The sequence below is a fragment of the Rhinolophus ferrumequinum genome, chromosome 17 (assembly GCF_004115265.2).
Source record: "Rhinolophus ferrumequinum isolate MPI-CBG mRhiFer1 chromosome 17, mRhiFer1_v1.p, whole genome shotgun sequence".
Taxonomy (NCBI): domain Eukaryota; kingdom Metazoa; phylum Chordata; class Mammalia; order Chiroptera; family Rhinolophidae; genus Rhinolophus; species Rhinolophus ferrumequinum.
The window spans coordinates 9,030,594-9,174,772 of record NC_046300.1 but is presented as its reverse complement, the minus strand read 5'-3'; the positions used below and the strand labels follow the sequence as shown (position 1 = coordinate 9,174,772).

At 42.5% G+C, this 144,179-nt stretch overlaps 2 protein-coding genes across 3 annotated transcripts; one reads left to right on the top strand and one right to left on the bottom strand.

The window, feature by feature from the left end:
- Positions 1-42,516: 42,516 nt before the first annotated feature.
- CCR1 (C-C motif chemokine receptor 1) lies at positions 42,517-48,385 on the bottom strand. Of its 2 annotated transcripts, XM_033133290.1 has the most exons (3): positions 48,076-48,385; positions 46,186-46,277; positions 42,517-44,507 (listed from the first exon to the last, which is right to left on the bottom strand). In XM_033133290.1, the coding sequence occupies exon 3, from the start codon at positions 44,439-44,441 to the stop codon at positions 43,392-43,394; it is 1,050 nt and encodes a 349-aa protein (XP_032989181.1). In that variant the 5' UTR covers positions 44,442-44,507; positions 46,186-46,277; positions 48,076-48,385; the 3' UTR covers positions 42,517-43,391. The 2 variants fall into 2 exon arrangements, with proteins under 2 accessions (XP_032989181.1, XP_032989180.1); XM_033133289.1 differs by lacking the exon at positions 46,186-46,277 and having other exon boundaries at positions 48,076-48,383.
- A 17,064-nt stretch (positions 48,386-65,449) lies between these two features.
- Positions 65,450-77,474, top strand: CCR3 (C-C motif chemokine receptor 3). Its single transcript, XM_033132645.1, has 2 exons — positions 65,450-65,590; positions 74,757-77,474. Exon 2 carries the CDS (start codon positions 74,768-74,770, stop codon positions 75,845-75,847), a length of 1,080 nt encoding a protein of 359 aa, XP_032988536.1. The 5' UTR covers positions 65,450-65,590; positions 74,757-74,767; the 3' UTR covers positions 75,848-77,474.
- The last annotated feature ends 66,705 nt before the right edge of the window (positions 77,475-144,179 follow it).

Sequence of the window (144,179 nt, the reverse complement as noted above, 5' to 3'; positions counted from 1 at the left end):
TTAAAGTCCTAACCCCCAATTTAACAATATTAGGAGGTAGGTGTCTTTGGGAGGTAATTAGGCTTGGATGAGGTCATGAGGGTGGGGCCCCCTCGTGGGATTAGCACACTTACAGGAAGAGGAAGAGAAACCAAGCTCACTCTCTCTCCTCATGGGCACTTGCACAAATAAGAGACCATGTGTGGACACAGCGAGAAGGTGGCCGTCTGCAAGGCAGGAAGCGGGCCCGCATCAAGAACTGAATGTGCCAGTGCCTTGATCTTGGACTTCCCAGCCTCCAGAGTTTGTGAGAAATAAATGCCTGTTGTTTAAACCACGCAATCTATGGTATTTTGTTATAGCAGCCTGAACTGGGGAGGAAGTCCTGACAATCGTCGAATCTCTAAATCTATTTGTCTCTGGGTCCAGCTGTACCAGTGCACTCTGTGCGGTTTGGTTATACAGCCCACAGATTCCCTTTTTTGCTTATGCTGGTTTGAGTTAAGTTTCTGGTTAATCTGTCCACCATCAACAGCCAGTGGTTGCTTTACAGGACCAAACTTTCACTCCTCGCTGGTGCCCTGTGCTGCTGGGGTCCCTGGACCACTGTCACCCATTCTGTCCTGCTGAGGCTGCCCAGCACGTTCAACTTCTAACCTAAGGACCATGGGAGCCGAAACGGAGACCTCAGTATTCTGGTGCAGCTGACTTGTGGCCAGCGTGTCTGGCAGATGACCACTCCTGGGGTTGCAGGTTGTCCACACCTCTGGGCTTGCCCACAACCAGCTCCTGCGTGTTACAGATCAGTGAATGCCTGAGAAGTAACTTGGGTTTCTTATTTTCAAAAGTCATATTGCCAGACAAGGCATCACATGGGTCATCCTCTTCAGGGACCATTTCTGACTTTCGGGAAGGACTTCCTCCTCCAGGACCTGGGAACTATCCCATCCCCTCAGCGCGAGCCAGGTCCCAGGTCCTGGCCCCACTCTCCTTTCTTACCTGTCCCCAGGCTCCACGGGGCACACTGTGGCTAACTGGATTGTGATCTCCAAGAGAGGTCTCACATGTCGGGACCTCGGTGAGGCCTGTGTGTCTGGTGCTGGGAGCCCATTTAAACATCCCAGCCTCACAACTCATCTATTTATATGGCTGACTTACCCTGAGCTTGTGGCCTCAGCAAACAGGACCGTTTCGATCTCTATCTGTGCTTTCTACACAGAGGAAGCCAAATAGCATCGTGTATTAATCGTTCGTTTCCATCTCATTGATCAAGAGGCTGAAAGCAAGAGAATCTCATTGCATCTTTTATTCTTTGACTGAGGACAGATGATGAAGCATTTAGGTTTTAGTTTTCTCACCTGTAGAATGGAACCACTATTAAAACATTGCTCCCATCTCACCTCCAACAGGATTGAATGTCCTGGAGGTGTAGCAATGACTTCTGAGTATCTCAGTCCCCCAAGAGAAGGAGATTTCTCTAGAGGACACCTCTCTGTGAGAGCAAGAATGGGAGCAGTGTTTGGTCTCACAGGCAGTTTGGGGCCTCTCCATGCTCTGACTTCTTTCATGGGCTCCATGTTTGTGATTCTTTCTGCATGTCACCGTTCATCTCCTCTTACTCTCAGAAAGACAATCATCTCTGGTTTCTCCAGCCCCAGATTCCAGAAGGAGCTGGTTTGACCAGCAGAGACTGGAAATGCCCGCTACTATTCATTCTCTCTCAAGATGATAGAACTCTGGATTTTCAGCTAAGCACACAGCTGCCCAGAATAGGACTAACATTTCCCAGCCTTCCTTGCACCTGGGTGTGGCCATGTGATCACATTTTGGCCAATGGGATACGAGTGTAAGTTACCCATGCAACTTCTAGGTTGTGCTTTGAAAGGGAAGGGGAATGTCTTCCAGGGTCCCTTTTCCTTTCCACTTACTGGAATGTGGATATGCTGTGAGCCACCTCGGACTGTGCAGATGACGATGACACTATATAGTTGGCAGAGCAATAAGCTATAAAGAGCCTGGGCCCCTGACACCTCTGCAGAATAGAGCTGCCATGCTAGCTTAAACTTCCACAAGAGAAAAAAGTAAACATGTTTTTGTTTTAAGCATGTTACTGGGGTTTGACCATGACAACTGAACCACTGTTACATTTAAGAAATCATTGCCTTCAAGCCACTGGAAAGCCAATGGTTGGGCTCCCTTGGCCGACGCTCACCCTTGACCCAATCAGTGACCACCTTTGCTCAGAGACTAGTTTATCCCTGCTTCCCTGGGCAGAGGGCTGTGGAGGGGCAGTTTCAGCCAGGAGGGGATATACAGTATGGCACGGCAGGCATCAAAACAAGAAACTTGCATGGCATTGTTTACACATCACAAGATGTCACAGTCATTTTCACAAGATGAATAGAAAAGGATGTCAGCTGTGTTTGAAAATGTGATGAGTTCCTAGGTGACAAACAGGATGACACACCACCACATTGGATATTTGGAAATGCAGGCCCGCCAGGGGTGCTGGGAGCTGGGGACATCAGCAAAAGGAATTTGTGGCATCCTTAATCTAACTCAGTGACCGCCACATGGCTGCCTCTTTCTGTCTTCATGATAAATTTCCTGGTGAGGGACTCTGATTGGCTTGGTTAATGCTGTCACCTTGGTTTTGCCAGTTCCATTCACATCAGGCCATGTCTTAAGCCATTAAGAATTGAAGGTAGGGTTTCCACTCCTGGTCCCCTCAGGGGTCACCTCTGCCCAAAAGTCATACCACAACTCCTCTCCTTAGGTGGGTGTGCGGGTGGGTTGGGGGCCGTAGGCCAGGCAGTTTCAGCCAAAAGGACACTGGGCATAGGAGAAAAGCATCAAGTAATTGGCAGCAGCCACTTCTGGTGATTCTGACAGGTGTTAGCTTTGGGGAGGTTCTATTCAAAGCAAGAAGGAATGGGTGAGACGAGGTAGCAGTGGCATGAGCCAAAAGCGAGGCCCCAGGCTTCTGCTGGAGCGTGCAAGGCGGCACCCCGTCTCCGAGTAGGGAGGAGGAAGGGAAGAGCCCAGCTAGAATGTGGGAGAGAGGATTTCTGTTCCAGGGGAACCAAAACCGGCTGTCAGGCCCAGGGGAAAAGGCCCGCCCCTTAGGGTACAATGGAGATCTTAAGTCTCAGAAGCAAGACAAAGCCAGTTTTCAAAAGTTGAACACAAGGTCTGTGTATGATCTTTCCATTTTTCTGCCTGGTTCTAGCAGAAGATTCCAGACCACTCTGCTGAATTCATCATCCAGCTCTGGCCCTGCTGTCAGCATTTTTTCATTTATTCTCACGCTAGCTCCTAACCATGGCTCACTGGTCGTGGAGACAATGCATAGTAAAGCCCAGCTTCTTCCTCCCCAGAGTAATTGCTAGAAAATCTGGGCTAACAACGTCGCGTTCCTCTACCTGAAGTTTTCAAAATGATGACGAGCAGGAAGGAGAGTCGAGCAGACATCTTAATTGCCCACCAGCCACCCGTTCTCTCCTTCTTTCTTAGGTAAAGAAAGCCAATTTTTAGCCCCTCTGCAGCTTAGGAGTGGCCAAGGGACAAAACAGAAGGTATGGGCCTGCGAGAAAAATCTTTCAGAGCAGTTGGCTTCGCTGGTAGAAACACTATTTTTCTCTCTTGCTGCTGGCTTGGAGCAGGAATGGAGGGGCTGGATCTCCAGGATCCTTTTGGATCTCAAGGTGATCTAGAGGACGAAAGCCACATGCTGAAGATGGATGAGCAGGAGTCAGAGACAGAGCCTCTGATGTTGCTATGGAAGCCATAGAGCCTGGAGGGTCGGCCTCCAGGTGTTCTGCACCTAACTGAGGAATAAACCTCTGTCTTGTTGAAGCCCTTGCTACTCAGTGTGCTTTGTGGACCAGCAACAATGACAACGCAGGACCTAATTACAAATGCTGAGCCTCCAGGCCCGCCCCAGACCTTCTGATTCAGAATCTTTAACAAGCCCCCCAGGTAAGTCATGTGCACATGATGGTTTGAGTAGCATTGGGTTAAGCTATCATTATTATTGTTATTATTATTATTATTATTTTATTGCTCCTGCTGTTTGCAGCTGAATCTAATTCTTGCAGATAGAGAAGATGAATCCTATTTGGGGTCACCAAGAAAGTGAGACTGAAGAATAGACCACTGAGAAGCTCACAATTGGGTCCTCCCACTTCTCCTTTCCCTGCATCCAAGAAAAGCATGGCTGACTTTCTAGAAAACCCTCATTTCCCCAAGGCATACCATGAGGTATTGGGGTAGCAGTGACCAGGGTTGTCCTGGGGCCGAGGTTCCTGAAAGCAAAGTTCCTGTCAACTGCAAGTGCCTCCATGCCTACCCCCCTCTGCCTGCAGACCTCAGAGTGTCAGAGGGCAGATGATTTAGCTCAGAGGAGGTAGGTGAGGGGGCCCCATAGTCATTTTGAAACCTTAAGGTATCATAAAATAGATCATCCTTCCCGGAAGCCTTGGTCTTCTGTTTTTAAACATAGGCGTTTCTAAGCTTTGTCTCTGGGGCTCAGTGCCTCTGTGACTCAGACTCGATTGCCTAGAAGGGTCACACTCTCTGGTACAAACTACAGGAAGGGTCTGTCCCAGCAGGTCTATGTCCACCCAGAAGGTCAGGTGACGGGTGAGAAAGAAGCTCCTAAGGACATGTCCTAAGAATGGTTTCTAGAAAATGGTTCTTGACATACTACCAACTGGATTTACTAGTTCAAACGAATCCCTTGAAAACATTCAACTCAAGTGAGGCAATTGAAAGCTATGGATAAGAACATGGGATTCAAAGAGATCTTATTTCCAACCCCAGTTCTGCCCTTTACTACCTTTCAATCTTGGACAAATGCCTAAGCCTTCTCTCCGAGCACCTTTTTAATCAAGTCCAGTCATGCTGGGTCCCTTCACTTGCACGTAGGAATAACAACCACCATCTCTTCCTTGGAGGGTTGTTGTGGGTTCAGGTACTTGACTTTGTGCATGGTGAAGTTCTCAGCTTTTGATGGCAGTAGGTGTGTGGACTTCACAGGCTTGTATACCAGTGCCTCTTACACTTTATTGCCCAAATCTGTCACCTCTGGGACAAGGCACCTATCACCTTTGGGAAAAGGCAGTCTGACTTGGCAGGTCTGGCTTGGGGCCTAAGCTGCTGTACGAGTATATACCTGAAACTCCCCGGATGCTGCCGCCGCTCGGGGGACCACACTTCCTATGGCAAGATGGTGGACTCTCTACTAATGACTTGTGGATTATCCCTTAGTTACTGCCCCTTAGTGTTCAAAACTCGACCCCACAATTTTAGACACTATGTTACAAAAAGCAAATGAATTGTCACTTGTGATCTCCCCACAAGGTTTCTGTATTCTGTCTCAGATTTGTTGTTTTTGTTAATAACCTAATAGACGTGGAACTTCATTTTGGATAAAACTTCTATATCCTGGCCAAGACATAAAGAGATGTTTAACCTGCAGGCAGTGGGATTTGGTTCCATCTGGATTCCTGGTGGTGTGTGGTTTCCCCATGTTTAGAGAATACCACCCAGTTTGATGTGGCTGTTTTTGTTGTGGTTATGTCTTTCAGCATACTTCCTGTTTTTCTTGCAAAATAGGGAGTGCTCATCCCCTCTCTTGAAGGCCACAGTTCAAATGATTACAGTTTTCTTCAAGGGCTTGAGCAGAGCCTGGGGTACATCCTTGGTCCTCAATATTTGAGGCCTTTGGCCTTTTTCTATGGGGATATTCTGTTGGAGTGAACTATTATAATTCTGTTAGAGGAATATAAAGTTTGCAGCACCTCACAGCTTCAGATTTCAAGTGGAAATCTTGTTTAGCTCATCAACAACAGAAAAGAGAACCCAGCCACTAAGTAGTCAAGATCCCCTCGATCACATGCTCCCAGTGGCAATGCTTACAGTCGCTAGACATTTAGAAATTCATAAACTCTTGGAACTGAACAGGGCCTGAGAGTTTCTGAAGTGCTCTATGTTTCAGAGATGGAAACTGAAGTCCAGAGGGGTTAAGTGATTTACCCAAGGTCACACAGCTAGCCTGGACTTCATGATCATTATAGAATTATCCCACAAATATTTTAGATGATTTCCTTGCCTAGTCATTCCCATTTCCTACAACTTCTAACCACGGTGTGATAAAAATAATGTATTAGTTATTTCTCTCTTTTCTTTATGATTTTTTCCCCATTATATATAACAAAAACCACATTACATGCAATGTAATTAGAAAATAGAGCGAAGAAAATTACCCAATTCTCTCTCTTTTTGACCTAATGCCTATCTAACTATTACTTTAAAATCCTTGGGTATTTTTCTGATTTTGCTTTTTTAATTATTAAAATATAGTTGCCTGGAAATAAAAATCCAAACAATATAGAAAGCCATAAAAAATAAGTCTTCTTCCCCACTCCTTTCCTAGTTTTCCTCCTAATAGGAATCTTCATTGGATTGTTTCTGTTTCTGTTTCTTCTGATAGTTACCTTGATTGGTTTGCTAAACAGCATGTTACGCTTATGTCTTCATTTATCAGCTTTAAGCACTATCGATAGACTTTTAGCTGTGACAGGTAAGTAACTTATTTATCGAACCCTTCTCCTACCTCCAAATCATGGATAGTTGTGTATTTTTATTTCTTCTGATGGTTGTTAACCTTATGATTTTCCATAATATTCAATATCTGCTTATTGACCCATTAATTGTAGGTAGTAATTCTTGATTCCCCTCTATGTGAGATAGAAAATTAGTACCCCTTTACTTCCTTCCACTTCTTTTCTCTCTTGTACTCCCCATCCTCTCTCAGCGATACTACCTTTCTAATGTTGCCCAGGATTATAGCGTATGCGTCCTGTTTAGTAAATTTATCCTCCATGGTTGCAAGTAAGTTGATTCTGATCTTTGGACGCCAATGAACAACCTGTATTAAAAGTACACAGATGATGTTAATATTATTCTCTACAGAAACAGGTCTTTATATTGAGATCTGTGGAGGGGAATGTTCCAATGTCAAGGTCAAGTGGGTCTTCTTTTCTTAGACTCCATCAACTATAAAAAGTCATGATACTTTTAGGTTGGTTTTGTATTTGGGCCATGAGATATCTACTCACAATTTGCTGTTTTCTGGAAATTTTAGTTGATTGACAAAGAAGCGTATGCCTTCTTTATAATATTACAAACACCTCCCAGCTCTTTCATTACATAATTTATCAGAGTGCTCCAAAATAGACGGGTTTTGGCTAGGCCTACTGCACAACACTGTAGATTCTTTAAATTTCATCTCTAGGCTTGTTTAATTGTTTTTAGTTCGCATATCTTTTTCTTGCTTGGGTAGTAGTACATCATCAAGTAATTTTACTTCCAGAAAATGTATGGGAGTCTGAGTTCCTGCATGTCTGGACAAGCCTTTATTTCTCCTTTACACTAGATCAATAGTTTGACAAGATATCAGCTTCTAGGTACAAAATTATTTCTTAGGACTTTGACGGGAATTGCTTCATTGTCTTTTAAGCATCTGTGTTGCTGATGAGACGAACGATGCCAATCTCCTTGTTCTTTTGTTGATTATCTGTTTCTTGTCTCTCTGAGTGTCTTTAGCATCTCCTTTTATTATCACTACTCTGAAATTCGATGAGTTTGTTTCTATGGCTCGTTCTTTGTTCATTTTATTGTGGGGGACATTTGGGATCTTTCAAACTAGAACTTTTGTTTCTCGTCAACTCTAGGAGATTTTCCTCAATTATTTCTTTGATAATTTCCTCCTCCCCATTTTCATTCTTTTCCTTTCCTGGAACCCCTCTTACACCAGTGTTGGCCCATCTGAATTGACCCTTCATGTATTTTTTCTCACATTACCCACTTTTTGTTATTTTACTCTATTCTGCAAGAGCTTCTTGGCTTTTTAGTGTAGTCTTTCTATTGTTTGAATTTTGTTTTATTATTGTGTGCCTTATATTTATTATAATAATTAAAAAGTAAATACATTTCAAAAAGAGATTGAAAACTCTTTCTTAGCTTCCAACTGCTTCTTTTTGACACGAGACTGTTTTTGTTTTAATGGGTTAGAGTTTAGGGTTTTTAATGTAGTTTTTAGCTTTTTATTTTATTTTCCCTTTACTAAGCTCTACCTCTTCCAAGTTCATTTGTTCTGTGTACCTATCTTGGTCTTCCTCTTTTATTTTCCTGTGTGAATGGTGAGTTTTGGCAGCCCATTCCTGTTTCTCATACCAGGCTAGGGGGTTAAATTGAGGTAAGTGGGGAGAGCTTCCTTTTCTCTGGGTGAGAAGACTGAGTATATGTTCTTTGTGGAAAGGGAATGGTTGACTGGCAGGTTTCACATTAAGCCGTGAGACTGGGGAGAAGGTAAGCAGGCTCCACCCCTCTCCACCCTGGGAGGCAGTGCCATGCTGTAGGCCCTAGACCTTTTGGTGTTTTGTTTTTTTTTTTAAAGTGGCAGCTTTTAATCCCAAAGGTGAATCTCCAAATTCACCTTTGGGATTAAAAGCTGCCACTTCCTACCCACAGGGATTCATGGTGGTGGGGAGGCCAGTTCCCATAGCAGTTAAAGTGCAGTCACCCCACCAGTCACCTCCCTTTAGGCCCATTCTGACCTTTGTACTTGCCCTACTGCCCTGACCAGTAACTCCCTCTTCACCTAACGCCCCCAAAGTGCTCTGAGCAGGTGACTCCAAAATTCAGACTCTACAGACAGTGTTCCATCCACTTTCCATCTTTACAAAATTCATTATCACCTTGGGTCTGCTGCCCTCTCCCCTATACACAGTGCTTTTATGAATGTATTCATCTTTGTAAGTCTTTATTGTTATTTCAACAAGCTTTCTATAGGGAGGGTTGGTGAACGTGGTCAGTTGTCATCTTGAACTGTAAGTTAACTATTATTTTAAATACAATGATTTTTTTTTAAATGAAGTTTACTTTCTTGGTTATAAATAAAGTATTATATATTTATTTTGGAAATAATTTTAATAATCCAAATATCCTCAAGCTTTCTAAGTTTGTGGGTAAAATTATATTCTAATAACATATATAATACAATATAATATATTTTACATTTTACCATCCTATTAACCTCTACCATGTTTCTCCCAAAATAAGACCCAGTCAGACCATCAGTTCTAATGTATCTTTTGGAGCAAAAATCAATATAAGACCTGGTCTTGTTTTAATATAATATAAGACCCGGTCTTATGTTACATTTGTCTTGTATTAATTTTTGCTCCAAAAGACGAATTATAGCTGCTGGTCCGGCTAGGTCTTATTTTCGGGTAAACACGGTACTTTCATAACAATATGAGTGTTTTTTCGTTTTCAAAATCTGCCCCAGTTATTTCTGGGTGTTAACAAGCAAAGGCCAAGAGAGAAGAATATCTCTGGAAAACACAGCTAGGACACACAGTGGTTTATTGATGTATTATTTATAATATTGAAAACTTGGAGAAGTATCTAGCAATAAGAAAATAAGTAAATTACGCTATCGTCCACAAATACTATATAGTTATTACAAGTGATGTTTGTGGACAATTTTTAATGATGTGGGAGAATTTTTATGATGGAATATTCACTAAAAAAAGATATCAAATTGTGTGCATCGCATGATTTTGATGATGTAAAACGTATACGTTCATATTAGTGTTACCAGTGAGGGAAAAGAATGTAAGCAATGCTTATTTTCATCTTTGCACTTGCCATGAGTTTGGTTTTATATTTGCTATGTTGGTAGGAAGCGTTTCTACTTAGAAACTGCCCCTCCCCAACTACTTCCTCAAAATTGGGGCTGTAAGTCATACTTGTCAGCATCCACTCAGCTTCCAGTCCTCTTCTTCCTCCCCCCACCCCTTTCCCATCATAGGCTTCTGGGCGGAGCCACTCAATGATGTCTAGAATTTCCTAGTTCTTCTTTTGACAGCACTTTGCAAAGTAGCACGTATTGTGACGTTTGTTCCTTTGTTGGTTTGAGAGCTGCTGGAATATTTTTGCCTGTTTTTTCCTTAAAGAAACAAAAACAAAAAAACCAAACAAAACCTTTAGTGTTTATTAGATGTGTGGGGAGTGAGACTAGGAGATCTATTTCAACTTTCACCTCTTTTCCTGCCACTTCATATAACTACTATTGAAAAGCACAGAAAAAAACCTATTGATTTCCCACTTTCAATGAAAAAAAACGTTGTTTGTTTTCATTTTATTTTGTTTGGTTCTGTTTTGAATAGCTCTTTCCACAAATGTATTAGCTTGCGTCTTGGTTTGACCTAGAGTTAAATACCAGCTAGAGTAGTAATAGGTGGATGAGTAGGACACGAAATAGCTTTCTCTTCACTGTGCTATGACCTAATAGGTTTGCCTAGAGAGTCTTCATCTGCCTCAGGATGGTCCATCATTCTGTGTTGACAGGCACATCACACACACAGATACACACACACACACACACACACACACACACACAGATACACGCACACACACACACACACACACAGAGGGGGCGAGAGAGAGAGAGAGAGAGAGAGAGAGAGAGAGAGAGAGAGAGAGAGAGAGAGAGGTGTTTTTAAAACTGGCTCCATATTGATAGAAAGCCATTTGGCATACATATAAAAACCTTAAATTGTGCATATAACCCAGAAATTTCAGTTATCCTAAAAATCAAACCGGGTCTTGTATCCTAAAAAACAAACTTGATCTTATAAACAAAATACCGCCTCATAGATGGTCACTGCAGTGATGTTTAGAGTAGTAACCTTGACCCTTAAATGCTCAACTCTAGAGGCTTATGAACAAATCAAGAACAATCGTGGATGCTTATATAGTGCTTACATGTGCCAGGCACTGTTTAAATTGTTTTAAATATATTTATATTGACAACAACTCACTGAGGAGTATTCCCATTTTACAGATAAGGAAACTGAGGCTCAGTGAAGTTAAGCGATTTCCTCAAGGTCACCAAGCCAGGATTTCAACTCAGGCGGTCCAATTCCAGAGCTCATACTTTTAATCACTGTGCTCTACTGCCTCAAATAAACCAGGGTCCATAAGCACCAAAAGCATGTTCTAGAAGAATGCAGGAAAATGTACATAATAAGATTAAAGGGACAAAACGGAATACAAAGCAATACATTCAATCTGGTTCTTTCTTTCTTTCTTTCTTTCTTTCTTTCTTTCTTTCTTTCTTTCTTTCTTTCTTTCTCTTTTTTGAAAAAGTATATACAAAATGCACAGGACAAAGAATTGGAAAATGTCCATCAAGATGGGGGAGAGCATTTGTAATTTTAATTTTCTTCTTTGTTTTTATGGATGTTCTATAATGATCATTTCTTGCTTTTGAAGTCAGAAAAATTTTAAAGTATCGTAATCATTCAGTTCTTCAGTTGATATGTGGGTGCCGCAAGGGAAGGAAACACCCAGGCTCTGGGCTGGGGAATGGTGGACGTGGGCAAGGGCAGAGGCAGCTGGGGACGGGCAGAAAGCAGGAAGACTTCATGAAAGGAACCTTTGAACTGGGCCTTGAAATGGTACAAAATTAACAAGGAAAAAAACCGAGGACATAAGGATGATTTTCCATTGCTTTGAACACATCCTCCTTTTGTAGAGTCTTAGAGTCACGTTCTCCTCTTGGAATCTTTTCCAGGCCTTCTTTGATCTGTGCTGCCCAGTCTGCCTCATTTCTCTCGGGGAGGGGGCTTCCGGGATGCAATAGAGTGATTTCCACAGTCACCTTGGGGGCTCCTCTGGTGTTGGAGAGAGAATGTTTCCTCCTGCTCAAGTCAGAGCTGTCTCTGTGACAACACATGATTTGAGGAGGGGATGGGGTACTGTGACAACATCTGTGGTTTGCACGAGCAACTTGGGAAACACCTGCAGTTTCCTATTTCTGGAAATGACTGCACTTCACACAGAAGTGGGATGGCTTAGGTGTCAAAAAGGGGCCCGACCAACGGGAGTCTGAGCCCACAGAAAGAGACCCTCCAGGGACCGGCCCATGCAGTGGCCCTTCCAAGGCTAGACCTGTGACAAGAGTCGGTTTCACACCTGGTCAGGCACCTCTTGTGCACTGAGTTCCGATAAGAGCACCTCAGGCACTCTGGGCCCCATAGAGAACTTTAGACATTGTTCTCAGAAGATACCAAACTATATCCGGCAAGTTCCTTGATAAAACATCACCTCTAAGCGAACCAGAGGCATCTGCCCGTCCAGCAAGAAAGCCGCAGCCATCTCCCGGGTCTTGAAGAAATTCCCCTTGTGTCAGCCATTGGTCATCACAAGCTCCCTAGTCATTTCTTTATGGAAATGTGTAAGGTAGCTGGCTGTGGAATCTTCCACAGAATTGGGGGCAGGACGCCCACGCCTCACTCATGTCTTAGTGCCTTGCCATCACCTATGTCAGGGTAAATTAAAACATTGAAATTTCCTGGTGGCAAAAGAAAAGAGACCCTTCTCCTCCCCTTTGCAGAACTTTTCTGTGAGAAATCCAGTGTCTGTGAATCCTTCCTCTGTCACTTCCATGTGCAGATAAATATTTGCCAAGGCTAAGTACACCATTTGCCAGCTTTAAAACCCAGGAGTGTTTGAAAGGGTTTAAGGTTCTGTATATCTCTTAGAAATGGAAATAAACATCAAGCAGGATAGCACCCCTATCTGCCTGTCACCGTGGGAGGTTAGCCTGGGCACTGTGCTCCAAGCTAGAACCAACCTACTCATGATTAGAGGCACAGGCCATTCAGATGGAGGCGATTCGCTACCAGTTGGCAGATGAACTTGGGTGAACTATGAGAGAATGCATAACAAATAGTGTTGCCAGGTCTTCCTGTGGGAGGACAAGGTACCCTTAGTCTCCGCTCATGTTCGTAATGGATGGTAACTACTTGGTGGTATAAAAATTGGGAGTATTCTTCATGCTTTTGTAATCTCATCAGCGGGCTAACTGTGATGCATGTTGTAATTTGCATTAGTGCTTCTTCATAATAAAACTTTTCTTTCTTTTCTACCTACTGTGGAGAAGATTGTCTCAGTTGGCAGGATGTTTAACTTTCCCCAACACCCGTGAGCCCCAGCGTTGTCGCTGGGTACCAAGGCTGTCCATGACCAGGAACTAGTAATACCACCTTGTGGGCAGTTCCCCAGCATCCCATGGGTCATGCTTCTGAATTATATAACCTTAATTCCTCTCCCCACAGTGTCCTTTCCCTGTCTGCTCTCCCTGGGTCAGTCCTGCCTTCCAACTTCCTGGCCCCATGTGAACAGGAAGGTGGCGGCCCTGCCGTGCAGTCCCTCCTCCAGAGGCTGAGAGCAGCTAACTGTGTCTAGTTTAGTAACCAGGCTGCCCTTTGTTTTCCAGGCCTTCTACACTGTGCCTCCAGGCCTCTCCTGCTGGGCCAGCTGTCCTAGGGCCATGATGCCGCTGTATTTATTACCAAACAATTCTAAACCGTTCCCATACACAGGCCCTGAGTATATAAAGGAGGCACCGTCCTGCCCACTGCCCTCAGAGAGCTGGGCCAGCAGGTAGCAAGGGGGTGTGATTTGTGTTATCCCCACTTTGACAGGAGCTGCTGTGCATGACTGACCAATCGGATAAATAGACCAGAGCAGCAGTCAGCTGTCACCTTTGCTGGCTCTTCAAAGGGAGAGGTGACTCACTACCCCATATGTTCTACTCCATATGTCTCTTTCCGCTGGCTGGTGCAGTGGGTTAATACAAAGGGAGGGCTGATGAAACAGGCATCTGGAAGATTCTGAGCCTTTCCTCTCACTCTCTCTGTTATTCCCTTTCTTTTTTCTTCTGTGAGTATCAGGGCTGCTTTTCTCAGCCCAAAGTTTGTCTTCTAATCATTTTGATGCACCCAGCAGGATTATTGCTGCCCACAGAGGGAACTTTGTGACAATGTCCTTGAGAAAGCCCTCTCTTCACACTGTAGAGGATCATGAGCCACTAAGATAACTCATTACAGGGCCTGACCCCAAATTATTCATGCTTGGCCTTGGAGCGGGCCAAAAAAACTTAGAGCAATACAACAAAAATAAAAATGAAACTTCACCAACAATACCACAACTCAGCAATAACCACTTATAACATTTTGAGATGTTTTTTCTGCTCTATTTTTTTTTGGGGGGGTTGAAATTGAGGTCAAGCTGTTTTCCATTTTTTTTCACTTAGCACTGCATTGTATTTTCCTATATCATTTCAATTCTCTAAACTAATTTTTAATGGTCACATATAGTTCGTCATTTGGTATACCATAATTTATTTACCCAGGAACTTTTAAGCTGTTTCTCACTTTTCAACATGAATGCTAGTATAACATGAAATATTCCTAGACAAATATCTCTGATTATTCTTTAGGATCATATGTGAAAATGAGGTTCCTGGGTCAAAGACATGAACACTTAAGATCTAAAATACAGTTAGAGAAAGATACCCTCTAAAGAGGGGGCGCTGGTGTTCACCCACCTCCACCAAGAATGAACAAACAGGTCCATCCATCCACACGCTCCAACCTAATATTTTTGCTGAAATATGAAATAAATGAGTAATCCAATCTCAGCTGATTCATTTAGTCATAGCAAGGTCACACGCTGATGAGAACTCAAAATGTGGAAGAAGCACATCAAGTAGAAAAATCTGTAAGAATTTATAACATAGTAGCTTCAGTTCCTCCTCTTAATGTATTTGACATTTAAAAAAAATTCCTTCAGTTCACAGAGGCCATTCCTGCCCTGGCTGGTACCCTGTTATACACAGCCTGAATCAAAAGCCAGGTATGGGTGGTTGGGATACAGGAAGGATTCTGACTGAGCTGATTCTCAGGGCAGAAGAGGACGATGCCTGGGCATCTGCCTCTCTGCCCAGCAGAGGCCAGATAACCAGATGGTCATTCATTCAAACGTACCAGTGTCTGTTACTCGCTGCACCAGAGGTCATTCATTCAAATGTACCAATGTCTGCCACTCACTGCACCAGAGGCTGGGAACACAAAAGGACCAGTCTAGAAAGAAAATTCCAACTTATAAAGATAAGACTCTTACGGGACCCAGCTGCAGGGCTCTGTGAAAGCACAGGGAAGCGTGGCCCATGTAGCCTGGGGTGTCAGGGACAGCTTCCCAGAAGAGTGGATGTCCAGGCCGATCTCTGAGGAGTAAGGAGGGCTTGGCCAGGTAGAGAGAGAAACAAGTGTTCTAAGTCATTACAGGGCAGCCAGGGTAAAAGGAGAGCATGGTGGCAAGGGCCTGGGGGAGCGGTTTGAAGGCCAGGGAAGGAAGAACGGGCCGCATCATGGAAAGCCCCTATGGCTCGCCGTGGACTTAATGCTGTTTACAAGATCCTACCTGATCTGGTCCCACCACTAATTTGTTTTCCATCTCTGTTATTTCTTTTCATTTCGGGAATGTTATACAAATGGAATCATAGAGTATATAATGTTTTGAGGTTTTTTCACTCAGCATAATCCCCTGAGATCCATCCAAGCTGTTGTGTATATCATAGTTCATTCCTAGTGATTGCTACGTAGTATTCTTTTTTCTTTTCATAGAAACTTCCCCTCATTAATGCCTGATTTCTTGTACCATTCTGTCAAGTCTCCACAGATGATTCAATCAACACTTCAACAATAGAATCTGATAAAACAAATTACACAGATGAGCTTCCCTAAATTATTCAATAGAAAACCTGGTTTCCCTTGATCAAAAGCAGCCTTAGCATTCTCCTCAGCTTGACTAAACTTCAGACAGGTTTCCTTCTGACACCAGCCCCTGATCACCTTTTTCTTAGAGTATTTACTTTATAAAACTTGTACAGTCTACCCTTGAACAACATGGGGGTTAGAGGTCCCAACAGCCTGTGCAGTCAAAAATCCTAGTATAACTTAAGTCAGCCCTCCACATACAAGGATTCCCACCTGCGATGGAAAATATAGTCGACTCTTGAACAACGTGGGTTTGAACTGGACGGATCCACTTATATATGGACTTTAAGATATTCTATACCTGCCCTTCTGAAATGCAGATAAATCTTCCAATCTCTTGCAAGTTTTACAACCAAGGAATGTCTTTTCCAAGGACTTGGGAGTCATCCCTTTGAAATGTAATCATCAAGAAAGACAGGCCCCTATTTTTTAGTCTCTGTGGGAGGCTAGGAACCTAACTTTATAAGCAAAAATTAGCAAACACAGATTGACCAAACTCCCTGCTTACATCCTCCAGTAATTTTTCACTAGCTTAAAACTTTCCTGCCTTTTGTTTCAATCAATCTCTCTATTGCAATAGTCTTAACCCATACCGGAATAGTATTGCATAAAATCTTCCTTGCCTCTTTCTGTTGGTTTGGTACAATTTTTATTTGATATACTCCAGTATGCTGCTTAGCTCATCCTCTGAGTTATTTTTTTAATTGCTTATTGTAGTTTTCAGTTTTAAAATTTATTTGCTGAGAATTTTTATTTTTCTTATTTTCCAAGGTACTTGTAATTGTTTGTTGAAGCATTTTTATGATAGCTCTTAAACTTATTGTCAGATAATTCTTATCTCTCTTAGTGTGGCATTTATTAATTCTATTTTTTAAAATTCATTTTGAAATCTTCCTGGTCCTTGGTAGGATGAGTGATTTCTGATGAAAATTTGACTGTAAATGCTCCCCTTAAAAGAGATGAAAGATCTCAATACAACCACCTAACTTTATGCCTTAAGGAACTCAAAAAAAAAAAAAAAAAAGTGCAAACTAAACCCAAATCTATCAGAGGGAAGGAAATAATAAAGATTACAGTGAGATAAATAAATAAAAATAAGAGAGAGAACAGAAAAACAACAGAGAAAATCAAGAAAAACAAGAGATAGGTTTTCAAAAAGATCAACAAAATCGACAAACCTTTAGCTAGAGTGGTTTGAAAAAAGAGAGAACATTCAAATAACTAAAATCAGAAGTGAAAGTAGGAACATTATTACTGATTTTACAGAAATAAAAGGATTATAAGAGAGTACTATAAACAACCATACACCAACAAATTGAATAACCGAGAAGAAATGGAAAAATTCCTAAAAACACACGACCGTCCAAGACTGAACCATTAAGAATTAAAACAATCTGAATAGACCTGTAACTACCTGTAGTAAAGAGATTGGATTACTAATCAAAAACCTCTCAACAAAGAAAAGCTCTGGGTCAGAAAAAGTTTAACTTGTGATTTCTACCAAACATCTAAAGAAGAATGAACACCAATCCTTCTTAAACTCTTCCAAAAAATTGAAGAGGAAGGAACAGTTCCTGACTCATATCTATGGAATACCAAAGCCAGATGAAGAGACAAGAAAAGAAAACTACAGGTCAATATCTCTTAGGAATATTGATGCAAAAATGCTCAACAAAACACTAGCAAACTTGAGTTTAGCAGCATATTAAAAGGATTATATCTAGTATACCATGACCATATAGGATTTATTCCTGCAATGCAATGATGGTTCAACATATGAAACTCAAACAATGTAATATACTACAACCAATATAATATACAACATATGAAACTCAACCAATATAATTAACAGAATAAAGGAAAAAACTCATATGATTATCTCAATGCAGAAAATCATTTGACAAAATTTAGCACCCTTTCATGATAAAAACACTCAACAGAATAGGGATAAAATGAAAGTACCTCAATATAATAAAGGCAATATACTAAAACCCACAGTTAACATCATACTCGTTGGTGATAAATTCAAAGTTTTTCCTCTGAGATCAGGAACAAGTCAAGGATTCCCACTTTTGCCACTTTTATTTAATGTAGTGTTGGAAGTTCTGGCCAGGCAAAAATAAAATTAAAAGAAATAAAGGCCATCCAAGTTGGAAAGAAAAATTAAATTATCTCTGTTCACAGCTGACATGATCTTAAGTGTAGAAAACGCTAATGATCCCCCCCCCCAAAAAAAAATCCTGTTAGAACTAACAAATGAATTCAGCAAAGTTGCAGGCTATAAAATCAACACTTAAAAATGAGGAGTACTTCTATACATTTAACAATGAACAACCAGGAAAGGAAATTAAGAACACAATTACATTATGATAGCACCAAATAGAAAAACATACTTCGGAATTAACTTAACCAAGGAGGTGAAAGACTTGCACACTGGAAACTACAAACGTTGCTGTAATAAATTAAAGTCAAATAAATAGAAAAATACCCCCATTCATGGATTGGGAGAATTAATATTATTAAGATGTCAAAACTATCCAAGTGATCTACAGATTCAATGTAATCCCTATCAAAATCCCAATGACATTTTCTGCAAAAATAAAAAAGTCCACCCTAAAATTCACATGGAATCTCAAGGCTCTTTTGGCCCTGAAGAGCCAAAACAAAAGAACAAAGTTGGAAGTCTCATACTTTCTGATTTCAAAACTTACTACAAACCTAGAATAATCTAAACAGTATAGTAATGGCATAAAGAGAGACATATGGATGAACCGAATAGAACAGAGAACCCAGAATTAAACTTTTAGAAATGATTTTCAGCCAGAGTGCAAAGGCCATTTGGGGTCATGGATTGAACTGTGTCTCCTCCACATTCCTTTGTTGAAGTTCCAACCCACAGTACTTCAGGATATTAGTATATTTGGAGAATAGGTCTTTAAAGGGGTGACTAATACAAAATGAGGTCTTTAGAGTTGGGTCTTAATCCTATATGATTGATGTTCTTATAAGAGGAAGACATGGGGAGCGAGGGGTGGGGAACAAGAGCACAGAGGGACCAGGAGAAGAGATAGCAAGAGGGTGGCCATCCACAAACCCAGAGGAGAGACCTCAGAGAAAACTTTGTCCTTGAACTTCCAGCCTCCAGAACTGTGAGAAAATACATTTCTGTTTAAGCCACCTTATCTGTGGTATTTTGTTATGGCAGCCCAAGCAAACGAATACAATAGTCAATGGAGGACAGAACTGTCTTTGCAACAAACTGTGTTTGGAAAACTGGATATTCACAAGCAAAAGAATGAAATTGAACACTTACCTTATACCATATACAAAATTAACTCAAAATGAATCAAATACCTAAATGTAAAAGCTAAGACTATAAAACTCTTAGAAGAAAACATAAGGAAAAAGCTTCGTGACATTGGATTTGGCAGTGATTTCTTGAATATGACAAATTGGATTTCATAAAAATTAAAAGCTTTTCTTCACCAAAGAGCATTCTCAACAGAGTAAAAAGGCAACAAAGAGAATGGGAAAAAGTGTTTGCAAATCACATATCTGATAAGGGACTGATAGCCTAAAATTCAACAACAACAAGAACAACAACAACAAACTGATTAAAAATGGACAAAGGACTTGCAATAGACATTTCTTCAAAGAAGATATACAAATGGCCAATACACACATGAAAAGATGCCCGACTTCATTAATTATTAGGGAAATGCAAATTAAACCCACACCGAATGCAACCGCACACCTGTTAGTATAGCTATTATCCAAAAACCAGAAGATAACAACAAGTGTAGAGGATATGAAGAAATTGGAACCCTTGTGCATTGCTGGTGGGAATGTAAATTGGTGCAGCTTCTATGGAAAACAGTATGGCAGTTCCTCAAAAAAAAGAAAGGAATTTTCATTATGATTCAACAATTTCACTTCTGGGTATATATTCAAAAGAATTGACAGCAGGAACTCAAACAGATATTTGTACAGCAATGTTCATAGCAGTATATTCACAATAGCCAAAAGGTAGAAACAACCCAAATGTCCATCAATGGATGTATGGAGAAACCAAAGGTGGTATATACATACCATGGAATGTTATTCAATATTAAAGAAGGAAATTCTGACACATGCTACAACAAGCATGAACCTTGAAGACATTATGTTGAGTAGAATAAGCCAGACAGAAGGGTAACACTGTACGATTCCACGTATGTGGGCCGCCTGGAATTGTCAAATTCATAGAAAGTAGACTAGTGATTACCAGGGGACTAGGACTGGGGACTTTTAAATGTTCTAGTCATTAGTGCCCATTAGAGTGTAGAGTTTCAGTAGGGAAGATGAAAAAGTTCTAGAGATGGATGGTGGTGATGGTTGCACAAAAATGTGTACTTAATGCCAATGAACTGTGTGCTTAAAAATGGTTAAATGGTAAGTTCTATGTATAGTTTATCACAATTTTAAAAACCTGGAAATTGGGGTCATTATGAGACTTTAGAACTCACTTAACCCTGTTTGAGCTGGTTTTGGCAGGGAGAGGGAGGACACCACCAGGATCCCCACTAGGCCTCTGTAGACACCAGAGAGGAGCGGACTCCTCCTTACTGCTGGGCAGAGGTGACAGCCCTAGCCAAGTGGGTAGAAGTCCCTCATTAGTTTTCCCCATGTGGCCTCACGCTGACAACATGGGGGGGGTGGGGTGGCAGCCTCCTTACCTCCAGGCAATGGTGAAAGTCCTGACCCTCCAGGAGGCTTCCTTTGTCTGGATGGCGGGAAGTAGGTGGGGGGTCACCTGGCTCCGGTCAGATGGGGCAGGAATCCAGGCTCCCCAGAGGGTCTCTACTGACACCTAAGGGAGCGTGTGTGGGTGTCTCGTTACAGCCTAGTGGGGATGGAAGTCTCTGCTTGGCTTCCACGAACGTCACCCCAGTAGGGGAGTTAGGAAGAGTGGACTTTGGCCAGGGCTTTTTCCTCCTTGCCTGTTGGTGTTTCCTGGTTGCTGGCATGTTCAGCTACAATTTTGAGGCAAAAAGAAAACCCAGCAAACTCACCACTCTGTCGTTCCTCTAGTCCTGAGATCCCTAGTCGGTCTGCCTTCTTCTCTCCACCTACCAGAGTCTTCTTATGTTTGTCTTATCATAGAATCTCCTGGGTTTTTAGTTGTACTTAGAGAAGGGAATGGGAGAAAGTATACTTATTCATCTGGAAGTCTCTGAAGGTGTCTGCTTTCTTGTTAGGAGACTTGTGCCTGCTCCAAATTCCCAAAGGAAAGGGCCACTGGAGGGGTCGAAGGCACAAGACAGGGAGGGGTGTGCTGATGGGAGCCATCGCCAGGGACAACGGGCAGGCGAGGAGCTGCAGGCCAGGGGGAGGGGTTAGCCTGGAGCAGGGGCAGGGTAAATCCTAACAGTGGAGATAAGAAAGGGCAGAATGGAGACAGATGCGAAGGAGACGGAATGCAGAGAGCTGCTCTAGTGGCTTCCGTCTTCTCCAGGAAGGAGGACGTGAGTGGTAAGTGATTATGGAAGAGGTGGGGCAAAGGCCTGGAGAAGAATCAGGAAGGCTTGGAACAGCTGTGAGCAGTTTCAGAGACCCGTCTACTTGCTCCCGTGTAGAAGGGTGGCCAACAACAGTGATTACATTTGCTCAGGAAGTGTGCTATGTGCCAGGCTCCAACACTGGAGAGAGGCACGTGCTTTGGGGGTTCCCATTCAGTGGTGAGGAAGCCACGCCTTGCAGAGATGGACTAACAAACATTTCAGGGCCTGAAGTGGCAAAGCCAGGACTTGACCACCTGGTTTCTAATCACAGATCCAGCTCCCTTGGGGGCTGAGGGCCCAGCTGAAATTGGAGACCATGACCTTGTGGGGTCCTCACACCTGAGTGAATAGCTCCCGAAGGCTGGGCGTAAAAACAGTAGTGGAATTGCTGAGTAGCGCCCGGGTGGGGTTCTTCCAGGCAGGAATCTCAGATGGACCACGTGTAGAGTATACGGCAAGAGATGGACGGAGATAGTGACTGTGTTTCCTGGATAAAGAATTAAGTCGAGACAACATGGGGCTGATCTTTTTTTTTTTTTTTTCCAAATGGTGAGTTCAAGCTGTCAGTGATCTTCATGAGGTGAAAAACAGGTGGGAGGGATGCCACCGAGGGTAAGAGATAATAAGAAAGATGGGAAGTTGGGGTGCGAGAGGAGGTACTAAGTTAGATTTCTTGGTAAGGCAGAGCCTGGAGGTGACAGGGTTTATAGTGTGGGTGGCTAAAGGGTGATGGGGACGATGAAGATCTGAGGTCAAGAAACTCACGGTTGGAAGGGTGAAGTCCCTCCTTACATAGCTAGTCACCAGGAGAGATGGAACTTATAGACAGCAAACAATTCAGTGACGTGTGAAAGCACCATCGGGCAGATTTTATTCAAGGGGAGGCTGTCGAAATCGGTGTGGGGACCGCTGCAATGATATTTTGCAGGGGGACAGAGAGATTGGGCTCAACCCTGAATACACCTGGGCAAGTGGGAATTTATAACCAAGAAACAGAGTGGTGGGGTGGCGGGGGGTGGTTCAGCAAATGGAACATTACCAAGCGGAAATGTCAGGGATAAAGAAGGTGCTGGCTAAAGCAACGGAAACCGGATACTTGCTGAGGCGGCCGGGTGCTCAGACACCATGTGGGGGTGGTGGGGGCTGAGGGACCCAGTCAGGTGCTGAGGGTGATCAGATAACCAGGTGGAAGTTCTCACTAAAATCGCTTAGCAGGGTTCTTGCTAAAATTGGGTTTTACGAAGAAGGCAGACGGGAGAAGATTCAGGAGCCTGATTGAAGTTTGGTCAAGCAAAGAATCTTTGTCAGATTAAATCAGACTTAGAATCCGGAAAGGAGCTGTCAACACAGGGGGTGTAGACTGGTGGGAATGATGACGGACAGAGGGTGGCACAGGCAGATGTCATGATTCTCAAAAGACAGGAGTATTTCTACAAGCGTGGCTTAGAAATGAAATCAGGGTGAAAGGATACTAACACTGAACCTTACGTCTGCCTTATTCACTCCCAGTCTTTTGGGGGTATCTCTATGTGCTGTGCCTGGTGCTGGGGACATTGAAACCCAGAAGAAATCGCAGTCTGGTGGTTGGGGGGTGGTACATGAGCATATCTACAAAATAGTGAGAACCGCTGTTTGGAACCAGCAGCGAATGACTGGTCTGGTCTGGTCTGGTCTGGTCTGGGGGAGGGGCTGGCGTGGTGAGATCAGGAGGGGATGCCTCAGCCACCTTGAAGGATGTTTACCAGGTGCACACTATGGCTTAGCGACAGCAGTGGTAGGGAAAGGACACAGCTGAGAAAGAGCCTGGTGGCCCGGCGTGGGGAGTACAGGAGCCCTGTGTTGAGGGATGAGGGCAGGCAGCGGTTTCTCAAGTTGTGCTAGGTCACGTCTGCATCTTAGCCTGAGTGTCCTACGTGGAGGCCGGTGACAGGACCCAATCTGCATTTTAGAACATGTGAAAAAGCAGATGAGAAAAAGAGCACGATGACTTCAGGTACACAAAATGCATGGCTAGACCAGCACGTGCAAAAATACATAGGTTCATAGAGAAGGATTATGTTCTCTTTCCTTGTCAGGAAACTCCCTTTATCATGACCAGCATGTTGTGTTGACAACAAAATGTGGTTAAACTTAAAAGGGAACATGGGATTATCGAAATCACATTTTCCTGCCTGGAAAGAAGTCACAAGAAAACAATATAGACCTCGTACTTCGTGACCTCTGTCTTTTCTTTCAGCCCCAAGATAAGGTTGCTCAGTGGGACTTCCTGATCTACAGAAAGAAGGGCCACGCTCCAGGATTAGGGGGCCAAGGGCAGAGAGACCCTAACTGGGGCAGGCAGCAGCTGTGACAGGAAGGGGAAGGGCACTCAGCAGCCCCAGCCCTCACACAGAAATCCACCTGCCTGGAGAGGTGTGGTCTCAGAAAGTCTGAGGGCGCTTCCAGGTGAAATTGGCTGAAAAGAGAGACAGGGCAACTTGAGGCAAAGCAGGATCCCAGAGAGGGCCTGGATGGTCGGGACTGTTTCGGGGCGATTGGCAAAGTGTGAAATGGACTAGGGGATGAATGTTAAGTTTCCTGATTTCCATCATTGTTCTGTGGCTACCGAAGAAAATGTACTTGTTCTTAGAAAATACACACGGAAGTATTTCGGAAGTATTCGGGAACATGATGCCTGCAACTTACGCTCCGATGGTCCGGGAAAATAATCCGTCTATTAAACATGGATGGGAGGAGAATGGTAACACAAAAGGGGGCAACATAATAGCAGTTGGTGAATCTGGATAAAATGTTCTTTTCACTGTGAGTTCTTTGAACTCTTCTTGAAATTTTTGTGTAAATTTGAAATTACATCACATTTAAAACTTAAAGGCAAGGCTCAGGGTTGGATTTTGTTTATGGGTGAAACTTAAACTCAGGGAGAGAATAAACTAAACTTTGGATGGGAGCAACAGAACCAACACTGGGTTTTGTTTTGTTTTGTTTTTAAATCATCCTCTGTGGAAGGCTGATTTAAATGCATTCTGCAAATGTTATAATTACGGACTGGTAACGCACTTTTGCTTATGCTATCATTTTAACAGTTTACTTTATGTATTCATTTTTGACCAGAGGCTTCCAGAATGAAGACCACCTGGAAAGAATTTGTTTTTGAGTGTCTCTGTTATGTGCAAATTTATGGCAGCAAGGGGAATCACATTGCTTCTAGAGAGGGTGACTTGGTGCATATGTTTCCTGTGGCGTGATGAAAGCAGCCCCTCCTGAGACTTGGTACACGAGCTTTAGGGAGGGGAAAACCTGTCACAGTGGAGTCAAAAGCCCTTGGGAGGAGAAGAACTGAAGATATTCAGAGTTGAGAAAATCTGGCTGAGTGGCAGGAAAAAACCAGGGCTCCCCGAACAAAGGCAAACTCAGCAGGGGAAGGAGATCTGAGCTTACAGCAAAAGCCTAAGGCTTTGGTGGGTATATGGGGCTGGGTGATCCTGGAGTAGCTTGCAGCTCTGACCCGCAGGCCTCCTGGCCAGCTATGGCTTGGTGTCATGCCTTGGGAACCATGCCTGAGCATGTGTGAGCTGAAGGAGCTACATTCTGGGACGCCAGTGTGTGACACCTCCACAGCGGTCTGGAGGGAGCCAGAGCAGTGAGGGCATCGCCTCATGAGCGAGCAAGTGTCCCTGGGGCTGAGCCGGTCCAGGCTTCGACAGCGTGGTGTCTCTAGAACAGTGTTGTGGTGGCCAGCGTGGCCCCTTCAGTTCTCTCCCAGCCTCTGTTTGGAAGAAGGACGAAGGCTTTTTAAGCCCTCAGAGTTCTTACATAATTCCAGGGGGAGGCCTCGGAAAGGATACCCTGTGTCTGAGTCTTCTTAAACTATTACTCGGTGAAATAAAAGAGGATATGTTTACATCAGGTGGTGGGTAATCTCCAAAGTGGTACCCTCAGATCCTCTTTTTCTGCACGCATTAAGGGGCAGAGTGTGTGTCCCCTCCCCTGTGGGCTGGCCCTCTGACTGCTTTGACCAGATGTGCTGGAACTTATGAGCCCAGGTTACCTTGAGATCTGGCAGCTTGTTTTCTTCCTCCTGGAACATTCATGCTGTTGGTTGCTGCCTCTTGAAATGAGGTGGCCTGCCCTGAGAAGCCCACAGGGTCACAGAGAGGTCACGTGGAGGGGAACTGAGCTCCTGGATGGCAGCTGGCACCAACTTGAAACTTCCGCCACCCCAGCCAATGCCACACAAACTAGAAGAACCCCTCAGCCACCCACAGAATCATGACAGATAATAGTTTTGTTTTTTTAAGCCACCAAGTCTTAGGATTTTTTTTTTTTTCCAATGTAGCAAAGGACTATCAACACATAGCATAAGCTGGTCAGGGAGTGTAAGGAAGTCGAATTGATTAGGTTATGTAATCGCTGCTTAAGGCTTGGCTGACTGAGCCTGAACCCCGCAAGGACTCAGGACATCCCCGATCACTGGTCCCCTCTCCACAGCTTCCTCAGAGATAACCAGTGCTGGGTCCAATGGCAACCTGTTGTAAATGGAGAAACTGAGGCCCAGGGAGGGAAAAATGAGCTGCTCAGGTCACACAGCTGATGTTAAAGCTGGACTGCGGACCAGGAATTCCCGAATCCCCCTTTCTTTTCTCCACTGTCTTAATTAGACAATGAGCTTTTATTGTTTTCCAGGTGTCACGTACTCCGTGTGCAGTAGCTCTTTGAACCCTCCCTGAGGCTCTGCACCCCCTGTCGTCAGTGGTCAACACCCACCTCCCCCAGACGAGGAAACCAAGGCGGAGAGAAGGTGAAGTGTTGCCCGGGGTTACATAGCTAAGAAAAGGGGCTGGAATCTGAACTCATGGTTCATGAAAGGGGCTCCAGTGTCAAGGGCACCCTCCCCTGTCTTTTTCTAGGTCAGATGGGTTCAGAATTCTGGTTTTAGTTGGACTTTCACAGTGCACCTTTGGAAAAGGGAGGCTTATCCACCTTCCTGGCTGTGGCATTTACAAATGATGTGAACTTGGGTCCCTGCACCGTGGCAGTACAACACTCCTCGCTCTGCCTTTCCTGCCTGGCCCTGTGGTGAGCTGCACTGGGAGAGCAGGCTGTGACATAATCTGTGTGCTTATCAGTGAACACGACCACACGGTAACACGATGAGGTACCTCCCGGATGCTACCTCCTAACTTGCGTTTAATTGCATTGGTTTTAAGGCAAGATTTTAGCAAAGGGCTCCTTCTGTTTTTCTCTCCTGCTTTTTAAATTGTGAACACAGCACATTTCGAAGAGCCTGTCTCCTCTGCTGTGCTGAAAATCCTAGTGGAGAGTGTGGTTTGAAAATGCGTGTGTTTGCCGGGGACTCTGATATCCAGCCTGAATTAGCAGTGTCCCTGAGAGGAGGGAGGGGAAGATGGTCCCGCCATCCTGGCTGACAGGCTCCTATCCACCGTGCAAGGCCGCTCCCTGGGCTGCTCAGACAACCTCAGGCAGCCTAGAAGAGGAGCAGTCCCCACACACCATGGCTTCCAGCCTGGTGGGCTTCTCAGACCACCCAGCAATACTTGGGAGTTTCCCCATTCTGTGCCACGTGTATTTCAAACCGTCTCGTGCTAGAATTCTCTGACCATCCCCCCCGACCCTGCTATCAGCAGATGACGTCATCACTGTTGCACCAAGAAAACAGGCCATCAGGATAAGACACTCTTAGCTTCTTGCTAGAAATCCTCCCAAGTCACCTGCACTTTCTCCTTCCTGGCCCCCTTCTCAGCGCCCATTCCTGATCCCTTCTGCAAAGGCGGGGCTCCATCAGCTTCAGCCCCCATCCTCCATCTCTCCTTCTCTGTAGCTCAAGCCGTCCCCGTTTGACAAACTCTTTCCCTGATCGCTCCAGCTGAGGCCCATCTCTGCTTTCCTCCTCACAGTGAAACTTAAAGCCATCTGCTCCTCAACCCACTCCTATCTGCCACCTGCCTTCCCTGCGCCACTACAGCTCATCCCCCCAGTCACTTGTCAAACACGCTGGGGGCTCGAACGGCTTTCCTTGTCCATCTAAGCTGCTCAGCTCACAGGGCACCTCAACTACCATTTGTTTCCTGAAATGCTCCATGTTCTCACCTTCTAGAAAACAACCCTCTCTTAGTTTTCCTCCTCTCTGACGACTGCTTTCACAGTCTTTCCTTTGCCTGTTTCTAAAAGGTTGCTTTTGCTTTGGTGCCTGGCCCTTTTATCTTCGTACTTGTCTCACTTTCTTGGAACGGGCTGGGTGGGAGTCATAGGGAGCAGTGGGGACTGGAGTAGCCTGGGAGCATGTGTCCCATGGAAAGGTGGCAGCAGACTCAGGACTAGCAGATGACTGCCAAGAGCAGGGTCAGCCAGAGAGCGAATATCACAGGCTTTGTGATATTTTTGGGCACCCCCCAAGTTCAGGACTCATTTGCTAATTGGGAAAGGTCCAAACCTTCAGTGGGGCTTACAAGGCTTCTGGTGGTCTCCCCACCCCTCCTGTCCAGCCCCCTCCCGACTTGCCAGTCTCCTTCCTTTCCTCTCTCAGCCCACCCACTCTATGCTCCTGTTTTTCTGGGCAACTTTCAGTTCCTAAAATGAGCCAAGCTCCCTCTCACTTCCAGGTCTTTGCATCTGCTGATCTGGCACAGCCTTCCCTCCACGCCACCTACTGCCACATTCTTCTAAAATACCTCATTTAGAGATCACCCTTTTAAAAATCCTTCCCAGATGTGCCCAACTCCTGCCAGCTGGTGCCCCATCCTGCTTTCTCGCTCTCTTTTTAATGGAACAACTTCATTAATCTTTAATTCACATGCCATGTAATTCATTCACATGGAGTGTAAAATCAGTGCTTTCACAGAGTTATATATTCACAGTACATTCAGAGTTGCGCCACCATCATTACAATCAATTTTAGAATATTCTCATCCTTCCAAAGAGAAGTCCTGACTCTATTAGCAGTCACTCCCCATTCCCCACCAACAACCTTCGTCCCCACCCCAGCCTGGCGACACCACTAATCAACTTTCTGTTTCTATAGGCTGGATTACTCTGGACATTTTGTATAAATGGGGTTATACCCATGTAATAAGTGGTCTTTTGTGACTCACTTCTTTCATTTAGTACAGTAGTTTTAAGGTTCCTCCATGTATCAGTTCTTCATTTTTTATTACCAAATAATGTTTCATGGTATGGATACACCACATTTTATTTATCCATTCATCATCTGATTATTATTTAAGTTGGGTTGCTTCTGCATTTTAGCTATTTGAATAATGCTGCTATAAACATTCATGTGGACATATGTTTTCATTTATCTCGGGTATATACCCAGGAGTGGAATTGTTAGGTCATGTGGTAACTCTATGTTTAAACTTTTGAGAAATTACCACACTGTTTTCCAAAGTGGCTACATCATTTTACATTCCCAACAGAAGGGTATGAGGGTTTCATTTTTTCCGTATGCTTGCCAACACTCGTGATTGTCTTTAATTATAGCCATCCTAGGTGGTGTGAAGTCATATCTCATTATGGTCTTGATTTGTATTTCCCTTGTTGTTTATATATCTTCTTTGGAGAAGTATCTGTTTAGGTCCTTTGTTCATTTTTAACTTGGCTTATTTATTTTTTATTATGAGTTGTGAGATTTCTTTATGTATTCTAGATACAAGACTCTTATCAGGTATGTGATTTGCAAATATGTTCTCCCTTTCTCGATTTTCTTTTTACTTTCTTAATGGTATCCTTTGAAGCAGGAACATTTTTAATTTTGATAAAGTCCAATTGATCTATTTTGGTTTTTTTGCGGGTTGGACTTACGATGTCCTATTTTAGAAGACTCTGCTGTGCCAAGGTTGACACACGCTGAACGTGTTCAAGGTTGAGCAAGTACACTGGTGTGTGGCTAGGACAGTGTGTGAAGGGAGAGTGGGAAGTCCTCAGCTCACAGAAGAAGTGTTAGGACCGCGTTGTCTACCCTCATGAGATGGGGCACCGCTGAAGGGGAGTGATTTGGTCTGACTTCTGTTTTTTCTGGATCCTCTGGCTGCTGTTATGTAGGGGACAGACTGCAGGGAGAGAAGCAGCAGCACAGGAAGCCCGGCGAAGAGCTTTTTGGCTGTGTTTCTGAAGGGAGGGCGGGGTACTCAGATCAGGGCTGAAGCCATGAAGGTGGTGAGAAGTGGTTGATTTTCCTTTGAAACAAAAACCTTAAAGAAGGTACGTCCATGCCTGAAGCTTCCACATGCAGACCCTTGCCCAGGGCATAAAGTGCCTCAGAACCTGGCACCTAGTTCAACGAGACAAACTTTGGACAAGTGAGATGTAGACAAGTTGGATCAGGAGTCAAAACCCAAGGGATCCAGTCCCAGGTCAGCCACTTTGTATGACCTTAGGCAAGTCACAGCCTTTCTGGATGGTACTTTCAATCCCTTCTTAAAATCAAAGATAGCAACAATATCTGTCCTGTTGATGTAGGTTATTATGAGGGTCAGATAGGATTATGGCTTTCAGAGCCCTCTTCCATTCATTAAGCACCTTGCTAGGTGGGTACCGTCAGGATCAACCTGTGGGGAGGATGGAGAACATCTGGACCACTGGACATGACCACCTGCACTTCCCTAGGGCTGCCTCCCTTATGCTGCCATGGAGACTGAGCCTCTGGGAACCTCTCCCACGGGCCGACCCCAGTGCCTCTACCTCCTGGGTTAGCTCTCTGCTTGTTGGTAGAGGGGGCACTAGAGGCCTCCTCCTCGGATGGCTGCTGTGTCTGCCCCTTGCTGTGGCTTTAATATATGGGGTACCAAGCACTTGCCAGATACCATGATGGACACAGATGGGGAGGACATGTGTTCCCTGTAAACACAGAGCTTAGTGGAGGAGGCACACACACACAAACATGAATTTATATGCACGCACACACATGTGCACACAAAGATTCACACACATCAACACTCACTCATCATAAAATCACACATATCTCCATATATATACACATATATATACCAATACGTATATATACTTACACACTCACATACGAATACACACTTACACACAATTACTCATACACTCACACAGCCTACATTTACACATACAATCACAAAAACTGACACAAGTACAGCTATGCACATACATACATTCACATCCATATATAAACTCTCACACCTTACAACTAGGTCAATAAGAACCAATCATATGATATTTGCCGGAAAGTTGATTGCAAAGATCTGATTATTTCTAGGGGCTTAGAAAACAAATGGATTCTACCCGTCCTTCCTCCCTCTTCCAACACTGGGAAGAATCAAAGGAATTCTAAGAATATCCCCTGGGTTAAATTAACGACCAGTTTGGAAACACATACAACTATTACCATACATATAAGCCGACAGCGCCTTCAGACTAAATAGCTGGTCAACTCCTCTAGATGTGGGTGGTTAGAAATAAGGTCTCAGTTCTTTTTCCAGATACCCCTCTTTTCTCAACATCTGTTGTCTGGTTCACAGACCTCAGGCTAGAGATTGGCAGACCCAGGACAAGGGCACACTCTCTCTGTGAATTTACAGAAAAAAAGCAGGTTCCCAGTTACTAGAAGAATGCAAAGGGGGCTGGACAACCTTCTGTTACCCTATTGCAGGGGCACTTCCACACAGGAAATGACTTTCCAAAGAGTCTTTCAATGTTCAAAAGGGTCAAATGTGGAACTGAAAGTCATGAGTGAGTTTTGACCCCAGTTTTGTAACATCTAGCTCAATGATTATCAAGAAATTATTGAAATAAATTTTCAAACATTGAAACAATAGATGCCATAACGACATCTTGGGATCAAGTGTCTGGATGGGAAAGCAGTAAAGCGATGGATGGTGATTGGATAACCAGCTTCAGGAAGGATGGCAATGGTGACCATGGTGGCTGTATTAGTTCCCGGTCACTGATGTATCAAATTAGCACAAATTTAGTGGTTTAGGACAACACTAATTTATTTCCTTGCAGTTATGGAGGACAGAGGCTAAAATCGAGGTGTGGGCAGACCTGGTTTCTCCTGGAGGGTCCAGTGGACAATCTGTTCTTTATCTCTTTCAATATCTCTTGGCTGATGTATTCCTTGGCTTGTGACCCCATCACTCCAATCTCTGCTTTTGTTGTCATATTGCCTTTCCTTCTTCAGTAGTCAAATCTCCCTCTATCTTCTTCTTATATACTTGTGAGGGCCCACCAGGAAAATCTCCCTATGGCAAGATCCTTAATTTAATCACGCATGTCAAGTCCTTTTGGCTACATAAACTCACAGGTTCCAGGGATTAGGGCCTGTATATCTTTGGGGACCATTATTCAGCTACCACAGGATCTTTATCAGAGTTCGCGTTCATTTTTCTCCCCCCATCTCATCTCTGCTTCCCCCGCCAGCTTTATTGAGAAATTGTTGACATGTAGCGTTAAGTTTAACGTGTACCACTGATGATTTGATGAGGATATATTGTGAAATGATGACCACAGTAAGGTTAGTTGACACATCCATCACCTCACATAATGACCGTTTTTTGTGTGTGGTGATAACAGTTAAGGTTTACTCTCTTAACAACCTTCATGTATATAATACAGTACTGTTATCATAATCATAGTTACAATGCTGTACATTTGATCTCCAGAACTTACTCATCTTATAGCTAGAAATCTGTACCTTTGACAAACATGTCTCTATTTCTCCCAACCCCAGGTCCCTGGCACGCGCTCTCTCTCTCTCTCTCTCTCTCTCTCTCTCTCTCACTTTCTCTCTCCCTCTCCCACCCTCTCTATCTATCTCTATCTATACTTATATCTGTATCTATCACATTTTCTTTATCCATTCACATCAAAAGACACTCAGGGGTTTCCGTGTCTTGGCTATTATGAATAATACTGCAATAAACATGGGGGTGTAAATATCTTTTAAGATAGTGATTTCATTTTCTTTGGATGTATATCCAGAAGTGGGATTGCTCAATCATATGGTAGTTCTATTTTTAATTTTTTGAGAAAACTCCATCCTGTTTTCCACAGTAGGTGCACCAATGTACAATCCGACCAATAATGCACAAGGGCTCCCTTTTCTCCTCAGCCTCCCCAACACTTGTCTCGTCTTGTTGAGCATGGCCATGCTAACAGGTGTGAGGTGATATCTCATCGTGGTTTTGACCTGTATTTCCTTGATGATTAGTGATGTCAAGCATCTTTTCATGCACATGTTGGCCATTTGTATGTCTTCTTTGGAAAAATGTCTATACAAGTCCTTTGCCTATTTTTTAATTAAAGTATAGTTGATATACAATATTATATTAGTTTCAGGTATACAATATAATGATTTTACATTTATACACCTTGTAATGTGATCACCACATTAACTCTAGTAATTATCTGTCACCATGCAGAGTTATCACAATATTATTAACTATATTTTAATAGGATTTTAAAAATTATTTTATTTTGCTATTTAATTGCATGTGTTCCTTATATAGTTTCGGTATTAACCCTGAATTGGATAGATGGTTTGTAAATATTGTTTCCCATTCAGTAGATTGCCTTTTCAATTTGCTGATTGGTTTTTTTGCTTGCAGAAGCTTTTTAGTTAGATGTAGTTCCACTCGTTGATTTGTACTTTTGTTGCTTGCGCTTCTTGCGTCATATCCAAAAAACTGTTACCAAGACCAATGTCAAGGAGCTTTTCTCTATGTTTTCTTCAAGTAGTTTAAGAGTTTCAGGTCTTACATTTAAGTCTTTAATCCACTTTGAGTTAATTTTTGTGAATTGTGTAAGGTAGAAGTCCAATTCTATTCTTTTGCACATGACTATCCAGTTTTTTCCAACACTATTGAAGAGACTATCCTTTCTCCACTGAGTATTCTTGGATCCCTTGTTAAATATTAGTTGACCATATATGTGTGGATTTATTTCTAGAGTCACAATTCTGTTCCATTGGCCTATGTTTTTGAATTTATGCCAATACCATACTGTTTTAATTACTATAGCTCTGTAATTAAGTTTGAAATCAGGAATTCTGATGCCTTCAGCTTTGTTCTTCTTTCTCAGGATTGCTTTGGCTATTCAGAGTCTTTTTTGTTTCCATACAAGTTTTAGGATTGTTTTTTTCTGTTTCTGTGAACAATGCTATTGGAATTTTGATAGGGATCGCCTTGAATCTATAGGTGGTTTTGGGTAAGGTGGACATGTTAACAATATTAATTCTTCTGACCCACGCACACAGGATATCTTTCCATTTATTTGTGTCATCAATTTCTCTCATCAATGTCTTATAATTTCCAATGTATAGCTCTTTCATCTCCTTGGTTAAATTTATTCCTAAGTATTTTATTCTTTTGGATGCTATTGTAAATGAGATTGTTTACTTCATTTTCAGATTGTTCTTTGTTAATGTATAGAAATTGCATGAGTTAATTTTTGTATGTTGATTTTGTATCCTGTAACTTTACTAAATTTGTTTATTAGTTTTAATGGGTTTTTTTTTAAAGGAGTCTTTATGATTTTTCTATATACAAGATCATACCATCTGCAGAGACAATTTTACTTCTTCCTGTATGATTTGGATGCTTTTTATTTATATTTTCTTGCTTAATTGCTCTGGCTAGAATTTTTAGTACTATATTGAATAGAAGTGGTGAGAGCTGTGACTTTATCTTGTTCCTGATCTTAGGGGGATAGCTTTCCACCTTTCAACCCCGAAATATGGTGTTAGTTGTGGGTTTGTCACATATGGCCTTTATTATGTTGAGGTATTTTCCTTCTATACGCAATGTGTTGAGAGTTATTATCATGAATGGATGTTGAATTTTGTCAAATGCTTTTTATGTGTTTATTGAGATGATCATATGATTTTTATCTTTTATTCTATTAAAGAGGAGACCACATTTATTGATTTTCATATATTGAACCATTCTCACATCCCAGGGATAAATCTCACTTGATGATGGTATATGATACTTTTAATGTGCTGTTTCTAGTATTTTGTTACAAATTTTTGCATCGATATCCATTAGGGATATTGGTCTATAGTTTTCTTTTCTTGTAGTGTCTTTGTATGGCATTGGTATCAAGGTAATGCTTACCTCATAAAATGAGTTTGAAAGTGTTCCTCTTCAGTTTTTTGGAAGACTTTGAGAAGGATTGGTGTTAACTCTTCTTTAAATCTTTGTTAGAATTCACCAGGGAAACCATTTGATTCTGGACTTTTCTTTGTTGGGAGGATTTTGATTACTGACTGATTCAATATCCTTACTTGTTATTGGTCTGTTCAAGTTTTCAATCTAATCCTATCCTCTGTCATCTCTACTATGGAGCCCAGTCAGCAACGTTTATATTTCAATTATTGTATTTTTCAGTTCTATAATTTCTATTTGGTTCTTTTAAAAAATAACTTCTATTTCTTTAATGAGATTTTAAAATTTCAAGAGAATTAATAATTTCTTGTTAAAACCTTTTAATGATGGGTGCTTTAAAAATATCAGATAATTCCAACATCTGACTCATCTCCATGTTGGTGTCTATTGTCTTTTCTCATTCAAGTTGCGATTTCTCTGTTTCTTGCTATGGCAAATGATTTTTTAAAATTGTACTGTGAACATTTTGGATGTTATTTTATTTAATCTCCTTCTTCTTTTTCTTAGCAAGCAGTCTCTCTGTTGAGGTAGTGCCAGGGGCAGGTGGGTGCTGATGTTCCCCTCACGCCAGGCCGGGCCGATACCACCCTGCCCAGGTGGAGCGCTGCCTCACACTGCCTCTTTGCAGGGTTGTGGGTAGAAGTTCAACTTCCTGCTGGGTCTTCCTGATACCTTGGGTCTTGGTGATACCTTCTGAGCAGAAGTGCGTCATAAATCGTCTCTGCCTGCCTTGAGCAGAGGTGTGAGCTCTGCTCCTTCCTGGGTCCCCCTGCCACTGGGAGAGGCTGAATGTTAAGTGGCTCACCCTACCTCAGAATGAGAGGGTTCTCATTCTGTCTCATTGAGGCCAATGTGGGTGGAGTCTCAGTTCCCAATTGGGACCCCACTGATACCCAGAGGTGGGGGAACCAGAGTGCCTACTAGCTCCGCTTCATGCCATCTTGGTCAGGCTCTTTCCTGCAGGGGGATTGAGGAAGTTGAGCTCCCCATTGGGCCCCGCTGACATCAGGCGTGGGGGCAAAAAGGAGCACTTACTAGCCCTGATTTGCGTTTCTTTGTTCAGTGTCAGTGCTGGGTAGGGATGGAGGCTCAGCTCTCCGCTGGGCCCTGTTGACCCTGGCAGGGGATTGGAGCACCACTTGCTTCCTCCAAGGAGGGTGTGGTAGATCAGGACCCTGCTCAGCCCCCCTCAAGCACACGCAGTGGGGAAACGGAGCAGAGTCTGCTTCTGCTGGGTGGGGGATGGAGGGTTAGCATTCTCCAGGGGCTCTGTCGTCCTTGGGCAGGGGACTTAGAGAAGCACTGCTGCCCACTTCCAGGGGCGTGGGGCTGGGTGGGGTGGAAGGCAGCTCCCTCGTTGGCCCCACTGAAACTACATGTGTGTGGGGGGAGAGGCAGGGAAAAGTGGGATGATTTTTCTGTTGCTTTTGGCCACAAAGACCATCTATGGTTAGGCCACCCTTTTCTTAGGCTTTCGGCTAGGATGAATGGTTATTGTTGGAGGGTTTTTTTTGTTTATTTGTTTTTCTGGTTTTTTTTTTTTTAATAGCTGTGCCTATTGGCAGTTGGGTTGGAGGATTCTCTAGCACCATGTCCAGGATACACGAGAGGTAGTAAGGACACCCAGGATTTCACTGCCATGTCATTCCTCAAGTCCCAAGTTTTCTAGGCAGTCTACCTTCCCCCAACTTGCCGAATCTTCCTATGTTTTGTTGTGTTCTGAAAAGGATTTTTTTGTTATAAAAGGGAGGACCTCGGAGAAATGAGGCTACTCCACCTTGGCTGCAACCAGAAGTCATAATTCATAACATTTAATACTTAAAGGGACATTGGAGATCACCTATGGAATTTACAGACTTTACATGTCATCTAGGACAACTCGAGATAAGAAACATGTGGACTAGAGAGAAAGGGCTTCTCTGAGCTCACACAGCCGTCTTCCAAAGTCGCTCACTAGCAGGGAACATTTGGCACAGGTGGCAACTGAAGGAATTTTGGAGGCAACATCTACAAGCCTTCTCATCCCTTTTCCTGCACCCAAGGACATCAAGTTCTCTGATGCCTGTTTCCCAGGCCGTGCCGACTCCTTCCGGGAGCCCTGAGGCTCCCTGCCCCTGTAGCTCCTCATCAAACACAGAATCCTCCTGTCTGCCAGGGGACCCTGAGAATAATCAGAGGCCATGCATTCTGGCCTGCTCATAGTCACCCCTTCAGATGGGAGCTGTTTCCTTGCCTCAGTGGTCTTCTTCAGGTTAACTAAATCTTTGTGGCCTGGACGTGCCTGGGAGTCGTGTCTCCCTGGTGAAACCATAGCCGCTGACTGACTGGGGGGGACGCCCAGCTCCCTTGCCCACAGGATCAAGCTGGAGCTGGATCTTTGTCTGAGTTCACTCCTCTCCCAGTCTGACTTCCCTGCATCTCTTTCCAATTTCTCCGAGGAATGCTGCCTTAATAAAGCACGTGTACAGGAAGAACAACCAAGCAAGCCCGTCGGGTAATCCATCTTCCCGGTCCCCAGGCTGTTCAGTGCTTTCTCTCCCTGTGAACCTCCTAGGGACACCCCCCCCACACACTTCTCAATCCCTCCAGGTGCATTCCACAATGGATGATCCATGACAAACAAAGTCATCCACACTGGGGTCTAGTCCTAGCTGCACAGAATCCCCAGGGAGACTTTTTAAAAAGGCAGGTGCCCAGGCTCCTACTGCCCCGAAATGCCCAGTTGGGTCAGACAGAGCCTGGACAACCATGCATTCTACATGTTCTCCAAGGTGATTCTCATGTGCAGCCAGGGTCCAGACCACTCCTTGCTTTGAAGCATGCTGGGATTACCAGGGGATGGTTAAAAAAATCTTCTGGATGCACTGGTAAGCGAAAAAAAGCACCGTAGAACAATCACATATACACTATAATTATTACAAACAATTGGAGCAATAGGCACCAAAAGAAATAGTATCCTTTCTTTCTTCTGTCAGTTCTTTTCTATATATTTCAAAATTTCTTCAGTGAGAAGGCACACACACATGCATACAGAAACAACTTTACTGAAGTTTATTTTACATATCATAAAATTCACCCATTTCACGCGTACAAGTTTTTAATAAGTTTGCTCAGTGGTGTCATAAAAAAGCACCCAGCCCTGATTTGTAGCATTGTCAAGTACCCTGGTGTAAGTAATCCAACCATGGCCCATTTCCAAGTACCACTGTCACGTGATTTATCATGGAGTTGGGAAGAGATCACACAAAGGGGTCTTGTGGAGCTCTGAGCTGGCTGCAGCATATCTATTTAAGTAATGCCCTGGGGCTTTTTGTTGTTTGTTTGCTTCTTGTTTGTTCCCCTTTACCTTCAATATACAAAAAGTGTCCCCAACAGCGGGAAGGCGCAGTCTATTTTATTCACTGCTATAAGTGAGTGCCAGCCCTACAGGGAGTGCCTGGTGTCCTCATACTGAGCACAGCTGTGAGCAACATCCTTGCAGCCTTTCTGTGGTCACATTTAGTAATACCATGTTTGCTTTCAGGACATCTCCCACCCTGACTTCCTGGTGAAAATAAAGAAAATCAAGTGTTGACAAAAACGGAAGTACAAAGCTGCTTGAACTTCTGCAATTTTGCAGACACGTATTCAAAATTTAAGTTACAGAGGTAACTTTTTTTTTCTTTTCTCTGTCTTGGGAACCAAATACTAAATTAAGCAAATGCTGCAGTGCTAAACAGTTGTCCTGACAGACACCGGGTGATGTCAAGTGTGAATGGCCACAATGTGTCAGCTTCCTGAAGGTGTCTTGGGTATCAAAGTAATGCAATGAAATCACTAAGGTGTGACACTGTTTCAAAGAAAAGGCACCAAACCTTCCTTTTCAGGAAAACTTTGTAAGAAATATAAATAAAATAAGAGGGCCTGCTCTAAGACAGAGGCTTTGCATAGATAGTTTTTAACTCCCCATTTGCAGCTCTGTGGAAATCTGCACAGTTTTAGCCATGTTGTTACAAGGCGCAAAGAGGCAGCGGCCTGGACTGGTGGGGAGATTAAGCAGTAAGAGGTTCAGGGGACAGTGGGCCCTGAGTAGTGAGGAGATGAGAGGGTTTTTAGCAATTACCACAACCGACAAGGCCTTTATCCCAAGTCTTTATAACTACCATTATTTTAACTCTGCTTTTCTAGATATAGAAAAAGTGAAGCTCAGGGATACGTTACCCAGGGTCTCCTGGCATATAAATACCTGTCTTACAAAGCATGATCTCAAAATGTACACCGTGAGTCACTCAATTTGAGTTTGTGGTGGCCTCCTGCTCTAGCCCATCTCCCAGCTCATCATCCCCACTCCCCCGTCTCCCCTCCAGCACCTGGCTCCCCTGCACACTACAGAAAGCCTACCTAACATTTTGTGGTTCCCAGAGGGTGTCATGCTTCTGGGTCTTCATTCACACCACACTCTCATCCTGGAATGCTCATCCCAATTTGTTCCTTTAAGAAACAACTGCTCATCTTTTTCTGTTTGTTCTTCTCTCTCTTTCCTCAACTTTCCCACCCCTTCCCTTCCCTTCCCTCTTCCCTATCCTTCTTCATTTCTTTCTTTTCACTAAGAATAGTTTTTTTTTATGATGTGCTCCTTTAAAACGCACTGAAAGAGTGTACAGAAGAAAATAAACATCACCCTTTGGGGTGGCTTTGTCCAGTGTCAGTCTTGTGAACCTGGACTGACATTTCCCAGAATCCTTTGCCTGTAGGGGTCCAGGTGAGTGTCCTCCAGGAGAGATGATTAGCATGTGATTTGCAAGAGTGAAGCAACAGCTACGATGCTGTGCCCTGAAGGTGGAAGCAGGAGCCAGGCCCTGTGGGGGCTTCCACACGCTGCTGTGCATCTGCTGGCTCCCTCAGCGATTGCAGTTTCCACTGCTCCCCTGCTGCTCCCAAATCCTGTTCCAGGTGCCCAAGTACAGCTTCTGCGGGTCTCTCTCCACATGCTTGCTGCTCATGAGGCTAATTGTCCATGTGGATTGCCGTTTGTACTAACAGGTTTCATTTTGTCCTTGCTATTGCCCACATCTAGCTTCCCTCCTTGACTGTCCAGGAGGCTGACATATAGAGATGGTCCACTCAGCATTAGATGTTAGGTGACAGCTGGCACGGACTCACCCACCAGCACCCACAATTGCATACAATCCAGTTCCTAAGCAAATCCCTATTCTAGAGGTGCCCAAACGTTCTCAGTTCCTGGCGCCCTTAATGTCTCCTTACTTTTTCCCTGAAGCCAATAGAAATGCCAAACGGTTCCACTTAGTAAGCAGTTAGATCCAAACAACTTAAGTATTTTTGTTTATAGCTGTTATAAACAAAACATATAGCTGAAAGTACATGTAAATTGAAAGAAAAGTCACATTTGATTTTATTTTTAAATCATCAGTACCAATGGGGTATGTACACCTGTTGGGCACGGCCCCATTCTCCAGGCTTGGGATACATTGGACCCTGTCACCCTCAGTTACTGTTCCCTACTGCTTTGATCTCAAACCACTGGAAACCCGGCTTTGCAAAGATATGACAACCTTGAAAGGAATGTACTACAATCTGATATTGAAACTGTGACCTATCAATGTCTATCAGAAACTAAGGTATCAATGTACAGCCCTTGAAAATTGGAAATATTCCATGGCATCTCTGTGAATTTAACGTGACCCCAGGGGTACCTCAGCACACAGTTTGAGAACCCTAGTCTTATCTCATGTCATTTCTCTGATCAAACCCCGACTGATGCACACATAGTCCCGTAGAAATTTGGGGTATATTCTCTTCCCGTCTTTGGGTTCTGCCTAAATATATATTATAAAGTATGAACCAGAAGAGTTCTATATTTTTCTTTTTTTTAAATTTAACATTAACTATACAAGAGATGATCACGCTAAGCAAAGTAAGTCAGACAGAAAACGTTGAGAACCATATGATTTCACTCATATGTGGGATATAAAACTGAAAGCAACAAACGGGCAAGACAAACAAAGAAAAACTCATAGACACAGACAACAATTTAGTGGTTATCAGAGGGTAAAGGGGGGAGGGGTGGTAGATGAGGGTAAAGGGGTGAAATATATGGTGACAGAAGGAGATCTGACTTTGGGTGGTGAATACGCAATGCAATATGCAGACGTGTATTATAGAATTGTACACTTGAAACCTATATAATTTTATTAACCACTGTCAACCCAATAAATTTAATTAAAAATATATAATCAATGGTCAAAAAGACAATACAAGCATATTCGCATGTCAACAAAATTCTTTTTAAAAATCACTGATGTCTGTACCAGTTATTGAACTGATTCGCCAGTTATTGAACTTTCTAGTTGTAGTCCATGTGCTCTTCTGGCAACTTCTCCATAAGGATGAAATGGAGAAAACAGTAAGAACGACAGTCACAAGGAGATGGGGCCTGAGCCCATCCGCACAGGAGCAGGGAAGGGAGGTGACTGGAGGAAGGTAGTTGGGGAGGCCTGGGGTGTCCCGAGTGACCAAGGCGGAGCATGTGCAGGAGGAATCAGATATCGTATCTGTTAGTTTTGGAGAAAGATCACTCCACTTTCCTTGCTTTATTTCATTTAATCCTGCAAACAGCCTCGTGGTGGTAGATACTAGTCTTATCCTCGCTTTATAAAGAAGTTGGAGGCTCAGAGAATCATTCATTCAACCAGCATTTACCAAATACTTCCTATGTGTCCTTGTTTACTGAGGTTACATAAAACATGTAAGGCGCCATTGAACGTGTGCATGTGCATTTAGAAAACAACGCTGGAAGGACATGCCCTAAAATATTCATATGCTAAGAGAGGCTGTGTCTGAGTAGGTGCCTTGCATATGCTTCCATGTTCTTCTTCGCGCTTTTTACATGTTTCCAGTTTTCTACAATGAACATGTATTGCCTTTGTAGCAAGAGAATAAAAGTATTATTTCAAAAATGGAACTGGAAGATGTGATGAAACATTGCTCGTTACGATATTGTTGTGGATCAAGTTTTGTTTTTTGATGCCGTTTTATTTTACCAAAGTAGTGGACGAATGTTTCTTAATTCCATGTAACCTCTTTCTCTCCACTCTGCAGAGAGGGCTGGCAAGTTTACAACTGGAGAGCTGACATTCACCTTGACTGGCAAGGCCTACATTTGTCCACATTTTGCATGTGGAGCTATAAGCCCAATGCAGTGTGACCTCCTCTTCCCCAGATGAGTTTTCTAAACCTTTTTTGCACAAAGACAACATGCAAACGTAGCCAGTCTCTGCCTAAAGGGGAAGGTGGCTTGATAAAAGCACATCTCTAGTGTCCAAAAAGAGAAAGGCCAGCCCAATGGTCAGCCACTGTGTTGTGAGGTGGGACACCCATCCCCTTAGGGTGCTTTCTGACTGGTGCATTCCTTCTTCCCCTGGGCTGCCCTGGCACTATGGGCTCCATGGCAGCCCCACCCATCCCGCCCTGGCTCTGCTGGCATCCCCGTGTCTGTCCACCCCACTGAGCAGAGGATTCTTTGAGAACAGAACTCCCTCCTGCACCTCTGTCTCCCAGGGCTTGCTTTGGATGGAGCAGGTCCTCAGTCACCATGTTGGATTGAACTGATTTGTGCAAACAATAATGTGGAAATGGGTGGAGTAAACTAGAGTGCGTTCCAGCCATGGAAATCAATACCGACACCCAAAACGATGCTTTAAATAATTTATTGACCTGGAAATGTGATCAAAACATACTATGACTTAAAAACGACGACAGTAGAAGAGTGAGTAGAGGTCCATCTTTATTCTAATCATAAATACACACAAGAGAAAAAATAACTAAAAGAAAATGCATCAAAAATATACAGGGGTTGTCTTTGGGTAGTAAGACGATGGGTAATGTTGATGTCTGTTTTTTTTCCCCTTTGTGTTTTCAAGCTTTTTTAGAAATAATTTTTGTTATTGGAGAAATAATTTTCAAGGAAATATAAATCTGAGGAAAAAGGGAATAAAGACATGATAAATAGGAGGTCTTTGGTGAGAGATGAAGTGTTAGAGACATTTTGGGTAAATAAGTTTCTTTGAGTCAAGGGATCTCTCAACCTCCTACATCAAGAGACAGTCCCCACCCTGCCTGGTAGACACTGTCCTCTCTCCTAGGCTCAAACACTACCAGCTTTCACATCAGGCCATTTTCCTGCTGCTGGGTCCAAGGTGGTAGCCAGAACTCTGATCCATAAAAACAGAAGGTTTGGATGGAGAACCAGAGGAAGAAATCAACCGTCTCCTTTGGCCCGTTAGTAATTTCTGCAATAAAGCTGTCAGAATTTACTACCATATCCCTCAACTGACAGAGAAGGGACGTTCTGAAAATATTCAGGAAGAAAGGAATGGTAATGGAAATAATGAGCCTTCCCTCTATGGCTATTTCAAGAAGTTCAACGTATTATACACATGGTCAGTGTCTAGCCTATTGTCTGAATTGTTTGACTTCGGTGACTATAAAAATTCTCTCTAAGGGAAGTTCCACTGCCAACAGCAGTTTCCCAGTCCTACTTCCCAAGAGGTTTCAAGTTCTTCCATCATGAGTTCAATGTCCCTCAGGGTTTCCAAGAGCCTAAAACCTGCAGTGGGGCTGCGGTGGGTGGGTGGAGGCAGCTGCCGGCTCCTGATTGGCTCTGGGCTGGAAATGAAGTCAACTGTGGAAACCACTGTTTCCAACTTCGCTGGTGGTGGGGGTAGAGATGGGGGATGCTCAGTGACTTTGTTTGCAAATGTTAATGTTCACAAATCTGAAACCCTGTTTGGGCCGAGGCCCTTCACTGGCCCCCTTTGCCTCTGTTCACTCATTCATCTCCAGGGAAAAGTTCATAGAGTAGACTCAAGCCCCCGAGGTGATCTAGTCTGGACCACTTTTAAGCTCCCTCAGCCCTGTGTGGCGTCATTCCATGCTGTGTCAGTGGTCAGAATCTGGCCGGCAGAGCCAAGCTGCCTCGTCTCCAGCCGGCGTCTGGATCCTAGATCAAAATCCAGATCCAGAGACCTGTGTCAGAACCCATTAGAGAGCTCATGCTCCCCCGTGGAGGGGGACGTGGAGCTGGTCCTCTCCAACCTCTCTTTGGGAAGGAAGGGGAGCCATGCAGCAAGGCGCAACTGGCACAGGTACTTGCGGAACCTCTCGCCGACAAAGACGTAGATGACAGGGTTCACGCAGCAGTGCGTGTAAGCGATCACCTCCGTCACTTGTATGGCCAGGTCCAGCTGCTTGCTCTGCTCACACCCATGGGTCAAAAGGACGTCTTGGAAAGCAGAAACAAACATAGTCAGATTGTACGGGGTCCAAAAGAGAAAGAAGATGATCACGATGACAAAAATCAGACGGACGGCTTTGGCCTTCTTCTCGTTGGGCCGTCTGAGCAAAACCCTTATAATTCCTGTGTAGCAGACGATCATGATGACCAGAGGCAAAATCAGCCCCAGGAGGTTCAGTTTCAGAGCCTGGAACTGTTTCCACTGTCTGAGGCTTGTATAAGGGAAGTGAAGACTGCAGGTGAATTGAGTGAGCTCCCACTGGATCTTGGAAAAGTAAAAGCCTGGGATGGCAGCCAATATGGCCAGGACCCAGGTGATGACGCTGGTGACGATCCCCAAGGTGATAGTCCGGGCCCTCAGGGCAAACACAGCATGGACGATGGCCAGGTACCTGTCGACGGTCAGCAGGATCATGAAAAAGATCTCGCTGAACAAGCCTATGTAATAAAGCCCCGAGAGCAGCTTGCACATGCCGTTACCGAACACCCAGTTGTCCTTCAGATTGTAGTCAATCCAGAAGGGCAGCGTGAAGAGGAAGAGCAGGTCAGAGATGGCCAGGTTGAGGAGGTAGATGCTGGTCATGCTCCTGAGCCTCCTGTATTGCATAAGGACCAGGACCACCAGGATATTGCCGACCAGCCCAACAATAAAGACCAGGGAGTACAAGGGGGGCAACAGCTGAGCCCCTAAAGCCCTCAGCTCGGTTTTCGGGCACGGGGTTGTGTCCGCCCCGTAGAAATATTCTGTGGTCACCACGTAGTCCTGTGGGGAGGCTGAAGTTTCCATCCTGGCTTCTCCCACGGTCAAGGAAAATGGTTTCTGGATTTACTTTGCTGTTAAAGGCAGTGTGCGCTGGACAACAAAGAGAAGGCAGTGATTAGACGTCTTCAACCACGTGATAACTGTCTACTGAACGCCTACTGTGTACCATGCCCTGGGACTCAACGTTGAGCAAGGAGGACCCAAGTTCTCTCTGCCCTCGAGGAAACCGTAGTCTTACAGGGGGTGTGGGCCATAAGCAAACGAGTGCACAAATCACGAATTCAGTTCCTTTGGCAATGAGTGCTGTGAAGGAAAAGTCCAGTGGATGGAGAGCCCAGACACAGGGACCTCACCACACTGTCCATAACCAATGCATCCTTCCCTCATGCTTCCCGTGGACTTGGCTTTGGATTTGATGTTAAACAACGCTTTAGGGGTACCACTATTTCCCCCCATTTTAGAGGTGAGGACACAGACGTTTGCAGTGGTTAGGACACATATCCGGTGAGAATGAGAGCTGGAGCTCAAGTCTGGGTGGGTATCACTCTCATGCCCATTCCTGAAACCACTCGGCTTTCCTGCCTCCAATCACAGAGCAGTAACTTTGCACTTTGGAGACACAGAAGGATGTGGGAAAAAAGACAGTCCTGGCTGAGAGTCAAAAACTAACCAATGGATCTTCATGGCTCCTGGGGCTAAAAAGGTTCTCCGCCAGGGATCACATAGGGCACGGGGGCACATGAAAATGTGTGGGCATTTTTTCTTTGTTGGTTGTCACAAAGACTAGAGGATGCTACTGTCACTTGGTAGGCAGAGCCAAGCAGGTCCTACAGTGCAAAAATTATCCCACCCAAACACCGGTAGTGCTGCCACAGTGAAATTCTAGGAGGCCAACCCCATCCCTTAGCAGAGGGCACTGAGGAGACCAGAGTGGGCTCAGCCTGGCCCACATCACACGGCCCTGGTGTGGCACAGGAAGGTCTGTCTACTGGTAACTGTGCAGGCCTCCTATGTGCCGTGAGAATTCAGAGGAAAACATAGGCTGGGCGGAATGGGTGACCTGGTGAAAGAAGATGGAGGTCTGAGGAGGAAGAGCTCAAAACAGCCCCAAGCCATGAGGTATTGCACAGCGACCAGGTAGAAGCCGGAATTCTGCTGAAATAACCACTTAAATATTTTTACCCAAGGTTGCCTTCACACAAACAAAAACAAATACAAACAAAAAATACTAGCTAGCTTGCCTTTACAGGACTTCCCCTAACCTCTGTTTTTTAGCTCTCCTTTTCAATTCTTTCTGATAGCTTATTGAAGATGCGTCCCCAAAGGGAGCTTGGCTTTGGTGTAACTTACCAGCTGTGTGACCTTGGAGAAGTTAATCTACCTCTCTGAGTCTCAGTTTCTCATCTGTAATGTGGGAAAGTAACACTTACCTTGCAGGGCCACTATAAGGTAATGTATGAGAAAAACCACTCTGGCACTTACTGGGTCCTCGGTAAATATTAGGGGACCTCCTTCCCTGTAGTAACTCTTCCCTGAAGCCTGTCACCACCAAGAATGTCTCAAGCTCCAATTCTATTCTGACTAATGTACCCTGCCCCTATGCCTCCCCCACCAGGCCTCTCTGTAGTTAATCTAGAAAGTGAATTCTGCCTGACAATGATGGAAAAGACAGTCCCTTCCATGTGAACTGCACTTTTCCAGTTTTCAATATGTTGCTGCCCATCTGAATTGATTTGACCTCAGCACCAATCACCAAAGGAGGCGGTACCTTTATCGTAATTCCCATCTTCAATCTGGAGTCTCTAGTGCTTTTTCCTCTACACTGCTTAATGAATGTTTCCTGCGTAGAAATTCACGTTTCTGTAAAGGCCGTCGGAAATTAAGGCACTTGGGGTGGCGGGGGATTATGGGGCACCCTGGCTAGGGACTGTTATTTCCTGCCAAGTCCATCCCTGGGGCTTACTCCTCCATCTCTGGACTTGCTTCTGCCAGATCCACCCTGTATCTGAAGAAACCCAGGCTGGCAGTCACTAAGGAGGCCGTGGCAGCTTGTGATGTCTACTGCGGCGGTCAGTGCTGGCAACTCAGCTGGGCCGTCAGCACTTTGACAAGGGTAGGCAGGTTTACAGTGAGAGCAACAAGCAGCTTGGAAGCACGAGGAGCACCTGGTGCAAGACTGAGCCAATAAGCCCCGTTGTGGGGTGGGGGGGATTTTGGCAAAGGTGAAGGCACATCAGGTCATCCTGTTAGGTGCCATTTGAACAGAGAGTCACCTCCATACCCCTGACCTCTAACTCCATTCACTGCTTTCCCCACTTGTTGGGCACCTTGCAATAACTCTAGGGCACGCTGCTCCCAAAGGGAGATGGACTGGGGTGGGACCTTGGAGGAGAAACCAAAGGATGATGATGCCAGTCAACCTGCCAGCCCTGCTGTAGTCTGCTGCAAAAGTCTTCCCCAAGGTCATTGCACAGTGGCCAGCTCTGGCCCCGGAGCCTGGAATCTTCCAGTGCCAGCATCCTCTAGCCTGGGAGTTGGTAAAGCCTCTGAGCAGAGAGAAAGGGCCATCTGAGATGGTAAAGCCCCCCAGGGTTGGTGGTATGCAGGAGCTGGCGTATGCTGGTTCATATGAACCAATCGTGTGCTTCTCTTCCCAACTCTGCATTCAGCACGTTGGTAGTTTGAAATCAACCATGGTGGGAATATTTACATGCAGAAATTGGCAAAGATTAGAAATCAGGGCTCTTTTCTCAGGAAAGCCCGTTATGAAACATTTACCAGCACATCAATGTCCCCTGGTCTGAATAGCCTAAGAGCTGTACTGCTCATCAGAGTGGGGACTAAAGCATCACTGAGCGCCACACAGGCTAGTGGAAAGCTATGGAAACTTCTGGGAGTTTCTAACTCTGAAAAACTGAGACCCTCTCGATTTTACAGAGAAACAGTTAAAATAGATACCTTCACGTAGCCCCCATGCCCCTCTATCTTCAGCACAAAATTCTACTGCCTCTTTGCTAGTAGAACACAATGGATGCACCCAAAGAGGTCATCGCGTCAGCACCCTGACTTCAGAGGGATGGAAATCTACGTCCTCCAAACTCAGCCTGCAGTCTGATTTTGAAATGTAGTCTTCTTAAGAAATTGGTTCAATATTAAAGCATCCTTACATCTGCACAGGTTTTTCTAATTCATATTTGCCTCTAGCCACAATGACTTCATATACCAGGCGTAATTTTCATTTACATGGGGAAAATTTGGCAAGTAATATCCTCTTGAGTAGCTTTCCACAGACAATGTCTCTTGTCCCTCAGTACTGGGCTGACTTTCTTAACCAGTCACCAACAACGGGTCATTCAAGAAAGCTTCCTTTTTTTAAGCAAAAATAAAAACCTATTTTACATCTGAGCACCCAGTCTTATAAATCCACCCATTCTCAGTATTGCCACACAGTTCGTTGCCTTATAGATGTATCAAAGGGCTATTTAGATATCCGCCCAGCCCTCAAAGAATCTCCCACCTTTAAGGAGATAGACAGATAAAAACCAATAATCCCCTGAAATGTGAAAAGGACTACACTCCTGCCTAACTACATGCATGCATTCAAATAAGAGTACCTTCCACAGAAACCAACAAGACAGAAAAGACAAGTGCCACTTACTGTGGTTTCAAGGGACTGTGTCCACGAAGTATTTGTTTCTAGAGCTCTGAGAGTCTTTATGAATTCAAGGTTCAAGGTCCTGATAGAGTAGGAAGTACTCAGTTTCCTGTGTAATGATGGAGATAGGACCCCGGGGTTCTCAGTCATTCAGAATGACACAAAAGGGACAACGTCCTTCTTTTTGAATGGTTAGGTGTCCATGAATGGCCACAACGCCCACCAGCGGTCAGTTCCTGGAGGCTGAGTTTACTCTAAGGATTTCCTCTGGTCACTCCACTGCACTTCTCCTTGGCAAGCTCTGTCTTAAGGGGGTTGGGTAGGGTGGGGTTGGGTGGAGTTGATGGAGTAAGGTGGGTGGCAATTAAGTGTTCCGAGAGCTTGTGGGGCAACTGCAGTCTTGGAATGTGGGGTAAGGGTGGGGACAGGGGGTGGAGTTCTTGTGGTCAGTAAGTAGCTTTTTTCTTTCTTTTTTTTTTTTTTTTTTTTTAAGATTGCAAGTGGAAGGAATTAAACCGGAAACCTGGGTCCCCTGTTCCTCAAAACGATCTGGCTGGCAAGCCAGAGAGAAGGGGAAGCTTCTCTTTGGCGCCCCCTACGGCCTCCACTTCTGACTGCCTGGGCTACTGTTTTATACAAGGGTCCAACCCTGGCCAAGTTCACATCCCAGTTCTCCACGTAAGACATGGGCAGATCATTATGACTTTCTAAGTCTTGGTTCCCCCTCCATCCAAGGAGAACACTGAACGCTTAGGCTCACAGGAGGATGCGTGAGGTCAGCTTGTATCTGAAAAATATCCAGAGCGCCTGGCACAAGGAAAAGTGTCTGACAAAGGATGGTTATTCTGATTCTCCCCACAACTACCCATCCCTGCTCTGCGCTTGGGTCCCTGTCTGTTCACATCTTTTCTGTGACATGGGACTCTGCTAAACCTTCCTCACAGGTTTGCAGCAAAGCACCATGTCAGAAATCATAAATGTGAATGTGCTTTGCAAAATGTCACGTGTCCCTTCAAGAAGGCTCAGTTTCCTCATCTGTAAAATGAAGATTTTGGACAAGGTGCCTCAGTGTCCTCTTCATTGGAACAACCCATGAGCCTCTGGGTTGGGTCTCCCCTTTTTGGCAGCCTGTCCACAGAGAGAGAGATATTGGAAGAAGGAGGCAAAGGTACCCAATTGACAAGCACGGCTATAGGCCTAGGGACTTGGCGCTTTTGTACAGAGAGAAGGGCATGAGGGGATCATCAGTGATGAGCCTCTCAAATCAGACAGTCCTGCATTTACATCCTAGCTCTACTTTTACTGACTTCGGGCATGTTATTCTAAGCCCTCGAGTGTCTCTTTCCTTTTCAGTAAAACCAGGTTAACACTGGTGACTACAGAGGGGAATACACACACACACACACACATACACACACACACACACACACACACACACACAAATGAATGACTGGTGTAGTGCTTAAGACATTCAAGTTGCCTGTCTTAATTTGGGTTCTCTCTCCCTGGTTGCAAATCCTGCAACATGGATGCAGGTGCCAGTAGTATATTTTTAGGGGATCCCAAGAAACACTGCAGGGGAGGGGAAAGTGGGACATGAAAATAAAGGAGCCAGGAACTTGCTCATGATGCAGATTCTGGGGTCCCATTCCAGACCTACTGAATCAGAAATTCTGGTTTTAACATGCCCTCCCCATGATTCTGATGCATACTCAGGTTTGGGAAGCATGGATAGAGATTTTTGCTCAGCCTTTGGCCCAACGTCCTATGTAATCTCTTTCCAGGAGAGCTGGGCTGGACCAGATGTGAGCTGGGGAGACTTCTTTTGTGTCTAGTTTGAGGCCTACACAAGAAGATTCTCAGTGGCCTCTTTTGTTTCCCCTTCCCAATACCCAGGTCCCTTATGGCATTTCAAAGGTGGCAGGCAAAACTCTTAGTGTGTATGCATTCGTGTACACACACACACACACACACACACACACACTGGCTTTTTTTTTTTTCTTTTTTAACACAGGTGGGCCATAAGATACACATTGTTTTCCATCTGGCTTTTATCACTGCACATCGACCCAGGAGATTTTCTGCACCAGCATGCAGGATGGGACATTTAGGCAGTGGCTGTCACCCGTGCCTATCTGTGGTGGGAATAGATAGAAGTGTCAGTAAAGGGCACACAATATTCTAACCTTGACTCTGTCTAGGATGCTGGTATCCTAATTCTACACCCCTCCAGTGTCAACCACGTGACCTGGCCTACTGACCCCCCCTCCTTTTTTTAAAGTCCCACACACTTGCTTTTCTCGTCTCACCCGTGACCTCTAATCCTGACCCAGCCGTGTTTCAGCTTCTCCTTTCCTGTCCCAACCTCAGCATCCCAGAAAACTTATGTTCTGTACAACCAAGACAGGGCAGGGCTGTGCTCCTGGATGGCACACAACCTGCTTGTCATTGCGGCACACCTTTCGGGTTCAACTACTACACCAGTAAGTTAATTTCCAAGAGAGGGGACGGTGGTGTCATGACCATGGATATCTCTCTGTTGCCTAATTCTGGGACACACTGTCTGGTTACGTGGCCGAAGAAGTTGATTCTGATCCCAGGCCACTTTTAGGACATGAAAGCCCGATTGATGAGTGTCCCACAGATGGACAAGAGGGGTTTGAAGATACAGGTGGCCCTTAGGCAGTAGCTCGCCCCTGCCCGCTCCACACCACCCTATTTCCCCCCACCTTCCCCTCCCCCATTCCTTCCACCTTGTCTAATTTCCTTTCCCTGCCTCTGTCCACCACCCCTCCTCAGTCCATATTCCTTCTAGCCAGGTGGTCATTTGTCTTCCTTTATCTCCGCCTCTCCTTGCCTGCCTGGCCTCTCCCAGGCGCTCTCTAACCCCCCAGCATTCTACAAACCCCAACCTGACAAACCAAAGGAGGGACGGTTCCAATAGTCCTTTGTCCCTCTCTCAGACCTTCTCAGCTGCCCTGCTATGCTAGGTCATGTCCCAAAGTTAAAGAGGGTATTGGACACATCCGTGTCAGATCGCTCTTCTCCTGCCTGAAGCATCCAAGAGGCCACCTCCTCCCTGATGCCCTCCCCACTCTCCACAGCAGAAAGACATCCATGAGAGGCAGATGCTCCCTGGGGGTTTAAGCTTTTTGGTAGAGATTACTTTTTTTCATACCTATTTGTATAAGTTGGACACGTTTTATAATAAATTACAAGGCAATTCACTCAAAACAGCTCAAATGAAAAAAGAATAAAAACTTATTTTCTCACAAACCTAGATGTTAGCTTTGGTTTGGTATTACTCTCTAACTTTCTCTTGCAATAATTCTTGATAATTTCACTATCCACATATGTCTCTGTGTATCTTTGCAGTTTAATAAACAACCTCAACACTTCGGTTCTTAAAATCCCAATGACATGATTTTGTGAGTCTGTGGATTAGGTGGCTGGTCCCAGGTGGCTTCACTCCCAAGTGTGACCGTTGGTGCTAGTTGTGGATGGGGGTGCCTCAATTCTGTGATCACTCGTCCTCTAGTTGGCCAGACTGGCTTCATTGCATGACAGTCTCAAACATAAGCAGAAACTGCAAAGCATCATGGGCCATCACACAGTTCCTCCCTTACATAATCCTCAACTCCTTTACTCTTTCCTGAGCTTGTCAGGTCCACCTGCTAAAATCCTAATCCTGGTTAGATCCTACTTCCCACCTGTCCCCAGGAAGTGGAAGGAGGCTAAAGAAAATCCCACAAGTGTACCGACTGGGATGGTTCTAAATTAAAGACAGCCATATTTAAAGGTTCCTTACTGTCCATCAACTGCATTTTCCTCTCAGACATCGTTTCACACCTCCTACCTTTTCCTTGAATCGCCAACACCACCTCCAGCAACCTCATTCTCAGCTGATGACCTTGTATTCTATGTCATTGAGAAAATAGAAACCATCAGAAGAGACTTTTTACAAGTCCTACCTCCCCTCTTTCCATCCACCCTTTCCCCGACCCTTCCTACCTTCCCTCTTGTTACATGGATGGATTCTCTACGCTCCCGTCTAAGTCCATCCCTTCCACTTTGCATGGGGTCACATCCTCTCTCACCTGCTCAAGAACATTGGTAATTTTCTCCTGTATGATCAGCTTTTCCTGCTTTGTTGGATTATTCCCCTCAGCATACACACACACCCTTACTTCTCCTATCTTAAACAAGCAAACAAACAAACAAACAAACAAACAAAGTAAACGAATCTCCCTTAATTCCACTTCCACCTGTAATTACTGACTCATTTCTTCACTCTACAATAAAATTACTCAGAGTTGTCTTTACTTGTATCCAATTCCACTTCACCCACACTTTCCAAAACCCAGTCTCTTCAGGCTCTTGCCCCCATCACTCCATTGCTCTTGTCAAGGTCACCAGTGACCTCCACGAGGCTAAATCCAATGGCCGATTCTTGGACCTTATTGGACTTGATTGCTCAGCACATTTGTCACCATTATCACTCCTTCTTGATAGTTTTTCTTCACATGGGTAGGACACCACATTCTCCTGTTTTTTCTCTTCTTTCACTAGCAGCTCCTTCTCAGTTCCCACTGCTGGTTTCTACTCCATGTTCCAGCTTCTGAAACTTGGCATGCTCCAGGACATGGTCCTTGAGCCGCTTTTCTTTCCTATCTACACTCACGCCTTTGGTGGCTCCATTCTCTCATGGCTCCAAATGTCAAATTCGTTCTGAAGACACCCAAATGTCCACCTCCAGCCCACTCTCCTCCCTCAAATCCAGGCTCATATCCAACACTCTGCTCAATGTTTCCACTTGGGTTTCTAACAGATCGCAAATCAAACTCCTGATCTTTCTTCAAAACTCTTTGCTACCACTGTCATCCTCGTCTAGAGGTAAATGGCAGCTCTATCCTTTCCATTGGCCCTACCACAACCTTGGAGTTATCCTTGACTCAGCCCTTTCAAACCTGGCACGTAATGTTTTTGCAAAACCTGTTAGCTCTGTCTTCAAAACATATAAGGAATCCAGTCCCTCCTCACTACCTCCACTGCCCCACTTTGGACCAAACCACCCAAGGCCACAGTGTCTTTCCAACATAGTGGCCGGAGTAATTCTTCAAGAGTTATTTCAAGTCAGGCTCTCTTCTTCCAAGTCCTTACATTAGCCTGCAAGGTGGTACACCACCTGGCCCTCATTCCTTTCCTGGGCTCCTCTGCTAAAACTCTCCCCTTTGCTCACTCCGCTTCAGCCAAACTGACCCAGGATGTCCTTGAACTCACCAAGTGCATTTCTACCTCAGGACTTTGCACTTGCTCTTTCCCTCTACCTGGATGCACTTCCCCCAGATACCTGCATAACTTGCTCCCTCATCCTCTTCATTTCTATACATATATGTTACTTCCTGTGTGAGGCATTCTCTAACCACCTTATTTAAAATTAAATCTCCTCCTCCCTCGCCCCTGAAGACATCTATGACTCCTTTCCCTGATTTACTTATCACCACTTGACCTATCTATCTATCTATCTATCTATCTATCTATCTATCTATCTATCATCTATCTATCTATCTCTTAGTCATTGTCTGTTTTCCTCCAATGCAATGCCAGCTGCCTGAGAGCTATGATGTTCCCTCTTCTGTTCACTGCTCTATCCCCATGTGATACGTGTTCAGTAAGCATTTTTGAATAGATAAATCACAAGAAGTTCGGAGGTGGGATGGCTACAGAGTTTGTTAGTGTAGTGGCTTGACAGCTTCATCCAAGACCCGGGGTCCTTCCCATCTTTCTGACATACTCAGACCAGCTCGGCTAATGGCCACAAGATGGCTACTGGTGTCACACCAGGCATGATGATATCTAACAGAAAAAAAAGGCTGCCTCTTCCTTTTGTCAATTTATAGGCGCAAGGAAGCTCTGACGAGTCCTGTGAGAAAAGAGCCACTTGAGAGGTGGGTTCTCCGCAGTGAGACCAAGAGACAGCCCCTCTACGTGGCCTTCCCGGGCAGAGCCTGGATGACAGTGACATGCAGAAAAGCTCCTCTTTGCAGTTCTTCTGCCACAGGGAGATGCAGAGGAGGAAGCAGGCACTGGGGGGCAGGATCTGAGAACCTATGAATGAAGAAGGAGCACATTACCCGCTCCCAGCCTGCTTCCTCTGCCCCTCCTACTCACCCAAATACACGGTCTCTGGGGATGGTTCTTGTTGGCAAAGAGCCCAGAGCATGGCCACTGAGCCTGCACAAGCTGGGGCCAAGGGCGGCTAACCAGACCATGGCAGGTCTGTGACCTGAGTAGTGGCTCATTGTGGGTTGAGCCTGGCAGAAAGGCAGGTGGGAATGAAGAAGTTGAGAAAGATCCTCTGTATCTCAGATCTAAGTTGCAGAAAGTGATGTGTATGTCCCTGTCACCTCTTCTATCTAGTCTGAAAGCTCTAAATCACGCGGTTGGCTCATGCTGGTATTTGTTCCCTTCCACCTCATTTGTCACACATCCATAAGTGCCCTCTCTCTGTCAAGCACTGGGCAGTTCAAGAGCCTCGAAGATGAGTTAGGCAAGGCCTTGAACTGGTGTTAACACCAGGTGAGGTCTGTGGGCCGGTAGCATCAGCATCACCTGGGAGCTTGTTGGAAATAAAGATTCTCAGGCTCTGGCCCAGACCTGCTGAATCAGAATCTCCAGGAGTGGGTGTCGGACCCAGGAGGCTGGGTTTGAACAAGCCCTCCAGGGCCATCGTATTTGTGTTGGAATTTGAGACTCATTGCTACGCCCCTGCTGTTTAATGTGTGATGGCCAGACCTGAGTGCTTCTCAGAAATGCAAATACTCAGGCCCCACCCCAGAATCTGCTCTCTCCCTAGATCTCTGGGGATTTGTCTGCACATCAAAGTGAGACACCCCAGTCTAGAAGGTCATGGTCTGGTGGGGTACGAATCTGTGTAGGGCTCAAGACGTGCACAGAGGAAGGTGGGTGAGGTCAAAAGCACTTTGCAGAGATGTTTACGAACTAGCCACTTAATACGGACTAGAGAGAGGAGTTGGAGTCTGTCAGGGGACCAGGGAAGGAGACGTGTGAGGCTGCGGAACAAATAGCCCCACACCCAGCACCTTTCAGGATGTCAGGAAACATCGCATGACTGGTTATTAGACACAGGGGCACACGCATTGGGCTGCCCAGATGGCTGGTGGCTTCTGAGATCCCCCCCTGAGGCTTAGTGGGGACACCCAGGTCCTGGCGTCAGACCCCCAGCTTCACATCTGGTTCCTATGCTGAGTAGGTGAGGCTGTGGAGATAAAGTCATGTGTGCCCATTGCTGGTGGGAGTGGAAATCGAGCCGCGGTCATGGAGGGCTGTTCGGACATGTTTATCAGAATTGAAATGTGTGCATATCTTTTGTTCTAATCCTACTTCTAGGAATTTCTCTTACAAATATTTATACACGTAGCAGAAGATACAGGTTACAGGATGATCCCTGTACTGTGAGGCCTGGTGAAGGGCCATGCAGTGCTATGCAAACTTCCGTGTTGGTACAAAGCGCCTGCAGGCTGGAGTGAACAAGCAAGGGCACGATGCTGTGGGCAGGATGCTGTGGGCAGGCCAGCTGGCAGGCGCTGGTTGTGAAGGCACCAGGTCCCAGGAAGGCGGCGCAAGGGACCACTCATATGTGTGGTCTCCCATGAGGGAGCCAGGCGGCTGTCGGAGACACAAAGACTTCATTTTCATTGTATGTTATTTTGTACCATTTGATGTTTGTACCGAGTGCAACTATCATCTGTAATGCAGTTCTTAAAATGTGGTCCAAAGACGCCTGGGGTCCCCCAAACCCATCCAAGGGGTACCCAATGTCTTCTTTTCTCCAGCTATGTATCTGTGCAAGGCTGGTTTTCCTTCACAGACTTCAACCAAAGTAACACATCACAACAGACTGGATGCAGACGCAGCCACGGGCACCCAGCTGACTATTTCAGCCAGGCATTAGAGGTTTGCAAAAGTGGGAAAATTACTTTTAAAAGTGGGAAAGTTACTGCTCTTCCCACTAAACTTTTTTCGTTTTGGAAAATAGAATTATTTTCATGAAAGTGTTATTGATGTTAACATGGAACCGTTTTATTATTGTTCTTTTAAGTAAATTACTGAATTTTTAATAGTTCTCCCTTTTAATTCTACTACAGTAAATAGTAGTAATCCACATAAACAAAAGCTCTTTGGTGTCTTCAAGTTGTCGTTAGAGTACAAGACGTCCTGAGACTGAAAAGCTTGAGAGCCACTGATCTACGTCAGACCAATATATTTATTTTAAACTCCTGGTTCCACCAATTAGTAGCTAATGACCCAGAGTAAATTAACTAATTTTCTGAGCCTCACTTTTCTCATAGTAACATGATGCATGTAAAGCATTTAGCATATTGGATACTGTATATCCAATGCACACCGTTATTGTATTTATTTAAACCCTGCAGTAGACACAGGCTACCGAGCTCCACCTTCAACGACCTTAAATTGGCAGCTTGAACTTGGTCACAGGGAGGGTCTTCACACCAGGGAAATTGGAAACCCTACAGGTCAGTGCCTTTGTTTTTTCTTTTTACCTCCTGACAGCTGATGTTAAACGGCATCCCACTGCAGAGTAGCTATAGGCTAGCAGTGTACAGAGAAGATGTTTGCATCTCTTTATTCTTAAATCTGCGAGAGGAAAGGGTCTGATAACAGAACAAATTTTATATCTGAGTTTGTGCAGAAGCTAACTTTTACTTGAATGCCTGCCTTTCGCACCACTAGCTGGGGCCCAGTTCGCTGACTGCAGGGGAGTTCCCTCACATTGCAGCTGCCCCGCTCGTAGGACCGCCCCTGCCCAGTTCTCGCCACGGAGGGAAGCTGGGGTCTTGCCCGACTGCCATGGGCTCTGGTTCATGTCACACAAACAGAAGTTCAACCACGGGTTTATGTCTTCAGTTGAGGCATCTTGTACACACTTTCTACTTCCTTTTTCTGGACTTTTAGTCTCATTACTGTCTTCCTTTTCCCTCTGTGGGTTTTTTTGGGGGGGAGTGAGGAAGGGGGGGTGGTGTTTTGTTCTGTTTTCTGGCCTTCGTTTTTGGTGTTTACTCTCCCCCAAGAACCTCTTGGCAATTTTCCTGTTATTGAAACATGCGTTCAAACTTCTCATGTGATAATCTGGTGTTCCTTTAGCCCTTGCAGACCCGACCCACACCACTGAAGACAGTGAAGGAGGGGGTCCACGAAGGGGTGCATCTTCCCGGGTGTAACTGGCCTCCTTTGCCCTGTGCAGACTTCTGCCAGCTTTACCTCTTCCTGAGCGCCTGCCCCACAGGACCCCTCTCTCTGCTTGTCCTCTCCCTCCCTCCCTCCCTCCCAGCAAGCCCTCTCATCCTCCCTCTCCCTCCCCTTTCACTGCTGTCAAGACAGTGCTTTTTTCTCATGTTTAATTCCTACTTTATCCTTTTTGATGCTTTCAAGCATGCCTGTTTCATGATGTCTCTGTAAAGGGGACCGAGAGGCCCTACAAAGGCCTTTACAGAGATGGTCGTTCAGGGGCCTGCGCATGTTAATCATTTGAGAAATGCAAATGCAAACAACAAGGAGATAGCAGCCCATCCCCCTAGTATGGCTGAAGTGAAAAAGAAAGAAAACACAAGACAAACAACAGACAATATCAAGTGTTGATGAGAATGTGGATTAACTGAAACTGTCACACACTGCTTGTGGAAGCATAAATTGGTACAACCACTTGGAAAACTGTTTAGTAGGAAAAGTGAAACACGTGCCTTCTCTAGACCCAGAAATTCTATTTCTAGGTATATACACAAGCCAAAGAAGTATACGTGAATCCAAAAGATATCTTCATAATAGTCCCAAATGGCAAAGCCCAAATTCCTATCACCAGTAAAATATTATGCAGCAATATGAAAGAACAAACTACTACTACCAGGTACTGTATGATTCCATTTATATTGAAAACAGTCCAAACTCATCCATAGCGATAGAAATAAAACAGCAATGACCTCGGCGGGTACCAACTGGGAAGAAGCATAGGGAATGTTCTGGGGTTCTGGCAATGTCCTGACTGGTGGTTACATGGGGGTACACATACGCAAAATCTTAAGATAAGTGTACTTTAGACATTTTATTATATGCATGCTACATTTCAATTTTAAAATCATTTTTTTTTTTTAATTTTGAGATAAATTGCCCCAGAATGTGATTGCTGGGTTGTATTGCAAGCACATGTCTTCGGTTTGTAAGAAACTGCCAAACTCTTTGCTCGAGTGGCAATATTATTTTACATTCCCAACAGCAATGTATGAGAGGTCCAGTTTCTGCCCATTGGTTTTGTCACTATTTTTCATTTCAGTCATTCTGATAGTTGTGTAGTAATATCGCATAGTAGTTTTAGTTGGTATTTTCCTAATGGCTAAAGATATTGAACATCTCTCCATGTGCTTATACCATCTGTATGTCCTCTTCATTGAAATGTCTCTTCGTGTCTTTGCCCATTTTCAAACTGGATTCACTTTTGAGTTTTGAGAATGTTTTCTATTTTAGGTACAAACATTTTGTTGAATATGTGGTTTGCAAATATTTTCTCTGAGCCTGTAGCTTGTATTCCCATCTGTTTAACAGAGTCTTTCATAGATAAAAGAGTGTAATTTGATGAAGCCTAATTTATCCCTTTTTCTGTTTTTGAATGGTGCTTTGGGTACCAAGTCTAAGACCTCTTCACCTAGCCCTAGATCCTGAAAATTTCTCATTTGTTATCTTCTAAAGTTTTCTAGTTTTACACGTTACAATGAAGTCTGTGATACATTTTGAGTTAATCATTGTCTAAGATGTGAGGTTTAGGCTGAGGTGTATTATTTTTCAGCCTGTGGATGTCTAGTTACTCCAGCACCATTTGTTGAAAAGGCTGTCAGTCTTCTGTTGAATGGCACTGCGCCTTTGTCAAAAAGCAGGCAGGCACATCGGTGAGTCTAGTTCTGCAGTCTGTTGGGCTCCGTTGATCTGTATGTCCATCCCTCTGCCAAAACCACACTGTCTGGATTTCTGTAATAAGTCCTGAATTCAGATAAAGTGACTTCTCCTGCTTTTTACCCTTCTTTTCAAAATTGTTTTACTAGTTATTCTAAGTCCTGTGAATTTCCGTATAAATTTAAGAATAATAAGCTTGTCTATGTCTACAAAATTCCTTGATGGGATTTTGATATACATTGCTTATATCTATAGAGATCCATTTGGAAGAAAAACTGACATCTTTACTATGTTGACTCTTTTAACGCAAGAACACAGTACATCTCTCTGTGTATTTAAGTCTTCTTTGATTTACTTCATGAGCATTTGGCAGTTTTCAGCATACAAGTCCTGCCATGTTTTGTTAGATTGATGTCTAAGTGTAATTTAAAAGCTTTTAGGAGCAATTGTAAACGGTATTGTGTTGTTTAATTTTAGTGTTTAAGTGTTCATTAATATATAAAATGTGATTGATTTTTGTTTGTTGGTTGTTTTCTGCAAACTAGCTGACTCATTTATTAGTTCTAAGAGTTTTCTGGTAGATTCCTTGGGATTTTCGATGTAGACAACCCTGTCATCCTAAAATAAGGACAGCTTTATTTCCTCCTTCCCAATCTGTATAATTTTTATTTCTTTTTCTTCTTTAGTGCACTGGCTAGGACTCATTGTTGGCTAGGAGTGGTGAGAACGGACATCCCTGCCTTGTTCCTGACCTTAGAGGAAAGCGTACAGCCTTTCACCATAAAGCACGATGTTATCTCTAGGCTCTTTGTAGATGCTGTTTATCAAGTTGAGGAAGTTTTTCTCTCTTCATACATAGTTCACTGGGCTTTTTTTTTCCAAGATAGAATGGGTGAAATATTTTGTCAAACGTTTTCTCTGTGTTAATATTCACCAAATTGGTTCATATTTGCTAAATTGTTGCATTTAAGAACATAAAGTTATTTGTAGTATTCTCTTATTATCCCTTTTAAGGGCTGATATCCTCTGCTAGAAGTTTACCATTTTTAATGATTTTTTTTTGAAGAACTACTTTTTTGTTTCATTGATTTTGTCTATTGTTTTTGTTTTCAATTCTATTGATTTGTGTTCTTATCTCTGTTTTTTCCTGCTTTCTGCTTACTTTGTGTTTATTTCGCCCTTTTTCTAGTTTCTTGAGGAAGAAACAGATTATTGATTTGAGACTTTTCTAATGTAAGCCTTTGGTGCTGCATATTTTCCTCTCAGAACTGCTTTAGCTGCGTCCCACATGTCTTGACTCGTTATATTTTTGTTTTCATTTAGTTCTACACAGTCTTTATTTCTTTTGAGACTTCCTCTTTGACCCATGTGTTCTTTAGAATTATGCTTTTAAATTTTCAAGTGTTTAGAAATTTTTCTGTTTTCTTTCATTTTTAGTTGATTTCATTGTGATACCCTGTATCATTTCAATTTTTAAGAAAATTGGAGGCCCTAGATATGGTTTATCTTTGTGAATGTTCCATGGGCACTTGAAAACATTTAGTACTTATAAAGGCATCAAAACCCTAGATGATTTCCCTTCCTGACCAAAATACCTAGAGAGGCTTTTTTCATGGCCAAATCCTGACTGCACACGAAGGTGACGTCCCACACTACGTGATAAAGCTTCCTGAAATCCCTTCTGAACTTTGTGTCTTCTTTTCTCAAACTTGTTCCCATCTGCTGCCAGCTGTCTTCCTTCCTCTTTTCCAGGCCCACACCTTTCCAATCGCCCCAGTGCCAGCCTCATCTGACTTTCCAGATTTCATGTCACTCCCACACTCCATTCCACTCTCTCTATCCCTAGAGAATTTTTTTTCTTTCTCAAATTAAAAATTTTGCCACTCCCCATCACCTCATTCAGAATTTTCACTGTGATCTGTCCTCCTTACACTTCATAAGGGATGGGAAATATCAAGTAACTTTCTGCCTCTCCTGGAGCTCAGTTTGATTCCACCCTTGGTATCTGTGCATTGTCTTCTTGGTCAACGGAGCTGAGCTCGACATTGTGAGAAGCTTATTCTCTAATTCTTCAGAATCTTTCAATAACCACAGAATCTTGATATTCTTGATGCCCTGGGTTATTTTGAAATCTGCTGCTGATATTTTATAGCTCTGATGGAAGTCGGAAAATGCTGTCATTGATTTGTTCTGTATGATGCTAACAGTAGAGGTTTAGGAGTCAAGAAAGACCTGGGCACAAATCAATTCTCTGCCATTTGATAGCTGTGCGACCATGTTGGGTCATATAATCTCGCGTGGCTTTCGTCCTCATCTACTATAGAATTGTGAAGATAAATGTGATACATCATGTTAAAGCACTTGGCATGAAACTGCTGAAAGATGATAGTTATTCTTATCATTTCTTATTTTGTTGTTATGTTGTTGCTGTTATTGAGGGTGGTGTATATCAGTATCTCTTTTTTTCTTCCTCTTTCTAGCTTTCCCTTTTCTGGTCAGCTAGCTCATGCTTACCTGAGAGCACTAGCGATTTCAGGGCACACAGACTAGCTATATTTCTAGCCTCTCTTGCATTTATGTGTGCTCATATCACTGAGTTCCAGGCAATGGAATGTGGACAGAAATGATGTGAGCAATTTCTAGGCCTGCTCATAAAACCCTTCCCTGAGACGTTCTTCATACTCTTTCCCCTTCCTCTTGGGTGATGCTACCTACTATACACATTTCGCTCTTGGATGCTGACTTTAGTAATATCAGACCCACAATATGGAAAGTGCCTAGGTTCCTGAGTTAATGCTTGGAAGTAGACTACCGATGATTAGTAATCCTGATTAGCTGTACATGATCGAGAAATACATTCTTTCGTGTTTAAGCCAATTATACATTTTGGAGTTTGTTTGTTAGTAGCTAGCACTTTCTTAACTAATATAGAAATTGGTACCTTGAAGTGGTATCATAAAAAAAACTGAAAATACAAAGCATTGATTTAATGTTTAGGCAGCGGGCTGCAAAGAAACTGATCTTCAGAACTGGTAAAGCTGTGGTTCCCTAGAGTTGAGAGCAGAGGGAGGGCTGAACTGAAAGAGGTACAAGGAATCTCCTGGAGGTGACTGCAACATTTCTTATCTTCACTAGAGGAGTTATTTCCCAGATGTATACAATTGTCAAAATTCATCAAACTGTAGACATTAAACGGATGCAGTTTATTGTCTAAAAATTATATCTTAATAAGTTGTTGGGACAAATCCAGTTCCCATCTATGGAAAACTCCCTATCTTGTATCAGGTTTCCAGACCCTGAGGTGAGGATTCCTGTGTGAGTGATTTATTAAGTGAGTGCTCTCGGGAGAAATTAGCAGAGGTGAGAGGAAGCAGTGCAGGAGGGAAGAAGCCAGCAGGAGTGTGGTCTCAGGCAAAGCCCCCAAAGGGTCGCCCCTGCCTGATCCGGAAGGGGACATGTGGAGCACTAGCCTCAGAGCTTTTCCTGCCTCAAGACCAGGAAGTCGGAGAGATGCCTTCTGGATCTCTGCGCATGTGCATGCTGTCAAAACAGCTCCCATAGCCTGAGGGCAGTTCTTCACAGAGAGTTATGGGTGCAGGTGGCTGGAGGCCAGGGGACAGGGGTTGGGGAAGGAGTGCGCAGAAGTGGTCAGAGGGACTCAAGAAGATCTAGCAGAGCACCACCAATATCCACCACACACTCTTAGAAGGAGAACTCGGTCTTTGTTATAAGGAAGAGTAATATGCACATTTGCTTCAGATCTTTTTAAAGAAATGTAGAATTAAAGCAGAGGTGTTCTGACATAAAAATAAGCTGCTGAATCTTGGGCATAGGCCACTGGTGTGAAGGTCCAAAGCCACCTGAAACACTTCGCTAGCCCAACCCCTCTGCTGCCATGCGAGCCATGACCCCTAGTGCCACCCACAGGCCTCTAGAGAGGCAGCCTACACCGCGGTTAGGGTGGGGGACTGGAATCAGATAGAAACGGGTCCCAGGACGAGCCCCACTATTTTCTGGTTGTGTGACCTTGGGCTTATTGCTCAACTGACTTGCCTCAGTTCCTCCTCTGAGAAATGGCAAAAACAAGATAAGGCCCAGAAACCCCTGAGCAGAGTCCCTGGTGTGACACAAGTGCTCAGGAAAAGCTGTTTTCATTATCAAACGATAATTCCTCTGCTCTCGTCCAATTTCCTGCCTTCCACAGCTGCCCCGACCCCAGTCGCTGCTGGTGGTTGTCGGAGACTATTCACGCCCTGTGGTCTTCAGGACTGACATACCCTTATTCCAACCCCACACTGGCTCTTTTCTCTTCCAAAGCAGAGACTCCGACACATTTTTTAAAAATTCATTCAGGATTTGCATTGCTCAAAACAGAGGCTTGACACATTTAAAAAAAAAAACACCCAGATTAATCTTGGGGGTGGGATGCAAAATAAACTCCACGTGAAAGCTAACCATCCGCTCCTCTCCACCCTGATGTTGTACTTGTAGGTGCCGTACCAGCCGCTGCGGCTTGCAGAAGCCTCCTGAACACCACATGACTCAGTTGTAAACAAAGCAGAAAGTGAAATTTCCCACATGGCAAGAAACATTTCTGGCTGCTATTTGGAGAAAGAGGAGAGATTAACTTAAAGATCTATCTATTATCCATCCGCCTATCCCTTATCTCTCTTACTTCTCGTCTATTTTATCTATTCTCTCTCTTTCTCTCTCTTTCTCTCTCTCTCTCTCTCTCTCTCTCATTTCCAAGGCCCCATCTCAGAGTGAGACACCATGGAAAACCTACGTTATGCAGGTTGGTCCCTATTTATACAGAGATGCATATGTTAGCACTTGGTTAACAGGCGCTTCCCAGAGCTCAGGGAGAAAAGTATTTTCTGCATCATTTCCAAATCATTGTTCATTTTTTCTTCATCATATTTATTTACTAAGTTGGCGGGGGTGAGGGGGGGGAGATATAACAGAAAGAGAGTCCTGAGAACTGCAAGTGGAGTTGGACGAGGAATTTTCTAATTGAGACTCTCAAATGTGGAGAAACTTTTCCTTATTCTGACATAACATTTTCATTACAAGCATCATGGCCCTTCCTGCCGTCTTTCATTTGTTCAGTAAGTACCTAGAGCCAATTGTGCGCAGGTGTGAGGGAGGCAGGAGCAAGGAGGGAAGACGTGGCCCCGGACCCCAGGCAGCCGACCTCACAGGGGTGAGTGCACCTCACGTGAACCGCCACACAGGTGTCTTGCCACCTCTGTCAGTGGGCTCTCAGGACAACCCCCCTTCTCGGAGATGAGACTGCTTGTTCAAGGGGCTAGAAATCTGCCTCCATGGTAACCTCTCCACCCTGGGCTGCCTCACAGAGCACATCGCAAAGGCCAACACTATAATAACATAGGACAACTAAGAACTTCTTAGCTTCTCTTTTGCAGACCAGAGGCTTCCAGTTCCTCTGCCTCTTCTCTGACAGGGGTTCTGCTGACCCAGCTGAGCCTGAATGCTGATGGTTAAGCGCCCTCAAGCTGGGATCCCCCGGGTGCCCCTGACCCCCCCCACCCCAGCAAAGTGTTTGCCCTTTCTATCTTTTCTGTATCATTTGAAGCATATGCTGCCATCCTACACACTTAGTGGATGTTTAATAACACTTGGTAATTTCATTGACTTGTCACTTAGCTACTTTATCAAAAATCACACCATACCTGGTCAGAGCTCTTCCCACAAATACTGGTGAGCAGGCCACCTTATAAAGACACCTCTGCTTTGCGCCCAGCACCGTGCTAGGTCCCTGGGACACATCAGCACACAGAGCAGGCACTTGGCTCTGTCCTGTTAAGCTTATGTCTCAGTGGTACGTTCCCCACACCTTATGTTTGCTCAGCCCTGTATGTTCTAGAGCCTTTTCACACATACTTAGTGGGTTCCACAGCAAGCCTATGATGTAGTTGTTATTCTTTCCACTTTCCAGATGAGAAAACTGAGGTCCAGCAAGGTTAAATAATTAACCCAAGGTCAGGCAGCTGTAGGTGCTACAACTGCAACTCAAACCTCAAGTCTTCTTGGATTGTGTAAATTTGTGCTACAACCTGCCTCACTGAAGTCTACAGAGCGTCGGAGAATAATTAAGTTATTCCCTAATCGTTATTCTTCCTTTACAGGGAAATTTCACTATTGTTTTTTTACCCTGCCTCCTCATGGATCAAAGCAATGCTTATTCAAGAATTATGCCCTCCTTCCCCCAAAATGTGCAATGCCAAGTGAATACAGACACCCTAAGGAAACTGCTCAATGAATATCAGCAGTGTTCACTCCAGGATTACTCAACCGAGTGTTTAGCATGCGATCTCAATCATAGAAAGAAAGAACTGCACCAAACTTGCTATCTTCGTGAAAACTTGCAAAACCTGAGATGCTAGCCTGTTCAAAAGAGGAAGCCGGGTTTTTCCTACCTTACTAGTATCTCTGAACAGATGGTATCTCCCCTTCATCAGTGGCGAGACCTAAGGGATCACTGGATGCATAAAGGACTTTGCTAAATTAGCAGGTACCACTTGTCTTTTTCTTATTCTCCCCTGGGCGAGAACTTATTAGAGGCAACAGAAGTTGCTTGTACCACTTGTCTTTTTCTTATTCTCCCCTGGGCGAGAACTTATTAGAGGCAACAAAAGTGACTTATTTAGAAGAGACTTCCAGATAGACTGCCCGGTTTCTAGGAAAAAGGAGATGGAGTGAGGGGTTTAGGCAGGTGGAAGCACTACCTCCCAGGAGCGCCCTTGGATCCAGGAGGCAGAGGGGAGGGGGGCCCACTGCAATCTCATAGGGAATATGGGGCCAAAGTGGGAGAGTGTGTTGTGAAATATATCCATTGCTGTCTTGCCTTCTTCCCTCTTCCCTTCCTTTCTCGCATCCTTACCATGACACGCTTGCCTCTTCCACTTATCCAAACTTGGCCTTTTATACCTCTGCAGTCACTATGCCTGTAGATTTGTGCTTTCATAAATTCTCAACTACTGAGAATATGGACACTCCAGAAGACTGACACTTAGTATTTTTGTATTTATTGATACTGACTTGTTAGAAAGTTAGTGAAAATATATTTTACATACATGTGCATGTGTACATACATTTATATATTTCCACTTTGTGTATGTTTACACACACATACATACACTTCAAGTTTTCACTGAAAATCCACCCTCAGTCATGCTATTAGATGAATCAGTTGATTATTGACTTGGTGTCTTTTTGTCTGGACCTACAAGGTTGGCTGCTTTTCCTGGACCGTGTTAGAGGGTAGGGATAGAAAGCTTTCCTAATCTTCTAAGAAACCTTGGATTGGCTGCGATGTAAGTTAACTGTTGTTTGACAAGTGTGTTGAGGGAGGGCAGTGGGAATATGATGTGTCTGGTACATGGCAATGGTGGGAGCTGGCATGTATCTGCCGCTCTTGTCAGAAGGTGGTGATAATTGCCTTAAACCATGTGGGCTGAGTTATTTCTCCTGGGGAAAGAAGTGTATGACTCAGTAAGAAAAGCAGATATACCCAGCAGGATAAAACGGGCAAAGGGCACAAACAGATAATTCACAGAAAAGGAAATATGAATGACTAATAATTACAGTCTATAAAGAAAAACCTCAGGAATTAAGTAAATGTTAGTTACAACGATGATGACATCCCTTTGCCCATGTAATTGGCCAAGTAATTTTTTTCTGTTAGATCTTCTCTGCCTTGATGGATGCTTGCTGAGACTGGCACCATCATCTACTAGTGCCAAGAGTATATACATTGTTTCACACTTTCTGGAAGCAATTGGCAAAATGAATCAAGAGCCTTAGAAATATGATTACAGGTAGAAATTGTGCTTTGGAAAATCTACTTTAAGGAATAATAATAAATGCAAAGATGTTTATTGTAGTTATTTATAAAAGTGCAAATTGGGAACATGATCATCACCCAACAATAGGACAATGAATAAATAATAATGAATATCTATACAATATGTTGGAGTCGTCATGTTTTCCAATAATTTTGAACCGCATGGAATGAGGTGCAGGGTATAAAATTGAAATTATCAGAATACAAAATGATATACACACGTGATACCTATTATAACACACATGGTACCTAGAAACGAGGTGATTGTTCTCTCTCATGGCATAGGTGGAGGTGCCAGTACCAGGGGCCAGGACGCTGAACCCCCTGTTCATGCTGCACACCCTCCAACCACATTACTTTGACTGCTTGGGCATAACTTCCCTGTGAAAACATTCTTCACCATCATCTCTCAACTAAATAACACATCAGCCTGTATATAAACACTCAAAATCAGTCACATTTTTGAAACACCTGCTATAGAAATATAAAGACTAAATCTAATTTGGGGACAAGGAACTTGGTAAGAATATCCAAAATCATTTGGCGGGTGGATGAAACCAAGCCTCTTAAATGAACTGGCCACACTCCAAGAGCGGGGTGTAACCTGGGCCTTAGTCACGCTAGTAATGGTTGGCTGCTGTGGAAGTCCATGTGCCACCCTAAAATACAGATGCCAGAATATGTCTGCAGCTGGAAAGAAGACTGCATTTATTCATGATTTTAACCTTGAGAGGTTCTGTGTATGTCCGGGTGGGGCAGGGGGCAGGGGGCAGCCTGCTGGCCCAAGGGCAACCCATTCTGCTCCCACACCACTTGGCGGTTCTTGGCCAGGTCTCCCCGTGTGTGACCGAGTGTAGCTTCCTGCAATACCAGCAAATCTTTCCTCTCTGGAGAGTCTACTCCTTCTTCTACAGGAAAAGCTATCACCTCATAGACTTTTCTATCTCAAAGGGACCTGAAAAAATCACCTAATCCAATCCTTTAATAAAAAAGTTTACAAAACTTTGGTCCACACCAAAAACAAATACTGTCCCCCACCCAGAAGAACTAAAATGCAAAATGAATCTGAAGACTTTGATTTGTCATTCGAAACATACCAAGTTCTGCCAACTGTGGCTGATGTTTCTGGACCTTTATCTCCTAGCTTGTTCTATACTCCATGTTGATACTAACCCTCTCACATTGTGATATCTGAGACGGAACATAACATTTCTTTTTTTTTTTTTTAAAGAGAACATAACATTTCAATTGAAGAATCTGAACAGTGAAAATCAATGTAAAATTTATTCTCCTCTATCCTTCTAACCATTTAAGAAGGATTTACTAGGCAGCTATTATTGTTAGGCGTTATACTGGGCACTAGTCCTGCACTATCCAATATGGTGGCTACTTGCCACACGTGGCTATTTCAATTTCAATTTAAATAAAATGAAAAGCTCAGTTCCTCAATAGCACTAGCCACATTTCATGTGCTCAACAGCCACCTGGCTAATGGCTGCTTTATTGGACAGTACAAATACAAAACATTTCCATCATTGCAGAAAGTCCTATTGGACATTTCTACACCAGATAATCATTTTTCCTTACTACCCCAGGTACTCTGTGCAAAGTGGTGAAAGGGGAAGGGACACTGGCTTAATTGTACAGGTGGGAAGCAATTTGAATAGCTAGATGGACAGGTAATTAGATAAACAAATGAAGGGACAGCTGAGTGGAGAGAAAGATGAAAAATCAGCTGGGTAGATTTCCTATTAATATAGACTAAGACTGAATTGGCTCTTGGGGTTGCCATGTTAGTGTTGGCTTCTATAGAGCTTACAACTGAGAATATTATTTGTTCTACCACTTCCTCTTTTTCTCTCCTAAGCTTCAGGAGGTTGGAGGGTACGTAACTCAGAGATAGAAAACAGATTCATAAAATTTAGGAGACACTTCATGTCATCTAGCCCAGGTGTGGTCAGCCTAGGCTGCACGGGGAATCGCAGGGGGTGCTATAAGAATCACTGAGCCCTGGGCCCCACCTCCAGTGATTCTGGTTTAATTGTTCAGGGTCATGGCCCAGCATCGGGATTCCCCTGGTGGTTCCCATGTGCAGCCAGGGCTGAGAACCATTGCTCTAGTCAACGTTCCTCTCCAACTTGACATGACCCAAACCAGGCTTATTTCCCCCCAGTCTTCTTCATCTCAGCGGATGGAAACTCCATCCTTCCAGTTGCTCAGGTCAAAACTCTTGGCGTCATCCTTGACTCTTTCTCACTTATATCCTATTTGCCAACAAATCCTGTAGTGTTACCATCTGCTTTTATACAGAATCCATCGACTTCTAGCCCTTTCTATTCCTACTACCACATCCAATCCAGTGTCATATCTTGCCTGGATTATCATGACAGCCTCCTTACGGGTCCCTTGTTTCTAACTTTGATTCCAGAGTCTATTCTCCACATGGCAGCCAGAACAATCCTTATACAAACATAAGTCGGATCATGTTACTCCTTTCATGGAAACGCTCCAGTGGCCCCGCCTCATTCAGAGAAGACCCAGTTCTTTAACGGCTGCATGACTACACTGAACCGCATCCCTGGCCCATATCTCCCTGACACCTTTTCCTAATATTCACCCCTCTTCTGGCCACACTCTCCTAAGAACATATCCCGGCATTCTCCCATCTCAGGATATTTGTACTTGCTGTTTCTCTGCCGGGAACTCTCATCCCTTAGCTACCAGTTCCACCCATTCCCTCACTTCCTTCAAGTCTTTTCTTACTTGTCACCTCAATGGGCACCTTATTGAGCCCTCCAATTTAAAATTGCACCTCTCCGTACTCCCTTTCCACATCTCCTCCTTTATCTTTCTCCATGACCATCTGACGCACTGTAGTTCTTATTTATCTGCTTCCCCAACAAGAAAATCAGCTCTAGGAAGTCAGGAAGTTTGGTCTGTTCTGTTCATTGACATGCCTGTGTTTCTGGGCCAATGTCTGGCCTGTCATAGGCTCTAATTAAGTAATCGTCGAATGAATAACAGAAGAACCCATGAGGCAGTAACTCTTAATCATCATGTTATACATGAGGATTCTGAGGCACAGAAAGGTTAAGCTATTTGCTCTAGGTCACACAGTCATTTCTTCAGACCCAGAAATTAAGTTATTATCTTACACTAAGGAGGACCAGAGATACATAAGAAAGAAAATCTTATGGCTATAATTCCTTAGCCCCAGATACCCATGAAGCCAAATGTATTTAGAGCTGTGGGCACAGGATCTGATATTAACACCAGGTGGCCCTGCAGGAATGATCACCACTGGGAGTCACCTGTGGGCAGGGCTCTTCCAGACGGGCAGGTAAATTCAGGGTGGAAAGCAGTGATTCACACCTGCTGTCTTCTCTGTACCATACCGCGTTTCCCTAGGCGGACCATCAGCTCTAATGTGTCTTTTGGAGCAAAAATTAATATAAGACCTGGTCTTATTTTACTATAAGACCGGTATAATACAATATAATATAATATAATATAATATAATATAATATAATATAATATAATATAATATAATATAATATAATATAATATAATATAATATAATACCAGGTCTTATTTTAATATAATACTGGGTATAATATAACACCGGGTCTTATATTAATTTTTGCTCCAAAAGACGCGTTAGCGCTGATGGTCCGGCTAGGTCTTATTTTCAGGGAAATACGGTATTTAATGGATGGCTGATTCCCTCAAAGAGGCTAAGCACTTAATGAAACACACACATACACACACACAGCAGATTAATGACTTCACTAAACTAGGATATCATTCAGCATGTGGTCATCTATTGAACACGCCTGATTTTAACCAAACTCCTGCTACAGTCAAGGGTTAGCACTCTTCGTCATTAGGCATACCAGTTTCCCACTTCAGCAGAATTTTAGAATAAAGTGGATTTTAAATTAATAGCATCATGTTTCACCCATCTGATAAGAGCTTGTTGACATTTCTTTCTAAAAAATTCAGACAAGTCTGAGAAAGACTGCAAACGATGAACTCTGAGTATATCTAGCTTTGGCTGCCACGGATGGTTTCCACACCGTGCTCTGGTTATTGGTGGGAGTCGGGACTTCCATGCAGAATCAATGTGTACATTGAGGAAATGGTGCTAAGCTGATAGGCATCTGTGGTCACAGCAAAGATCCTCCAGCTAGCGGGCGGACGCTGGCAGGCCGGGGAGGCTACGGGAAGTACCTACGTTTCTCTGTCAGGAACGCCTGGCTTCAAGTCCCAGCTTAGGCACTTGCTTGCTATGTGATCATAAACTATGGAATTGCTCTGAGCTCAGTTTTTTTTAAGCCATAAAATCCGAATAAAAGTGCCTACCTCATATTGCTGTTGTCATAAGTAAATCATATGAAATAAGTAAAGTTTCTGGAAAGGAATATCAACCAGATATCAATTCAAAAAAATGTTAATTTTCTCATCTCCTAAAGACCAAAGGTATTCAGCATGGATCAAATAATGCATGATATGGTCCAAAAGTGTCTTTGTATGATGGTTTTTTGTCCTTATTATAAACAACCATCTGGGAAGGGAATCATTATCGGAAGAAAATGATCTCTGAGTTCAGGAAGTTTACAACCTTAAAAATGATAACCCACTTCCCTGCCGCAGCTATTTTCATTATTTGCCCATAGCCTTTTAAATGAACATATGGTTTCATGTTGTTGCAATCTTAGTTTACACACTGTGCATTCTCTCCATTTTTCACTAACATTTGTCTGTGATTCTACCTGGTCTCCAAAACTAGTTTCAACGACCACATAATAATCTATTGTGGAAATGGACTGCAATTTATTCAGAATATCCTGCATATGTCAAAGATTTGGACGGTCCCCATTTCTTTGTCTCTTTCTGTTATGAAAATGATGCCACAGCAAATACCTTTGTGCACACACTGGGTTACGGTTCAGTTAACTGTTTCCCCTTAGCGTAAATTTCTAGGAGTAGAACTACTGAATCAAAGTCCTGTGCATCTTGATGATTCTTACTATATACAAAATTTCTAAAATGTGTTGAACCAAGTTATGTTGCATCAGCAGTGACACAGGGCTCCAGGTTCTTTGTAGCAACCTTACCAGCACTGGATGTCATCATTAAAAAAAATTCTTTTTTATAATTAAAATGGCATTCTAGACCTAAATATATTTTCTAAAAAAGGACCTCCCATTCTAGATGCTTATTCTCAATTCAGCTTTGCAAAAATTCATTCAAATTTAAAGTTGGTGAATATAAAACTATGCTTGTTAACATGGAGAGGTATTCATGAACTATTACACAGTAAAACGGGAGGTTGTGTATATATTTAGTTGGACCAGGATGTGGCGGGGGAGCCTCCTTGCCTTCCGACTCCAAGAATTGTGAGAAAAGAGACAACGGTCATGGAAGGAAGCCATCACACCTGTGGGTCCCTATCTCCCCTATTCAGGCTTTAACCAGAGTTGGGGGCTGTGGAGGGCTGTTTGATAAATTGGGGGGAACCCCAAGGGGATGTCTGTCTGAAAGGCACCGCTTTACCACATGGGCTGACCAGTGTCGTTAAGGAGGTGGTCAGGCAGAAAAAAATATCTAGTTTGCTCTCTTGAGAAGCCCTGGTTTGTGCCAGGCACGGGCATGGAGGCATAGAGCAGCATATCTGCTGGGTACCTGCTGGTTCGGGAGAAGGGGCACAGCCTGAGCCAGGACCCTGATCGAGATGTGGCGGTGACAGAGAGGGGTCTCCATTCCAGCCAGAGCTGGGGCAACACTGTCACCTGGGAGTGGTCACTACGCCCAGGGAAGACAGAAGGAATGGATCAAGACGCCATTAGCTACAAACCACTGCAACAGATGCCAGCAGAAGGCTCAGGATTGGGACTAGGTCGCCCTACCTCAGCAGATCGAGGACCAACAGGAGGCCAGGGCACCCCCCTCCCCACTGTGCCCATGCCTCTGGCATGCTGGCCCCACCCTCATTTCCACTGTCATCTTAGAAAGGACCAATGAGAGGAGACAAGAAACTGGAATTATATAACCTGGCAACGTAAAAAGAATGAGTAAAACCTAAAGTTGTTGTTTATATGAAAGGATCAGGCTAAGTTTAAACCACTTTTGACTCAAAGTGGTTTGGATGCATTAGAGCTGATTATCCGGCTAGGTCTTATTTTCGGGGAAACATGGTAGACAGTAAAACATAAAATGCTAAATGCCTTAAAAGTTACAGTAATAATTATTATTATTATAATATTAGTATAATATTATTACAGTGATTCCCCCCCAATTAGTCTAGTGCACCCCTGGCTCTATACACAGTTATTGCAACATTAGGGACTATATTCTCTATTCTGTACTTTACATCCCTATGACTATTTTGTAACTGCCAATTTTTACTCTTAATCCCTTCACTCTTTTCACCCAGTTCCCCAAACCCCCTCCCCTCTGGCAACCATCAGTTTGTTCTCTGTATCTATGAGTCTGTTTCTGTTTCATTTGTTCATTTGTTTCGCCATTTAGATTCCCCATAAAAGTGAGATCATATGGTATTTGTCTTTTTCAGTGTGACATACATACTTCACTTAGCATAATATCCTCTAGTTTCATCTATGTTGTTGCAAATGGTAAGATTTCATTCTTTTTAATAGCCGAGTAATATTCCATTGTGTATATGTACCACATCTTCTTATCCAATTGCTTCCATATCTTGGCCATTATAAATAAATAGTGCTGCAATGAACATAGGGGTGCATATACCTTTTCGAATTAGTGTTTTGCATTTCTTTGGATAAATACCCAGGAGTAGAATTGCTGGGTCATAAGGTAGTTCTATTTTAAATTTTTTGAGGAACCTCTGCACTGTTTCCCACAGTGGCTGCACCAATTTGCAATCCTCCCAACAGTGAACAAGTGTTCCCTTTTCTCTGCATCCTCATCTGCACTTGTTGTTTGTTATTTTATTGATGATGGCCATTCTGACAGGTGTGAGATGGTATCTCATTGTGGTCTTTATTTTCATTTCTCTGATGATTAATAACGGTGCCCATCTTTCCATATGTCCATTGGCCATCTGTATGTCCTCTTTGGAGAAATGTCTATTCAGGTCCTCTGCCCATTTTTTAATTGGACTGTTTTGTTTTTTTTGGTGTTGAGTTGTATGAGTTCTTTAGAAATTTTGGATATTAACCCCTTATCAGATGTATATGACTGGCAAATATCTTCTACCATTCAGTAGGCTGTCTTTTCATTTTGTTTATGGTTTCCTTTACTGTGCAAACACTTTTTAGTTTGATCTAGTGCCATTTGTTTTTTTTTTCTTTTGTTTCCCTTGCCAGAGGAGGTAGATCAGAAGAAATACTACCCAGAGCAACGTCACGGAGTTTACTGCCTATATTTTCTTTTAGGAACTTTATGGTTTCAGGTCTTACATTTAGGTCTTTAATCCATTTTTAGTTTATTCTTGTATATGGTGAGAAGGTGGTCCAGTTTCATTCTTTTTTTTTTTTGCATTTATCTGTCAAGTTTTCCCAGCACCATTTATTTAATAGACTGTCATTACCCCACTGTATGTTCTTATCTCCTTTGTCATAGATTAAATGACCATATTGACTGTACTGACTTTCAAAACTTCATATCTTTCACTTCTGACTCCTCCCCCATCGCAGCCCTGATGCAGTGCCTTTTGAAATACAAGCTGAAGAGCCTTCAAATGTATAGGCTGTTTATCACCTGTGGTTTTTTTTGGTAAATGAATAAATCAAGTGGGATTCACAAAGAGTGATCATGCCTGATTGTGTGGTTGTGTTTTCTTCTTCTATCACAGAGACGAGAAAAATGGCAACCCCCATAGACAGGCCCGAGACTGAGGAGGGAGTCATCTGGACCACACCCTACGAGTATGAGTTTACAATGCTGTGTGAAAAAGTCAAGGTCCAGGTGCTGGGGACCCAGTTGCTGCCGCCGCTGTACGCCCTGGTGTTCAGCGTTGGTCTCCTGGGCAACGTGCTGGTGGTGGTGATCCTCACAAAATACAGGCGCCTTCGCATTATGACCAACATCTACCTGCTCAATTTGGCCATTTCTGACTTGCTCTTTCTATTCACCCTGCCCTTCTGGATTCACTACGTCAAGTGGAATGAGTGGGTTTTTGGCCATTGCATGTGTAAGCTGCTCTCAGGGTTGTATTACATGGGCTTGTACGGGGAGACCTTTTTCATCATCCTGCTGACGATAGACCGGTATCTGGCCATCGTCCACGCTGTGTTTGCCCTGCGGGTCCGGACCGTCACTTTTGGTATCATAAGCAGTGTCCTCACCTGGGCCCTGGCAGGGCTGGCAGCCCTCCCTGAATTTATCTTCCATGAGTTCCAAGAGGAGTCTGAACAGGGTTTCTGCAGTTCACTTTACCCAGAGGACGAAGAGGACGCCTGGAAGCGTTTTCACGCTGTGAGGATGAATGTCTTGGGTCTCACTCTGCCTCTGCTCATTATGGCTGTCTGCTACGCCGGAATCATTAAAACCCTCATCAAGTGCCCCAGTAGGAAAAAGTATAAGGCCATCCGGCTCATTTTTGTCATCATGGTGGTCTTTTTCATTTTCTGGGGACCTTACAACCTGGTTCTCCTTCTCTCCGCTTATCAAACAGTCTTCTTTGAGACCGACTGTGAGCGGAGCAAACAGCTGGATGTGGCCATGCTGGTGACGGAGGTGATCGCCTACACACACTGCTGCGTCAACCCTGTGATCTACGCCTTTGTCGGAGAGAGGTTCCGGGAGCACCTCCACCACTTTTTCCACAGGCACATGGTCCAGCCCCTGGGCAAATACATTCCATTCCTTCCTAGCGAGAAACTGGAAAGAGCCAATTCTGTTTCCCGATCAACAGGGGAGCAGGAACTCTCAGCTGTATTTTAGGTCAGGTGCAGAAAATCGCCAAAAGAAATGCACTGGGCCGATGAAGCAGATGCATTACACCAATTACCTTGACCTCTACCCCGTTCTTTGAACTTCCAGTGCCACACTGAAGCTCTTGAAGACCTCAAAATATATACATGATGATGGCGGTATATCTATGCACCCCAAAGTCATTACCAGAGGTCAACGGCTGGGCAGTTTACTTATCATCAACCCTGAAAAGCAGAGCTTTGCTTGATTCTCTGAAGAGTTACTTACATTTTAATGCACCTGACTATTAGTTCCTACATGCAGCTACAAACAGGTAAAAGCTTTTATATTTTAAATCTTAACTTCAGCCAGCTATTGACATAAATGAAACATTTCACAAAGTATAATAAATCAATTACATTACTTCTTAATGTGCCTAGCTCTTTCCTTATTTGATGAAAAGGCTCTTTTAAAAAAAATGTTTATGGCTATGTACTCTCAAGCAACATAATGGCATGTCACACCTGTTCTGAATATTCTTAACAGTGAATTGATTTCCTGTTCACATGGAATACCCTATTTCCCATGAGTGACTGAATAGAAGAAGAGCAATTTGGTCTTTTCAGCAGAAGAATGAAGGCCCTGCTCATAGAAACTTCTTAGCCCTGAAATGTGGAGACATTATCCTCTTGACACCAGTCGTGCCATTTATCCAACAGCTATGTGGGAGGTGATACAGACAGGATGCACAAACATTGCTTTTGGTTAAGTGAAGGATGAAAAATGTATAAGACAAACACAACCCTTGCCTCCGAGAAAGCTTCCATCTAGTTGGGTTGTAAGACAGAAACAAATAACTCCATTGCAAAGAGGAACACACGCAATGCTATGTCTGGGCCAGGAAGGGAGAGACTATATCCAGTTGGTACCCCAGGAAGACTTCACGGAGGAAGTGGCTTTTGAGCAGGTGTATGAAGGAGGAGCAGGATGGGAAAGGGAGAGGATTTGGAGAGGCACCTTAAGCCAACAAAATGCCCAATACAAACATGACAGGGAAGGGCACGAACATGTGTGGATGGTGGGGTGGGTTGGGGTAGACCATGAATTTCAGGCAAAGCATCTCAGGCTTTGTTGGGAATGCAAGAGGAGCTAGTGAAGGGTTTCAAGCAGGGGAGTAAAATAATCAAGATGGTGCCTTAGGAAGATAAATATGGTAACACATAGAGGATGGAGTGGAGATCCCAGAACCACACAGGGAGGTAAGTTAGGAGACAAGTGCAATGTGAAGACAAGGAATGATCAACAGCTGGTAAGAGAGGTGCCAGGGGCACCAAGAGAAGAATTTGGCTGAGACAGTGTGAAGAGTCAAATCACCAGGAGCGATACAGGGAACTGAAAAAAATCAAAGGGCAAAACAAGGTGTATCATATGTTTTTTAAAAAATGATATACACACACAAGCATTTTTCATTGTGCTTACCGTATTTCCCCAAAAATAAGCCCTAGCATGATTTTTCAGAATGACATCCCCTGAATATAAGCCCTAATGCGTCTTTGGAGCAAAAATTAATATAAGACCTGGTTTTATTTTCGGGAAACACGGTATATGCACCGACCATCTCTTAAAGGATACAAAAGAAAGCAACAATTATCTTTAGGGAGGGATATGAATAGAGAAAAAGAGAAGGAAGGTGACCTTTCTCTGAATACCCTTCTGTGCCTTTTGAATTGGGAGTATGTCATCTATTCAAAAAATAAACAAAACTTTAGAATTATATAAAAAAAATAAAAGACTAGTTTTCTATTCTGATGTGGTAGCCTTCCTACCAGCCATGAGAACATTACAAGCACTCTGCCATGAATGAACCCTACTGCTTGCTTAAATCATCTCTAAGCCCCCTTGTAGCCAAATAGACTCTGATTCGTGTTCAATTTTTAGGAGCTGGGTCTCAAAGTCTACAAAGTAGATTTTAAAAGAGGAGGGGGGCAGTGTGGTGGGTGATTATACATCACCTCCCATTGGCTGTGAGACCAAGTACATTTTCCTTTGTTCACTAAGGTGTACCCAAGTTTTACACGTTCATTCATTCATCTGGTCACTTATCATTCATTCAGTAAACATTCGCTGAGCACCTACCATGTTCTCAGCTAAGTCTCAGACAAACAAAATTACCATGTTTCCCCCAAAATAAGACCTAGCCGGACCATCAGCTCTAATGCATCTTTTGGAGCAAAAATTAATATAAGACCCGGTCTTATTTCACTACAATGTAAGACCGGGTCTTATATAATATAATATAATGTAATATAATATAATACTGGCTCTTATATTAATTTTTGCTCCACAAGACTCATTAGAGCTGATGGTCCAGCTAGGTCTTATTTTCGGGGGAACAGGGGCACACCGTGGGCCTTGCCCTCAGGGAACTCACCATGAGAGTGAGTTGGACACTGATCTTGCCCTTTACTGCCAGTTCAAATCATGCCTAAAAAAATAAAAATAAATTGCCAATGCCTGAATTCAACCCAAAAGAGTGAAACTTCTACTTTAAGGCTTCCACCTCCCAAACATTCCATGTCCTGATCAAACGCCTGGAGAAGGGATATGCATGCCCTTGGCCATCCCGTCCATCCAGCCTCAACTGCCAGTGAGCGGCCTTGACTTCCCTTCCCGTCACACCTGTCTGAATGCTCTTAACTCAGTCCAACCCGACATGGACAGGATGTGAACTTCAGAACACTAAACACACATCATGAACCTCGATTTGGCTAAGAAACTTTGAAGTGCTTTTCTTTCTTCCTTTTTTTTTTTTTTTTTTGTGGTTCAGCCAAAATGTAAGTAGAGCAATTATTTAAACCCTTAACTATTCATGTCTGGTTCTCTCTCACGTGGTGAAGTAGTGTCTGCCCTTAGGTAACCACAGTGCTGGATATAGGAGCTTGTTCCTACTCCCTGATTCCTGAAAGCTTTGAGGGCCTTCGTGACGCACACAGCACTACCCATCACCAAGTCATGAATTCAGGGAGCTCTGTTTTGCTCCCCAGCTCAGCACTATGTGCGATGATAGAAATGGTCTATACCTGCATTGTCCAGGATGATCACCACCAGCCACGTGCAGCTATGAGCACGTGAAGTGTGCCTACTGTGACTGAGGAACTGAATTGGAAATTTCTGTTGAATTTTCATTTAAATAGCCACACGAGACTAGCGGCTACTACGTGTGGTTAGTGGTGCAGCACCAGCCCCTTCGAACTTGCCTCTTTATCTCTGCTCTCCCTATGCCACAAGCTTCCTGTTAGTCGGCCAGCACATGACATGAACACTGTGTGACAGACTAGGGAAACTGCCAATGATGCAAAGAGGAACGAGACCCATTTCTAGAAAACTCACTCACTGTTCAGGGGAGGAGACACACTTGACTCAAATGGCTGTGATGAAGTGTGTTGGGTGCCCAACAGCCCCTGCTGCAGGAAACAGAATGGAGCAGAAAGGACACAGAGAAAGTGATATTCTGCTTAGCTTTGTTTCCCCCAAGAGCAGTACTTGAGCAAGCATTTGAAAGCAAAGAGTTTATTTGGAAAGTACAGAACACTCCAGCAGGGAGTGGGGAAGTACAGCAGAAAAAGGAAGATGCCAGCAAAAGGTATATTACCAAGCTGCCTCCCACTGAGGGCGCCTGGAGCTCAAAACTCCTCGAAAACTGAGAAAGGGAGTAAGTGACACTCCTTGTTCCCATTCCAGGGGTAAGGGAGCTGGGCTATTTACCTCCCACTCCTGTCTGTCCCTGGCTGAAGGCTGCTCCTGGGGGACATAACGCCCAAGCACCACAGGCCTGCCTGGCTTGGGCAGAGGCCAGCCTAGTTTGGGGAAAGCTCTCAGGCAACAAAATGCAGATATTGGGTGTTAGAAGCTGGGCACACTCGGTTAAGGCTTGAGCGCTAAAGCATCTCCCACATATTTGAACTGGTTTGTGAACAACTTTTTCATGAAACAAAAGGTGGAAGTGAGAGTGGTATCCAAGCAGGCGGGTCAATTTACTGGAAGGCACAGTGGCCTGAAAGGGCAGACAGACAGCTTGCTGTGGGTGCAAGCATAGTGACTTTGACAATGGCCGGTGACCATGATCATGTCTCAGGGGGGACTTCTCTGCTCCTCCTCCTTTCTGTCAAATATCATACTTTGCTGTTTTTTAAAAAGATGATCCTTTCCCAGCTTGAATTTCTGAGGTTCTCTTGAAATTCCAGAGCTGAAATTCTAAGGTCTTCACATCTTCTGAATAAAGCAGTTTCCTCCTTCACAGCCTGTGGGCTTTCAGTGACTTCACTGGGGACTTCTTCCATTTCTGCCCCCAGGTAAATCTCAGTATAGTTAGGACCACCAATCCTCTTCTCTATTCACTGATCTAATCCAGGGGTGGTGAACTGTGACCCACGGGCCAAATCCTCCCAGCGCCTGCCCTATGAATACGGTTTCAGTGGAACACAGCCACGCTCATTTGCTGGTGGATTGTCCGTAGCGGCTTTTGCACCACTACAGAGTTGAGTCATGGTGACAGAGACTGTATGGCCCCCAAATCCTAAAGCATGTTTCCTTTTGTCCTTTATAGAAGCTTCCTGACCCTGATGATCCACGCCCACTGGGATATGGGGCTCTGACAGGCAGACCAGGCTGTGGGGGAAAGTGCAGGCCAGGAGGTCTATAGAGAAGCTACGGAAATCCACAGGGTAGTTCTACCTTGACCCTGGATGCAGTTCAAAACAAACTAAACAGGGTTAAATTGTGACGTAGCCTCATGCTATTCACAAACAGCATGTCCCAGAGAGCAAACTGGCAGTTTTCATGGAAGCTGCAGGACCCCATAGATCTTATTCCAAAGTAGTCTGAATGCAGAATTTGCAAAGCAATCATAAAACCAGGTGTCAAGACTCTTGAGACCCCTCACCTATATTTGGGGACAAAGAGGTTGGATCGATGACACTTAGGGAGGTTTTTCTTTGTCCAGGGCTGCTGGTGCCACCTACCCTGGATGGGAAGGGAGGAAGGCATAGGGAGGGTGTGCTTGTCTCTCATCTCAAGCCCGGTAAGAGGAATGCCAATGGGACCAAAGGTATAGTTGTCATATAAACTCGACATAAGTCACAAAGGTCAAAGAAAGACGGTGCATTGGGATCTGACTCTCACCTAGGAAAGCAGAAGACAAGAGACAGTCCGGCCAGCTGCTTTGGCGGTGAAGGAGAGACAAACTGCCACTATTTTGGGATAGATCTGTACGTTCAGAGTTGATTTGGGCAAAGATTCTTTTCAATGGACGGGTGAGAGAGAGCTGACGGGAGGATTTCTGTCTAGCCCAAGAAGAGTGCCTGGATGGAGCTTGTTTGTGGGACCCCATGAGCAAATGTGTGTGCAGTGGGCTGCCAAAACAACAGAAGACAATGGGAATTTCAACAAGGGAAAATGCAGTTCTTTTTTAAATCACAGAGGTTATGTTGACTATTCCCAGGGATGCTTCCAATGACTATAAAAGCAGTCCATGAAAGAAAGAATCAACTTTTCAACACCTGCCAGCCCCAAGAGGGTGACATCCCCTCATGATAGGGCCAGTTAACCACAAACTTTCCTAACCCAGCTTCCCTTCCCTTGCCATCACCCACTCAGAGAACTAGAAACCATGCTTAACAAGCTGGGGAAAGAGGAGAAATGCCAGGGAGGGAGATAGATAAGTAGGATGATGTCCCATTTCTCTCTCCTGCAAGCTGCGGGGTGAGGTTTGGGGGGGGGAGATTTAAGTGTCGATTCAAGTTGAGTTTTGATATTCACATGGGAATCAACTCTTCTATTAACAAACTGAAAATGCATCCTTTTGTGACCGCAAATGATCATGGGACTTTTTTGTATCTAAGCGTGATGACAAAAGTCAGGAGACTGCCCAGATTTTCATTGGCACTGCAAGAACTTCAGTCTCTTAAAGGGACATGAGGTACAAAAGTAAGGATTCTTTCTGTGTATACCTCATGAATGAATACCACTGGTTCAACATACTGATGGCAAATCCAAAGCCCCCAAATTTCAGCTCTCTGAGGTCGACATAGAGCTTACATGAATTTTTCGGACAGTCCTGCAGGACTTAAAAAGGTATTAGCATCCCAGGTCCTGGCTGAGAAATAAGGCAGAAGGCGGGAAGCAATATTAAATATACATGTAGATATGAATGCATCTATATGGATATGGGCTTGAATATAGAAATATCTGATTGTGCCTTTAAAATCCTATAGACCTAGATTTTGCCTATTTTTAAAATTAACTTTTCCTGGCTAAATGAGAGCTAGTCCACAGGCACTCCCCCAGGCCATCAGACGAAGGGCTATGTCTTGCAATCTAGACTTTCTGAACTAAGAAAAGCCTCTCAATTTTCAGATAAGACAAGATTCTTCCCGGCTCATTGGGTGGTCCTGGCAAATTGGCCCCAACCCTCACAGGGTCCTTGACTGGCTAATACCAGCTTCAGTTACAGTTGCAGTGGGACAGGTGAACACTAGGGGGCCTTCACCAATGCCAGAGCCACAGCTAGACCTGGACAGCCAGCCATTCGGTCCAGTCAAGAATCCACCCATATGCTAAGCGGGAGGTGAGGGTTTGATGATATTGCTGCCAGAATCTCAGGAATGCCTATGTCTGCTCTTGTCCAACTGAGTTGCAAAACTCTAGGGGATGCCATTTGTATTCCTAGGAATCGTGCAATGCAGTGGCCACCATGCAGAAGGGAGCAATAGAAGACAGCAAACACAATTCCATTTTGTTATTACCAGGGCTAATATTCCTAGTTCCCTGGTGTAGGGCTTTTGGTAAAAACTGATTTAAGGCCTATGAAATTCCATTATCTCTTCATAAACCGAAAGCGAAATCGTATTCCAGAGGGTCCTGCCCAATCCTGAGGCTATGGGTATGCTGAAACCCCATGTGACTAGAAGAAAACAGACGGAAGTGGGGAAGAGCAGGACCTGCTCCTTTGAGGCACAGCCTGGTTCTACACTGCTGCTTAGGGGTGAAACGGACTAGGCTTGCGAGTACATGTGTGGGGACCTTTTAACACTCAAGGACTCCAACGGCTAGGAAATGTGGCCCAATCCATATTCTGAAATCTGGAAATCAGAACAGCAACTCCTCTGACCCAGGACAAGGGGGACTGCACAGAAGGCACACGTTTTCCTCATCCTATGTTGTTCAGTCAAGATGCTGTTCATGTGTCAAACCCCAGGGGGGCACATTTACTGAATATCTCCAGTTGTCCTAGTCTTTATGGGGCGTGGTGAAGGAAATGGTAAAAACATGGTGACTGGCCACAAGAAGATAACAATTTATCTAATTAAGTGTGGGGGATATTTTGTCACCGCCCTCCCACACACACATACACCCAACACAGATCTGTTCTCTTCCCTTCTCTACCTTCTTCTCTACCCTGCTCCGTGCCTGACAAGCTGCCCTGTACGGACCACACCAGTATTCTCTTAGCTCTGTGGATTAAGCCCATGAGAGTACCTGCAGGAGGTGGGACCATGGGGGGACAGTAAGGCCAGAGTATTTAGTCATCCAGCGCCACTCCCTGGAGCAGCACTGGGCGTGGCTAAACCCCACACAGCAAGTCCCATCTCCTAGCTTTGGACCTCTCCACAGTTTCTCCCACCCCTTACCCTTCAGATTTAGGGCTTGCGATAAACCCAGCTGTCACTCATCTCAGGAGACAGAATTTTCCCTTCACCCGGCAATCACCCTTGTAAATGGTACCTTTATTAAACTCTTTTCAAATTGCTCAATTTGAGGGTGTCGTTTCCTGCTTGGACCCTGAGTGACATGAGGAGACAATATGTAGCACAGGAAAACAAGCTGACAATAAAATATATATATATGGAAAGTGTCAAGTAAGTGTTCAGGGAAGACTTCCTGAAGGAGGGGGACTAGGCTGTACCCTAAAAACAGGAAGCTACAGCTCTGAGGAGACCTGTGGGAAGGGGGTAAACAAAGGCAGAGCTGGGAATGAACAGAGAAAGTTCAGGGCATAGAGGCTGACGGTCCATGTGGGAAGGAGAAATTGGCATATTAGAAGTGAGAGGTCTGGAAGCAAGGGTACTTGGTGCCCTGAATTAAGAACCTTAAATGCCATACCTAGAAGAAAATATAGGAAGAAACTTCACAGACATTATCCGGAGTAAGATTTTTACTGATATATCCCCTCGCGCGAGGGAAGTAAGAGAAAAAATAAACATGTGGGATTATATCAAACTAAAAAGTTTTTTCACAGCAAAGGAAACCATCAATAAAACAGAAAGGGATCCTACTGAATGGGAAAAGATACTTGCCAATGATATATCTGATAAGGGATTAATATCACAAATCTATAAAAAACTCACTCAACTCCAAAAAAACAAACGACCCAATTAAAAAATGGGCAGAGGACTTGAAGAGACATTTTTCTAAAAAGGACATACAGATGGCAAACAGACATATGAAGAAATGCTCAACCTCACTAACCATCAGAGAAATGCAAATAAAAACCACAATGAGATACCACCTCACCCCAGTCAAAATGGCTATCATCAATAAATCAACAAACAACAAGTGCTGGCGCGGATGTGGAGAAAAGGGAACGCTTGTGCACTGTTGGTGGGATTACAGATTGGTGCAGCCACTATGGAAAACAGTATGTAGGTATCTCAAAAATCTGAAAATGGAACTACCCTATGATCCAGTAATTCCACTCCTAGGTATCTATCCAAAGAAATCCAAAACTCCAATTCAAAAATCTTTATGCACTCCTATGTTTATTGCAGCACTATACACAATAGCTAAGACATGGAAACAACCAAAATGCCCATCGGTAGATGACTGGATTAAGAAACTGTGGTACATTTATACAATGGAGTATTACGTAGCCATAAAGAAGAAAGAAATCTTACCATTTGCAACAACATGGATGGACCTAGAGAACATTATGTTAAGTGAAATAAGTCAGACAGAGAAAGATAAGTACCATAGGATCTCACTTATATGCAGAATCTAAAGAAAAGAATAAGTGAATGAACTAATCAGAAATAGTTTTGGAGACAAAGAGGAAAAACTGAGGGTTGCTAGATGGGCAGGGGGGTGGGGGTGGGGGCAAGGGGGAAGGTGAGGGGATTAGAAAACAATCAGTAACCACAAGATGGCCATGGGGTTTTGAAAATTAATCTGGGGAACGTAATTTAGTGGTTACCAGAGGGTAAGGGGGTGGGGGTGGTAGATGAGGGTAAGGGGGATCAAATATATGGTGATGGAAGGAGAACTGACTCTGGGTGGTGAACACACAATGTAATTTATAGATGATGTGATACAGAATTGTACACCTGAAATCTATGTAATTTTACTAACAATTGTCACCCCAATAAATTAAAAAAAAAAAAAAAGAACCTTAAATGCCAAGGGTTGGAACCTACCCTGTTGGCAACAGACAGTGACAGTGTTACAGACCAAACTGGAGGGTTTTGCTTGGCCTACAGTGACCATCTCCAGGCCCCTCCCAGGTCGCCTCTGACTTATTTGGTCCAATAGTGACTGATCCCAGCCTGACCTGAACAAAGCCAAGTGGAATCTGAAAACTCAAATGAAGACACAGAGATGAGCGGAACTAGTTGATCCTACAACCATGGCCTAGAGAGAGGTGCCATGACCTCCTCCTGAAGGCCAGTGGTCCTTCTGACTTCCATTCTATGAGCTGTCTAAACTGTGCCCATACAGTCATTCTTGGCTGCAGTTGGGCTGTTTATAAATCCAGAAGATTAACTGATGTGGAAATGAGCACTGGAGAGCAGCTTGCAGACATCAGACCTCCAGGAGGTGACACATCCATATCCCAAATGGGAAAATGGCAGCCCATGTGACAGAGAGAATTAGTCAAGTTATCACCTTGGACCGTGGGCCTCCTGAGGACAGATCTTAGTCAGGCGTGGCGGGTAGGTGGCAGGAAGATGCTACTATTCACTGATCTAAAGAGGATGAGGAATGCCAGAACCTAAAGGCAGGATGGCTGCTTCTGAAGGTGCTGAGCAACTTAAAGCAACAAAACAAAACAAAAGAATGGCAACAAAACCCTGAAATACTGAAATTTTCATCTTTAGGTTAGAGTGAAACTTACAGCCTTTCGGTGACCATGTTGGTAAAAAACAAACAAAAACAAAAAACTCTTATTACTTGAAGCTGCCAGGTTAATACTATTGGAAACCAAATCAGAACCTAAATTGGCAGGTGTCTTAATTATAATATGAGTTTAATTCACACATTTGTAGTACATTCCATTTGAATGTTAAGGCATTAATTGAAACAGACTGAGAACTAGTGGGAATGAGAAAATCTGGAAGGATGCAAAGGACCTGGGAAACCCAGACCCTCTCTCACCCTCTGACACACTGTCATCTACACCTCTTGTTCCCAAGGAAGACATTTTCCTTAGTATGAAAAAGTTAACAGTGCCATGCTTCATGGTTACTCACCTAATAAATAGGATTGGAATTCAACATGGTCTAGAAGATAAAACGCAGAATCAGAGCAAGGAAGAAAATTCCATAAGGAATTACAGAAATTGTTTAATATATAGTATCAAAAATCTGAGTTTGGATCTGCAGAGTGCTGAATAAAAGAGGGCAGAACAGAATTTTGGACTGAGCTGAATTTGTTGATATGTGTGCACTCATCAGAAATACTGACTCAATGGCTAAGGTTCTGAGGGTTTGCTGATTGGGCTAATACGGATTTGGACTAAACACCGGTTCATGCCAGGTGAGTGTGAAAGGCCAGGAATCCCTTGGAATGACGTAGAGGACAGCTGGAACATTATATGTCCTCTATCAGTCTACCTCACTCTCTTCTCATGGAGAAGACCCTCCTCTCTTGTGTCATACAGACAAGATTAGAGAGGGAAGGTCATCTAGAATGAGGTGGGAGGAGTTATAATTGAAATACAATCTTTGACCACAATGAGGGAGGGAGTATACTAAATGTGGATGTTTTACCTGCCAGAAACAACATAGGTGTGGCCATTATAAAAGCCAACAAACAAAGGATGGTGATCAGGGCTCAAGGCGTGATCTGACATTCAGAAACCCTTGACTGTGTTCATTCATCCTGGGGATTATATCATGTCTTACTCAAGAAAATTTCAGGTCTGGCAAAAACCAGGCCTGTCTTGAGTTGCTTCAAGAGATAATGTGGCCTCTCTCTAAATTCTCAGAAGTGAGTCATTTCACAAAGCCAGGGCCCCTTGATAATAAGGAAACCACACATCTTTGAGGAAGAGCTGTACCATATTGCCACTCATGAGAACCTTCATCCCAAATGGACCTGTAGCCACTTCTGCTGAATTAACATGCACTGAGAAAAGCAATACTCACACTTGTTAGGTATCATTGGATGCCAGTTATAAATTACAGTAATTGCAAAAGACCCAGGAAATCACTGAGGTCAGCTTCAGGTAAGTGTTCATGACAACCAGGTGATAATTTTGATTTGACTGTGTATCATTGTGGACTGAATAGGGCCTGAACCCACCATGTGATGTTTTTCACCAGTCCCCAAGTACAGTTTAGGGATGGATACACTTCAGTCAAGGATGGGATTCCCACACTGGCTTTTAGACAGTAGAGAAAGTTTGCTCTGAAAGGAAGGTCCAAGTGGAAGCCATTGGAGGCCTCCTGTCCTGCCAGTCAAAAACAACACACTATCCCATGAGGAAAACAGCAAAGATTAGTGTCCCATCACAGATATGAAAGGTGTGGACGTATCTATTCCTTTCACACGTCCCTTTAATTCTCATTGGCTGACATAAAAACTGAGGGGTCTTGGAGAATAACATAACAGTAGAGTATTACAATGTGTTCTCAATTTGCTTCCCTTGCTGAAGCAAATCATTAGAGTCTTCTATTAGTTACGGGTCAGGAATTCAATCAGGGTACAGTGGGAACAATCGGAAAACGGGAAAACACTCTTGGAAATTAAAAAATATCAGAAATTTTAAAAGCAAAGTTAACAGGAAGTTTGAAAGGTAAAGTTGAGTAGAAAAGCAAAAACAGGAAATCGGTAAATAATGTCTAAAACTGATACACCATGGGGTCGTAATACAAGCATATTACTAACAACACGTAGGCAAGCACCCGGAGAAACGACCAATAGAAATGGTTGCCTCAGAGGACAGGGGGAGTTGGAGCAGGAGATGCTGTTCTAATTTCTTACCATGCTCTGTTATAACTTTCATAAAAAATAACTTTAAAACAATTTTGATGTTATTAGATAAGGAAATTAGAGCAGAAGAAGAATAGGAGAGTCAGAGTAAACCATAAACAGAATTCCTTATTGCATACTCGAAGGCCCTGACAACAGAAAGAAGTGAACACGAACTTGACCACGTGCTTCTTAGTAACCCAAACAAATAGCAAACACTGTCCACTACTGTCGCGTCCTGTGCGACGAGGGTTGTGGGGAGCATGGAGGGCGGCACAGGGTTAATAAAGACAGTAGCCAAGAATAGACTGCAAGTGGGGCCAAGGGACTCCAGCCTCAGGGACTGAGCCCCAAATGGCCTATGCAGAGCTTTCATTAGTTAGGTGAGGAAGTAAAGCAGATAAAGCTTGTCAATCTCAAGATCTGTGAATCTCATACATCATAATAGGAAACTGATTCAAACCCATCACCTTTGCCTGCAGGCAGCTGAACCCTTTGTCTCAGGATGTATGTACTTCCCCAAGGGACAAAACCGTTATGCATATGAATAGATGGAGAGCAGTCATTGAATCTCTTCCCCTGCAGGTTGTGGGAAGGAACGCAGCCCCAGAGGCAGAGGCTCTCCTTAGCTGGGGGAAAGTCTATGCCCACCTCTATCAACCCCGTGGGTTCTCCTGTTGGTCCCCATACGGCTCCGCCTGGCTTGGGTTGTCCCACCGTGGGGAGTCGTACCCTCATTGGCTGACCAGCCATCTTTATGGGTTCAAACAGGGAGACATAAGGTGTAAGCCCAAAGGTGAAGCAAAGTTCCTGGAAGGATCTGTCTCACAGACTCTCCTTTCTTTAGGGGCAGGTACAAGGAGACAGACGGGTAGGCTGCTGAGTGGCAGCACGCTACAGTCATTAAAAGATTATCAGATTATTAGAACAATATTAAATTAGAGGCCAACCAACTCCACCTTTTAGGTAAATGCTGAATGGTCCAGTGTTAGCTAAAGCTCAATACCTGGCTGCATCTAGGGCCTAACCTGTTGTCACCGTCATAGAACAAATTGCTGGGATTCAAGGTCAAGCTGAAATCTCATTTAAACATGTGATTATAATTGCAGCTGTATTATTAAAAGTGAGGGCTCTAATTTTTGAAGTTTGACATCACGATACAGAGACAACCACTTCTCGACATTGTCAGCGCCCCGGGGCCCCTGTGGTCACCCCGTGGCACATGTCAGATACTACAGAGTTACTCACTTCCAACCGTGGTGGTGGAGGAGAGGTTTTGTGTTTTCTGTGCCAGAATGCGAAAGTGCTCATGGTGCTGCCGTCACCAAGTTACTAAGCTTTCCTTTCTTTATCTCTCGTGGTAATCACTAAGGTGACAGTTTATCTTCTCCTCAACTCCTGGAATTAAAGATACCATCACTGATGATAATGCAATCTCACTGTGCACTGCTTGAAGAAAATACCTCATGAACAGTATTCTCAGAAGCTGACGATATGGACCCCTCTTAGGATCCCCTTCCAGTCCTCTCTGACTTTTCTGCTAGCGGCTCCAGTCACCTCGCACAGGTGTAGCCTGATGGCACCTGGTCTGGGCCGGGGTCATGCCTCGCACCCGCTCTCCCAGGACTCCTCCATTGACACTCAGCACCCACAGGTGCAAACTGGAAGTGTAGCGGACTTGATATCCAGTGGGGCAAAGTTTTGACCAATGGGAGACAGGAGCTGATGGAGAAATGTATCCGTCTCCATTGCCCAGATGGACAACGCTGAGAAGCATCTCATAGCTTCCAGCACCTGTGGTAGTGGCCTCAATGCACCCTAGTCCTGGCCTTTTCTCCTTCCCAGCTCTGTTACCCTGCCCCTCACCTCTGCTGTCTGAGGTCACATACCTGGGTAAAGTTCTGGCACTTAGCCTTGGTCTTGGACTCTGCCGTCTGAGGAACCCAAGCAAAGACACAGGATTATCATTCTTGGTTTCATTTTCATTTCTAATAATTTTGCATGTACTTGGCATTCCATATAAGAATTGAGAAAAGTTTGTTCTTAAATCTTGAATCTAGGAATGTGCCATGGAGCAATGCAACTGGCATTAGTTTTTAAAAACTGTCTCAGATGCCATCTGCACGCACACCTCTGAAGTGGATGGATAGCAGGAACTCTATAGCAGTATGGAGTCAGCAACCTGTGCTTTCAAGATGACATCTTTGGTGGGTTCCAGTATATCAGCTAGTTTTTCACAGCTATTGGTTGTTAGCAAGTTTTACTACACCAGTACTGTCATCTGTTAAATGTATTATTGCACTTTCTTTTGACCAAGCAGCCTTTCTAACGCATCATGGATGCTATGCCATTTGTTTGAGCATTTGGGGATAAATGTGTATCGAAGCAGTTTCACTATCTCTTATATGTCACACAGTTTATCTTCGGCTAAAAACTGAGTATGACACGTGGCCTTCTACCTTTTTGCTTATGACCAGCAATATTGCTGCATTATGCTGTGTTGTAGGTACTTTCTGGAAATACAACAGAAAGGTGTGAATAAAACACTGCATGCTTGTGATCCCCAAATCACTCATCGTTTCACCAGGTGTTTTCCATTTTCAATGACAATTACAGAACATTTTACTCTGTTGATTTTCCATCTAATACATATTTTTCTTTCCAATTCACTATGTTGCTAACCTGCATGAGACCCAGAAGTTTCTTGACAAGCAAATAAAGGAAAAGCCTAATAGAATTCAGTGTGATTCCACTGTGCTGTCAATTTTTTTTTTTAAGATATCTGTTTGTCTTTGCAGGTGCAAGTACCAGGTACATCAGACACAAGACCAGCACATTTAGTGTTGTCAGTAATCCTTTTGTGCACAGCAGAACCACAACAGTCAAATGTCTTCTAGAAGGATCTTTGCATCTAGAATTCACCTGGACAAATCTCAAAATCCTTCAACTTCTGAAAAGGGTTGGCAACGTCTAGCAATCATTTTGACAAGGATTTTGTTAAAATTTTAGCTTCTATGTTTTCAATTGTATTTTAAAAACAAAGATTGTGTCTTCGTTAAACATTCTTATGAAATAGATTGTTTCCAAAGTTTGACTAGTGAAATAAAACATGTTTTGTGGTTTTCCTTTTTCCCCAACATTTTCTTTTCTTCTTTATACCTTTTTTATTCTTTTTTAGTGACTGGATCAAAGAAGGTTTGTCATACCATTTCTGTACATTTCTCTGGAGTCCTTTTGGGAAAATTTGAGGTGGGACTCTTGACATTCTTCTTTTAATTTGTCCTCATGGGATGAGACGCATTCTCAAATTGAAAATCTTCTGGAAAGATTATTGGCTGAAACTGAACGGACTAAACTAAAAATTAATTACAGTTCTTAAAGGTTAGTTTGTTTAATTTTATGAATCATTCTTGCAAGTCAAACAACAACAAATATCAAAATTACATAATTGAATCTCCATAATCTCTATTCTACCCATTCTACCTTTTAATGTTATTTGTGTGCCTATAAGCATCTCTGCCCAATGCTGACACGATGTGTCTAGATAACACATACTTTCCCTTAATACTTGTTTTAACTCCTTTCTATTTTTTTCTATTCATTTAACCATTTGAGACATCTTAATTTTTGCACATCATATTGACTACTTATATTAGTTTTTGCAGCATTTTACTCTTGCAATATTTAACATATACTTATTTTTTTTAATTAAAGTTTATTGGGGTGACAGTTGTTAGTAAAGTTACATAGGTGTACAATTTTGTAATATATCATCTATATATCACATTGTGTGTTCATTACCCAGTGTCAGTTCTCCTTTCGTCTCTATGTATTTGATCTTATAGTTTTCTGTATATAAGTCTTTCATATCCTTGACTAAGTTTATTCCTAGTTATTTTATTCTTTTTGTTGCAATTGCAAAAGGAATTGCTTTTTATTTCTTTTTCTGAGATTTCATTGTTAAGTATATAGGAACATAATGGACTTTTGTATGTTGATTTTATAGCTGGCAACTTTATTGTATTTGTTTATTGTTTCTAATAGCTTTCTGGTGGAGTTTTTAGGTTTTTCTCCGTATAGCGTCATGTCATCTACAAAAAGTGACAATTTAACTTCTTCATTCCCAATTCAGATCCCTTTTATTTCTTTCTCTTGCCTGATTGCTCTGGCTAGGACTTCCAATACTATGTTGAAAAGCAGAAGTGACAGGGGATAGCCCTGCCATGGTCCTGAACGTAGAGCAAAGGGCTTAAATTTTTCATTGTTAGTTATGATATTAGCTGAGGATTTGTCATACATGGCCATTATCATGTTAAGGTATTTTCCTTCTATACCCATTTTATTAAGAGTTTTAATCATAAATGGATGTTATATCTTGTCAAACGCTTTTTCTTTATCTATTGATATAATCATATGCTTTTGTCCTTAATTTTGTCTATGTGGTATATCACATTGATCGATTTGCATATGTTCAACCAATCTTGTGCCCCTGCAATGAACCCTACTTGGTCGTGATGTATAACTTTTAAATGTATTGTTGCATTCGATTTGCTAGAATTTTGTTTAGGATCTTTGCATCTGTATTCAGCAGAGATATTGGTCTGTAATTTTCTTTTTTTGTGTTATCCTTTCCAGGTTTTGGTATCAGGGTAATGTCGGCCTCATAAAATGAGTTAGGGAGTATTGTCTCTTCTTCAATTTTTTGGAAGAGTTTGAGTAGGACAGGTACTAGATCCTCTTTGAAGGTTTGGTAGAATTCGCTAGTGAAGCCATCTGGTCCTGGACTTTTGCTTTTGGGAAGGGTTTGGATGGCTGATTCAATTTCCTTATTGTTGATAGGTCTATTTAGATTTTCTAATTCTTTGTGATTCAGCCTAGGAAGGATATATGTTTCTAAGAACATGTCCATTTTTTCTAGGTTATTGAATTTGATGGCATATAGTCCTTCATAGTATTTTTGGATGATCCTTTGTATTTCTGTGGCATCTGTGGTAACTTCCCCTCTTTCATTTCTGATTTTGTTTGTGTCGTTTCTCTTTTGATCTTAGTGAGTCTAGCCAAGGGTTTGTCGATTTTATTAATCTTTTCAAAGAACCAGCTTTTTGTTGCATTAATTTTTCATATGGTCTTTTTGTTCTCTATTTCATTTAGTTCTGCTCTGATTTTTATTATTTCCTTCCTTTTGCTGACTTTGGGTTTCATTTGTTCTTCTTTTTCTAGTTCTTTAAGGTATAACATGAAGTTATTTATCTGGGAATTTTCTTCTTGAGATAGGCTTGTAGTGATATAAATTTACTGCTTTCGCTGCATCCCAAAATTTTGGTAGGATGTATTTTCATTCTCATTTGTTTCTATATATATTTTGATCTCTTGTCTTATTTCTTCTTTGACCCAGTTGTTTTTTAAAAGTATGTTGTTTATTCTCCATATGTTTGTGTTTTTTCCTGTTTTCTTTTTGTAGTTGATATCCAATTTCAAAGCCTTGTAATCAGAGAATATGCTTGGTATGATTTCAATCTTTTTATATTTGCTGAGGCTAGTTTTATGTTCCACTATGTGGTCTATCCTTGAGAATATTCCATCTCCACTAGAAAATAATGTATTAATGTATATTTATTTATATTTCAGTTGGTTGATAGAATTTCAACATATAAAACACATAACAGGATTTTTCACTCAAAGTTACATCTGAGTGCTTCGTTATATCTGGAACTGAATATTCAGTTATTTACAATGAACTTGTGCTTGTGTTGCATACATTGATAAGATGGGGACCTACACGATCACATGACATTGATTGCACATAAGTTCAGAAATCCCCAAAATGACGTCGATGCAGGCATCTAGCTTTTTGTCCTTCCAATGACTAAGGTCAAAGCTGAAACCAAAGTTAGATTCTTTTAACCATATTTTTTTACCTACCTCATATTACCTCAGCCCCATTTTTGAATGGCACTGAATTCCTACATAAACTATATCTCCACTGGGTACTTATCAAAAATCTTTGTGCTATTTTGTCTCTTGTGACTCACACGGAGTGAAAACACAAAAAGAAGAGAGCAACATCTGTTTGCAACATCTGGTTATCTCAAGAACTATAGATATTTCAGGAAGTCTTATAAGAAGTCTAAAGATGCGTTGGTGTAATGCTTTTGCTTTTCTTACTATGCCTGAAAAGTCATCTATTTCTTTTAATTATATAAACATTTAGCTATGTCACCAGCTGAGACACCATTCTGAAAACTGAGGTGATATAGACTCTGAACCAGAGCCCCAGTGCACAGGTCCAGGGACCACAAGGGCGGGGGTGGAGACAGGCAGGCGGCAGTGACACGTCTTACATTTTTACCTAATGATCCACTCATAAATGTTACTTCTAGTCCTCACACCTCTAAGCTCCACTGGTCTCAAGGTTTCCGTACCCAAGTGACCCCAAAAGTTCTCCTTAATTGGAAACAGAGAATGCCACCTGACGACATTGCCATTTCCTTATTCAATTAGAGAAATGGCAACAAAAAGAAAAAAAGGAAAAATATATATTCAGGAAGGGCATATATATGTGAGAAATACAGGAAAACATTTTATGCATCTCCTTGTCCTATTCTACCCCAAGGTAGGAGTTAACAGAAACTATTGCTGTCCTATACAGACAGGTCTATGAGTGTCTCAGATGGCTGAGGAATGACAGACTGGGCCATCTCAAAGCACTCCAAACATGGAGATGGTGGCCAAAAGAAAGGGAGTAGTCGTGAAGGATGGGTCTTAAATACGAGTTGCAAAAATAAATATTACTGTTTCTGCCTGTAATTCTCTTCCCTCTTTACTGCCCCCATTATTGTCTATGAGTTATGCTGGTTATGGTGAAATTTAACATTGGTTCATAGGCTGCAGGTTATCAATATGGGCTCACAGTGCCTCCGGTAGAAATTGACATCACTGGGATAGCAGGGACTTGGGTGACAGTGAACTCGAGAACTCATTTCTAGGTGCAGCAGTGGGGGATGGCTTTGAGCTACTCCCCTGCCATCCTCAAGGAGGGGCAGAATGCTTTTGCATTTAGCCTGCTATCCCTGTCACGTTTGGATAATCAGGATAAAAAAGTCAGGTGTATGTTTGCATGTAGCCAAGAGGTGGACTGTGACAAACACCCAGAAAAATGTCCATTAGCTCACAGAAATTTCTACAGTGACAGTGTTCATGCTACCTACCACCTATGCTCCCTGGCCAGGGGGGCTGACCCATACTGCATGATCAGATTTGAAATTTTCAAATAAAATAATTTTTCCAATGAAACCAGTCTGGGACCAAAGGTAAGTAGAACTGAGCTATCTCAAGGCAGGGCTATAGCGAGCAGGTCCTTGAAACCCCACTGCTGAGGTCCCCAGAGTCTCCACAGTCCCTGTTCTTCCTGATGCCAGGCTGCCCCCCTTATCCTTCCATCCCATGAACTTTCTGTGCATCCTGCCAACAAAGCCACATAGAACTGAAGCACCAGTTTCGGTAGCTTTCTGAAGAAACTTCACTGATGTGGACATAAAAATATGGTTATTTTAGGAAGTTTGATCTGGTAGCAGGGGGCACGGTGGACTGGACTGGCGATGGAGTGGATTCAGAGAAACTAGTTAAGTATTATTCTGAGATAGATAACACGGACTTGGTCAAGTATGCTGTTCAGACAACAGTGCTTTCAAGATTTAAAACTTTCTAAGGAACAAGTGTTGAATGGTGTGTCTGTGTGGTGTGTTCCAGGGCTGCATAACAAATGACCCCAAAACTTAGTGGATTAAGACAACAAACTTTGTCTTATATCTCACAATTTTGTGCGTCAGGAACTTGGTAAGGGCTTGGCTTAGCAATTCTTCTCTATGTGAAATCCACTGGGATTTCAGCTGGTGGCTCAGCTGCTCTGGAGGGTTCAAGATAGCTTCACTCACAGTCTGGCCCCTTAAAGGGAAGGGCTGAGAGGCTAGGCTCAGCTGGGCTTCTTTCTCTCTCCAGGTGGTTTGAGGGCTTCTCTCCATGGTGTTTCCAGCAGAGTAACTGGACTTCTTAAATAACTGCCTGTGGCTCTCAGAGCAAATCTTCCAAGAGGTAAGCTTCTAGTCTGTTAAGACCTAGGCCCGGAAACTGGCAGAGTGTCACTTCTACCATAATCTGTTGGTCAAAGCAGTGACAGAGCCCACTCAGATTCAAGGGAGAGGACATAGATCTCATCTCTTAATGGGAGAAATGTCAAAGAATCTGCAGCTGTGTTTAATCTGCCACAATGTGTGTGTGTGTGGAGACTAATACTGACTTTTGCTGCAGCAGGAATATCTAACCAGCATAGTCCTTAAAATTATTATTGCAATCAAATAGTAGATGAGAGGAAAATTTTTTTATACAAGGAATCCAGCTAATAAACAAACGAGACAAGAGAATGATAATGTCACCACTTTGTAACTCCTAATGAATTAATACTTCCAGGTGATGGTCGTCGGTGGCTACTAGCATCACAAGAAGACGGACAACAAACCATTATGAATAAATATGTGAAAGGCTTTGAGGAAAAAAAAGACTCTCTGAAGCATATATTTTGAAATGCTAATAATAATTACTGACTAGTTTTACTATCTCCTTTACGTTTTTCTTTTCCTTTTTTTTGATGGTTTTCAATTACAAAAATAATACATGTATGTTGTAGAAATGAAATCTTAACAGACGAAGGTATATAAAAGCAAAGGTTATCATCTTCCCCTCTTCCCTTCCCTCTTGCTCATACAAAAAGAAACACAAGCATATCCACACACACACAGGTTTCTTTGCTTGCTTTATCATTGTACGGAACTTATTTCACTTCGACTTGCTCATTTTTCACATTATTGTAAATTATAGACATTCCTCCATTCAATAGATATTTAACTTTCTATCTTTAAAAAAAAAAATTCTTTATGCAAAATACATATTTGCATATGTAATTTTACATTTGTGGGATCATATTATGCATGTGCATATAGGGGTATCTTTTTCTTTTTAATACAGTTTTTCTTTTATTTTTTTTCTAGCAGTCTCTCCGTTCCCTCATTTCCCTCCTATATCTGATAACCCCCAATATCTGAGAGGGGTCTATTAGGAGAAGAAATGACCCATGTTCTTCTAATGCACCATATCCATACATAGAGTTTTGGAGATTTGGGTCCATTGCTCATAACACATAATACACAGTTCTTTGCATCTTACTTTTTTATCCAATACGTTGTGGAAATTCTTCCAAATAAACTGGTTTAGCACTAATTCCTTCTTTTTAATGGCAAAATAATACTCTAAGTCTAGGGTATGGATCGCCACAATTTATTGAGCCTTTCTAGTATTTGAGATTAATCACTTTCTAGATTTGCTTTTGTTTTTGTTTTTACTTACTCGTAAATATCCTTACACACCAGTCACTGGTAGTTTTATTTTTATGGCATGGATTCCCAGGAGTAGAATGGGGGGGGGGCACAGAATATATACTTTAAATTTGAAGGAATCTGCCAGATTATTTTCTGAAACAATAACCATAACTTCTTTTCCACAGACAATATATGAGGAAACCTCTCATCTCTCCCTACCTGCACGAGCTCATTAAACCAGGCACTTCCACACTTCCAAATGTGGTTAGTTTGATGGGCGCAGAGTGATAGTTCACTTTTAATGTAATTTGTGAGTTTGCTCAAGTTTGTATTTTTTTAACCCTTTGTATCTGTTCATCTGTGAACTGCCCATTCATTAGGGATAAAACAGGCGATATCTTATGGGAGGGATGAACAATTATAGATGAATTCTACATACAGCACCATGGCAACACATTTGAAAACCTTGAGGAAATGGGAGATCACCCAGGAAAGTTTAAATGATCAAAATTTACCCACGAAGAAGTGGAACTATGAATAGACTAACACAAAAAAAATTAGAAAGGTAAACTAATATCTACTTTTTAAAAAGATACCAGAATCAAAGATTTTCACAGCTAAGTTCTACCTAACCTTTAATTAATAGGTAATTTCTATGATATTTAAATTATTGCAACTCATAGAAAAAGATGGAGAACTTCCCGTTTAATTTTGTGAAGCTAGTCTAAAGATAGAATTCATCTATTTATCAATCTTACTTATAAATTCATAAGTAAAAGTCAAAACATTAGTGAATAAAATCCAGCAGTATGTTATCTAAACACAAAAAAAGTGGTCCAAATTAGGAGCTCTAGTCTCTTCATGCATTCGATTAACAAATTAAAGAACAAACACCAAATGGTTCTATTAATATATAGTGAAAAATTATTTCATAAAACAGCAGCAATTATTTCCAAAATAAGGGAAATTGTGGAACAATTTGTGATGAAATCTGTTGCCAAATCCTCTAAAAATATCACTCCAAATGGTAAAATATTAAAACTAAGCCAATTAAGTTCAGGAACCATATATAGATGCCTGCCACCACCGTTATAACTTAGTATTATCTTAGAGGGTCTAACAAATACAGTGAATACAACAAGATGAAAATTGGTAAAATTTTATCTATTCATATACCTGGAAAACCCAAGAGAAAAATACTTCTGGAAAACACTGTCGTGTGGGGTGGCCTGCAGGGCCTCTGGTCCCACTCCCCACATAAGAACGCAGGATATGGCTAGGCCAAAAGGGAACACCCACAGAGCCATAGATGGGGGAGTCATATCACTCTATTCTCTCTGGCGGCCAAGCAAGACACACGAAGTAGTAGCCACACGATCCGCAGTCCGCCATTTACTTCTCTGTCTGCCAACCAACCAACCAATCAACAGCAGCCCCGAAGTTACATCAGTAGCCAATTGGCTGACCAGTTACAGCTGATGGCCAACCAATCACAGTTGATGGTCATTCATTACCCGAGTGAGCATCTCCCCACGCGAGGCTGAGAGCCTGGAAACTACTCTCTGGGACTCTGTCCCCACAACACAAAAATCAATAGCTTTTCCTTATCCTAATGACAATGACACAGGAATCCAGAAGCTATAAAAGAAAAGGATAGGGAGATCTAAAATGGCAGAGTAGATAAACACTGTGCCTGCTTCTTTCCATGAACAAATTAAAATTACAACTAAATTATAGAACAATCAACCTGGAGAACCAGCTGAAGTCTGGCTGAACTGAAGTTTTACAACTAAGGATATAAAGCAGCCACATTGTGACTGGAAGGAGGAGAGGAGACATGGAACAGGCTAACCGCAAACCTTCGTGTGGCGGTTGAGAAGCGGGAGGGATATCTCAGCTGCAGAGTTTCCCCCAGAGAAGTGAGTGACCCCAGCCCTCCACACCGGTCTCCCAAGCCCCAGCCCAGTCTCCCCAACCCAGAGTACTGCTGCCAGGTAGAAAAGCCCCCACAACATCTGACTGTGGAAGAGTGGGGATTCGGACGGACCATCCAGGTGGGACGGAAGGCAGTGGGAAACCCAGGCGTCCTCTTAAACAGCCCGCACACAGATTCTCTCACTCCCAGGCACTCACCTTGGGCTCCAGCAGAGGGACAGTAATTCAGGGGGTGTCGGAGACATGCAGGGCGCAGACTTAGTTGTCTTGCTTTGGGTTGAGGGCTGGAGGACAGTCACCATTTCCGTGTGACGAGATCTTTCTCCCGTGCAGCGGGCAGGTGGGTGCCATCTTTTCTGCGTTGAGCCCGCCCCCACATGGCCAAATATGAAACTGATGAAGTCCTCAGCTCTGTCCCGCTGACGCACAGGGATCCGGCCCCACCCAACTCCCCCAACACTGGAGGAACTTTCTCCAAGAGCAGCCAGCCTCACTCATATTGCACTTTCTTGGAAAACTATCAGAGTCTGACAGACCCCAGGTGGGTCTTGGTGTAGTCTGAGTCTTTTGCTGAGTAGCTTCTGGCTGCTTCAGAATTTACATTAACCTGGTAACCACTCTTCCCACTCTATGACTCCCTGTGACCCAACTTGTGTACCACACGAGCTTTATCAGTGGCTGAACCTTAAAGGAATTGGCAGGTGGCAGCAGGCCTTGGGTGTCCCGGCTTTTTGTGCAGATACCCGAGAACTGGTACTGGTGGCAGACGTCCTCAAATTGCAGTGTGGCCTCTCCCACATGCCTCCAGGGTTAGCAGAGGCAGGGAACAACAGCAGATTGCTTTGTAGGTCTTACCAGGTAGTCCCTGGCCGGTCAAAGGGAGTGACCTGAGCCTGCAGCAAAGCGCCACCCAAGAGGCACCAGACCAACATACTTGGAGGTTGGCTTCAGACCACAGCAAGCACCACCCAATTATCCCCACAAGCAGCACACCCAAAGGGTGGTCTCAAAAGGCACCAGAGACAGCTGGGATGAATCTCACTCAGTGGGGTAAGCCCTCCACACAGCAGCCTGTATGCTGTGGATGTGGCCAAACCCCATAGCCAATCAGCCTGAGGGTCAATACCACCAACTGATGTGCCAATAGCAACCAAGGCTCAACTATAACAGGAAGGCACACAAAACCCGCTCAAGGAACACTCCTGGAGCACCCAGTACAGGTGACCAGGGAGACTGTCACTGGGTCCCACAGGGCACCTACTACATAAAGCCACCTGGGCAAGACTGGGGGATATAGCAGATCTACCTTATACATAGAAACAAATAGAGAGGTAGCCAAAATGAGGAAACAAATAAATAATCCCAAATGAAAGAACAGGAGAAAACTCCAGAAAAAGAACTAAACAAAATGGAGGCAAGCAACCTACCACATACATTGTTCAAAACAATGGTTATAAGGATGCTCAAGGAACTTAGTGAGAACTTCAACAAAGAGAGCAAGAATAAAAAAAAGACATAGAAACCATAAAAAAGAACCAGTCAGAAGTGAAAAATACAATAACTGAAATGAAGAATGCATTAGAAGGAATTACCAGCAGACTAAATGAAACAGAGGATTGAATCAGCAACTTGGAAGACAAGGTAGCAGAAAACATCCAATCAAAACAGCAAAAAGAAAAAAATATCCAAAAAAAAGAAGAATAGTTTAAGAGACCTCTGGGACAACATCAAGCATAACAACATTCACATCAGAGGCATACCAGAAAGAGAAGAGAGAAAGCAAGGGATTGAGAACCTGTTTGAAGAAATAATGACTGAAAACTTTCCTAACCTGGTGAAAGAAATAGATATGCAAGTTCAGGAAGCACAGAGAGTCCCAAACAAGATGAACCCAAACAGGCCCACACCAAGATACATTATAATTATGATTATAATGGCAAAGGTTAAAGACAAAGAGAGAATCCTAAAAGCAACAAGAGAAAGGCAACTAGTAACTTATGAGGGAGCCCCCATAAGATCATCAGCCAATTTCTCAACAGAAACTTTGCAGGCCAGAAGGGATTGGCAGGAAATATTCAAAGTGATGAAAAGCAAGGACCTACAATGAAGATCACTCTACCCAGCAAAACTGTCATTTAGAATCAAGAGCTTCCCAGACAAGATAAAGAGCTTCCCAGACAAGAAGAAGCTAAAGAAGTTCCTCATAATCAAACCAGTATTACAAAGAATCTTAGAGGGAATTCTTTAAGATGAAAAAAATGTCAAAGTTGTCAATAATAAAATGGCAATAGCTATATATCTATCAATAATTACTTTCAATGTAAATGGATTAAATGCTCTAATCAAAAGACATAGGAGGGCTGAATGGATAAGAAAACAAGATCCTTACATATGCTGCCTATAAGAGACTCACTTCAGATTGAAAGATATACACACAGACAGAAAGTAAAGGGATGGAAAAAATATATATATTTCATGAAAATAGAAATGAAGACAACAACAACAACAAAACTGAAGTAGCAACACTTATACCAGACAAAATAGACTTAAAACAAAGGTTATAACAGGAGTCAAAGGAGCCAGGAGCTGGTAATCCCACTTCAGGGTATTTATTTGAAGAAATCCAAATGCTGCGTAGAGGGGATGTGTGTATGCATATATTCATTGCAGCATCATTTACAATCACCAAGATTTGGAGGCACCTTGGGTGTCCGTCAGTGAAAGAATGAATAAAGGGGAGGTGGTACATATAAACAATGGAATATTACTCAGTCATGGAAGGGATTGGGTTTTTGCCATCTGTGGCAGCATGGATGGACCTGGGTGGTATTGTGCTGAGTGGAACATCAGACAGAGAAAGACAGATGCAATGTGACTTCACTTATATGTGGAATCTAAAAAGCAAAATAAACAAACAAAACAGAAACAAACTCATAGATAACAGAGAACATATTGATGATTGCCATGATGGGAGGAGGGGGTTGGGGTGAGTGAAAAAGGGGAAGGGATTAAGAAGTACAAATTGGTTGTTACACAGTAGTCATGAGGGTGTAGGGTATAGCATACGGAATATAGTCAATAATATTGTAATAACTATGTATAGTGTCAGAAGGGTACTAGATTTGTTGGGGTGGTAGATGGGTGGAGGTTGGGAGCAGGGTGAAAAAGGTGAAGGGATTAAGAAGCACAAACCAATAGTTAAAAAATAGTCATGGGAATGTAAAGTAAAGCATAGGGAATATACTCAATGACATGATAATAACTGTGTATAGTGCCAGGTGAGTACTAGATTAGTCAGGAGGATCATTTTTTAAAATTATACAAATGTCTAACCACCATGCTGTATACCTGAAGTTAATATAAAATAATATTGAATGTCAACTGTAATCTAAAAATTAAAAAGGGGAGGGAAGGTAAAGGGAAATAAGAGGGCCAAATTTCTAGTATAAAACAATTAAGTTTTATTAACAATTAAGTCATAGAGATGTAATGTACATACAGCATAGGGAATATAGTCAATAATACTGTGATAGCATAGTACGGTGTCAGGTAGTTGCTGGACTTATGGTGATCACTTCTTTAGGTACATAAATGTTGAGTAACTATGGTGTACCCCTGAAATTAATATCATAATGTATGTTAGCTATATTTTAATAAAAATCTTAAAAAGTAAAATAAATTTTAAAAATGTAAATCGGACTGAAAAAAAACAAGAACAGAACAAGTGGCATTCAGTTCAGGGCTGCAAGAGCTCGCAGAGTGAACACAGGCTCTCCTCTGTCAGGCCGGGGTCAGAAGAGACGTGACCTCCTGGGCTCACACAGGGGGTGTCCAGAGCCTGGCTCTTCTCACTCCTCCCCAGAAGCCCCAGCCCTGGCTGGGGTCCCTGGCCCACCTGAGGCAGCAGTATCCTTCATTTTTAAGCCATGAATAATACACTCCATTCTATAGTCAGGATAGAATTATAGCCAAAAAAGAGAAGAAAACTACTTCCAGGTCAGATCAGATGACCTCCAAAGGATATCCTTTCAGACAAAAGTAGCGAAGTTAGAATTTTACCCTGGGAAAGATGGAGGCGTTTGAATTACAGAGTGTTGCTCCCCAGAGACCATCACAGGTTTTCCTCTTCAACAAAGGCAGAAAAATGACCTCTGAGCTGCGTGTTCCCCCAAATACAACACGAGCCAGAGGCCCAGGCCTCAGCTTTCAAGAAAAGAGTTTGTGGAAAACTATTAGGAGAGTAGATCCTAAGAGTTCTCATCACAAGGAGAAATTATTTTTCCTTTTCTTTTTATTGTACCTATATCAGATGATGGATGTTAGCTGAACCTGTCGTGGTAATCATTTCCCCATATCTATAAATCAAACCATCATGCTGTACACCTTAAACTGATATAGTGACATATATCTATTATTTCTGAATAAAAAATGGAAACAGGAAAAAAAGAAAAAGATAGACATATTTGATTATATAAATTTTTCAAATTTTTATAGAGCAAAAGAGACCAAAACAAACCTAATATCACAAGTCGAAAGTCACACCTTGATGAGATAAGGAACTAGACTCAATACCGCCGATAGCAGGTTTCCCTTCAAAGTGGCTGCTTCGAACAAAGCCAACTGTGCTAGATTAACAGTCAGATTACAATGGAGCACACTTTGAAAAATAATAATAGAAAGGGGAAAGCAAATGTGCCTCCTTTCAAATCCCACCACCCAAAAGAACATGTCCTCAAAGTCTGGTCTTATACCTCGTACCAGGCTGCCTTTGTGTGGAGGAAAGAGAAACTCCGAGCCTCTTCGGCTCTGGAGTAGGGATTTCTTACTCTGGCTTGATAGTAACCCCTGTGAATTCTAGTTCATCTGTGTGGGGCCCTCAAACCCTACCAACCTGCGGAGGATGCTGTCCCCTTGCCCTGGATGTCCTTAGCCTTCTTTATACTCCCGATCTGCAGTGAGCGTGGCCCTAAAGGACAGATCAGCTGGAGTTGGGATGCCGATTTAGGTGGTGTCTGTCCTTTTGCTATCTGGCCCCACCTACTGGACTGAGCTAGTTGAATGGTATCAGGAACCTGGGTCAAGACACCTCAATGGACCCTGTGTAGGATGTTCCATGTGACATCTATTCCTTCAGGTGCATTTCGGCAGCCCAGCCACTTCCCCTGCCCCTAGTCCAGGCCAGTCCCCACTGTCTCCCATTACTCTACATGCTGATCTACATGTTTTACTTATGATGACTTGGACACTGTCCGGTGACCTGGGGTGAAGTGACCAGCAATAAAATGATGAGTCCACCAGGCTCTGAGCTGCTTCGTGGCCCAGAAGAGCCTGCATGTGGGGCCTCCAAGAACTATGAATCACCCCCTTTCTCCTGGAGGGTATGTGGCCTTCTACAGAAAGCACAGCAACCCAAGAGCGACAGCTGAGGCCATGTGTGGAAACAACAGAGAAGAGGCTGGAAGGTGTGGATGGGGGAGGCATCAACGTTCTCTGCCCCAGAGAGAAGGTCACTATAACAAGGCAAGGTGAAGCGTCTCTCAGGAAAACTGACAAAGCAACTGTGACACATCCCAGGAGTGAGTGGGCTTGGGGGTGAGCAGGGGACAGGGAAATGCAGACTTTCAAAAAGCAGAGGGAGAGATGAGTCACGTAGATAATTCAAAACCTGCAAGAAGGAGAGTACTCTAAGGACTCAAACTCAAAGCTTGTTAGTTTCAGTCCTTGTGTAGAAGCAAGACAAAAAGGCAACAGGTGAGAAGAGGGGATTTCAACACAGAAATTGAAACTGGCAGCCTGGGGCTGAGAGAGGGCCAAAGACATTTTCTTCTCTCTAATTACCCATGATCCTGGCTCCAATCCATGAAACTGAGGAATCAGGTTGGTTTTTGTGATTTTCTGATAGCTCCCATAGTGCCCACCAAACATTAGAAAGCAGTGTCCACGGATGCTGTATTGCGCAAAGCATTATGGGACGTACCGGAGAAAGGTAAAAACCAGTCTTCCCATGAAACAACGCTCACGGGTTTGACGTAGGGCCTCACGAGGCAACGTGAGATCCATGGACCAGCAACATCCACATCATCACAGGGTTGTTTATCGGACACGCAGACTATCAAGCCCCACACCAGACCTACTGAATCAGAATCTGCACTTTTAGCAAGATCCCCAGATAGCATGCAGGCACCTTCAAGTTTGAGAAACACTGGTACAAGAAATATGGCAGAAGGGTGAGACTGCCTGGAGTTGGGAGGCTTCCGAAATCTTCAAGCTGGGTCTTGGGCAAACCTTCAATATGGATGTCAATTTCTCCTGTGGATTTAGGAGAAGTGCTGGGAAGGAAGAACTGGTGGAAGCCCTCACGGCTCATTGGAAACGCGGCACACATAGGAACTCAGGAGGACACAGCCATCCTGCCTGCCCTCTCCCCAGCAAACTTGTCTGAGGTGATTTAACCCAGAACAAGGCTCTGGTTCCCCGGCCTGAAGCCGTAATGGAGAGGCTGCTTCGCCACAGAGAAAAAGAGCAGGATATCAAGCCCCCAGGCGTGCGCAGTCATGAGAATCACCTGGGACTTGTTAAAATACCGGTTCCCAAGATCTGATTCAGAGAGGTTTGGGGTGGAGCCTGGATATCTGAATTTTTACCCAGTACTCCAGGAGTTTCGTACCTTCAGGCAACACTGTTTTAGATCTTCAGTTCCTTGGAAGAGACTGGTCATTGCACTTCCCACTTCTCTCCTACCCCACCCACCCCCCTCCCTCATGCTCCAAAGACTGAAGAAGAATCATATCATAAGCCCAGAAAGACAATGGGTTAGTGAGTGGAGGTGACTTGAGAGGCAGCCTTTTGGTTCTATAGAAGATATAAAACTGACCCACTCAAAGAAACTGGCCTAGGCTGCTTCAGACTGCCATTCCTCTGGCTGCACCCCAGAAGTGAGCCGAGAGTTTCCGCAAGAGGTCCCAGGCATGATTTTGCCCACCAAGCCTTTCTTCCCTTGTTCTCATGACCTTCCTTCTAGGGAAAATATGTGTGTAGTTACAAGTAACACACTTCCACTCCATGAAGGTGTCCAGGACTGTTACTTTTGCTTTTAAGAAACCCTATAAAAGGGAAATTTCAACTCACGTAATCTGGAAAGGAAGTAGTTTATACACTAAGAATGGCCCTAAGCCCCTAGCAAAGGACTGTTCTCTGGGTCCAGAAAGGGGAGATTAATCAAAGCACACTTCCTGCAGGCCCAGAGTGAGGCAGACACCCTCCACGCCCACCGCCCCCACTCTTCCTGAATTATGTTTCATCATCTCATCACTGACCTACATTGAGGACTGTTTCATTTTAAAATGACTCTTCGAAGCTCATGGCTAGATCCACTCCACGGATCTTATCAAGGACGCTGATTGCATGGCCCCAGTAGCTGCCCTGGTGGGCTCACTGGTTAACAGCTGCCACAGAGAAACAGAAACAAGAGAAAGAAGAAGTCGGGGGATGCTCTGCTGTGCTCCAGAAGCTGTAGAAGCTAGTTTGTTTCCTGTGAGATTTATGGAGACTTTACATCGATGCGGGGCTCTCCAAGAAGAAGAGGACCTGATAGACGGGGCTTTCCAAACCTCTTTAACCACTTTTTTTCAAGATGGTCTTGGGTGAAATACTTCCGAACAAGCGCCACCACTTCCATGTCTTCTCAAAGAAGACTCGTGGAAGACATTTCTCTCCTTGAATCCAGTACCGAGAATGGCCATGTGTGACTGGGGAACTACCTTGCCTCCCTTTGTGAGTCTTGAGAATCCAGAACTTGATGTGTTTTGCTCTTTTTATGAGCTGCTGGGCTGACAACCAAGCTGTTGGAAGGGCTCCGGGCAAGTGTGCTGAACTGTGCAGCACCCGCTCTGGGGCCTGACTCACTGGTGTCCACTCGTTTTCCTCTATTTCCTCACCAATTTATTTACATTGTTTCTTCTTGGTGTATATCTACTTGTAAGTTACATTAAATCTTTTCCCAAGCAAAAGCTCAGAGAGGCTAAGTGACTTGCCTAACATCACACAGGTTCTCAGCGAGGAATCTAATATTCAGACTCAGTTCTGCCCATCTTTGAGGCCTACGCTCTCCCATGCCACCTCTCTAGTCCTATGTGGGGCCCATAAAAGACCTGGGTGTATGGGTGACACGGGGGGATGGTAAAAAATGACCATTATTGAACAACAATGATTTGATTTAATCTTTCCCTCTTCCTATGCTTGTTTCTGCTGCCTAGACTCTTCCACACCCCCCGTTTAGGACCCCTTCCCTATATCCTAAGACTCTTCATCAGCTCCCTGAGTCCAAGGTTCACAGCCCCAGCCCATGCATGTCTAGATAGCCACGTATTCCAGAACAATGCACTGAGCAATCAGCACAGATACCGGCCATAATAACAGGGGAGACCATTCCAGCATCTTCCAGCTTAGTCTCCCCCACCTGCACACAACAGAAACCCAGCCACAAGACTGGCTTGACTAATTATGGCCTTGTTTTACCCACACCAACACCCCAGATGCTGCATCCAACTCTCTGCTCTGCCATCCTGAAGTGCAACTTTTTTTCCCCCTGGTTGCCACATGGGCTCCAGATGGCTGGTCCACTGCCAGCTTCTTATTTACATTCTAAGTAGGAAAAAAAAGAAGAAGAAGAAGAAATTAACTAAGAGGAGAAGAAAGGGGCAGCAACAATATGAGGAAAGTAAAATTTCCCGGGAATCCCCAGCAGACTTCCACTTCAGTCTCATTGGTCAGAATGGTGCCGCACAGCCACTTCTCGCTGCAAGGGAGGCTGTCCTGAGCAGAATCACTGTTAGTAAGGAAGGAGGATAGATGCGTGTGGGCAGTCAGCTGGTAAGATGTGCCAGGCAGGACCACCTCAAATGCCTGAGAGTTGATTACAAGGTGCAGAAAGCAGGCTGCAGGGACTGGAAGGAGGGCACCAGGGCTGAGAGAAAGGGCAGAGTCACCTAAGGGAGCACAGTGGTCACTGTGCTGTACCCTAGGGTCCCCTTCAGAGATAAAGGGTCCATTCCCCCTGGTGCAGGAAGTGCTGCCCACGCAACCTCAACTGTCAACCTTTTGGGGGAGTCCCTTTGGCTGAGAAGAGTCGCCTTCCCCAAAGTCACACCCTCTTTCCAGGATAGCCCTCATCCATCGCCTCATCCCTTCATAATTCTGCCTCCCCAGCTGCAGAGCTCCCCATAGAGTCAACGGAGGCCATTGTTGAGCGTGCATAGCTACCCAGCTCCTCCCTCTTCCTGGTCCTACTACCTGTCCTTCCCTCTCACCAGTGTTCTTCCGAAGCACGCCCAATAAACACCCTGCAGGCTCATTTCCTAGGGGCTCAGCCTGCACCGAGGAACAAGCCGCTTTTTTCTTTTTTCTGGTTGAACCTAACGGGCATCTGCTGAATGCCTGTGTATGAGCCCTGAGCCGGTGCTGGGTGGAGGGCCGGTGAACACAAACATGGACAGGCATCGGTTCCCACCATCAAGGAGCTCGCGGGCTGGTGCGAGCCGAGAAAACAAATGGCTAAGATACAAGACAAAGCCCAATAAGACAAATATAAAGCACAATGGATGCTCTAAGGGGGAAGATGTCATTGACCGTTTGGACTGGGAATGGGGAGAGAGTAGGCAATCTGGAGGAGCTTCACGGCAGAGGAAGCCTTTGAACTGGCCTCTGAGAATGACCGGGCAGATCCCATGGCAGAGAAACACTCTAGACAGGGCCAGTGTAAGCAAAGGCACAGAGGGCTGGCATGCAGGCCGTGTCCAGAGGGTGGCAACAGATCAGTTTGGCCAGAGTGGGAAGTGAAATTAAAGTACTGGTTAAGAACACGTGCTTCCAAGTCAGACCGCCTGGGCTCGACAGCCAGCTCTGCCCCCCTCTGAGAGAGGGACATCAGGCGTGTTCCTTACCTATCGCAGCCATGGCTTTCTCCTCTGTAAAATTCAATTACACATCCCTCTTTTCCAGTGAGTTGTGGTGGGTGCTGAGGCATTAAAATAGGTAGGTCACTACATAGACGCCTGGAAGAACATGAGGCTGAACTGATACTCTAGCTATTATTACACAAGCAGAAATATTCAGGAAGCTGGGGTGTAAGCCAGTGGTTCTCAAAGTTAAGTTCCCAGCAGCCTCCTATTAACTGGAAACTTGTTAGAAATGCAGATTCTCAGGGCACCACCCCAGACCTGCTGAATCAGAAGGTCTGGATGGCACCCAGCAATACACTTTAACAAGTCCTCCAGGGGAAGCTGAGGGCCATTAAAACTTGAAAAACTCTGGTTGAAGCCAACAGAGGAATTTATTTCAAGGATACGGGGACTCTCCAGGGGACCTGATGACAGAGGGGCAGCAGGGCCTCAAAAATATGCAGCCAACAGAGATGGGAGCTCAGGGAAATAGGGGTCTCCACTCTCCTTCACCCACCTCTATTTCGCTCTTACCCTCCGCCTCTCTCTTCCTGGAGCTGCAAATGAGCTTTTTTTGTTTCTACTTCCATAAGCTGAGGGTTTCTGCTTTAGAGAGCTGCCAGACCCCAGAGGCTGAAATCTCTTAGTCTCTACTCCAGGTTCCTCTGAAAGTGGTCCATTGGCCCAGCTGGACTCAGGTGACTTTACCTGGACCGACTGTGTTTTAGAGGCTGAGGCCCTTTGTCTGAACATAGGAGCCCTTCCCCTACTCCAAGTGGATGGAAGTAAGGTGATGCTTCAATGGAGTCTCCTATTCTTGGAACGCCAGGCAGGGCATGGGAAAGAGGTCAAGGTGAGCGTATGAAATTCAGGAGGCACAGGCTCGGAGCCCAGGCCCATAGAGCCATGGTTCTCAAAGCAGGATCCCCGGGCCAGCAGCATCCGCAACACTTTGTTAGAAAAGCCATTTTGGGCCCCACCCACCCAGACCTACAGAGCCAGAAACTCTCTGGGTGGGCTTGTCACTCTGTGCGTTAGCAAGGACAAGTTGGCAAGCCACTCTCAGCAAAGGCTCCAAAACAGCAAAAACCCCATTTGATGAGAGAGACAAATCATTTCCGTAACCTGGTCCATCTTTCACTCCACTTCCTTAGAGTCATAATGAAATAAGCAGAAGAGACATTAGAAGAAAAAACATCCAGGGTGGTGTCTCCCCTCCACCTTTCTTTCTTTAATGTAGTTAGTATACACAGCAAGAGACAACTTCCCAATTCTACGGACTGTTACAGCAGAAAGACAGCCCAATCCTCCTTCTTCACTTTCAGGGAAACTGAGGCCCTGAGGGGTAACAAGCCACGACCAGTGTCTCACATTTGTTGGCAGAGTCAGGACTGAAACTGAGGCTTCCTATCTTCAAGCGATCATGCTAAAAAATGGGACTTTTCTAGGTCAAAGAGAAAAGTAACTGAGAAAGCAGAGTAAAATGAAAAGCCACACGAGAGCTGTGTGAATACTTTAGACCAACTCAGAACCAGCCAGCGGAATGAGATAGCGTAAGTGTTGCCATCTACAGTGTCTTTTTGTGGAATCCCCAACCCCAATGATCAGACCCGATATCCATGGTCAAGCCTCAAAGTCCACCATTATAATCATTAAGAGCATTTCATGCACGACAAACCAGGCGAGCCTAAACCCATTGCTACTTTACAATTAGACTATTCATAAGGCTTTAATAAGAAAAGGAAGGAGGAGGAAAAGAGGAAAGAGAGAAGGTGGAGACATTTTATAGAACCGCAGCAAAAGAAAACCACAGCTCCTAAGTTTTTATATTTAAATGGTTCTGTGAAGTATTCAACAAGGAAAAACAGCTAACACATGGCACCGAGGGTTGTGAAAATTATCTATGTTAGAGTCTGAACTTTGTGAAACTACAAAAAGAAAGATAATCTTGGTAGTGTGTCAGCCTTCATAAAAGGAAGTGGTGAGTCCAGCCTGAATTGGGGTGGATCAATGTGGCTTGTTGGGATGCAGAAAGAGGTGAACAGCCAACAAAAAAAAGTTAATGAGGATACAAAAGAGGAACCAGACTAAACCAAAACGAAGGAGCCTTTGGTTGTTCTTAGTTCTGGGCTTTACTGAGATGTGGATTGGAGGGGGGGTTGGGCAAGGACAGTTGTCCAGGTTGTGTCCTAAACCAGGGTGTTGCTGCTGCCCATGGGGCGGTGATGACAGAAATCCACCTGGTGCTCTGCTCACACAGCCAGGCTCAGACTAGGCCAGGTGGTGTGTGTTCTTAACCTCACAAGATCAAGTGACAGAATCACACAGCTGGGTTGCCTTTTGCTAGTTGTCACTTGATGTACGTACGTTCAAAATAACTGTTTGGCAACCCATACATGTCAAAGAATGACTCGGGTTCTTTTCAAATACTTCTTTCATTTTCTCTATGGAGTCCCACACTCAGTCAGATCCAACCAACCATTTAGAGTCATGATCTTGGCGCCTGAACAGAGCAAAGTGAGAACAATGTAGTGAACAGACCCCGCTTAAAAAGAGGCACCAACTCCAGTGCAGTCCCTTTTGCTGCTGGAGCCAGAGTCAGAACTCCCCTTATTATTAGATTTTCAAGTTTCATCTTGCTTGTTTCTGCAACTACTTTTCTCCAGATCCTAGGGATTTTGATTATACTGTATTTGATACTGTATTTGGGGATTTGCTTTCTTATTCCATTCTATGGCAACTCCATGCTTTATGTGACTAGAAATTGCCAGACCTCTTCACTTTTAATAGTCCTTCCCAAACATCTGCTCTTTCAATGGTCATCCTTATACAAACAGAAAGAGTAGTGGCCTCCTCACTTCCACAAGAAACAGGAAAGAACAGCTGCTCGGCTGATGAGAAACTGGTTTCCAGCGAGTACAAGCTAAAGGGAGTTGACTTGTTTGCTGTTGGGAAATTTCTAACCCATGCCACAGACAGTATGTGGGAGAGAGGCCGGTGCTGTGCGTGTTTAGCACCAGTCATGTAGCCCTGGGTTACATCCAGGATCTGACCACTCATCCCCACCGCCCTGCTACCGTCCTTGCCAAGCCACCATCATGGGTGGGACTTTTGCCTACCCTGTTTGCCTGCTTGTATTTGCCTCCACAGGCTGTGCTCAGTGCAGCTGCCAGAGTGGTCCCGTTAAGACAGCAGTCCCTCCACTACCCAGAGTCCTCCACTAGCTCCCCAGTGAGTGCCCAGTAAAGGGCAAAGCCCTGCCCAAGGCCTTCCAGACCCCACAGGACATGGCACCCAACTTTCTCTCTGCCGTGGGTCCCACCACAATCCCCCTCACTCCCTCTGCTCCAGCTTCTCTGGCCACCTTGCCGTTCCTTTGTGCACACGTACTGAAACGTCTCCAGGCCAGATGTATATCTAGAAATGGAACTGCTGAATCAGAGCATCTATACATTTTCTAGATATTGCCAAATTGCTCTACAAATGGGTTTGCCAATTTACACTACGGACATCATGAGAGAAGGCTGGTTTCTTCACCTCCTTTGCAACGCTTGGTATTGTCAGGCCTTTTCATCTTTACTAATCAGATGGGTGAGAAATATTAGCTCCATACTGTTGCCATTTATATTTCTTGAATATGATGGAAATTTAGCATATCTTCATGTTTATTGGCCAGTTGTATTTCTTATACTGGAAATCTGCTGGGGGAGAAAAGAGATTTTAATAATTCAATTTCTTAAAAAGTTTATTCGGTGTTTCTATTTTGGCAATGTATAATTTTCTAGAAAATTATCCAAATTTCCAAATGTCTGGTTATCCTCTGTTCTATTTAGTTACATCTTTTGCAGTTGTTGCTAATTTGCTTATTTGTGCCTTTCTCTTTTTTTCCTTCATCCATCTGGCTGGAGGTGGGATAATTAAGACTGTGTGTAGCCTCAGGTCAGGTTTTGCCTCCGAATGAGTTATGAACAAAAGTTTCAGTTCTCGGAATCTTTTGGATTTCAGAGTTGTGGACTATAGATTATGGATCCATGCTTTCATTTTCATTCAGGTCTAATTGCTTTGTAATTTTTATTCTGCTTTCATTTTTAACTCATGAGGCATTTAGGAATCTATTTTTTGGTTTCAAAAACATGTTTTTTGTGTTTCATAATTTATGTAAAGATCATTTTTAATTTGATAAATTACCATCAGAGAATGTGGTCTGTGTGATACCATTTCTTTCGTATTTGAAAGAAATACGAACTTCAACACAGTCAGCTTTTATCCAAGTTCCCTATATATTCTTGGTTTCAGAACTCAGTTGATGAGCCTTGAATAGGCTTGGATGTGTTGTAACATATCGATTTCTTCAGCCCTCAGGACAGAGGGTAGGGCCTTAGTACTGGGAAGCTCCCCTAGCAGCCCCTAAGGCAGTGACTACGTGACCTATACACAGCCCTTTTGTGTATGCCGGTGTGCTGAGCCCAGCCAAGCAGACGGTCAGACGTCTCTGGTGGACACCCTCATCACCAGCCAGCTGAAGAGCTCGCGGCTGTCCATCAAAGACACGGGGTCTGTGGAATTATGGGAAGAATTCGTTCATGTTTCAGGAACCCACATGATGGAGCACCGCCAAGGCCTCTCGTAGAGCTGAGGGCAAAGGAGGCCCCTGGCAGCAACAGTTCCAGGAAGCAGCACCAGCTCTCTGCTTTTTATAGTTTGGTCATTTCTGTCCATTTGTGGCTGATGTGCCCTGTTAGTGGCATGCAAACCAGCTGCAGGAGTGACTGTTCTAAGAATGTATGTGTGATCTGTACAGCTGCATCTTTGTGTAAACTCAATATAAAACTTCTGGTTGCCTTTGACATTCGTTTGTATTTCAACATTACATGAAATTTCAACATTACATTTGTGAATGAAAGAGAAAGAACAACTATTTGATTCTTCAAATATAATTTCAACTGTTAAAAAATGTTGTATGGCTGTAAACATTTGGCTTTAATTTTTATCACCTACTTATGTGATTAGTTTCTCATTGATGGTGATGATCAAGACCTTGAAATTATTGTCATTAAAAATCTTGATCTGGAATGTTTCCAGCAATTTCAAGCATTAAATATAATAAAGTTTATATCTGTGGGTGCAACCTCATTTCTCATTTAAAAATGGGAAAATAAGGAATAAAACCCTTTTCTCCTGCTAGATTCCTGATACCGGGCTTTCCCCTTTGGACAATGCTAATTAGTTGTCCGGCAACTTGAAGCCTGTAAATAAGAGACAAAGTAGAATTCATCAGACAAGAGGTCTGAAATTTTGAAAGGCACATTGAAACTGAAAATCCCGCCAGTCATGGTATAAAAGAGTTCCCTTTAACAGTAAAACTTTCTTTTATTAAGTAAAGGTTAATCTTTAGTGGCCTGTGGAGTTTTGGCGATGTGACTTAAGATCAAATGGTTCAGTCCACGTTTCTTACCAAATAGAATTAAATTGGGGACGGGAGGAATGCTTACCAATGGGTTTCGAAAGATGGGCAAAGACAAGGTGAGCTTTCACACAAAGTCTGTTTTTCAAATATTATTGATCATCCTTCTTTTACCAACCCACAGAGAAATCTTATTGATGACTTTTGACCTTCAGTGGGATTTAGTAGAAAGAATGGCGGTCAGAAGACCTGGGATTCCTTCCCAACAGTTATATCTACCTAACCTTGGTTAAGTCACTGTTTCTAAGTCTGTTTTTTCATCAACCAAATAAATATATTACATTCAACTTTGCCGGGCTCACAGAATTGTTGAGAGGGCCAAATGAGATAATACATGTAAAATAGATTTAAAATTTATAAAGCATTATATAATGAGTTTTAACAGGCATTCCTATGTACCAGAAATGGGTAGACACTGTTAATGAAAAGACAGAGCCTTTTACATTTGTAGTCTAGAAAAGAAACTAAATATATAGACATATATCAGCCCAAGGTAGCAAATGCAAAAAAAAAAAGGAAAATATTTTATTTGTAAAATTTATAAAAAGTCAGTATTTCATATTTTATAATGTGAATTTTACATTTATTATTATAACAATAATATTAACAAAATGAAATTCTTTCTTAATAAATTATTCCATTAATATTATGTAGTTTTTCTCTTTCCTGAATTAAGAGTTTTGCCTTAAATTCTATTTTGATATTATACCTCAACATTCTTTCAATTAATTTTTTTTTTCCAGAATACCTCTTTCCATCTCTTTACTTTCAATCTACGTGGTTTTCTTATCAGAGTTCTTATGTAAGCAACGGGTGATAATTTGTCTTTTTAACAAACAATGGTAATCCATTTACTTTTTACTTTTTTTTGCGTGATTGTTGATATAATCAGATTTACTTCAGCCATCTTGTTTTGTTTTCTGTTTACCAACTTTTCCCCTTTACTCCTTTCTTAAATCTCTTTCCCTTTCTTTAGTTTTTACCACCCTCTGCTATTTTGGAAGCAATAGATTGTAATCAATTCTCTTTGTAATTACTTTTTTTTTTTAACATACATACTTAATTACAGATTTTTCTAACAGATTCTGAAGTTATTCACTGTTTCTTTTTTCCCATAAGTACAACATGGATTTTTGCACACTTTATCCATTGAATATCACCTCCCTACGATCTAGTCATTACTGCCTTGTGGTTTGTTTTTGTTTTTACCATTTAAACAGGAACAACAAAAAAACTTTTCTTCCATCAGCAGTTAAATTTACAAATATATTTTACCAGGTTTATTTTTCTTACAACTGTTTTTTGTATCCCTTGATTTCCTTCGAGGTTTACTTTTCTTCTTGTTGAGGCACATTTTTTTAATCGTTCTCAGTGTCAATAGACAGTAAAATTCTCTAATCCTCGTAGATCTTGAGTTCTCACTCTTGAATGATAAATTAACAGGGTATAAACCCTGTAAGATTGACAGTCCTTTTCCTTAAACACTTTGATGATATTTCTCCTTTGTCATCTGGCATAAAACCAAACTTTTCTCTCTGACATCTTTGAAGAGTTTGTCTGTATCGCTGATGTGCTACAGTTTCACAATATGTTAAGGTACATCTCGGCTCCTTTCAAGATATGCCTGGACATATGCCTCATTCCCCCTCCCATCTGGCATCGAAATGTTTTCTGTATCTATGAGTTTGTTTCTGTTTTGTTTATTTTTGTTCTTTAGATTCTACATACAAATGAAATCATATTGCATCTCTCTTTCTCTGTCTGACATACTTCACTCAGCACAATACCCTCCAGGTCCATCCATGCCCCTGCAGATGGCAAGACCCCATTCCCTTCCATGGCTGAGCAATATTTCGTTGTGTATATGTACCACCTACTCTTATCCACTCATCCATCAACTAACACCCAGGCTGCCTCCACATCTTGGCCATTGTAAACAAAGCTGCAATGAACATATGGATGCACACGTCCTCCCGAAATAGTGTTTCGGGTTTCTTCAGGTAAATTCCCAGAACTGGGATTACTGGCTCTTTCTTTGTCTCTTGTTACAGACTTTGTTTTGAAGTCTATTTTGTCTGGTATAAATATTACTGCTCCAGCTTTTTTTTTTTTCATGAAATATCTTTTACCATGCCTTTACTTTCAGTCTGTGAGTGTCCTTTGATCTGAAGTCAGCCTCCTGTAGGCAGTACATATATGGGTCTTGTTTTCTTATCGATTCAGCCACCCTATCTTTTGACTAATCGTGACTACAGTGGAGGAGCTGTGGAGCAGGGCTGACCCTCTGGAGCAGGATGCACTTTAGCACGGCTCTGGTGCCCGCCCAATGCACCCTTTGTGTATCGTTCAGGCTGGGTCTGAAGCTGGCCACTAGGCATGCCAGCCTCGAGGCCTCCTGGGTGGGGGATCCACCGCAGGCCAAGCTCAGCAGCAGCCAGTACCCTGCCCAGAGCCACCTGGCATGAGCCACAAAGCAATCTGCAGGTGGCTGCCACTTGCTCTGGGCTTAGAGGTGCCTCAAGGGGCCAAGCTGTGAACCAAGGGCAGCTTTCACTACTGCTGGGCTTATGGCTGCTCAGCCAGAGGTATAGCACATGCTGAAGCCAGATGCTGCTTGTTTGGGTTTTGTGAAACTTTGAGAGATTTTAGGGCAGTCTGTAGCATGAGCCAAGATGAGCCATTTATACGAAAAGCCACTGGAAGCAGCTTGGGTGGCTCCAGAAGTTGGGTAGGGTGGGGTCTCAGGTTATCAGGGCCAATGGACACTGTTAGCCAGGTTAATGGACTGAGATATGGGGACCACCTGTGTCTGCACACTGGGAGGTAGGAGGGCTCAACAAATAAACAATGGCTTCCACTAGCTCCTCTGTCTGGGAGAATGCTGCACCTCCAGCCCTCATCCTGAGGCCAGTCAACTCCGTTCCTCCCTACACGTCCTTGGTGCCCCTTGAGCCACCACCCCAGTAGCAGAACTCAGAGTAAGTCCAACAGCAAGTAAGTCTGTGTGTGGGCCCTTTAAGAGGAACACATGGAACTTCAGCCACCCTCTATCTCATTCAGCCACTATCTGTGCTGGTTTCCACAGCTAGAAGTTATGGGCACTTCTCTCTCAGGCACTGGAACCCTAGGCTGGGGAGTTTGGTGTGGTGTGCGACCCCTCACTTTTCCAAGGGTGCCTTCCACGGCTGAGATATCTCTCCCTATTTGTAATGGTCACACGTGGGTGTGGGAGCAGCCCATACCACATCTCTGCCCCTCCTACCAGTCTCTAGGTGGCTTCTTCCGTATGTCCTTAGTTGTAGGGCTTCAGTTCAGCTAGACGGCAGGCGATTCTCAATGATGATTCTGTAGTTTAGCTGTAATTTGGATAAAGTGGTGAGAGGAGGTAAGCAGAGCGTTTACCTACTCCGCCGTCTTGACTGTATCATTGACCACCTTGTAGAGCTGCTGAGAGATGAAGTTAGTAGGAAAGTAGGAAAAGAGAAAGACTCTCTTACTTCTGATCTTTCTTAGACAAGTTTCACTAGGATTTATAACTAAAAGGACCTAATTGCTCAAGGTTTAGGAGAGGATTTTCATTATTTAAATTTTTGAGCAGACAGTTTTTATGTATATAAAAGTAGGACTTTACATTAAGGTCCATTATATTTTATCCCATTGGTTTTGGTCTATTATTCCAGGCTGTTACATGTTTTTGAATTCTAGTCCTGTCTTTTAATTCATCAGCTTTGTCTTTTAATTCATCCCAACTTTGTGTCAATTGCTGTTCTAATAAAGTACACTTCTTTCCTTTTACATCCCCAATCATGTATTGCAATTACCCATTTATTTGTGTGTTTTTGAAATTAAAGTTGTTTTTTCGTGTGTTTTTTTTTTAATTTTCAGATGGTGGTAGATTCACATGCAGTTAGTTATAAGAAAGAATACAGAAAAATCTTAAGTACCCTTTACCCAGTTTCCTTCATAACAACATCTTGGGAAAATAGAACAGAATATCACAACCAGAACACTGAGATTGATACGGTCAAAATACAGAACAATGCCATGTTCACAAGAATCTCTCCACTTGCCCTTGTAGAGCTACACCCACCTTCCTCTTCACCCCCATTCCATTCCTGATCACCATCCATGATAACTACAAATCTGTTCTCTATTTCTATAATTTTGTCATTTCAAGAATGTTATATAAATGGAGTCATACAGTTGTAACCTTTTGAAATGACTCAGCATAATTTCCTTGAGTTTCATCCATATTATGGTATCAATTGTTTGTTCCTATTTATTGCTAAGTTTATTCTACGGTATGGACGTGCCACAGCGCATTTAATGAGTCACTGAAGGCCATCTGAGTGGTTTCCAGTTTTTGGCTCTCATGAATAAAGCTACTATGAATATTTGTGTACACGTTTTTGTATGGACATAACTTTTCATTTCTCTGGGAATAAATGCCTAGAAATTCAGTAGCTGTGTCATATGGTATTTGCATGTTGAATATTTAAAGAAACTTCCAAACTATCTTCCCAGATGGCTGTGAAATTTCACATTCTCACCAGCAGTGCAACGTATAAGAACTTTCTCTGCATTGTTACCAGCATTTGATTTTAGCCAATCTATAGGTATTTTGTGACAGTTCATCGTGGCTTAATTTGTATTTCCCTAATTGAAAGTGATATTGAACATCTTTCCATGTGCTTTTTTTTGTCATCTGTATATCCTCTTTGGTAAAATGTTGGGGTTTTTTGTCTTTTGTTCTTTTTAATTGGGTTGTTTGTTCATTTGTTTGCTGACTGTTGAGTTTGCGGAATTCTTTTTATCTTCTAGATGCTAGTCCTTCCTCAGATATGTGAGTTGCAAATATTTTCTCCACTCTGTAGCTTGTCTTTTCATAAGTTTTTAATTTAGGTAAAGTTTAATTCATCACTATTTTTTCTTTTATGGATCACGCTTTTTTTTTTTTTTTTTAAGTGTGTTTTTCCAGGACCCATCAGCTTCAAGTCAAGTAGTTGTTTCAATCTAGTTGTGGAGGGAGCAGCTCACAGTGGCTCATGTGGGGATCGAACTGGCAACCTTGTTGTTAAGAGCACCGCGCTTTAACCAACTGAGCTAACCGGCCACCCCCGGATCACGCTTTTGATGTCAAGTCTAACCCTAGATCCCAAAGATATTACTGAGGGTTGCTAGATGGGCGGGAGGGGTGGGGGGTGGGGGGTAGGGTGAGGGGATTGGAGGGCAATCGGTGACCATAGGATGGCCACGGGCTTGAAAATTAATCTGGGGAACGTAATTTGGTGGTTACCAGAAGGTAAAGGGGTTGGGGGGTGGGGGATGAGGGTGAGGGGGATCAAATGTATGGTGATGGAAGGGGAGCTGACTCTGGGTGGTGAACACACAATGTGATTTATGGATGATGTGATACAGAATTGCACACCTGAAATCTATGTAATTTTACTAACAATTGTCACCCCAATAAATTAAAAATAAATTTAAAAAAAAAAAAAAAAAGCTGTATTGTTTTAAGTTTAACATTAGAGTCCATGATCCATTTTGAATTGATTTTTGTTTTGTTTTGTTTTGGGTGGTGTTTTTGGTTTTTGTTTGTTTGCCTAAGGTGACTATTTGCTTGAGCACCATGTTTGGAAACTTTGTTATTCCTCATTGAATTGCTTTTGTGCCTTTGTCAATAATCAGTTGGCTATGTTTGTGTGGTTCTATGTCTGGATTCTCTATTCTATTCCATTTATCTATGTGACTATATTGCCACTAATTCCACACAATATTGATTACTGTAGCTATATAATGAGACTTGAAATCTAGTAGACTAATCTCTCTCACTTTATTCTTCATTTCCAAAATTGTTATAGCTATTCTAATTCCTTTGTCTTTCCATATAAATTATAAGAGAATCTTGTTTATATCTACAAATAATCTTTCTGGGATTTTGATGGGAATCTCACTAAATCTGCATATCATTTTTGGGAAAATTGATATTGTTACTAAGTTGAGCTTTCTAAGCCATGAACACAGTAAGTCTCTTCATTTATAACGATCTTCTTTAATTTCTTTCATCAACATTTCATAGTTTTCAACATATACATCCTGTATATGTTTTGTTAGAGTTATATCTAAAGATTTCATTTTTTGAGCAATTGTAAATTGTATTGTATTTTTAATTTTTGTGTCCACATGTTCATTGCTAGTATATAAAAACAATTAATTTTTATTTGCTTACCTTGTGTCTTGTGACCTTGTTTAATTCACTTATTATTTCTAAGAGTTTTTCTTTGGAGATTCCTTGAGATTTCCTATGCAGGCCGCCATGTCAACTGCAAATAGGGACAGTTTATTTCTTACTTTTGGATCTGTACTTTTTCTCTTTTCTTTTCTTGCCTTATTGCACTGGGTAAAAGATCCAGTACAATGTTGAGTAAGAGTGGTAAAAGTGGCCATTCTTGCTTTGTTCCTGATTTAATGTAGAAAGCATTAAGTCATTCACCATTTAAGTATAACGCTAACTGTAGGTTTTTTGTAGTAGGTCTTCATCGCTCTATTCTGGTTTTCTGAAATTTTTTCATGAATGCATGTTGAATTTTGTTAAATGCTTTTCTGCATCAATTGATATGGTCATGTGATTTTTCTTCTTTCACCTGTTAATATAGTGGATTCCATGAATTGAGTTTTGAATATTAAGCCAGCCTTGCATCCCTGGAATAAACCCCTCTTGGTCTTGGTGTATAATTATTTTAAAATATTGCTGAATTATATTTGTTAATATTTGGTTAAGAATTATTATGTCTTTAACCATGAGGGATATTGGTCTGTAGTTAACTCTTATTGTATTGATTTTTCCTGGTTTAGATATAAAGGTAATTCTTCCTAACTGTATAAAATTATAAATGTTCCCCCCTCTTCTGTTTTCTGGAAGAATTTGCATAGCATTGGTTTTAATTCTCTAGTGAAACTATATGGGCCTGGAAATTTCTTTGGGGGGAATTTTTAAAAATTATTAATTCAATTTTCTTCATAACTATAGTAATGTTCAAATTACCAATTTTATATTGGGTGAATCATAGCAGTTAGTTTGTGCTTTTGAAGGAATTGGTCCATGTCATCTAAGTTGTAAAATTTATGTTTGTAGAATTGTCTGTACTAATTTTTTTCCTGTTATTTTTACTAGAGGTTGTCAATGCTATTGATCTTTTAGAAGAACTAGCTTTTATCCCAATGATTTTCTTTGTAGTTTTTCTCTTTTCAATTTCATTGATTTCTGCTCTTATTTTCATCTTTTCTTATTTCTTCTTGCTTTGCGGTTATTTAGCTCTTCTTTTTCTAGCTTCTTGCAATGGGAGCTTAGATAATTGATATGAGACTTTTCCTCTTTTCTAATGTAAGCATTTAGTGCTATAAATTTCTCTCTTTGCACTGCTTTAGCAGTGTCCTGCAGATTTTGATATGTTGTATATTCTTTTTCACTTAGTTACTGTATTTTTTTTTATTTCCCTTGAGACTTCCTATATGAAGCATGGATTTATAAAAGTACTGCTTATTGCTTAATTTCCATTAAAAACGTTCCTGTTATCTTTCTATTATTAACTTCTGTTTTGACTCCACTGTGGTCTGAGAACACACTCTGTGTTATATCAACTCTTTTAAATTTGTAGCCTGACTGGTGAGCAATAACTGTCACTGATTTTCCGCCTTCATAGCTCTCAATCACTTTAAATTTAATTTCCATGTCAATCACTCAATGTGACTTCTTACTGGTAACTGGTAACTGGTAATCCATTAGCAGTGGATTTTGTGCGCATAGGGGCCATGACAAACAAAAACAACATGAGATTAAATCCAGCACAACTGAAAATGATGCGATCAGGAGATGCAGTAAATGTGTATGAGATGTCTGAGGCTGCTGCCTTCGTAACGTGGCACACTGTTTTACAGCAAACATTTTTTAATAAGTAGAAAGAGTACACTCTAAAATAATGATAAAAAGTATAGGGTAATAAATACATAAACCAGTATCATAGACGTTTATTGTCATTATCAAGTACTATGTACGGTACATAATTGTTCATGTTATGCTTTTATATGACTGGCAGTGCAGGAGGCTTGTTTACACTAGCATCACCACGAATGTGAGTAATGTGTTGCCTTATGATAGCTACGAGAGCCAGGACAGCACTAGGGGATAGTTATTTCTCAGCTCCATTATAATCTATGGGACCACCGTCATGTACACAGTGACCAAGACATTGTTACGTGGTGCATGACCGAATTGACATTTCACCAGCTCCAATGACATGTAGAAAACTGACCTTCTACTTCCCTTTATTCTTCCCCATTTATATTTTAATTGTCTTAACTATTTCCTCCACATTTGTTTCAACCCACATCAAATAATGTTACAATTTTTGCTTTAAGCATCAAACATCATCGAGGAAACTCAAGACCAGAAGGAAAACGTATTGTTCTTACCCATATTTTCACTATTTCCATTGTTCTTGCCCTCTTCCTAATGTTCTAAGACTTTTTTGTTTTATCATTTCCTCTTTGTTAAGGGAATTTTGTTGAACCATTCTCTTCTGATGGTCTGCTGGTGACAAATTCTCTGTCTTTTATCTGAGAATGTGTTGATTTTCCCTTAACTCTTGAAGGATATTTTCACTGGATATAGGATTCTGGATTAATAGTTCCTTTTTTCAGCACTTCAATATGTGCCGCTAATTTTGGGCCTTTCCGATTTCTGATGAGAAATTCACTGTCATCCTAATTGTTTGCCCCCTATAGATAATGTGTTTCAAAGCAACTTAAAAGACTTTTTTGTTTTGTTTTTGTTTTTTGTCTTTAGTTTTCAGAAGCTTGGCAAACGTGTCTTGGTGTGGATTTCTTTGAGTTGATCTTCGTTGGAATTTTCTCAGCTTCTTAACTTATAGGTTTATGTCTTTTGCCAAGTTTGTAAAGCCTTTACCTATTATTTCCTTTGCAGCCTCCTCCTTGTTCTCCTCTCCTTCTGGGACTCTGATGACTTTTTTGTTGTTATCTCACAGGTTCCTGAGGCTCCGTTCTTTTTTTTTCCCCCCAGTCTTTTTTTTTTTCTCTTTGTTGTTCAGTATAGATCATTTCTATTGTTCATTCTTCAAGTTCACTGATCTTTTTTCTCTGTCCCTTCTATTATGCTGTTGAGCCCATCCAGTAAATTTTGTTGTTGTTGTATTTTTTCAATTCTATAATTTCCATGTGGTTCTTCTTCATATCTTCTATGTCTTTGCTGAGACTTTCAATTTCTTTGCATATGTTTCAAGTGTGCTCGTAGGTACTCATGGAAATCTTTATATGATGGCTGCTTTAAAGTATTTGTAATTCTAACATCTCTGCCATCTTGATGGAAGCTACTGATTGTTTTTTTTTTTCATTCAAGTTAAGATTTTGCTGGTTCCTGGTATAACAAGTGATTTTCTATTGAAACCTGGACATTTTGAGTAGCATTACATAAAACTATGGCTCTTATTTAAGCCCTTTGTTTTAACTGACTTCTTTTGACACTGCTTTTGTAGGGGAAAGGGTGGTGCTGCCTTGTTATAGTCAGGGAGGGGTAGGAGTTCAGATTTTCCACTTGGTCTCCATTGACACCCAAGGGGGAGCAGGGGCTCTTGTTACTGCTGGGTGGGAGTGAGAGGCCCACTAGGTTTCTGCTAATAACATTCTGGACAGGCAGGATGGGAGAGCCTCATTACTGTTCCCTCAGGTGGCCTCCACTGATACCACATTGCCACTGGACCTTGTTTCTGATGAATCATGCTAAAAGTACTCCCTTCCCACTTCCTTTCCTCTGACACCACCCTAATGGGGAGTGGGAGAAATGCTTTGTTACTAAAGGGTGGCAGTTGAAGTCCAGGCTCCTCCCATTGTCTCCTCTAACACTACAGGGAATAGGGAGTGAGCCTCATTATCGTTTTGCTCCTTACCTGGCCTTCTCTGATATCATACCACCATGGGAGGAGGGGAGAGATTTGGGCAGTGTTGTTATAGTCCATTGAGAGCAAAAGTCTATGCTCTCCCCCACTGGCCTTTGGTAGCCTGGGTGGGTTACAGCCACAGTTCTCGGCCACAGTTCTCTCTGAGGTGTTTAACTAGAATCGAGTATTTCATGTCTAAAAATTTTCTTTCTTTCTAGTCCTATGGCTAGAGAAAAAAGACTTTTTAAAAATAAATTTATTTTATTTTATTGGGGAACATTGGGGAACAGTGTGTTTTTCCAGGGCCCATCAGCTCCAAGTAGTTGTCCTTCAATCTAGTTGTGGAGGGCGCAGCTCAGCTCCAAGTCCAGTCACCGTTTTCAGTCTTTAGTTGCAGGGGGTGCAGCCCATCATCCCATGTGGGAATTGAACCTGCCACCTTGTTGTTCAGAGCTCGCGCTCTAACCAACTGAGCCATCCGGCCGCCCCTCCGGAAGCTCAGTGGCAGTTCCTTATCTTCAATCTAGTTGTGGAGGGTGCAGCTCACTGGCCCATGTGGGAATCAAACCAGCAACCCTGTTGTTCAGAGCTTGCACTCTAACCAACTGAGCCATCTGGCCACCCTGAGAGAACAGACTTTTGATGGAGCTATTTTTTGTCCGTACCTGTTATCATTTCCAGGTTCCTAGCTTCTCCAGCACCCAGTCTGGGATATATGAGACATAAAGAAAATCCAGAGAACTCATATGGTTCCTCAGGTCCCAAAGTCTCTAGCTGGTCTACCTTTTTTTCTCTCCATCCTTTCAGAGTTTTCTTGGGTTTATTTTATACATGATGATCAGTGGTTTAAATCATACTTTGTGGGAGGAATAGGAACAAGTACTTTTACTCCATCTTCCTGGAAGTTTCTGTTTGTTTATTTTTTCACGTCCTTCTTCCATAGCTAGACTGTAAGAGTTATGTCTGTTTTGTTTACCACAGCAATTCCAGGAGTTGGGACAATGCCCAGGTGAATGTGGGCATTTAGTAATTAATACATGAAGAGAAAAATACTGAAAGGAAGCAAACTAAATCTTTACTGTATACATTTTTGATGATAGAACTATAGATAGAGAGAGAGGGGAACCTCTGTATATATTAATCAATTTTTCTAAAGTGTGTATGTATCACTTTTATAATGAAAGAAGCAAACTTTTTAATAGAAGTAATTGAAGCCCAAGATAGGTGAAGATATACTGACAGCACTCATTTTTTCCAAAAGAGCTTTGTTCTCTAGACTCAGATAAATCAGATTAGGGGTCTGGGAAGAATTTACAAGTATGACTGGAAAATTGTTGTCATAATATTTGGAAAGTAAGAGAGAAGGAAAAGGCTGAAATTGATTAAATATCCTTGCTTCAGTTATATAAAAGAGAAATTCCAGAGTATTAATTTAGTGAGATTGGTAGTAAACCTTCACAAATGCTTGTCAGAATAATTAAATGCTACTTTATGAATATTAAAAAGACATAATTATGAGGTGTCAGCGCTGCCAAGGGGCAAGTGCTAAGGTGAGCTCAAAGCATAATAGCTATGGAAGGTAAGAGTGGAAAATTGGCAGGGGATGTAGAAAACAAATACTTCAATAACTCTGGTCAATTCAATGTCCAAAGTTTATGAACTCCTTGAATATCATTCTATTATTTACATCCAGACTCTGACCTAAATTTCCCTGCAATTAGTTCACCATGCTCAGAAACTTCTGGTTTATCCCGTCATATTGCTTAAGCAAAAACTTCTCGGTTCCACCACACTTGCCCACCCCTAGTTTTGTTGCTTAATTCCTTGGCTTAGTGCCACTCAGTCTCCTGACAAAGCAACCAACTACAGGACAACTTGAATCCACGCATAACAATTTATGCCATATCAACGACATTTCCCTTTTTTAGCAAAGTTACTCAATTGGTAAATCCAGGAATGCCTAATGAAGCTCATTGACAACGAGAAATTTGGTAGACTCTCTGATGCTTAGTGTATATCTTGGCATTTGGAGCTCAAATAATGAGAAATAATTTTAATTGGATTGGATTGGATTGAATAGAGACCTATGGGATACTTAGTTAAAGGAGAAATGAAGACCAGTTCAACAATCATACTTAACAATAACTGATTAATGGGTTAATATTATCTTCAAAGAAAGTCTTTAGGGGGAAGCTAAAATGCATCATATTGAACTATTTTCTAGTTGGTGCTTTATTAGCTGCTTGGACGAGGACACTGAAGCTATTGGAATGACAACTGGCACAAAGTTGAGAATGACAGCTAATGAGTTAAACAACAGAATCAGATTTCAAAAACATCTTGACAGCCTACAGTAACCAGTTAAAACTTTGAGGATAAAATTTAATATGAATAAGTATGAAGTCTTGTTTTTAAATGCGTAAAAACTAACCTCTCAAAAATGTCAAATGTACACAGACAATAGTTTAGTGGTTACCAGAGGGTAAGGGGGGAGGAGGGTGGTAGAGGAGGGTAAGGGGGATCAAATATATGGTGATGGAAGGAGAACTAACTCTGGGTGGTGTGAACACACAATGGGATTTATAGGTGATGTGATACAGAATTGTACACCTGAAATCTATGTAACTTTACTAACAATTGTCACTCCAATAAACTTTAATTTAAAAAAGTCAAATGTTGATAATAGCTAATGTTTGTAAGTTTATAATGAACACGACTCATTCATATTTTATAAATTGCCATAATATTGTTGGAAAGTAATCAGGCAATTGTTTCAATGGTCATAAACTATTTTTTTTCTTTGATATAGTAACTCCATTCCTGGGGATTTGTCATGAATTGGTTATACGTTGGAAAGAAATAAAGTTAAACTCTTCATACCATATATAAAAAATAAATTCCAGATGGATTTAATACATAAATGTAAAAAATAAAACTCTATTAGTACTAGAAGAAAATCTAGAGGAATATTTTTGTTCCTTTGGGATAAAAAAAGGCCTTATTAAGTAAAAACACAAGATCACGGCAATAAAAGAAGACAATCAGGACAATCAGACACAATAAACCAAGCTAAAAGATGGGTATCAAAGCAGGAGAAAATACTTACCATGGAGTTCAGAGAGCTTCCGGATTGGCTACTGCCCTGAGGTGTTGGGAGGGTGGGTGGCACGACCCAAGAAGGCATGGAATCTTCACACCCCATCCCATACCTTGCCCTATGCATCTCTTTCATCTGGCTGTTGCTGAGTTACATCCTTTTATAATTCACTGGTAATCTAGTAAGTCATCTGTTTTTCAAAGTTCTGTGAGCTGCTTTATCAAACCCAAAGAGAGGGTTGTGGTAACCTCTGATTTATAGCCATCAGTCAGAAGTATGAGAGGCATGATGTTATAAATGGTGTCTGAAAGGGGAGGCAGTCTTGTGGGACTGAGCCCTTAACCGGTGGGATCCTCACTAATTCCAGTCGTTAGTGTCAGAATTGAATTGTAGGACACTTAGTTCATGTCTGGAGAGTAGTGGAGAATCGGTTGGTGTACGAAGAGCTCCCATACATTTGGTGTCAGAATTCTGTGGGAAGAGAAAACAGGGTTTTCCTTTAGTTAATTTAAAGTGTTGAAAGTAGAGCACAGGAAGAAATTTTCCTTTTTTGTGTTCCTAAGGATTTTCAAGGATAATACATTTTTGCTTTTATTTAGTTTTTGCTTGGCTCTACATTGAAATTTATTTGTGGGATGCAGCTAAGTAATGCTCGGAAGGAAACTGATAGCATTAAACTCTCATATTAGAAAAGAAAAATGGCCTCAAATCAGTGACCTCAGCCTATACCTTAAGAACCTATAAAAAGTTGGACAAACTAAATGCTAAGTAAACAGAAAACAGAAAATAATAAAGATAAAAACATAAATCAATGCAATAGAAAACAAATAAAAATATACAGAAAAATCAATGAAAATCTAGTTCTTTGAGGAGATCAAGAAAATAATAAAACTCTAGCCTGATTGATCAAGGGAAAAAGAAAGACATATTACCAACATCAAGAATGAGAGCAATAACATCACTACAAATCCTACAGATACTATGGAAATATTATGAACAATTTTATACCAATAAATTAGACAACTTAGATAAAACAGATTACTTGAAAGACACAAACAACCAAAGATCACCCAAAAAGGAATAGATAAACTGAATAGCCCTATAGCTATTAAATGAATTTAAATTGTAGTTAAAGACCCTCCCACAAAGAAAACTCTAGACCCAGATGGCTTCAATTCTACTAGACATTTAAAGAAGAAATAATGCCAGTCCTTAACAAACTCGTCCATAAAATTGAAGAGGAGGGAATACTTCCCAACTCATTCTATGAGTCTAGCATTAACCTGATACCAAAAAACATACACAGGCAGTATAAGAAAACCATAAATCAATATCATTCACGAACATAAACGAAATACGATCTCCATGCAGAAATTGGGACTTCATTTCTATAAAGTAAGCACTCCAGCATCGTAGGCTGCCCTTCCAGGTCTGTTAAATCTTGCCTCTTTCATCAGAAAGCATCCTTCTTCAGGACAGGTACCTGAATCTCTCTCATCACAGCATCTCCCTCGGTCCTCCGCACTTGCTGACCCATCACAACATAGATAAAACATTGAGTAATTTCATGAATTATTTTAGAGAAAAAGCCAGAGGCGAAAGGGATTTTTGTATAGGAGAAGAGGGAGAAAATTCTTGTGGGTTTATACAGATAGGGCCAAGAAAAAATTACAGATGTGAGAAGAAAAATTGTGCAGAACAGTGTCCTTGGTACTGACAAATACGACAATTTCATTCTTTTTTGAAAACAACAATTACCCCAATGCTTGGTGGTAATGCTTTATTGAATGTGTAATATACACTAGTTCCTCATTCCTGAGGTTGGAGACAATTACTTCCTCTTTTCATCTGATTATATTTGGTGAAACAATTCAAAGGCTGAGATTTAAACAGGGTCTATTTCAGGTGCGTGGTGACCTTACTCCTGGGCGCGTTACAAAGGCAATTGCAGCTGAAGACACTCGAGTCCTACCAGCCAAACTTTTCTCACAAACCTGACTTCAGCCATGTAGTTCTGGATCTTCCCATCAAAGCAGAGGGAGGCCAGAGAAAGTGACCCAGTTCTGCCTGAGGCGAGTTGCAGGCTTCTAATGAGAAAAAGCAAGATGCAAATCCCTTCTCTAGTACATAACATTTATGTGACTTAGGACTTGGCCCCCAAATGGATTTGAAATATCAAGCATTGGAGCTGGAGTGGTTAGGGACAACACTGGTGGTGTCATTGGCTATGACATCATCAAAAGAAGGTGAAACCCTGTTAAGATTAAACATCAAAACTCGAAACCCTACCTGCCTCCAGTTTCCTGTGGAATGTGGATTGTGATCATGGATGGGGCATAACTGGGATGGAGCTGGAGAAAATGTTATCAATGAGGTACTTAAAAATATTTGTGAGAGCTAGCTTCTTTGACTGAGAACCCATCCTATTTCCATGGCCCACTAGACATCAATTTCAAGAATCCATGAATCACAAGAGTCCTATTACCCAGGCCTCCAAGAAATCCCAACACACTAACCTTTTCTGATTCCTTTTTTTGTCACTGGCCTAGGAGTTTCTAGGAGGTAGAACTCTGTCCTATTCATCTTTGGTCTTAGCAACGGACCCAGAATAGCTGTTCCATGAAGTTTTGGTGAATGATAAACATGCATGTCTTATCTTTTCTTCCAGAGTAAGAGCTCCAGCTACTGATAATGGAGTTCCAATGGTATGTTTAGCATCTTTCTAAACTGTAGACTTTCTGGCAGAATTCATGTCTGACTTATCTCTGTACACTCCTGCTTTCTGTGTTCACAACCCTGCCTAACAACACATTGTAAGCACTCAATACGTGTTTGTTGAGTGACGAAATGCATAAGTGAATGAATGAACAAAAATGAGCCTCCCTAACTTTTATCTGTCAATTATACCTCAGAAAAGCCGGGGGAAGAAAAAATGAACTTTCCTATTTCTGACCAGTGGATCAATTGCTTTGCTGCTTTCCTGGAGCCCAGACCTCATCATGGGGATATTGAAAGTTATCTGTTTGTGCAGTGGTTCTCAAACTTTGGTGTGTGTCAGAATCATCTAGAAGCCCAAGTTCCCTGATGTAGGATATGGCGTGGGCCTCTGCAGTTTTACCAAGTTCACAGATGATGCTAATACTTACCAAAACTGAGGAATCAATGCTTCTGTGCAGTGCTTCTCAGCCTTTCTCATGGCAAACCATCATAGAAAATGATATTTAGCCAGTATATTGATGATACTTAGTCAGTAACAACATGAAGCTGCTAGCAGCCAGGGGACTCAACCTCCTGGCCCACCCAGGATCCCTGCGTTACTGGGAACACCAGTTGGAAAGCTCTGCAGAACCTTAATACTCACCCAGTGGTCTGCGGACCAGCAGCTTCAGCATCAATCAAGAGCTTGTTAAAAATGCCAATCTCAGGCTCTGCCCAGAACTGCTGAAGCAGAATCAGCATTCTCCCAAGCTCTCCACGTGTGCACATTAAAGATTGAGAAGCACTGGTTTTAATACCCCCAACCCTGAAATTCTTAACTCCCCTCTAACCTACACAAAATTCATGTGTCCAGGAAAGGCATGACTTCTCCTTCCCTGTAGTTGACTCAGAGATGTAGAGGAAGTGGGGCAGAGATCTGCTGAGCTCAGCTACAACCACTGTTTACCCTTGAGGTTGTGTGTGTGTGTGTGTGTGTGTACATGTTCCTTTTCTGTCAGCTCCATTGAGCCTTAGTGTAATGAGCACAGTCGTAGACATTAAAAAAATAGTCAAAATTCTAAAAGAAGCACAGACCCTTGAGCTCATGTCTGCAGTTGAGATTCCATCCAGGACAAAGTTTTCCACTCCATTTCTGATACCTTGACTGTAGTTCATTCACTCACTCAGTCATTCATTGAGCATCTATTTTGTACCAGGCACCACATTAGAAACCAGAAATACAAATGTGAAACAACACTTCTGGTCCTCGCTCAACCCTCACCCACAGCTCTCATCCTCCGAATTCATACTGCATACTGTACCAGGCTCACCTTCTTAGAATGCACATGTCGTATGTCACTGCCCCGGACCAGATTCTCCCAGGGCCCCAACCTTCTTTATTTTCTGGCCTATCTCCCAGCATTTTTCTATATAAACCTACTAATCCCTGAAGTTGGTCATTCACCATCCCCCAAATGTGCCAAGCACTTTGCTGCTCGCATCTGATTCAGCAGGACTAGGGAGAAGCCTGAGCATCTGTATTGTTGTCAATTTCTTTGACTGCAGCTGATGTACAAACCATGACTGAGAACTGTCTGTTAACAAGATCAGAGACTTGAGCCCTGTCCTCTCAGCCCTGACACTCACCGCCCAGCAACACAGGGTACAAAGGCAATGACAGTGGGAAGCGGAGGGAGTGTTCCTCGGTATAGTGTTGCCATTGACATGGGTGGGGCTGACCCCGGACAGGGTATCCAGGAGGCTGCCTGGAGGAGAGGACACTTGAAATGGTGTCTTGTAGGTAGATGACAGGAGAAAAGGCACTCAAGAAGGAGACTTAGTGTGAAGCTGCGTGATACCTTGGAGAACTGGAGTGAGTTTGCTGCGGCTGGAGCTCGTGTGGGGGAGCAGCAAGAGGAGAGCGTGGTGAGGCAGAGGGCCAGAGCTCAGAAGGTCTGCTTTGTTACACTAGACAATTTGATTTTAATCACACAATAGGGCTCAGGCGGCGGGGGGTGGGAGGGTGGGTGAGGTGGTGGCATGGAAGATTTAAATCAGGGGAACACATATCTAAACTTTAATCTTAAATGGGCAGTCTGGAAGTTTTGCGGAGGATGTGTGGTAAGATTGGGGTGCAACTGGGGGCAGCAGAGTCAAGTGCAAGAAGGCTAGCTGGAGAAGCCACATGGGAGTTGAGTGCAATGTAATAAAAGTGTCACGACTTGGCTCTGCCACTAGTGGCTATGCAGCGTCGATGAAGTCATGCCATTTCTCAGAGCCTCAGTTTCTTCACCTCTAACATGGACGGGTTGCACCGCGTAACCAGAAAGATCACTCCCAGCTCTACAAGCCCATGATGTGGTGAAATTTAGTCTGAGAGACATTTTTATTTTATGTTGGAAAAATACACATAACCTAAAATTTCCCATTTTAACCACTTCTAAGTGTACAGTTCAGTGGCTAAGTACATTCACATTGTTGTCCAACCATCACCACCATCCATCTCCAGAACGTATCCATCTTGCTCAACTGAAACTCTGTCCCTATTAAACACTTGCTCCCCATATGAATTTGACTACTCGAGGAACTTCATATAAGTGGAACCATATATTTATCCTTTTGTGACTGGCTTGTTTTACTTAGCATGTCTTCAAGGTTCATCCATGTTGTCGCATGTGTCAGAATTTCCTTCCTTTTAAGGCTAAATAATATTCCACTGTATGGATACAACATACCCTGCTTATCCACTCATCTGCTGATGAACACTTGGGTTGCATCTACCTTTGGCTAGTGTGGATAAAGCCGCTACAAACCTAGGTGTACAAACATCTGTGTGGGGGGAGTTCTGCTTTCAATTCTTTTGAGTATATACCTAGAAGTGGAATTGCTGAATCATACGGTAATTTATATTCATTGTTTTTAGGAACTGCCATAGTGTTTTCCACTGTGGCTACAGCATTTTACATCCCCACCACCAATGCACAAGCGTTCTAATTTCTTCAAATCTTTATCAACATTTGTTATTTTCTGGGTTTTTGATAATACCATTCTAATGGGCGGGCAGTGGTATCTCACTGTGATTTTGATTTGCAGTTTCCTAATAATTGGTGATGTGGAACATCTTTTCATGTGCTTACTGGCCATTTTCTTCTTCGGAGAAATATCTTTTCAGGTTCTTTGCCCATTTTTGAATTGAGTGGTGTGGTTTTTTTGGTTGTTGAGTTGCAGGAGTTCTTTATATATTTTGGATACTAATCCCTTATCAGCTATATGATTTACAATTTTTTTCCATTCAAAGGATTGCCTTTTTTCTTTTTCTTTTTTCTTTTTTTTAAATTTATCGGGGTGACAATTGTTAGTAAAATTACATAGATTTCAGGTGTACAATTCTGTATTACATCATCTATAAAGGATTGCCTTTTCATTCTGTTGATAGTGTCCTTTGATGAACAAAAGTTTTAATTTTGATCAAGTTTAATTTGTCCTTTATTTATTTATTTATTTATTTACTTACTTATTTACTTTTGAGGCTTTTGTGTCATTGGTGTCAGATCCAAGAAGTCACTGCTAAATCCAATGTCATAAAGTTTTTCCACTATAGTCTCTTCTAATAATTTCATAGTTTAAGCTCTTACATTTAGGTCTTTGATCCTCTCTGAGTTATTTTTGTATGTGATGTGAGAGGTAATGGTCTAGTTTTATTCTTTGCACGCGGGTATCCAGTTTCCCCAACACCATGTTGAGAACAGACTATTGACATGTTGACTATAGACATGTTGAGAACCAGACTATTGAATAGTCTGGGTACCGTTTTCAAAAATCATTTGACTGTATATGTGAGGGTCTATTTCTGGGCTCTCTATTCTATTCCATTGATCTATATGTTTGTCTTTATGCCAAAACTAGTGTTTTGATTATTATAGCATTTTATAAGCTTGAAATCAGAAAATGTGAGGCCTTCAGTTTTGTTTTCAGTCAAAATTATTTTGGCTATTTAGGATCTTTTGAGATTCCATATAAATTTTAGGGTGAATTTTTCTATTTTTGCAAAAAAAAAATGTTATTGGGATTTTGATGGGGATTGAATTGAATCTATAGATCACTTTAGTATTGGCATCTTAACAATGTTAAATCTTTCAATCCATGAATGCAGACTTTCTTCCCATTTATTTTTGTCTTCTTTCATTTCTTTCAGAAGTGTTTTGCAGTTTCAGAGTACAAGTATTTCACCTCCTTGGTTAAGTTTATACCTAAGTATTTTATTCGTTTTGATGTTTTTGTAAATAAAATTGATTTCTTAATTTCCTTTTTGGTTTGTTCATTTGATTTATAGAAATGCAACTAATTTTTGTGTATTGATTTTGTATCTTGCAACTTTGCTGAATTTGTTTATTAGTCCTAACAGGTTTTTGTGAAATCTTTAGGGTTTCTACATATAATATCATGTCATCAGCAACAGAGATAATTTTACTTCTTTGTTTCCAGTTTTCATGTCTCTCATTTCTTTTTATTGCCTAATTGGTCTGGCTAGGACTTCCAGTACTACAAGGTCTGACAACTAAGTTTGTGAACTTGTTGCAATGATGTTGCTAACCTTTTTTGTATCAGAGGGATTATTCATTATGAATTTGTACCAACTGGACAGTTAGCCAAGTTTACTATTTGGAAATGCTGAAAAGGCTGTGTGAAAAATTTAGACGACCTGAAATTTTCGCCAATTCATGGCTCGTACATCATGACAATGCACCAGCTTACATGGCACTGCCTGTGAGGGAGTTTTTAACCAGTAAACAAATAACTGTATTGGAATACCTCCCCCCTACTCACCTGAACTGGCCCCCAGTGACTTCTTTCTTTACCTGAAGATAAAGGAAATATTGAAAGGAAGACATTTTGATGACATTCAGGATATCAAGTGTAATACGACGACAACTCTGATGGCCATTCCAGAAAGAGTTCCAAAATTACTTTGAAGGGTGGACTAGGCAGTGGCGTCGGTGCATAGCTTCCCAAGGGGAGTACTGCAAAGGTGACCGTAGTGATATCCAGTAAGGAGGTATGTAGCACTTTTTCTAGGATGAGTTCGCGAACTTAATTGGTGGTGAAATCAGGTATCCTTGCCTTTTCCTAAGCTTAGAGGAAAAGCTTTCAGTTTTTCATGGTCAGAAATACTTTTTAATCTATTATCAGGGTTAAAGAGCTTCAGAAGTTTGCTAAGTAAGAGAACATTTTATTAACCTAATTTGCAACAATGCTGAAAGATCAGAAAAGAAAGAAAGGGGTTTGAGACGTATCTAGTGAGTATAATGTATTGTGCTGCATAGACTTCTATTTTTTCACAGGTATTAAATAGATCACAAAATAATAAAAAATGAATCAAGGTACTAGGAGAGGCAGAAAGTCTTGATCAGAGTTGACTGAGTATCACTGAATGAAACACCTTTGCCTTTACTCTTGTGAATGACTTTCCAGGAAGATTCCAGCCCTCCAGCCTTGAATGTAATAAAACGCAAGTAAATAAACAAATAAAACAAAACAAAACACAACCAGAAGCTTTGAAAGAATGAAAAAAGAATTTGGGGATCCATTTCATGTCGATTCAAGAAGAGTTTTCCCTCAGGGGTCCTAGCCACTAAAGAGCTATGCAAAAAGCACCCTTACCAGATTTGTTGAAAGATGGAGTGTTGCTCTAAAAATACATGAAAGGGAACTGAAACATTTCAGAGAAGGCAGGGCTCAGGAGTAAGAAACAAAAAGAGGAAGATAAAACTCCAGTTACAAAAAAAAGAGGAATGGAAATTGAACATTTTTACAAAGGAAGCCCAGAAGCTTCCCCCTCTCCCTGACTACTCCATCAAAAAAGGGGAAAAAATAGTCAATGGGAAACAGTTCTGAGAAAAATAAGTCCCTGCACCATTACAGTTGAGAATTCAAGCAATTTGAACTGAAGAGTTAGGTAATTTATTGACTAAAGGTGTGGTAGAGCAGAAAGGGCTTTTCTTTAAAATTTCCATCCCTCCCATCTCAGACAGGCAGAGAGGTCTCTGAAGCTCTCACAGAGCTAAGCAGGGTCAGATAGGTTAAAAAGACATTTTCTGGATATCTGTCCTGTGCACTTTTCCCATATCAATATGATGTATTCATCGCACTGAATGACACCTCTCCTTGGAAGTTTCCGCAGCACCAGATTTACGTCTAAGTCGGTGGTTCTCAGAACAAGGTCCCCAGTCAGCAGCATCCACTGGGGACTTGTCAGAAATTCACATTCTCAGCCCCACCCCAGACCTACGGAATCAGAAACTCAGGGGATGGGAACCAATCTTAAGCCCAAGAGAGAATTCTGATGCACTAAGGTTTGCGAATCACTAGTTGAAGAAGTAATTCTTCCTTGTATTCGTGATAAAAGCATGAATAATAACATGTACATCACAATGTACAAAAGAGCTTTGAACCTGCATTCATTTTTTTTATTGGAGGGTGGGGGTGACTTCTCTTAAAATCTCTGTGAGAGTAGAAAGTCCGGTACTGATATACCTATTTTATGACCTCAAAGATGAAGTTCAAGGAGGGTGACCGATTGCTGGGATGGCAGGTCTAGAGAGGGCAAAGCCCAAACCGCAACTGAGTCTTCTGCCTTAAAAATCTGCACAGTCACCCTAAGGCACTACTAGATAAAACTTACCACTTACCACTTAGATAAAATGGTGTCAACTAGAGCAACCTTTCAGAGCATTCTTCGAAGCATAGAAAGCTAGGTCCAGCATCTCACTGCACAGATGAGGAAATAATAATACTAGGAACGCCCCTTTTCTGAGGCCTTACATATGATCCTCTCAGGTAGGAAGCAGGTCTCAGAGAGACCACGTTGCCTCCCTGGGGGTCACTAAGAGGGCCCGGAAGAGCCAGAATCAGAATGTATGCTGCCTTGTCTCCAGAGCCTGCCACCCAGAGGCTGCATGGATTGTACTTGGGCATCCAGATCATTAGGGGGCAGCCCTGGACCCATGCTCCTTCTCTAGTGCATATCTAGTGCCCTTTATACTACAGAAAACTTCTTTTTCTCTAGACTTCAGGGGTGTCCAAACTGCAGCCCGCGGGCCAACTGTGGCCCGCAATCCATTGTTAATTGGCCCGCAGCAAATTCCAAAACTATATTTAGTTAAATAGACCAGGTGAGGCAATACGTACTTCACCTCGAGTGAGTGGCCCGGCTGTGTGTGCATTTTACCGCATATGGCCCTTGGGGAAAAACGTTGAAAAAAGTTTGGACACCCCTGCTCTAGACGGATGGTTTTCTAACAAGCTCCCAGGTGATGTTAATGCCGTCAGTCTGTGGACCTTACTTTGAGTAGTGAGGCTCTAAACATCCTCATCTGAAGACTGATCAAGCTGATGCGGCAAATGACTAAGAACCAAAGTTCTCAGTCTAACACCTTCACTGCCATTCCTAGTCAGTAACATACACACAATTCCGTCCGTTTTTCCTTTAGTGGTCTCCTCTGCATCCATCCCTCCTAACCTTCCATCAGTGACTTCAGTGCCTTCTCTTCGGTGACTTCACACCAAGTAACTCTTGTAATGGTCTCCCAGCTCATCCACTCAGTGATTTTCTTAGGCCTCCACCCATACTGCCCCCTCCATCAGATTTACCTTGTCGAAGCACCAATTCGTTTAAGGCAGGTTTGGCATTTAAATCATCTGTTCCTCCTCACTGCCTAAAATTCCTGAACTTATCATTCAAGGTCTTTCATGACTTCCATGACTCAATCTAACATTTTAGCCTCATTCCCAATGACTATTAATGGCCTTCCTAGGCATATAGCCTAGAGAAATTCTGATAAGTAACTAAAGAGGTTTCATGCCACAGTGTTGTGGGGACAGAGCCCCAGAAAGCAGTTTCCAGGCTCTCAGCCTCACATAGAAAGGTGCTGGCTCAGGTAGTAAATGGCCATCAACCGTGATTGCATGGCCATCAGCTATGGCTAGTTGGCCGTCAGCTGAAACCCGTGAGCGATTGGCCTGTAATATAACTGCTGTGGCTATGCTAGCAGAAAAATGGGGACTAGCAAGAGTGGATTGCAGAGAGGCGGATGCTGCCAGCGAGAATATAGTGGTCTGACTCCCCCATCTATGGCTCCGTGGGTGTTCCTTTTTGGCCTCACCATATCCTGCGTTCTTGTGTGGGGAGCGGGAGCTGAGACCCCGCAGGCCGCCCTGCCCGACAAGTGTTTCAATAGTGGAAAACTGGAATCGATTAATATAGCCATAAGAGGAGAAAATTTTTTAAATTGTGGTTTATTCATGCAATGGAATATTGGTGTTTCGTTTTACCAAATGGGAACCTTTTGTACTAGGACCACTGAAACCGTGGTCTGATTACTGGGCTTCTCTCTGATGCATAAAAATCTAAAATGAACATATTCTTTGACATATTACTAATTTTAGCACTTTGCCCCAAAGAAGAAATAATACTAGTGAAATAAATCTTAAAAATCATAAAGTTACAGATGATATGGGTAGTATATCACTTTTTATTTTAAACACACATAAAAGAATATTACATATATAGTAAAAAATAAATAAATCATGCATGAGAATGATAAACATCCAATTAATAACAGTGTTGACACCAGGAAGGAAAAGAGAGAGAAAGATAAATGGGGACTAGGCGCAAGTCCACAAGGCAATTTCAGTTGTAACTCTAAATTTTTGCTTTTTAAAAATAGAGTAAATGTGGCAAAAGAAGATTGTTAAATTTGGGCAGTTGTGTAGCTTATGTTGCTACTGGGAATATATAACAGTGCATCAGATTTAGAAAACAGACAGTTTCTTAAAAATACTAAACACAGAATTATCATATGACCTCACAACATAAGCATTCTGTCATTATTATTTGAATATTTCAGTATATTTAAATAGGCCATTTAGAAAATAAAAATACACACACATAATTTTTTAACTAGCTTTTTTCTACTTCCTGGCCCTCACCTGTATGTCTCCTTCTGTCCGGAATTTTTTACACAGTGGTTACAAGTGGTCTCGAGCCAGATCGCCTGGGCTTGAGTCTCCACGCTGAATTGACCCCTGGAGAGAGTCTTAATCTCTAAATGCTTCAGATTCTCTTTCAAAAATTGGGTATAATGTTAGTATTGAGCTCATAGAATTGTTATATGGTTTAAATGTGGCCACTATGTGTGAAACGCTAGGAGCACAGGGCCTAGAAGCACTTAATAAATACCTGCCGTCACCATCATCAACATCAGGATCACCGTAATTACCTCATCGTCCTCACCACCACCGTTACTAAATCTCTTTAATAGATCCAGTCGACTCCCAGTTGGCCCTCATCTTTTAAATATCAGTTAAAACATTACTTTTCAAAGAAGTCTACCCTGACTCTCTAATATAAGTTAGTTTCATAGGACCCTGTCCTTTTTTGTACATGCGTGCATTAAAATTTGTAGTTATATATTTATAATGTGTTTTTATTTGTTTAACATCTCTCTACTATATTTGAACACAAACGTTTCTTGAGGGCTAAGGCTGAGTGCGTTTTATTCATCTTTTTATATTCATTGTCCAGTCTAGGCTGGACAATGAATATAAAATGGTATAGATTCTGAGTATGTATTTGTTGAATGAATACACACATACATAAACCATTATATCGTTTGACCAGTATGCAGCCATTAATATTATGTCCATGAATAATTTACAACATGGAAAAAATTTTGGCTTGCTTAGTGGGAAAACTGAAAAGTACAAAAGTATATATGTACTACGACTGCAATGCCATATAAACAATAACAACAAAAACAATCCTTTAATTTTGAGGAAAACAGGGGAGACGTCCATTCACAATGTTGTGCAAGCAACACCTCCACCTACTTCTGAAGCACTTTGTCACCCCAAAATAAAACCCTGTACCCATTACGCTGTAACTACTCCCCACTCGCCCCTCTCCCAGCCCCAACAGCTGCCAATTTGCTTTCTGACTCTATGGATTTACCTATTCTGGATATTCCATATAAATATCGTGTTTCCCGAAAATAAGATCTAGCCGGACAATCAGCTGTAATGTGTCTTTTGGGGCAAAAATTAGTATAAGACCCGGTCTTATAGTAAAATAAGACCCCTTATTTTACTTATTTTATAAGTAAAATAAGTAAAATAAGGATATTATATTCTATTATATTCTATTATATAAGACCAGGTCTTATATTAGTTTTTTCTCCGAAAGACGCATTAGAGCTGATTGTCCGGCTAGATCTTATTTTCGGGGAAACATGGTAGAGTCGCAGTATGTGCCTTTTTACGTCTGGTTTCCTTCATGTAGCATAATGTTTTTGAGGCTCATTCACATTGCAGCATGTGTTAGAACTTCATTGCTTTTTATGGATAACTGTATGTGTTGACCACAATTTGTTTATCCATTCATGCATTGATGAACATTTGCGTTGTTTCCATCTTTTGGTTATTGTAAATAATGCTGTTAGGAACATGGGTGTAGCAGTATTTGATTTATCTGTTTTCAGTTTTGAGGGTGGGGTACATATCTAGGATTGGAATTGCAGGGTCATATGATAATTCTGTTCAGTATTTTTAAGGAACTGTCAGACTGTTTTCCAAATCTGATGCACCATTGTATATTCCCACTAGCAACATAAGAGGATTCCAATTTCTCCAAATCCTCATCAACATTTATTTCCTTTTTTAACAAAAATTATAGCCATCCTAGTGGGTATGAAGTAGTACCTCATTGTGGTTTCAATTTGAGTTTCCTATAATGACTAATGATGTCGAGTATCTTTTCATGTACTTGTTGGTATATCTTCTTTGGAGAAATGTGCCTGCAAGTGTGTTGCCCATTTTTAAACTGGATTGTTCACCGTTTTTGTTGTTGAAGTATATTGTCTGGATACTAGGCCCTTAGTAGTTACATTACTTAAAAATATTTTCTTTCTTCCCATAGATTGTCTTCACTTTGTTGGTAATGTCTTTTGATGCACAAATGTTTTTAATTTTGATGAAATCTAATTTATCTTTTTTTTTCTTTTGCTACTCATGCTTTTGGTATCATAACTAAGAATTCATTGCAAATCAAAGATCTAAAAGATTTACCTCTATATTTTTCCTAATCGTTTTATTGTTTTAGCTCTTGTATTTACATCATTGATCCATTTTGAGTTGATTTTTGTATATGATGTAAGGAAGGGGCCCAACTTCATTCTTTTGCGTATGACTCTACCAGCGGTTCCAGCACCAATTGTTGAAGAGACTATTCTTTCCCCATTCAATGGCCTTGGCATTCTTGTTGAAAATCAACTGGCAATAGATGTAGGCGTTTATTTCCAGTCTTTCAATTCTACTCCATTGATCTATATGTCTATTTTTAATGCCAGTGTCACACTGTCTTAATTACTATAGCTTTGTAGTAAGTTTTGAAATTGGGAAGTTCAAGTACTCTGAAGTTGTTCTTTTTTGTTGTTTTTAAGATTGTTTTGGCTTTTCAGAGTCCCTTGCATTCCATATGAATTTGAGGATCAGCTTTTTTATTTATGCAAAAGGTCATTGGAATTTTGATAGGGATTGCATTAAATCTTTATATAGCTTTGGGCAAAATTGCCATCTCAACACTTTTGTCTTCCAGTTTATGAACATGTGCTGTTCCTCCATTGATTTAAGTGTTCTTTCATTTCTTTCAGCAGTGTTTTATAGTTTCAGTATGCAAGTCTTTCACCTCCTTGGTTAAATTTATTCCTAGATATTTAACTCTTTTTTATGCCATTGTCAATGGAATCATTAATTTCCTTTTCAGGTTGGTTTATTGCTGGTGCATAAGAACACAACTAATTTTTGTGCATTGATTTTATTTTCTGCAACTTTGCTGAATTTGTTTATTGGCTCTAGTAGGGTGAGTGTGTGTATGTGTGTGTGTGTGTGTGTGTACTTTGAGGGTAGTCTATATATAGGATCGTGTCATCTGTGAATAGAGATGGTTTTACTTCTTCCTTTCCAATTTGGATGCCTTTTAATTTCTTTCCTTGTCGGATTTCTCTGCTTAGAACTGGTAATACAGTGCTGAATAGCAGTGGTGAATGCGGACGTTCTCGTCTTGTTCCTGATCATAGAATGATTGAGAGTGACGTAGAACCATTGAGAATGATGCCCTCTGTGAAGTTTCATTAATGTCCTGCATCACGTGGAGGAAGTTTCCTCACGTTCCCACTGTTTTGAGTGTTTTTGTTATGAAAGGGTGTTGGATTTTGTCAAATGCTTTTTCTGAGTCAATTGAAATGATTATATTTTTTTCCTTTATTATGTTAATGTTGTGTATTACATTGGTTGATTTTCTTATATTGAACCACCCTTGCATTCTTTAGCTATATCTCACTTGGCCATAGTGGATCCTTTAAATGTGTTTTTGGATTCAGTTTGCTAGCATTTTTTTGAGAATTTTGCATCTATATTCATATGGAATATTGGTCTGCAGTTTTCTTATGGTGTTTTCTTTGTCTGGCTTTGTTATCAGGGTAATGCTGGTTTCACAGAATGCGTTAGGAAATGTCCCCTGCTCTTCTATTTTTAGGAAGAGTTTGAGGAGGACTGATGTTAATTTTTCTTTAAACATTTGGTAGAATTCACCAGTACTAAGCCATCTGGTTCTAGATGTTTTTCTGTTGGGAGGTTTTTTATTTCTGATTCAATCTCTGTTTTTTACAGCTTTTTTTTTTCAGATTTTCTATTTTATTTGAAGTCAGCTTTTGGCAATTTATGTCTTGCTAGGAATTTTTCCATTTCATCTATGTTATTTAATTTGTTGGTGGACATTGTTTATAGTACTCTTTATCTTCTTTATTTTTGTAAAGTCAGTAGCGATATCCCCACTTTTATCTGATTTTAGTTCTGTCTTTTCTTTCTTCATAGTGTAGATAGAGGTTTGTCCACTTTGTAGATCTTGTCAAAAAATAAACTTTTGCTTTCAGCATGCATAACTTAAAAATATATATATTATATTATATTATATTATATTACATATTAACCTAAGTTGCATTACAAATGAATTGCACTCCCCAAACTTGTCCTTTTCCCACCCCCAAATATTTCTTGTTTCTGTAAAGCCAACAGCAGTTGGGCACATCTCCAACTAGCTACACTTTGTTAGGGTCTCTCTCACTATCTTCCATCACCCACTGCTCTCCCTTCTCTCCCCCCCCAGAGTGAGGCCTCAGCCATGTCCTCCAATCAGAAACTCTGCCACATGCAGCTTTGTGGGTTTCTTCTCATGCCACCTGTACCTTCAACGAGCACTATTTGTTTTTTTTGCGGTTGGCTACAGCATTGCGGCCCTTCCTGGGATATCTCAGAAGTCAAATGATAGATGATGTCAGAGACAGGAGAGGAGTATTTATGGCCCCTACATCATGTATGAAACCTCATCCTGCAGACACTCACCCCATTCTCCTCCTAGTCATCACGCTTTGGTGGCGGTGGGCAGGTGGTGGTGGTGAGAGTGAATTCTAGCTTCTCATTCCCCAAAACCAGCCCACAACCCACTGTCACCATGGATTGAGGGTATCAAAAATATCTCCCAAGTACTCTGTCCTGACCCCTCCCAGCCACCTCTGAGGCACCTAAACTAAGGTCTGAGTCTAGTCACAGAG

Bases quoted from the DNA above. Each gene is read 5' to 3' on its own strand.
- CCR3 (XM_033132645.1), top strand. From the start codon at position 74,768: ATGGCAACCCCCATAGACAGGCCCGAGACTGAGGAGGGAGTCATCTGG.
- CCR1 (XM_033133290.1), bottom strand. From the start codon at position 44,441: ATGGAAACTTCAGCCTCCCCACAGGACTACGTGGTGACCACAGAATAT.